General features: G+C 39.0%; 3 protein-coding genes and 1 long non-coding RNA gene across 4 annotated transcripts; 2 read left to right on the top strand and 2 right to left on the bottom strand.

Annotated features, from left to right (window-relative positions):
* Nucleotides 1-9,166: 9,166 nt before the first annotated feature.
* Nucleotides 9,167-12,395, bottom strand: LOC139739422 (uncharacterized). Its single transcript, XR_011711514.1, has 3 exons — nucleotides 12,147-12,395; nucleotides 11,634-11,756; nucleotides 9,167-10,350 (listed from the first exon to the last, which is right to left on the bottom strand). It is a non-coding gene; the product is annotated as an uncharacterized lncRNA (long non-coding RNA).
* Nucleotides 12,396-24,262: 11,867 nt separating this feature from the next.
* On the top strand, nucleotides 24,263-54,079 carry LOC139739420 (ubiquitin carboxyl-terminal hydrolase 3-like). The gene is made up of 15 exons (XM_071650036.1): nucleotides 24,263-24,669; nucleotides 33,124-33,184; nucleotides 37,047-37,130; nucleotides 37,607-37,690; nucleotides 39,181-39,268; nucleotides 40,548-40,621; nucleotides 42,229-42,342; nucleotides 45,824-45,937; nucleotides 46,897-47,108; nucleotides 47,795-47,872; nucleotides 48,842-48,960; nucleotides 49,363-49,482; nucleotides 50,698-50,765; nucleotides 51,452-51,492; nucleotides 52,355-54,079. Exons 1-15 carry the CDS (start codon nucleotides 24,573-24,575, stop codon nucleotides 52,507-52,509), a joined length of 1,509 nt encoding a protein of 502 aa, XP_071506137.1. The 5' UTR covers nucleotides 24,263-24,572; the 3' UTR covers nucleotides 52,510-54,079.
* Nucleotides 54,080-72,098: 18,019 nt separating this feature from the next.
* Nucleotides 72,099-76,385, bottom strand: LOC139739419 (myogenesis-regulating glycosidase-like). The gene is made up of 2 exons (XM_071650035.1): nucleotides 76,095-76,385; nucleotides 72,099-74,543 (listed from the first exon to the last, which is right to left on the bottom strand). The coding sequence occupies exons 1-2, from the start codon at nucleotides 76,132-76,134 to the stop codon at nucleotides 72,394-72,396; spliced, it is 2,190 nt and encodes a 729-aa protein (XP_071506136.1). The 5' UTR covers nucleotides 76,135-76,385; the 3' UTR covers nucleotides 72,099-72,393.
* A 4,441-nt stretch (nucleotides 76,386-80,826) lies between these two features.
* Nucleotides 80,827-118,702, top strand: LOC139739352 (zinc finger RNA-binding protein-like). Its single transcript, XM_071649972.1, has 20 exons — nucleotides 80,827-80,899; nucleotides 91,911-92,096; nucleotides 92,394-92,575; nucleotides 92,952-93,143; nucleotides 94,544-94,803; nucleotides 96,246-96,431; nucleotides 97,182-97,368; nucleotides 97,920-98,036; nucleotides 98,978-99,162; nucleotides 99,880-100,025; nucleotides 101,749-101,998; nucleotides 103,536-103,706; nucleotides 104,589-104,756; nucleotides 105,323-105,458; nucleotides 107,361-107,446; nucleotides 109,039-109,134; nucleotides 110,304-110,415; nucleotides 111,399-111,496; nucleotides 112,438-112,585; nucleotides 117,244-118,702. Exons 1-20 carry the CDS (start codon nucleotides 80,850-80,852, stop codon nucleotides 117,327-117,329), a joined length of 3,042 nt encoding a protein of 1,013 aa, XP_071506073.1. The 5' UTR covers nucleotides 80,827-80,849; the 3' UTR covers nucleotides 117,330-118,702.
* The last annotated feature ends 25,477 nt before the right edge of the window (nucleotides 118,703-144,179 follow it).

Genomic DNA, 144,179 nt, shown 5'->3' with positions numbered 1-144,179 from the left:
TGAAAAACTCCAATGCATGATTGAGATGGCAGGGTTTAGCTCAAACCTAGAGCTACTGCACACAGTCAACGCAAAATGGGATGCAATCTACTTGTACTGCACTAGCTAGCCACCACTTTGCAAGTTTGATGGACAGGTCAGGATGTGCGAGCGTCTGAACATTCCATATCTGAAATCTTTAAAGATGATTACTGGAAAGATTTTTATATGATCTGAAAGAGCTCTGTAACTCACTCTCAGGCAAAGTACAAAAATTGTACATTGAATGGGTATGGTACTGATCCTGCATGAGTACACCTTTGTACATGAAACAGCTCTTGAAAAAAAAAACACTCTTCGTTTTTCTGTGGGAAAAACAATGAGTAGAACAGCGCACGAGGATGATGCCATGCAGGCAACTGCCCTTAAATCACAGAAGAGTTTGTGTTTGTTCAAACCAAAAATCTTTATTCCACTGAGTCACATTGGCACAGCATCAAACATCAGACATCTGAGAGTGGGTGATGTGTGAGATACACAGACTCCAACTCTCCTGCTTTCGACGGGAGATCTCTCGCCGAAAGCCCATTTTTGCAAAATCTCCCGTTCTCCCGCTTGAGATTGAATTTCTCCCGCCCTGGCTCTGTGTCTCCCGCTTGAAATGATTTCTTACTTTGTGTCATCGTATGTGGAACAATAAGCCTGAGAGAGCACGAGAGAGCATCTAGAACCCTAGAGCTTCCCGGGCCCTTAAGTGGGCCCTGGACCCCGGCCGCAAGGAACTTTGCGCTTTGCGCTCATGATGTGCGCTTTACGCGCATCAAGTTGGAGTCTCCCGTTTGCTAGGGGTTTCAGGCGGGAGAATCTCAAGATGAGAAGGTGCTTGGGGTTGGAGTCTCTGGATACATTGCACAAAAAATTCTTACGAGCCTGTCTATACCTACAGTAAATGTACAATGGTGTATGATATTACTCCATGCTTGGTCTTTTGAAATTTTCGATACAGGAACCTGCTAGCCACTTTTGATATCTGTGAATGACACGTTAATTTTAATTTCTAAGGGGAAAAAAAGAAACATACATTTTGTTTCTTTTCTTATTTAGGGAGCCTGCTGCAGAATCTAGATGATTTGGTAGCTGAACTGTGTTCTTCCACTCATTTTGTTAAATTTTCTACGATAACTATGCCTTCATGTGCGAAAACACCATTAACAAGTTTATATGTATCACACGTACTACTGCATGGGGAAATAACAAGCCTGCTCAAAACAAGCACACCTACACTTGCTCCTCATCTGTTGATTTAGCCTACTCTCTCCAAAAGGCAAAAAACAAAAAGACGCAAAAAAAAAAATCAAAACAAGCCATGTAGGTCATGGCTAGAGGCCACAGTGATTCTGTACTTTACTTAATTGGCTGCCTGTCTAGGGATACCCCGGTAGATGAAAAGGGACATCTCAATCTTGTATCATAGGCGTTAAAGGGCTGTGTCAGTCATCAGAACAGGAGCATACATGGTGTAGCATCACTGCGTACATCCCATTAACTTGTCAAGAGTCAACTCTTGAGAACATAAACCTATCGAACACTGGCCCTAAACACATTCCAGCTTGATGGTAAGAATCAGTGCATACCTGGTACCTAAAAAATGGGGGGGGGGGGGACGACATTTGGTACTCAAATTAACAAAATATCCATATTGTTAAAAGTGAAAGAAGGTAGGAACTCTCTATTCTCAAATTTTACAGAACGGGCAAATAAGCAATAGACTCCTGTAATGTATGATTTCACATTGAGTTTTAGGCAAAACATCCATACACATTAAAGACAATGTCCTCAGCCAGTCAGAGTGGATGCAGCTATTAAACGTGATAACAATGGACTCATTCACAGGTACAGTGTACACAGTATGAGCAGTAACAATTCTGAACAAAGGTGAATGCTTTGATGGCAGTGACCACACAAAGAACCTCCATGGAATGATCGCATTACATGTATGTATACTGCAGATACCTGTAAGAGTTAATGATGCTTGTTCAATGGAGGGTATTCATTTCATGTCTGGTGAGGGGTTTATGAGTGTTGGGGGACTTTCTCACATTTGATGCTAGCCGAGACAAGGCAGTCTTTTCACATTAACTTGAGTACTTCATTACTTAGGGTTTACAACAACACATACATTGTCTACAGATCAGCTTCAGAATATGTCGGCGGAACCCACGGACTTCAATCACACGAGAAATATACTCAACTGTTAGTTGCACAATGCTCTTTCAGACCATGTGTATCCATTGGAGGATTATGGCATGTAATAAATGTGTACTTGTATAATATACATATGTAACAGACCAGGGAGGAGACTATCATTACAGCACATGGTATGTTGCACGACAACAGCAAGGGAATCATGGGAAATTGAGTCCACATGATCATTACTCACGAAGAGCTCTGTTCACATCCAGTCTAAAGACATGAAGGTGTAAATTACACTGCATACATTTCCCACTGCTCATAAAAAGATAATGCAACTCACTCTTCACTTTCTCTGTAGGCTTAGAAAGGATAATTGCTATAAAAAAAAATACTGCAAATCCAATTTGCACTAATTCTAAAAGTTGTTACACTGAGTGCACAACACCACTGCACTTGAACAAGTCAAAGTAATCTAAGAACAGCACTAACTGCAATATGGTTAATAGCTTTGGGACCTCCCTTAAGAATCAAAAGAAGCAACAACAACAACAAAATACCTGTATCAATCAAATGAGTATAAGCAGAACTGTTGATGTATCCCACAGCTCTTTTAGAAATTGTCTTAGATATTCAACTGTGAAATGAATTGCACAAGCAATAAAAGCACACATTCATCATTTGCCATGGGATAAAAAAAAAATGCTGAAAGTGAAGAACATATTGGTATGCTGTGTGTGCACATGGTCTGTTAGACTATAGGCAATAAAACCCATGCCTGTATCTGTAGCTCAGTGACATCCCTCAGAAATATGTAGTAGCTACATCACCATGTATTATTTGAAATATCAATGTCACACTACACACAATATTTTAATATCTTGAATTTCAAATTGCTTCAACTGATTCCATGCTCTCATTTGGACATATATTGTACAAGTATCTCACACAGGTACAGCTGTACGCTAAAATGTGATACATTTCTTCTAGTTTACAACAATAAGAATCTTGTGGAAATTGGGCAAAACTTATGATTAAGCAAGGCTTCTACTTTCAACTTTTTTATAGTTGGTGCGATGACATTTTCAAAGATGCTTCGTGATGCAATGCAGAATTATTCCATACTACACCACTCAGATACATGTTATGCCTCTCTTCCCTCATTTATATACCATTACACTTGAATAATTCCTTCTTCTCAAAGGCTAATGACACCACTGAATTGAGTTTTCCCTGTTTTCAAAATATGAATTAACATTTACTATATCATCATCATCATCATCATCATCCTGGAAAATAAATATACTTTTTAGTGAAATGGCCAAGGATAGATTATGATATTTGACCTCCACCACTGACTTCTCACCCATACTTGTTCAGGCAAATGTAATTGTTTAGTTTTACAAGTATCTTTTCTTTTTACCACATATTACCATTGGACATTCCTAGATGAAGGTATGGCTGTAAAATTACATTTTTCTTAATAGCCAAAATACAACTTGAATTCTGAACTTGACCTTGATTCACTACCCTCGTGATGATCATACAGGTGATTGTCTATTCATTTCTACCCCAATCACTGATGTACATCATTACTGAACATGCAAACACCAAGCTGAAGTAATGACTAGAAGTGACATTTTTTTCTTGTCCTTTTTTTTTTTTTTGGCAAAAAGCACAGTGACCTTTAACCTTGACCTTTCATCACTACTATTCCATTGTCATACATGTAATGGTCTATTCAATTCTATCCTTTCTACCAAATAATATGTGACCTGCTACAACAAAAAGGTCCTAAAGTCGCGCACGGTTGAAGCCGTGAAAATCAAGTTTGAAGTCAGAGCATTAAAATTGGTCAAAACTTACGATTTTCTGATTTTAACATATTATTGGAGTCTGACATGTCTCCTATCATTTGTCGAAATTTTGACGCAAAATGATGAAAGGAAAGACCAAAAAATAGCGTTTTTCTGAGCAATGTTTTTTGGCATTTCAGCGAAGCAGAAACTGGTTTGAAAATTTGGATTGAGCGCCACAGATAGGCTCCGCCCCTAACACCGACCTGAGTGATCTCATTGGTCAGTTTGCTGCCTGCTGCTAACCGAAGCGTGAAGCTCGCACACTGCCCAGTCGACTGGTGCGTGCAGGCGGGGTGCTCTATGCTCAGCCGCTTCTCACATCCTGGTCACTGATTGGTCGGTGAGGAGACCGCCAATGCTGTGCTTGAATGAACTTTTCGGGGGTTGCTAGGGCTTACAATTAATTGTACCTTCTATTGTCCGGAGCTGAAAACTGACTTGCGTGTCCCTTGATCGCGATTGCGTCGAAAGGAAAACTTTTAGGGCGCTTTTCTCGAAACAGTGATTTCCAAGACGTCTCTACATGCTCTCTTTTAAACATCAATATCTCCGCAGCCAATTATTTTTATAATTATTGTTATATATCAATTTAAAGCAGAAAGATTAGGGAATTATGCCCTGCAATTGTCAAATAATCGACCTCGCCCGACTCTAGGATCATTTTGTTGTAGCGGGTCACATATCACCACTGGACATACCTCAATGAAATATCCATTTCAGCCAAAGTTCAATAACCTTAGATCTCAACCTTGAGGGATTCTGTCTAAAATCTACTAAGCCAATACATGTACCTACTGTAGCATCCTGAGGATGGGCTTCAAAAATATTTGTAGAGCATTTTTTTTTTCTCTCTCTCTTAAAGCATTCATGCTGAAATGGGGGACAGACAGATGGATAGATTTAGAGACAACCCTAAAACATGCCTCTGGTACCCTTTAGGATAGAGGCATAAAACAATGGAGTGCTTACGTTAGTAACAACAGCTCCTGACAAAGGCCACAGTACACGAGTGTGTTGAAGACATTTAGTGTATCATATTATGGTAGCTGGCATGAATATCCTAAATACCAAACAAGAGGGTCAACGTACTTTGGCATCGGACAGCCTTTTGTAACGAACACCACTGCAATTCCCATTTGAGAACTTCCAAGGAGGCAGCTAGTTACATTTCCATCCTGTGTCTGCCAAGATGACAATTGGCATCTTCCACACTTCTCCTGATGTACATTACATACCCTCAAGTCTTTTTTTCTTCACTTCACAATCTCCAGTACTACTGACACCACTGACAGTCACCTACACCTTGATCTTACACATTGTATCTTTAGAATTGTCAACCACTGGAAACAATATAGTGTAGAGAATGTTTTTCAAACAAAACGCATACACTGAAAACATTATTCATAAAATTTTGAGTACCATTATACAAGTATAGGAAAGTTATGACAGCATGTTAACCTCTAATGGTATTCTTACTACTGGGGAATCTTGTGTTCCTTGAATTTGTAGCTCTGTATTCAGATATATTGCACTTTTCCACTTGGTAACATTAAAATCTAACAGTCAAAAACAACTAAAAAACACAGCTAAAGAATTCTGCAATACTTGCAGCCGCTCGAGCACTACATGATTTCAGAACATTCAGCATTTCTCGTGCTAGCACATAGAATACTTTGTTCAGTTTGTTACAAACCCACAAACCACGTGCATGACTCAAACAATCAGCACTATGACTAGCCTTTGGCGTGTGCCTTACATCATAAGGAGCTATCCTCAAATTCTTGAAAGTGCATCAGAAATAATAATTACAGCTAAGAAAATTGCAGACAAATTTGTTTTTAAAAAAATGAACAAAAAACAACAAAAACAAAGATATAAACTAGTACATATGTATAAGGTACTTAATGGTATCAAATTACCTGCCGTGAATGCGCAAATATCAGTTTAACAGTCACTGTATGCAACTACTGGGCCCCATTTTATCAAAACATAAAATCGATTTTCAATTTCCTTACCACACAGGCTGCCATAGACTTACAGTTGAAATCAACTATATAATCAATTTTAAATCTTCATAAAACAGGGCCCTGGACTATTATGCATGCAATTGACTGCTCCTTGGGAATAAGATCAATGAAGCTTACACCATAATGATGTGCTTCATGGTGCCCTTGCAGCATGTTTCAGTGCAGAATGAAAGCAATAGGGCCTACAGAGTGTCGTTTTACCAGGAAGACACAATAACGTGTAGGTCAACAAATCACGGTCAAAAGCCTGAACGTGCTCTGTTAATCGAGATACCCAATTCTGACTTAGTTTCTCATTAAAAAAGTGCTGATTTTTATGCAAAAAGTATATCACATTTTCTCCATAATTTCAATTTACTGCACATGAGTTTATCTAAGGGCAAGTCCAAGATAACGCGCACGTTACGTATGGGACATTCAGAGACTTTTATGACCTGAAAAATAGTGTTAATGGCCTTTGATCGTATTGAACTTCATCATGGTGATTGATATCTAGAAGAAGTATAATCATGTAAAAAATTGAGAAAAATGACCTTGACAATTATATTCTAGAAGAGAAAATATGTGCCGTTACGTATGGGACCAGAAAAATTTTGCTTTTTTAAACATTTTTTTCAACCGCAAAACTCTCTGAAAGTATATCATTCTACAACTTGTAACTCACTGTGATGAAAGTCACAACACTCAAGATTATCACAGGTAAGTTTCATGTCATTAGGCAAAAAGCTCTAATTACGGGTTCTAATTAAAGACAGACATGACGTGTTACGTATGGGACAGTTACGTATGGGACAGTTTGTCCCCCATTCATTTAGTGTGTGAAGAACCACGTTTATGGGTATTTTGCATAATCATTGAAGTAAAATCAGTTGAAACTACTCAAATACTGATCCAGATTGTCAAGGAAACAATATTCCCCAAATATTCACCATCATAATCATATTCAATCATATTTTTATATTTTTATGATCAACCTGGGTATGCATGCCCTTTGTCCCCCATTCGTTTAGTGTGTGGAGAACCATGTTTATGGGTATTTTGCAAAATAATTTAGCAAAATACCCATTTAAACAAATTTTTGCATAATTATTGAGGTGGAATCAATTGAAATTACTCAAATACTGATCCAGATTGACAAGGGAACAATATTCCCCAGATATTTATCATCATAATCACATTCATATTCAATCATATTCTATATTTTTTATGACCAACCTGAGTATGTATGCCCTATTTTTATCAGGATAGTTACTACTGAAAAATTGAATAGTTTTGGTTTAAAGTGCTTACTTCCATTGATGAAGGGCAGTTTGCCATTTAGTTTCAATAAAAAACAACTTGATACAAGAAATATTAAGTTTAATAAATACAATTTTTGTAAGCAATACCTGCTGTGTGGAACCCCAGTGATTGAGTAGATATGATGTCTGTCTAGCAGTCAGGTCATTGATTCGAGTCACAACTCAGTATGTATACCCATGAATTTTGTTGTGGCTACTACTGAAAACTGAATAAGGACAATTTGTGTATCACTTGCAATAAAAAAAAAAATCATTTTACTTTTTATTTTTTTTCTATAATATCACAACCATTTCAAATTGGATTTCCATCACATAAACTTTGAATTCCTCTAGTCTTAGGATTTTATGATCTTAAGTAATTCATATAATTGGTTTCCAATCATCTCTTTAAATGTTGAAAACTGAATCCCCATTTCTACGAAAAACTATACCATCCCTTTAATGCTGATTTTTCATTGTGTATTTTGCCATTTTCCCCTCCCCCTTTCTGAAAATTGTTCAGTCAAGTTCATGTATTGTTTCAAGTGTCTATAACTCAAAAAGTAGCTACAATGTTGGGATGCTTTCTTCAGGATGATTGACCATTTGTGTACTGAGAGACCTTCCCAGCTAGCTACATGCATTCACATGCAATATGTATGAGGATGTCCCATACGTAACGCATTTGTCCCATACGTAACATTATTTCAATGCCTAATAAAAACCATTTCTTTTACTTTTTTTTCTTTTTTCTCTGGTATTTAATTTCTCTTAACAATAGATTAGAACTTTCCAAAAGGGCATTAAAATAACCTTAGCAATTTCAGAAAAAACCTAAAAAAATGACCTCATTTTGTTACGTATGGGACATCTCGTGATAGGACACGAGCTAATTTGCATAATCATTTGCATAATCCCTAAATTTTCATACCAAGTTAAACTATGTGATGAACTTCTTATGTCCACATATTAATCAAATATTATTTGCTTTCCTTTGAATTAATATGAATTTTTATAAATGTCCCATACGTAACGCTGTGTTTCACATTTATGCAAATGAGGCCCTTGAAATTTGCATAAATTTACATAATATCATTTTTTCCTCCACGGAAATCAAAACTTCAACTCATAAGCTTCAAAATGATACCAAACATGTCAATATTGAGCAAAGATGAAATTTTACCTTCTGAGGGGACCTTATCTTGGACTTGCCCCTAATTGTTTTTTTTTTAAGGGGCAACTATGAACAAACATATATCAGTTGAAAATATATTTAGCTCACAAAGTTTGCTGAGACCTTTTATTATTAATGCCTGATAAACATAAGTTTAACTCTAAATTGTATCGATACACAGTATCATATGTAGCATGCAATTTAATCAATCTCTTTTTACAAAAGAAAGTAAATGCCTGATAAACGTAAGTTCAACTCTAAATTGTACTGAGACACAGTACTCTATAGCATAATATGCAATTTAACAAATCACTTTTTACAAGAGAAGAAAGTATAGGGTAGTCAAAGTTTCCAAACAGTCCCAGTGCCTATACAGGAAATTCAGAAGGAACATTCAATTTATTTCACTTTCATTTCCAAAAGAAAGCATTTAACAGGTTTCACAAGTAAATTACAAGTAAATTTTCTCATTTCTAGCCATGAAAAATATGAAAAGAGAAGAGTTCTCTTTGATAGCACAGGGTATTAACCTGTTATGGACGAGTCCCGAGTATACTCAGGCAGGTGTCTATGTGAAATGCCTGTTGTAGCAAAATCAGCCCGTCCTCAACAGGTTAATACACCAATATCTATTTATAGTTTTTAATGTTCCATTAATTCTTGTGATAAAACCACCAATGCTTTCTTCTTCTTCTTCTTCTTTCACTTACTGTATACATATGCCATATATTTAGCAAGTCTAAATTTTCGCAAATCAAGACTTCCCTACAATATCGCGAGTGGTTGAATTCACGATCGTGGAGTACGTTGTAGTGAACAGAGAAATGTACATGTGGAAGTCAGATTCATATCGGGATCAGAGTCAATATTTTTGCATCTTTGAATTCGCGAATAGCAACCGACTCACAAAATTCGCAAATATAAAAACCTTGCAAAATATTTGGCGGATACAGTAATAACCCGTTGAGGATGGGCTGGTTTTGCTACAAGTATTTCCCACAGACACTTGCCCGCGTATACTCCGAACTCATCCTCAACGGGTTAAGTTCAATATATACCCATAACAAAAAGTGCAAAACATGCTTAATCTTGAATGGCAGTGGAAAAAGAAATAAAGAAAGGCAATAACAATCCTTATCAGCCAACCCATCCAAACACACACACACAAACACAAAATGAGTGCAATACTCCAGATATCTTCCTATTTGTTAAATAGAAAAATAATCTACCAAGATGCACAGAAAGTTGTACTTGCTGCCTAAAATCATAATGTATGGCTTAAATTATTCCTCATATAACAGTCCCTTTACAAAACTGCCATTTTAGCAAAGTGAACGAGTTGCAAACGGCTACTATTAAAGTAAAGTTATTAGAGCCTAACTTGACTGCACGCCATGTTTCCTGTGTGATATTTAGATGAATAACATAACAAATAGATCATGAAATCATGAAACACTCCCTCAAGTCAAATCCGCATTATCACCCACTTCCAAATTAGTTTCCCAGAGCTGTTTCCAAAATGATGTCAAAACTACATTGTATATCTGCCACTACGGGAACTCCTGCTGTCAACGTCACACACAAATATCACCGGCAATTTTCATTGGTCATGAAAATATATTGCTGCTGCAAACACAACAAAAACAAACAAAAAGTGAAACAAAATTCTACAAATTCACAAAACCATTATGTGCAAACAATATACCAAAGAACAAAAAAATATTCCATGAAAAGGATATATGCCTCCCTCTATGGGCTCCTGATCGCTGTGTTCTGTAGACTCGATCTTGAACTCCCCTTCCAGTGGCATTTTTTATATCCTCTAAACTGTGTAATGCTTGCTGTAAAAAACAAACAAAGAAATATATGACATTATCTTGATAATTATCATGACAATGATATGTTTGCTCGATGCTGAATAATCATACTACCTTCACAGGTGCACTGAGATGCATTGGTACAATACTCTAAACCATTAAGTATACACTACTTATCATAGTATTTCATTAATGTACATTTGTACATTGTACCTAGAATTAGATACATTATGTAACTATTTCAATCTTAATACATAGCAATCAAAATCTTCTTTGAACATTGATCATATGTGACACCAAAGAATTAAAGTGTATGATTATGGAACTACATGTCTGAAAGAAAATCACTTTGTGGTTTCTGTATCATTGAATCTGAAATGCAGGTCCACTATCTGTGGTAAATACATCTTGATAATCTGCAAAGTATGTACTTTGTAATACATTTGTAATCACATCACGAGTGCTATTAAATGATACAAAACTAGCAAGGATTTGAGGGGAAGAGCAACTGTAAGGTATTTCATTCATGCACACATGCAGAGATACTAAAAAGAATGTATCAAAACAAACATTGCTGTTATGTTCTGATATTAGAAGCAGTCATTCTGCCTGCATATCTAATGCAATATACATGTATAAAAGGCATACACACTATTGTAAAGGCAATACAAAATATTTGGTTTTAAGCCCACAGTGGCTACTTCTTAATTAATCCTCAATATTTTCAGCATGAACAGAGTAATGTAAATCTTCACAAAAGAAAAAAAAAATGATTGATTACATTCCTCATCCCTAGGAAATGTAACAAAATATGTTACCATAACAGAGACAACTAAAAAGTATACAAACAGCTGTACAGAAAACAATCATCCTCTAAAACCTCTAAACATTCCCCACTTTCACAAAGGTGTGTCACAAATGGACACAATCAATCTCAAAATTCACAATATTGAAAGCTAAATGCAATCTTTACGATACTGGTGTTTGCTTGTCCTCACAACTTATATTTTCTATAACAAGTGTGAAATCTTTATGGGCATCCGAAGTAAACGTCAGAAATTATCTGTTGTGCCTGTTCCCTATCTCAGGTGTTAGACACAGGGAAGGGGAGGGGCGCATTGCTTTATTTCACTGTTTCAGGGTACAACTGTATCTGAGGCCATGTATCTTGAAGAATAAAACTACGGACACTGTCCTCTTCATCTGAGCAGAAATAAAGCCGTTTCTTCATTTTGCTGAGAATTTCGCCATAATTAAGTCATGCACAGCATAAGTGGGATAAATTTTCATGATTTCAGGAAACTCACCTGTAAGTCTATACTAGCATTGTTTCCTAATTGGTTCACATTTGGTAATGATCCGCCACGATACGCTCCCAGTGCAGGCACTAGTTGGAGGTGATCATGGTGATGAGTGTGACTGTGTGGATGCTGTAAAACAAAAAATGTCCAGTCAATGTGAATAAAATTAACATCAGTAACATCACGACATTAAACTACCGAGGACTCGGCACAAGCATGATAGAATAGCTCTCCTCATTAAAACACAAGGCAAGACAAAACAGTACATTGCCAAGCACACAGCTTGTCAGTGTAAGTAGGAATAGTACATCCAACGCTAGTATCATCACTGAAGTAGCATGCTAAACACAGTCCCAGTCCCTTTCCATACAGTTTCCCAACATTGTACACAGCAGCCCGTCTGTGTACTTGGCATGGTAATTTATACGGACGGATTTCAACAGAAGCGCCCTATGCTTTACACACGCAGAATACCACGAACGAAGATTGTGCAGCGACATTATACGTAAAATTACTTACCCTAGAAACTATGGACACTTCTTTCATAATCTGCTCAAAAGCAGCCGTCTCCTCCGCCTGCTTTTGATTATGTAAGGCGATCTTTTCACTAAATTTCCGAGGGCTAGACATTTTGAACGTAGGGTTTTGGCTGGCTAGCACAGCCAGATTTTCGTTCTGAAATAAATGTTGTCATCTAGCGGGTTATTTGCAGGGGGTCGCGCCAACTATCCAATCAGTGATGGCGTTACTGCGCTTCGGCTCACCGAGCTTTGTGATGATCGCCCTGCTGAGGAATATAACTCAGAATTTAATATGTGAAAAATATACAATTCGCAGGGGAATTACTGAAAAATCCTCATGGTAGATTATATGGTAGATTTACAGCTCCGCTGTTCACGTGTCTTTTTTTTTTCTTTTTAATATAGAGTGGGTAATAGTCTACATGCTACCTTAACCTGATGATAATTGCGTATGGATGCAATGTATTCATACTGGATATACAATGTATCATAGAGGGATTTGAGAAAGGTTTGGAATATGAATGTGCGTTTAATAATTCCCACACTGACATGTTGTAAGCTCGTATCCATCTCGTATCATATCTACTGCCCGTAACCGGACCCGTAACCAATGGCGTGCGCATTTCCATTGTCAAATTTTCTTTCGATTTTAGCCAATCCCACCTTTCTATAACACGAAAAAAAAAAAAAAAAGATTGGGAATGTCCTGTCTACTGCCTTCGAGGAGTCGTATTGTTATATTCCTGTACTACTGATCAGATTAATTTCAGAGAAGCGATCTCCTGAGAGACTCAAAGAGAGAAAGGGGGGGGGGGGGGGAATAAGACGACCCGGAGATTTGGTCATACGCTTTCAGTGGGACTCTTTTCTATGGTAAAAAAAAGAGAGATGCATACTATAGAAATGATCTCTAAAAGCATATTTTGTCTGTTTTTGTTTGTTGTTGTTTTTGGCATTCATATAAAGAATTTAAAAAGAGTGAAGTTGTAATCATCTGATGACTGTTGGTCTTTATCATAAAGAGGAAATCCAGTCCAAATATAAGTTAGTCTGATAAAAAAGAGTAAAATCTTACGAGTTCAATGGTAAAAAATTTGACTGAAATCGGATGATTGAAAGATAAGGAGGTTATGACATTTTGAAGTTTTTTGCTAATTTCTGAAAAACAGTTCTAGTACAGTGGATATGAATATGCAAATGAGTGAGCAAAATTTTCCATTGATCATGTACAAAAAAAAAATGACGAAAATTCAATGTTTCTGTCATCGAAGTCTGAAACATGACGTTATTCCTGGTTGAATAACTTCAGAATAGTGATCAGTTAGATATACGTGGATTTGAGCCTCGGGCATAATTGCGTTTGAATGAAAAACTGGAAATTTCGAAATTTTATGTGCAAACTATATGGTAAGTTGAGAGGGAATGACATGCTCAGGTTGCCATTTGCATACTCATATTGACTGTTCAAGAACTGTTTCCCCTCAAAATAGCAAAACTTCAAAATGTCATAACTTCCTTATTTATCATCCGATTTCGATCAAATTTATACCGTTGAACTCGTAATATTTTACCCTTTCTTATTAGACTAACTTATATTTGGACTGGATTACCCCTTTAAGGATACAGCCATAATCAGCTGTTTTCCGTGTTTCATCACTATGTCAGAAGAGATTGATAAGTATATTGAATACAGACAAGGGATGATTTGGAGTGTGATTTCTTAAATTAGATGTCGTCTAATCTACTACATTGAAAAGCTTTCATCTTAAAGTATACCGGCAGCTGAAATATTTTTCCAGTTTGAAGTAAAGTCAAAGTGCATCTTTCGTTATATTTGTATGTCAGAATATGATTAACCTTTAAACCATGGCATGCAGTTTCAAGAAATTCTTTATTAAAGGGATGGTACAGTATTGGTGGAGATAAGAATTGGGCTTTAACCTTTTTGCGAGATACTAAGAAACCACTTATGAAATCAAAAAACAAAGTAAAACAAAGCGATCGTAATAAAAGGTGGGTCCAACACTTTATTTGAATCGTTCTGTTTTGGATATCTCAGCCATTTCAAAACCAATTTTCATCAAATAACGGTTGAATTCCTCATGGAATTACATGCTCTTTCATACTTCATAAGAGGTTTCTCATTATCTCACCAAAAAATGTTAGAAACCTGAAAGGAGGTCTCAACCAAAACTATACGATCCCTTTAAAATTCTCCTGCTTGTATACACGCAGGACAGTGCTATGGGCCCATACATGGCTCAGTCGGTAGCGCGTCTGCCTTTAGATCCAAAGGAACCGGGTTCGATTCTCGAGTCGTACTGAGCAATGTTGTGTGTGTATACCGTCCCCTCTTGTACAAAGGAGGCAACACTCTGTCCGTCGGATATGGACATAAAATGGAGGTCCCGTGTGTGAGAGCGTCACAACTCATGCACGTAAAAGATCCCGCTTCATCTATTCATCCCAGAGAGCAGGGTGTTTAACCCGGTGAAGTGGTACCGTCTCACACCCAACTGCATAGACCCCATGGAAGACCAGCTAGTGCAGCTGAATATGGGCTATTCAGCGTGTCTTTTCTGATGGAATATGACACAAACAAACAAATAAACAAACAAGCAAATAAACAAACAAACAAACAAACAAACAAACAAACAAACAAACAAACACATCTACTTCCCTTTTGAATCATTTCGTCAACCTTGATATCATTGGTGAACATAAAGGAAACAGTCAATTTCAAACATTCCGATTTCATATTCCGTATATTATATTAGATGCATCAATTCTTTTGAAGAAAACCCGAGAAGGTGACTGGAAGATATACAGTGTTTTATATTTTATACTCAGTGAACATTTTAAGTTGAAACTACATCGAGTTTTGTCTTGTGTTTAAGCTATGAAATGATATAGTGTCAGCTGTCAGGTAAATTTCTAAACATTCTTTGGCAAGTCAGAAAATCAGGAAAAAAAAAACAAGGGAAAAGCAATAAAAAAAAATGTTAATGAATGGGAACTTAAAAGTCCCATTCCATGACAGTAGAGTATTATGATTAAGGGTAACTCTTTAACGGAAACCAAAACCCAACAAGAAATGTGGATTGAGTGAAAGCAGCAATATTTAGAACACATCAGTGAAAGTTTGAGAAAAATCGGAAAATCGATGCGGCAGTTATGAATTTTTAAAGTTTTGGTATTCAGACCGCTGGATGAAGAGACTACTAGAGGTTATGACGCCATGTGTGGACAACAATATAAAGAAAATATAAAGGGAATTCCACACACATTAAAAAAAAATCACTTTTCATGAAAATTACACATTCCATCAACTTGATACTGACATTCGTTAAGGGTAGCATACTATTCCCATCTTTCTGAAAGCGGTTTGTCAAGTGCTCTTTCATTATGCTAGAAAAGTGAAAACATGTTGAATTTTCTTTATATTTTCTTTATAACACATTGTTGTTCACACGTGATGCCATAATCTCAAGTAGTCTCCTCATCCAGGGGTTCCAACACCAAAACTTTAAAAATTCATAACTGTTGCATCGATTGTCAGATTTTCCTCAAACTTTCACTGATGTGTTCTACTAATGCTGCTGCTTTCACTCAATTCACATTTCTTTTGGGGTTTTGGTTTCTTTTAAAGTTAGGTTCTACACCGTGGTCAGCTGCTTTCCGGAAAAAAAAATAACAAGCAAACAAAAATGATAGAGGTTTCAACACAATCGGACTTTAAAAAGGAAAGTGCTTTTTGCGAAATTTTACATGAGGCGGTGATGTCAGTTGCCTCTCAATAAAGTCTCTGACTGATGACCTACAAAACGAAATTCAACTGAAGAAATTTTGTTATTCGCAAACTTCCCGTTGTGCTCAGCAACGATGACTGCATGTTATATCAAAGGGCAACTGGTAGTGTTCGCTTAATTGAATTGAATTGAGTTGAATTGAATTGAATTGATTATCAATTAATTGAATTGAATTGATTATCAATTGATTGAATTGAACTAATTATCAATTAATTGAATTGAACAAATTATCAAAGAATTATACAAATAAAATCTCTATGATGATTTGTGCGTAAATTAATGTGAAAGGTGTGAATTGATCACAATCATCATCATCTAAGCTAATTTACACATGTGAAAATTTCAAAAATCCTAAACTTCCTAATGAAATCCGTTTCGATGCAAATTCCTCCTGTTTGTTCGTCTGATTGAGTAATCGAACTCTCTATTAGGAGTAAGTTTTGTTTCTATAAGTTGTTGACTAAAAAAAAATCTGTACAATCTAACGCACGAATCAATCCGTCACTCTTGCAAGCATATAGTTGATAGTAATCACTGCTTGTATTACAGTTCAGATAAATGGAGCACATGATTCTATATGACTTTCATTTTTTTTTCTGCCAAATTTTCTTGAAAGTTTTACTAATTTGAAGCAGATGAAGTTCTTCTCAAATACAGTCAATCATACAACGGTCTCGCAGTATGATACGCAGCAAGGGCGCCGGAAGCGGGGGGGTGGCAAAACGAGTCCCCCCCCCCCCCCCCCCCCAGTGCCCCCTGTCATGAATAATTAATCAATTATTTAAAGACCAAAATGTTGTCAATTTCATAACTGAAAAAGAGAAATTTTCGCCCCGTCTATAATACACTTACAATATACATTATTATATTGATACATTCATATCAACTTATGAGTAAATTTAGTGTATACATGGTAGCCTCGCGTCCTCGAGTGTGCCCACTGAAACATACCTTTAGTAAACCTTACATTTTTCTTTTCTTCTCTGCTTTCTAGCAATATAGGAATATTTTATTGCTCGAACAATTCGATCACGTTTAAGCTTTTAATGAATACATTTCAGACAAATTCAATTCAATTCAATTCAAAGTTTATTTCATTTTTCGACAAAACATATATGTTACACTTCTTTTGACAACAGAGAACTAGAATTATCACTGAAGGTGATTAATACCCCGCCCCTAGTGTTGCTTTATAGTATGTGACGTCATGAGGGCAATGACGTTAATACCAAGTTTGTGCACTTGTCGAATTGAAAACAGAATAATTTTAGTTTGACACTGAGTATAAAACTTACAGCAAATGGAAACATGCTTTCCCCCAGCATCACTACACTTAAAGACCATCATACACACCAAATTTGACCTTCATAGCTTGAATGGTTTATTTTGATACAAAAGTGAGTGGTTACCATGGCAACACATTTTCCTTGAACTAACACATTGAAGTCTTGCAAAACTGCACTTCTAGATCATGATCATACTTGTTTGTTTGTTTGTTTTATTTCCGTCATAAACATACATACAGATATAAAAGACAATACATACTGAATTTGACTTTAATTGCTTGAATGATGGAAAAGTTATTCGATCTGCAAGGTTTTGGTAAAATTGTGGTTACCATGGCAACGGTTTGTGTGACCAAACACAAAAATTATGTGTTCCACATCTATACCTCAGGGCCATAATGCCTACCAAATTTGGTTTCAATTACTTGGAAACTGTGGAAGAAGTTCACTCGGCACAGGATTTAAAACAAACAAACAAACATGCGGTTACCATGGCAACGCATTGTCCGATACAAATACAAAGGACATTGTACAAAATTACATTTAAAGAGTATCATACACACCAAATTTCACCTTCATAGATTAAATGGTTCAATTTGATACAAAAACGAGTGGTTACCATGGCAACACATTTTCTTATATTAAAACATTGGTGTCTTGCATAACTACATCTCCCGATCATCATACATACTAAATTTGACCTTAATTGCTTGAATGATGTGGAAGTTATTAAATCCACAAGGTTTTGGTAAAATTATGGTTACCATGGCAACGCTTTGTCCGACAAACACAAAAATTATGTGTTCCACATCTATGCCTCAAGGCCATAATGCCTACTGTTCACTCCACAAGATTTCGAAGAAAACATGCGGTTACCATGGCAACGCTTTGTCAAGTACAAAGACAAAGAGTGTCTTGCATAACTACACCTATAGATCATCATAGATACCAATTTTGAAATTGATTACTTAAATACTATGGAAGTTATTCAGTCCACAAGGTTTTGGTAAAATTATGGTTACCATGGCAACGCATTGTCCGACAAACACAAAAAACATGTCTTGCACATCTATACCTCAATATCATCATTTACCCTAAGTTTCATTTAAATTGCTTCAAAACTGTAGGAGGAGTTCGCGACGCAAGAGTTTGCAACAGACAAACCGACCGACCGACCAACATCACGGTGACTCCTATATACCCCCTTCACACTAAGTGTGGCGGGGGTATAATAAGGTAAACAGAACATTATGTAATGAAAAGAATGTACAATAATTGAGGACCTTATAGTAATTATACATTGTAGTAAAAAAAGAAACAGTGGTCGAAATGAAGTACATATGCAACCTTGCTTAAAATGCGAAAAATGGAGAGACCCACTAAAGTGAAAGTGGCTCGCTTGCTCTGCCCGCAGTATACTTATATAGTAAAATGAATAGTTTTCATAAGTTATGATCATAGTCCTTCGCAGTGATTTCTTTTATTATGTTTAATTTCCTAGAAATCTAATTTAAAATGCTCTATAAACGTGACGTTTATACTCTGCTTTTACAAAAAGTCCCTACCGTGGGAGGGGGGTATCCCCCTTCCCACACCCTCGCTGAGGATCTCACACCGTCATCCCCGTTTGTAATAATCATAGTCCTTCGCACTGTCTTTTTCATTATGTGTAATTCCTTAGAAAATTGCTGTTAAATGCTCTACAAACGTGACTTTTGTACTCCGTTTTACAAAAAGGTCCCTACCTTGGGGGGGGGGGGGGTATCCCCCCTTCCACACCCTCCCTCGCTCGGTTGCTTCGCTTCCTCACCGAGGATCTCACATCGTCAAATGTGCCCCCCGTAGAGATTTTGCCCCCTCCCCCCCCCCCAAAAAAAAAAAACAAAAACAAAAACAAAAACACACACACCAAAAACCAACAACAACAAACAAACAAACCCCTGAAGTGTTCCGGCGCGCTTGATACGCAGATAAGTTAAAGAGGAATTCTAAAAAGAAAGAGTGAAATTGAAAGACCACGACAGTGAAATGTCATCGAAATTGGGTTAAAAGAAATAAGAACATTTTGAATACATGTGTATTTGCAATTTCGGTAAACAGTTCTTGAACAGTTGATATGAATATGCAGATAACTGAACGGATGATGTCATGATGTCATGCATTTTAGATTTGACTGTTCAAAAACTTCCTTGTGTAACTATATGGGGACACTCGAGAATTTAATAACTTCCCTAATTCTTATCCGATTTTGATGAAATTTTCACTGTTTAGCTCGTAGAATTTTACTCTTTCTAGGACTACAAATTTTAACTGGTCCGGCATTCCCCTTTAAAATGTAATGAAAGATTTGCTTTGAGTATGATTATATGAGAAGGTGGTATATCAAGCCGACTTCTCCGATGTTCGTGATGTTTTGAAAGATATCTAATATAGGTATATTTTACATAAAGGCCTATAAATATACCGTATTTGAAAGCTGATGTGCGTGCAATATGTATGTGTGTGTGCGTAATTCACACTTCGTTATCAATTATATTGCACAATTTTCACATTCTAATCATATACATAGCAGGAGTGGAAGATATTCCATTATTTCCTGTAGTGATGAGGGTGTCCTCAAATGGCAATGAGATATACGAGAGACTGGTGAAAAACATAAAAAGATTGGTTGGCTGGCACTTGAAATGCAGTGATGTCTTGTTTTCGTGATATGGGCTATTATGTTTTGGACCAAAATGTTATCCTCTAGTGACCGTTAGGAGAGAGCTTCACTCATTTACATGTTTACAACTATCAGAATGTTGGCATGTTTGACGCTCCATGGTATACTTTTAGGAAAATGATGTCACTTTTTATCACATGGCTACATTTTCTACGCAGTAATGCTGTACTTAGTACATTATTTTGTGAGATGATATCACAAAAGCAATTGTGACACCACAAAGCAACTGTTATATCGCGCGTTGCTTCCTACGTTTTATTTGAGAAAGCGCACAAAGCAACTGTGACGTCGCGGCGTCGCGCGCTGCATGCTTCGTCCGGTCACTTGCAAAAGCAATTGTGACATCACAAAGCAATTCTGACATTGCGCGCTGCAACATCGCACGGCCGTTTTGTGAAACGTCACAAAGCAAATCGACATTTTCTCTCGCCCTGCTTTTATGATCCCTCTACAACATCGCATCCGCTACACGACTTCTCGCCTCATACCCTTGATTACTCTCTTTGTTTAAAGTTTTGATAAAAAATGTTAAAAAAAAAATGAACATAAAAATCACTCTGCCTAATCAGGGAGGTGAGACAAACTCACCTCCCTGGCCTAATTTAGAGGTTCTTGTTACAATGGGCTTGGGCAGTGGCGGATCCAGGGGGGAGCCCACCGGGCGCGTCCCCTTTATTTTTTGTTAAAACAAAAGAAATAAAAAGGAAAATGGGGGCGTGCATCCCCTTTAATTTTGTAAAGGCGCCCTTTCACGGATTTCCTGGATTCCCCCCTGCTTCACTACTACAATAGTTTTATTGTGGAGTCACAGTTTTATCCAGAAACCTGTCAAGGCAAAGCATTGTATACTGTCCTCGATCGATCTTTATTATTATTATTGTTCAGTGATGGCAATACATTATCGCGTACCCCTCTCTATGACCACGAATGGCTTTTAGAAAATACAAGTTACATCAAATGTAATTATACACACGCGGGCACGCACACATACACACACACACACACACAAACACGCGGGCGCGCGCGCGCACATACACACGTAAAAGTATGAAGATGCGTAGCGAGCACACTGTAAACATCTTACACGATATTCGGATGTTATGTCGGCTCCTGCAGCCCACAGAACTCTACTGCAGCTTGAACCGTCATGATACCGGTAGTCTTCTTTCACCAGTCTGCATTTCGTTTGTTTGCTATCCAAACATCAGTGAAAAGGTTGAACTGGCACAGAGAGAGCCCGAAGCTAAGTTTGAAATCACAGGAGAATCGTAATTTTGGATATAGATTATGTTGATTTTTGGGTTCTGGTTTGCGTGACCTGCATATGACTTATTACAGCTTTTCAGCGGAACGTTACTAGCATCTACTCTCAGTGTGTTATCCCCCCCCCCCCACCCCCGAATGAATTATACTGCATAATAGTGTCAAGATGATGATACCAAAGGACACTTTACACTTTTCTGAGGAAAGAGAGAGGATGGAGAAAGAGAGGAGGAAAAAACGAAAACGTTCGATCTGTTTGTGTGCATAACAAATATGGCCTAAAGTAAAAAGGTCATTATTGTCACGTGCCAAGCAAGATGGTCGCATTGAATGTATTTTCAACAGAAAATGTGACTCGGCTATCGTGGGGCGCGACGTATGATAAGTGTATAATGCATTGCTTACATTTTCGTTCTAATTACTTCAGCTTAGTTGTGTAATGGTAAAAATCACTGTTTTCACTGCTACCACGTTTCACTGATTTCATTCCAGACGTCTAACCCACTTCTCCAAGGACAAGTTCACCATCATAGACATGTGGGTCGTGTGAATGCAGCAATATTAGTAGAGCACATCAATGAGAGTTTGAGGAAAATCGGACAATCCGTTCTAAAGTTATTAATTTTTGAAGTTTTTGCTCAGTCACGGCTGGATGAGAAGACTACTATATCTCGTGATGTCACATGTGTACAACGATTTAAAGAAAGTATAAAGAAAATTCAACATATTTTCACTTTTCTCGCATAACAAAAGAACACTCAACTTCTCTCTTTCAGAAGGCAGGGGGAATAACATTACCCTTAACATACGTTAGTAACATAGCAAGTCGAGGAAAAGGTGCACTTTATTCAAAAAGTAAAGTTTTGTGAAATTCTCTTTTTATTTTCCTTATATCGTTGTACGCATGTGACATCATACACTGTAGTAGTCTTCTTATCCAGCAGTGATTGCGCAGATACTTTAAAAATTGATAACTTTTTAACGGATTGTTGGATTTTCCCCAAACTTTCATTGATGTGTTCCACTAATATTGTTGCATTCACTCAATCCACATGTATATGAAGGTGGACTTGTCATTTAAATCGGTATGATGATGATTATAATGATAAATATATATATATATATATATATATATATATATATATATATATATGACCTATATTGCGCCATTGTCAAACATGATCCGGAGGAAAATTCTTAAGAGTCTGTGGGCCTATAAATGAGGCGCGGTGTCACGTGCCTGATCTTGATCCTATTACAGTATCATAGCGAAGTGTCGCATTCGCGCAAGATGTTCAAGTTTCCACACTCCCGGGCCACTAGTAAAGTCAGATTTACATCATAAAATCAAGAATATAAAACATCGAGTATGTGACACCAACGTGAATACTGCCATATTCTTAAAAGGAAATGATAGTGAACGCTGCGCATATCCGTCATTTTGCAACGTCATAGAATTTTGTCATTTAAAGGGATAGTACAGTATTGGTGGAGATGAGAATTGGGCTTTTAACTTTTTGCGAGATACCAAGAAAACACTTATGATATAGTACAGAGCATACCATTTTAAGAGGAATTCAAAGTTTATTTGATGAAAATCGGGTTTGAAATGACTGACACATCAAAAAACAAAGGAAAACAACGCGATCGTAATAAAGTGTGGATCCCACACTTTATGAGAATTGCTCTTTTTTTTTTGGATATCTCAGCCATTTTAAAACCAATTTTCATCAAATAAATGTTGAATTCCTCATAGAATTACATGCTCTTTCATATTTCATAGAAGGTTTCTCATTATCTCACCAAAAAATGTTAGAAACCTGATATTAGGTCTCAATCAAAGCGAGAACGAATTCTGCCGCGAATTGCAATGAAGCAGTGTAATGGTCAAGCCGTAAAAAGAAAGAAAAAGTGATCACTCAATAACTCGGGGTTTAGAATATAGGCCGTTGACAAGATAAGTGTTTCAATATCCTCATGAAACAATGCAATATGAAGTAGAGTTAGAAGGTCTAATTCCACAAGACTTGTTGTTCAAACATTATAACATCTTGTTTAAATGTTTCACAGTCGTTCTTTCTTCTTTCCTTCCGGGTTTTTTTCTTTGTATTTAGTATTCTTATTTTAATCGTGTTTATTGATTGAAAATTCATGGGGTAATGTGGTTTTGTAAATATGTACTTTGCACAATGTAATGATAATCGTTGATATACCTATAGGACGTTAGGGCCTACATTTGTCAGAGTGTTGAAGTTATTTTCGTAGGCCATATACTAATGTATCGCGCTTCATTGAAATAAGATGCTGTGGTACTTGTGCCCCTGATCTATTTTCACGGTACACGTATATGGATAAAAAGAATGCCCCTGGGTGACGACGCTTGAACTTCTCACTGGCTGGTTTTGTTTTGTTTTGTTTTGTTTTGTTTTGTTCTATTTTGAGATGACTTTTGACCTAAAGGTCGGCTGTGAGTTCGAAGGCCAGTGCCTCCAACCAGTCTCCTCGTTTGTGATGTAAGCCGCTTCAGAGTACTAGTAGTAGTACATTGTACTACAGTGTAATTACAATGTAAAATCGCTGTTTTATTACGATTCGTGCGAGGTAAAACCTCGACTGCGCGTATGCGCTCATTTCGACCTATGACCGATAATAACTATCCAATCAAACCTTCCGTTTCATACAGCGTCAACACAGGGCGAGGCTGAGATGAGCGCATGCGTTGTGCCTCCCTTTATTGCATGCTGAACTCCTTACGCAGGAACTCGTGCTTCGTGGAAGTAAACCCAGTGGAAAACAACGCCGGTTAATTTCGTTAATCTGGAAATTTCTCCGCTGTGGAAGAATATTGGCTGCTGATTTACTTCTTATGGTGATGTTCCGTATTTGTTGATATTGGGAGAGACTTCGGTTGTCACCAAACGCTTGAGTATTGTTTCTAGAGTGATGTTTTTGTTTCAGTGCTGATATTTATGATAGCGATTTCGCTCACGATATAGCGCACGAATGCACAGTACTGTCTGCTGTGCAGTGCAGGAGTTTCGCCGCCAGGTCAGGTGTAAGGCACTGTTGATTATAAACTAGTGCGTGTGTAGCCGGCAAGTGCGACAGACCGGGCCAGAGAGAAGAAGGGTTGGAAGACCTCGTTCTGCACCGACTAATGTGAACAAGATCAAGAAAGCATAGGTCTATTTTGCCCAGCGTAGCTTGCTTGTTGTATATTAGCATATGGTTGAGCACATCCACGGGAAGTCATCCACTTGAGCTCATTGGGATACGTATTTTGGAGTACAGATAATCACCGTCGTGGACTAGTCCGTTTACACCACCTGTGTGTCCATTCGCAAATGGAGTGTCCGCATTTGGTAAACAATGTCAAACAAGGAGTGTGTGCAATGACAAAGAAGTCCCATGGCGAATCCACTTCGTCGTGGGTATGTGCAGGTGAGATGGAGGGCATGTGTGCATCCCATTCTCGACTCCCTCTTTGTAATATAACTGACATGATAGATTTACATGTACATGAACAGGATGGGAACAAGTTGTTCAGCATCTTTATTCCTATACTGGCTATATGGTGATGACCTGACTTACATTTACGATTTCATATGAATGCACAATGTGTCAATGATAAGCATATTGTGATTAGAAAATGTCACACTCTGTCACATTCAGATGTGAACCAAACGCAAAAAAAAAAAAAAAAAAAAAAAACTTTGGCAAAAGGGCATTTCTCTGATTTTGTGATTTGGGCTGGGATATGTTGGCACAAATTGATTAATTATTAATGTTCACTTCGGGTTTTGGTGGTAACTGCTGTGCTATGCCAGAATTTGACTGAAACTAGTGAAAGATCGGTCTGTATCTGGTCGTCAGGGATATGTTCCGCGGAGCAACTGCGGAGACTCCTGTCTACTGATTTTACGGAGGAGAGCTGATAAAGTAAAAAAAATAATGAAAGACTCCTCCAAACAGACGGATTTTTCTGTCTATGATGCCAGAATAATCTTGTGAAGAACACTTGATGATGTGATGGTGCATCGTATAGTATTGCTAGTAACATGTCGGTGCAGTTTAAATCAACTGTTCTTGGCCCAGCAAAATGTTTGCCCATAATATTTGGATAACAGGCAAGTATTAGGATGTAGATTAAAAATGGATGTTATTGAAATTTGCTAGTTTATGTTTAAGGCTTCAGCCCAGTCTAACTACTCTGTTGTATTTGCTTGAAGTTTGTGGTTGCTGGAAGACTTGCTTTACTGGCTTCACTGTTTCACATCTTTAACCCCCCCCCCCCCCAAAAAAAAAACAACAACAACAACAACAACAACAAAAAAAAAAACAAAAAACAAAAAACAAGTAGACTAGTGGTACACCATCTCATCTAAGAATTGATTGTAATATAATTTGTATTTGTAGGCAAAGGTTATGTTAATTTTCTATACATGTATTTTGTGTACAAACATCAGTGATATACCATAGTATTGATTGACATGAACTATTGTCTCTGAAATTATACAGTACTGAATTATTCTAGGATGGAGTGAGCAAATACACATGTACATGTACCTTCTTTTTATCCACGGCTTCTTCAGCCTCAAAACAACCGTGGATTGTTCCATGAAAGATGTCATAATAACTACATTGTACATGTACACGGAGTACCCAAGTACTACAAATTTGTAGTTAACAAGTGCTGTACATTGTGATCTGCATCTGCAGATGCCATAGGTGGGACAAGTTCTTTGCAACACGTGTGATTTTGTCCTTGTATCATTATGCCAGTTATCACCAGTGGGCAGCAGGCGGAAACTGCCCCAAAACTGTCAAAAATGAAAGCTTTCCTTCTTGATTTTGTCTTATCACTGCCATCGTCTTGAAACTGAAACCAATCATGCCATTAGGCCAAGTAAAAAAAGATAGCAGTTTCTCGTCCGGGTTTTTTGAGCAAGGCGATGAGGGAGGTCCTTACTATTTGATATCTTACTATTTTTTGAGGATTGTCAAAATGAAAGTAATATGTGTTTATCGTCCGGTAATTCTGAGAAAGGTAACGAGAGAGGGCTTTACTATTTCTATATCCAATTCATGAAATGAAATATCACTCTGGTAGCTGTGTTATGAGAGACCAAGTCCCAAGTGTATGTCTTGCCTGCACTCTGTGCATTTTCAAACAAATAGATTATGTACCATACTTGAAATGAAACTTCATGTATGCAGAAATACATTTGCTTTTTCTTTCCACTACATAAGTCAAGGGAAAATGACCATCTTAATACTGGTATTTAGTGTTGTAATGGCATTTCTGATTCACAGTGTACTTGCAATTCTGATGTATTGTGTACAGGTATAAAACATGTCTTTCAACAATGTACGACTGAAATGAATTCCATGATATTCAAAACACTGCTTTATTCATCATTGGTGTTTGTGACTTTTTGTATCCACACAGCTGGTATGTATCAGCATTTCTTCACAGTACAATTGTAGCACATTCAACTGGAAACTGGCTTGTACAATTGCAGATGGATGTCAAAATGATACTGATATGGCATTATAGCATTAAACATTTAAAGATGTTTCTTCATGTTCTAAAAAGACATTTGATAATCACTCATCATTTGGATGATGAATGATTGTATACCACACTACAGATGATATAACTATACACAGCCCAGTCGCTGTACCAAGGAGGTACTAGGCAAGCCTAGTACCTCCTTGGTGCGTGCAGACAGCAGCAGACACGCACACTTTGCCAATACGGCCACGGTGCGGCACGACGGCCACTGAACCCGGCGGCACCGTACCTTACGACACTGCACACACATGCACATAGTCACAATGACATGAAAATGTATACAAACTCGATACAATCCTCACAAGCATTTGTACAGTATAATTCATCCGCTTGAAATATGAGAAACGGGGAAAAATACGAACAATGCTCGAAATATGCGTGGAATATCAGCGATTGATCGCAAAAATGTTGCCGCTATCGCGTTCATGACATACCGAGTGCGCTGTACATCACAGCTAGCCCAGGCCCGCCCGCCGCGCCCGCGCGCGCCCATCCAACTATATACAGTTCGACTGCTTTGTGGGTCATTCCTTCTTGCTGAGCTCGCAGTGCTAGTGTGAAATGCATGCGTTATTACATACGCACTACAGAAGCTACAGCTGTACTACAGCTAAGTAGAGGACGCAAGGCGTAATTAGAAATGAGACATCACGATTGGTAGGTGAATTGTCGATTTTTTTTCGGCGCTCGAAAAAATAGTAAATATCAAAAAAGTCGATGCGGCAACTGAAAATCGATGCGGGCGGGGTGCGGGCTGGGACGAGAATTATGACTTTCTCGGTATTTTCAGCGCCATTTTGAAAATAGTAAATAGTAAAAAAATCGATGCGGCGGCCAAAATCGATGCGCGCGAGGACGAGAAACTGGTTTCTTTTTTTACTTGGCCTTATATATACTATAGTGTCCTGTATGTGTGTACACTTTAACAATGTACCACCAAAATTGGTTTACCTCACTTCTCTCAGGGGCAGATCCAGGAATTCCGTAAAAAGGGGGGGGGGGGGTTGGCACCTTTACAAATTAAAGGTTTCTTTAATTTCTTTTGTTTTAACAAAAAGTAAAGGGGGGAGGGGCACCCGATGCATCCCCGCCTGGATCCCCACTGTCTCTACCATACAAGGAACTATTTTTAATTTTCACAGATGGCAACTGAACTCGTGTCATTCCTTCTTGATTTTAATATCTGATATTATGCCTTTCATTTCTGTCATTCCTGTCAACCTCAAACACTGTTTATCATTTATCCATCTCAACATCATTTTATTCTCATCCTTTGCTGCTCTGATAATAATACACCCCTTCTCAGGTTTTGTTGTCAGCGAAAATTCATGCCAGCACATTTCATTCTGAAAAACAGCCCACGTTACATTTGAGCTACATAGAATTGTGTATGTAGCCTTCTATGGAAGATAGCCAAAGTGACCCCCCTCTCCCATCTCTACATCATACATGTACATGTACAAGTAATAGGCTACATGTGATTCTGTATTCAGGGTCAGTATTGTGACAACAAAAATGTATTCAATTTTTAGATAAACCACATGTACACAGTGTTGAATTTGTTCTGAATGAGTGACCATGCAGTAAGACATGCCAGGAGTTCCAAGGCTGTGCTAGAGACCATTTCCTGCACAATGACAAACCTTAACAATGGAATAACTTCTTTTTTCTCCCAAATGATAGTGTGCATACAGGCCTTGTACTCCTTTTACATTACATGCATATGATGGTCTCTTTAGCAGTTTGTTTAAATTTTGTATCTTATGACTTTAGATTTTTTTTGGAGGATGAAATTAAAATGAAGTAGAACTGGCAATATCACCCATTTTAAAAGAACTATGGGTGCTTTCTATGGAGTGAATATTTGTGATCAGTATCATGCATGCATTATTGCAGGAGATAGTGCCACAGTACATGTGTATACCCCCATGCATGTTGCTCTACAGTGTACCGGTATGTATAGGAGCAGTAACAAAAACTTCTTCCAATTGAAAATCGAAATCTGAACAGGCCCTTAAAGGTAGGGAATCCCATTTGCATGCCTTAAATGAAGAGTTGTATAAATACAGTGATATGTTGAAGAGAGTATCATTTTAGAAACTCCCATAAAGTATTGAAAGTGGAAGGTAACATTTAGTACATTTTTTTGACCGTTAGATTTTGAATTGAATTTTTTTCGGGGCTCACCGTAAATTCCAGTACATTACTAGGCTACCTTTGCAGACCCATGCGCCGCATGTGTGTCCATCATGTATATTTTGTGAAGAAAGTTCATCAACACTTACAAACAGTTCTATATACATTCTTGCCACACATTCTATATGTTATTACATCAGCTCTTGTACTTTTAGATTTGTGTTTATAGATAACAAATACAGAAGACTGCAACAAAAAGGCTTAAGTGTGGCTGACACACAGAACTACTGAGTAGTTGAGTTTTGTGCATCATTCAAATTTTAGATAACTGTTAACTTCCAAATTTCTAAGCAGTGGCCTAAGCAAGTCCCCTGAGGTTCATATTTAATGTTTTGCTGCATTTTGGGAGGTCTGTAAAAGGTATCCCCTACCTTTAAGTCAAGGAACTTTGATCTGACCTTTGCCGCAGTCACAGAATCCATGTGCACCCACATTTGAGAAAGTGACAGTACAGTGGGCCAGTGTAGTCAAACAGTGATCCTGACCCACTTCTGCAGTGCCCAATCAGCTGATGCAGAGGCAGCAGGCTGGAAAGGGCTGTACCCCATTATCATGTTTCCACTCCATTGCCTTTGAGCGTTGTGGCATTAGGCGCCTTCTTACGCAGCTGAGGCAGTCTTGCCTCATTACAAACTGCCATGTTTCATGTGGCTTTTCTGTAAGGACACATTCTGGGAACTGATGACCTTGTGTCGGTGTGGCTGTGGATTTCTTAATTATTTAGGAAGCACAGAAACTCTAGGAAATTCAGATCAAATGCTACGTTATGGCAAAGGTAAGTTTTAAACAAGGCATGTTTTTAAAATGAAAAAAAAAACATGTTAAAAAAGTGCATGTTGTTTACAACCTATTACAGCAGAAAAGTTGTAGGCAAGAAAATTGTCCTTGATAGTCTTATTACTAAATTACTGTATGTTACAACAACATGTACAAATGTGGCGATAAAATATTTGCACTTAATGAAAAAAATAGTCCTTTTGTAACTTGCACTGCCATGCTACCATTCAGTACAATGTACAATGTAGGCCCTATGTACATGTATGATTTGCATCTGTTTTTTTTTTTTTTTTGGGGGGGAGGGGGCGTAATTGCCCACACTTTTCAACCCTCTTTGATGGTATAAGATACATGTTTTTCTGCCTTATAATCTACAGAAGGTTATGAAATGTGGGAATTTTGTAATAACCATCCAGAGCAAGTATTCATAATTAGATTTACAAAAACAGTTCTGTTTGTTTGGGTGATGTACATGTGTTTGTGTAGTTCTGCATCTCAAGTCAGATATACACTTGTACATAGGTATCTACACTGTACATTTGCAGACTTGCTTCTGTATATTTTCTTAAATTGATAATCTACATCAGTGACAACATGATTTAGGTTATGTTAGCCTTTCTTCTGCTGGCAGCCATCTGAAGTGAATTGTAACAGATCCATGAAAATAATGGCAATTTGTAGTTATTCATTTTTTATCTTAGACCACATAAGCCAGCACCTACATTTATACACACATAGGCCTATATGTACACAAGTACAATGTAGTTTTCATGTTTTCCAGGCGGTGTTCACAGCCGGGCAGTCAGATATGACCATTTTGCGAAGCAATTTAGTGATCAATGAGCGGCAGGGCAAAATATACAGGTCTCTACTTTGTGAGGAATTGGGCGAAGAAGCAGCATTAAGTTGCTCTCTTTGAGAAATTTCTGGTTGCCCATCTGGTCATCTGCTGCTCGCATATCCAGCCATTAGATGCAAAGGTCACGAGCATGGCCCGTTTCTGTAAAAATTAACAATCGGTGGGTGTGCGGAGTCGAAGAGCTAACCCTATCCATAGCTTGGAAATGACTGAGCCATTTTCCCCCTCCGAATCTCGGTTATGTTCTGTGCAGAAGACTGAGCTGGCCCCTGCTCTAGCAGCTGGCTGCCTTGATTAGCAGACTGGGCCGACTAGTTTGTGCTGTACAGGCTGAGATGTGATTTTGAGGCCATATCCATGGAGCACCACTGTGTAGATATCCTTGTGTATTGGTTGGAATGCATTGCTATAGGAACCAGAAGTGTTCATTGTGCTAAAGCATTAGATATTAGGCTGGATGAGTAACCATAGTTCCTGCGTCATGAATGTCCAGATGGTACTTTTGTAAAGCGTGTCAAATAGGTGCCTGGGGAATGAGACTAACTGAACTTTGCATGACCCTCCTTTCCGTGTAGGGAAGCAGAGTTGTTTGTGTGTGTGTGTGTGTGTGTGTGTGTGTGTGTGTGTGTGTGTGTGGTACAGATTACACTTGTATATATTGAATATAGGATGAGCTCCTTGTCATTTTTTTTTTTATTTCTTACCTTTTCAGAGATAGAGGATCCTTGTTAACAAATAATGATCTTTAGACTCATCTCTGAAAAGTTGTATGTCTGAAATTCATCATATAATCATATGTAGAAGACATTGAATTTTGTTATGATTCTCTAGATAATTCAAACTGTGCACAACTGTAGATCCGATGCTACATTTTGAAATGTACACACGTGTAGGGTGTATGTACAACCCAACTTCAATCAAGTCCTTAGGCTTAATACAGTGAGAAAGCTATTTTCTAAATAGAAATATGCTGAAAATCCCATTCTTGTGCCTTGTTTATTAAGGTTACGGTTTTCACAACCCTGACTTGCCAGTCAAGTCTTATAATACTAAAACTTGTTAGATGTTTAATTTGAAAACACTCAGAAAAAGTGGTATACTCCAAGGAAATGTGAAGATGTGTACTTCTTCCCTCTATAAGGTGCGCTGCTCATGTACAACCTTGTACAACTGTACCTGTAAAAGCATCTTATTAGGGGAATAATGACATAAAAGACACGCAAGGATACAATGTAGGCAAAGATATTGAACAAGGGCGACTACAGTAAAGTCATTCAAGAGAACTGCATTCTCACTGTGAATGATTGTTTGGAATAGAATTGAGATTTAATCTATATTATTAACAAAAAGTTTGAACAAAATGAGACTTTTTGAAAGTTTTATGCAATTAGATGTACATGTAGTGAGGTGGCATAGACAGTATTGTATGTCAAAGGTGCCGACAATTCAGAAATAAATCTTCTTGTATTGCCATGATGATCATACTTCCATTGGAATCATCAGTTTTTGTTTTTGATAGACAAAGATAGCATTGACTTTTCTATTGTAAATTTGATCCAAAAATCTTATTGTTCAGTCTGTTACATTAGACACATACGATAATAAAATGTCAGTGAGATGCCTTGAGTACAATGTCCGCCTGGAAAAAATTGAACTCTGTCAGTCTACTTGTACAGTCTATAAACAGACAAAGCTTCTTATGTGAGCAGTGTGACACTTGGGACAGCTTCACGTGATCAAGGACATTCTTGCAATGTACCCCTATGTTCATCAGGGTACAAAAGCACAGTACATGTACAATTGTAGGTGACTTGCAAAGGTTTACAAATGTCCAAATTTATGTAACATGGTAGATTACTTACTGTATTTATTGCATTGCATCCTCTATCTGAATAACCTCCTTCAAGCAAGCAAGGTAACAGAAGGAAAATACAGGTATCTGACTATGAAGGTAGAAGAAAGGGATTTTCCCGTTGTTTCCAGTCACAACCACACATTTTGAAGACACAGAGAAAGAGAGAGAAAATGTAGGTTGATACGATTGATCCGTAAAATGTGGCGTGGGTGTGTGCATTTTATGTTTACTTTGTAACATCTGTTCTCCCCCACCCACCCCCCCCCCCCCATTTTATTCAACCTGCACTTAATTTGGTCATCTGGAGATTTTTGTGTGACAATCATGTCATGCTGTAGCTCATGTCTTTCACTGGTACAGTGTACCATGTGTGTCTTTGAACTTGGTCTAATGCAACCAGTACCTATTGTACAATGATGTACATCAGATATATCGCAACACTTCAGAGATTGTGTAATTTGTATGGAGGGATACATTGTGCTCAGACTATAGTGATAGTCTCCTGCTTGGGAGCACGGTCACAGCTTTTCATGTACAGTGTCAAATGGAACTGAAACCTATCTGGTGAAATGCCTTGTGAGTACAGTGCCTTCAACTAATATTGTGTGTCTGTTTCTATTTCTCTGTTTACAGTATGTCGGTCAAATAAGAGTCCATGGATGTGTCTTGCCTGTGGGGTTGTGCTCTGTGGAAGGTGAGTACATATTATACATACCACTGCAGGTTATTACCTCCGCCAAGGGAGGAGGTTATGTTTTCGTTACCGTTGGTTTGTTCGTTCGTTCGTTTGTTCGTTCGTTCATTCGTTCGTTCGTTCGTTTGTCTGTGCGCAAAATAACTCAAAAAGTATTGAACGGATTGGGATGAAACTTGCAGGAAAGGTTGAGAATGACACAAGTACCAAACGATTAACTTTTGGTAATGATCCAAGAATTTTTAGGGAATTTATGAAGGATTTTTGATATTTTGGCAGGTAGGGTCAATGAACTTGGGAGTTCAGGCAGGGCGTATTTGAGGTTTGCATGCGCGCACTAAAGTGCGTGCCGTAGTTTCTGCTAGGGCGAGGCGCGCCGCGCACCTGAGGGTTTATGACATAACAAAGGCTTCTATATTGGGGATCTCGGGCAATTTTTCAGTGGGTAGAAATCACTGATCTCCGTATGGAAGAGCAGGATCATCGATGGAAAGTAACTGCTTGGCGGAGGTCTGCGCTCTCGGAGTGCTTTTCTAGTTGTACTATGGTACAACAATTCTCTTTCTAGGCTAATTTTCTGCCAAGCAACAGTCCCTGCAAGGACTACCGCAAACCTCTCCTTAACAATATTATACATGTAGTTTGAACTCTGTCGTGCCATGGTGTAAACCCCGTTTGCCTCATTGTTTTTGAGACTGCAATGCATGAGCGCTTTTAGAAATCATTCTGTGTTTTTCAAAGCCATGCAACTTTTTATGAAGCATTAGTGCCAAAGAATGCAGTACAGCAAAGTTGTAGAGAAAATGGTAAGCTCAGCTGCGATGTGAATTTTATGACACAGCTATGGTTACGATGCTTTATGCTTTCAGTGTACATGTACTGTCACATATATTGGAATTTATTGATCGGTCTGTGTGCTGTCGTGCATTTGAGCAAAAGTATGCGAAGTTGACAAACTGTCAACAGAGTCAGGCATGCAAACATGGCACGCAAAGAGTTAATGACTGGGAAGATTCACCCTGTACTTGAGTAGAATAGTCTTTGTGGTAATGACATGGGATGTCACCCATCCATTTATTTGTTGGATGGCTGAATACACTACTGTATATGAATGAATTTACAATATCGGTAGATATACGGGTGTAGCAGAACTTCGGTGGAAAAAAAAATCTGTCTTCACACTCCAGATATCATTATTGTGACCATTTTATTATTATTATTTTTGTTATTTTTTTTAAAAGTAGACCAGTAAAGGTTTCAAGGATATAGTTCTCAGGTGAAGATGAAGAGTTTAACGCATTTTCCTTCTGAACACATGCACAATCTACACCATTGTGCACATTGTAGCCTGGATGCCGCAGAAAGGAAAAAGGGGAACAGTTCAGGGAGTGTATCATGTACTCATTTAAAAATCACAGGGTTGCATGTTGATAGGGAAAGGCTTTAATATTCTTTGTTCTGTTATACAATTTGTATGAGTTCTATGTTAGTACTACAGCATGGTATGTACAGTAGTAACATACACCAATCTGGCATTAGTTAATTAAGGACACACACAGTGTTCATCACAAAGTGACTACGAGCACTGATAACATTTTCATGGCAGACGCTCACATTGTAGGAAGGCAGTGAGTAAAACACAATGCATCATAGACGTCTGTTTTGTGCATGTATGTGTATGTACTTCACCATTATATGTTTTGTAATCTTGATAGGTCAATATTTCATATTTGCTTCATTGATGTTTTCATTTATGTTTTTGTAGAGCCTTTACGCATGCAGCATTTGTGTGTGTGATGTATAGAATGACATGTTATCACAACAAGTTGGTCATCAATCTCCACATACATATGGTTGTAGAGATACACTAGTGCAAATCAACCTAGTCTTGAGTGGCAATGCACTCTACATACCTGCCTTTCTTTTCATACCCCTGGCTTGAGAGGTGGAGAATGTATTTAGGGGTGCAGAGCATAAACACCCAGCCCAGTGACAAAATCCAGCTTGTACCTTGGCTATTGCGCTGCATGGACAGTCTGCAATGTGATACAAGTGATGTTTGGATTATATTGGGGGAAAACAAATACCCATACTGTATGTCATTCAGACCGGTACATGTAGGCAGTGTTAACTTGATACTGTTTTGTCGGATGTTTATCGGATGGCATGATGAGCCAAGCTCATTTCATGTCGTGATACCTTTTCCTGCAATGCAATCTTTCATGCACATTGCACTTGTACATAGTGTACAGTAGTCCTGTTCATTCATTTCCTGCGAAGAAGATTACCATGCCCATCCAGGGTAATCTAGCAGTGATAGGTAGCCAGATGGGAATGATTTGAACTTGGGGCCTCATTCATTCGTTCATTCAATTCATTTATTCATTCATTCATTCATTCATCATTTTTTCCATCTTCAACAGAACTTGTAAATACATTTTTTTTGGTCACATAAAACATAAGTACCTAATGTGTCAACAATTACAAAATATGAAGTATGATATTTAAGGAAAAACAAATGATAGGGTGAAAAAAAACACAAAACATTTTGAAGTTTAGAAACTGCAGGAGATGGGGAGGAATGCTGAAGAAGCAATGCTTGTAGGGTGCATCCCCCCCCCCCCCCCCGAACGTAGTGAAACTAAATATACATAAGATATCATTGATATTTTACTTTTGTACACGAAATTCAATTTACAAAAATGAATTACACAAATTACGAATAAAAACCTAACTAGCCCTAGACAGACACCCAGACAAATCCAAACACTAAAGAAAAGATGTAAGGTCATCTTGATGAGAAATCTTGATATTTGATAAGCTTTATTTAACTTTTATTTTACTTTTGTCAGTGTCTGGTATTTACTCCTTTTTTCTTTCTTTTTTAATACCGGTATACCCCCCCCCCCCCCCCCCCCCCCCTTGATCTATCATGACAGATATCACTGCACTCAGCAATGTGTAGGTGATGAAACAACATGGCAGCTGTGTGTAGAAAACAAACCAAGAAATGTTGGTAGCATTTTACTTGGATTTTGGTCACCACTTGCTGCAATGTGCATTGACTCTTAGACTATAACCCCACTTGTGTCTTCTTCTTGTATTCTTCCTGCGCAATCAAGATGAATGACCTCCTACACGTATGTTAAATGTACAAACAAATCGAAAAGTGAAAGTTGCAGTGTCCTAGCCATCCACCAGTGATTTCATATTTTTGTGTATCGAAAGCTGGGAGGGAAATCAAAAGTAACTCAACGAGGAAATATCATACTTCCTTTCCGCTGAGAAATCAACTTACCAGGTGTGAGAATTAAAACCTGTCCCTTGATTTGCTGTGCTCTTTGGCTCAAACTCAAACACACAAGATGGGCTGCCGCTACAGTCTTCGCTGACGAAATCATGCCTTTGCTACAGTTTACTACCAGAAGTATTATCTTGCTATGAAGGTCACAGTATTGTCCATTGGTTTTGTTTTGTTTCGTTTTTGAGAGAGATAGAGTTTTGTGTGAATTTCTTTGACATTACTTGAGTTACATAGTCATCAATACCACCACTCCATTGATATCATTATCACTGTTCTTATTGATATTCAATACACTTTGTACAATAGGAACCTTGGGATATACACTGTACATGTATCAGTACTATCATACTATCATAATTACTGTCATGTTTACATTTACCTTCTTTAACAGCGCAGTACAATGTATACTGATAGTTATGGCGGTACATAAAGTAATTGTTTTGTGTGGTTTAGAACTTTGTTAGAAAATTTCAGTTCAGTGTAATGCCTGCTGTACATGTATGTAAAGTCGTGAAGATTCTGTGATCGAAACTGATTGTATTCTATTTCCATCTTCAGGTATGTGAATGGTCATGCCAAAAAGCACTTTGAGGAACACCATCATGCGGCCTCCATCAACTGTGAAAATCTAGGCGTCTACTGGTGAGTCGGAATACCAGCTAAATCATTGAGAGATACAAGAAAAGGAGGATTTATCTTCTGGGTAGCACTTGCCCCCAAACTTTGTTGATATTGCAAGATCTCATGGATGTTTACCTACAAGTAATACTCATTTGAACTTTAATAATGCACAGAAATCGAGCCTTCTAAATACATCGTTACGATGTTTGGATGTATTTTCAAAGATTGCTGTTCGAAAAGTGAACAAAATCTCATCTAGATCATGGAATTGTCTAGTTTCATGTAGCTGAATTTTTAATGAAAATATTGCATCAGATATCCTTTTCTCACATAGTTTTGCATTGTTTGCCTTCAAATTGTGTGTAAGGACATCATCAATGAAGATTATTTCCAATTCTGTTTTTTCCATTGTGAGGGATGTAGATTTTTTTTTCAATCTTGTTTCTTGATTTGTTCATTATGTTAACAACATGATTTATTTTCTGCTCTGCTTGCAGTTATGTGTGTGATGAATATGCCGTCAATGACAACAAAGCAGAAACCATCAAACATGTCAGACAATTCCTTCAGGACAAAGTCAAGTGAGTTGGTTATCACATTCATATCATTCATGTTAATATTTTAATTTTAATATATCCTTTGCTGGTTACTCAAAGATATTGAAGGGAAATATTCTTTCAGGGTTGTACTGTAAATTGCTGGAAATTTGTTTTGATTTCCTTGACTGTGAAATCAGTGTTAATTTGAGCATTATGGTCGCTGTCTTCAATGAGTGTGTTGATGACTTAACTATGTTTGAAGCTGCTTGTATGGATCAGGGCATTTCAAACAAAGTGGGAGAATCATAAAGGCCAGTACCTAGCAGTATTGTAGAAATTTTCTTCGTATCTGTGTAACATCAAGTTTATCACCTCAAGTATTGACTACATGTACATGTAGGTAAGGGAAATTCATTAGAAAGAAAAATGGGGACATTAGCTCTGAACTGTTGAACAATCAAAGATCATTGTGCTGAACTGTCTGGCCTTAGAAAAAAACAGCAACACTATGACATCCAATTATGAATTTTTGCTGAGAAGTGTAATGTACAATATGGCCCAACAGTAGTGATGTGGGTATTTGTATGCTTTGCCAGTGAATGTTATTTCAATTCTTCATTTGTAGTTGAGTTACTTGAGTTTTATATCCTTAGTCTCAAAATCAATCCTGTGATACATGATCAATGCTCTGAATGTGTTGATTTGCCTTCTTTCACATCAGGAGGAATAGTTTAAAGGACAAGTCCACCTTCATATACATTAGGATTGAGAGAATGCAGCAATATTAGTAGAACACATCAGTGAAAGTTTGAGGAAAATTGGACAATCGATGCAAAAGTTATGAATTTTTAAAATTTCTGTTTTGGAACCGCTGGATGAGGAGACTACTACAGCTTGTGAATCATATGCGTACAACAGTATAAAGAAAATATAAAGAAAATTCAACATATTTTCACTTTTTTCGCATAATAAAAGAGCACTTGACTTGCCTCTTTCTAAAGGCAGGGGGAATAATATTACCCATAACATTTGTCGGTAACGAGTCGGGGGAATGTGTACTTTTTTCATAAGATGAAATTTTGTGAAATTCTCTTTATATTTTCCCTATATTGTTGTACGCATGTGACATCTAAGTTTTTCACACACTGCAGTAGTCTTCTCATCCAGCGGTTACTGCACAAAAACTTCAAAAATTCATAACTTTTGAACAGATTGTCCGATTTTCCTCAAACTTTCAATGATGTGTTCTACTAATATTGCTACATTCTCTCAATCCTTATGTTCATGAAGGTGAACTTGTCCTTTAAGGTCAATGAGACAATCCTGTGATTTACTAATGCTATTTCTTACAACGACAGGATAGTGTTTGATCATATACTGTATAATTGTATCATGGGAGGGTTAATGTGAATGATAATGAATTTGCAAACAGAGTGTGGCTCTACACAAATTCTGCCAGATATCAGGGCCGTTTGGTCAGACGTAATGGAATTTTTTCATTTTTTTTTTTCTCCCCACCCCCTGTCTTTCAGTGCACAGTATGAAAAGCAGCTGAAAAGTCTAACTAATGATGTCGGTGATCACACAGATGGTCCGCCGAGGAAAAAGCTGGCAGCTAGTGTAAGTATTGTGCCCATGCAAATGTCATTATTTGAGGGTGATAAATGTCACAAGGGTGTCATATTGTGCCATCAAACAATGTCGTAAGCTGTGTGGCATGCTATGTCTGATCAGAGTTGGTTCCTTGTTGTGCTCAGGGATCATGATGTTTGTGCAGTCTTTCATATTAAACGGTGCCTCTGGAAAGATATTGGATCATCTTTCAGTCAATCCAAATTTGTCCATGCATGTGTATTAGCATTTCAAATCTCTATCAGAAAGTCAATAGACTGAGCACAAGTGACTGCAAAAATGAGTGAAAAGGTCATTAATATAAGTCCCTTTCTGCCTTTCGTCTGATAATGCAGACTGTACAGTGTATCAAAGAGACATGAATTGCATTGAATGTTTTACTCTTTGCTTTTAGAAAGTAACTTGCCCAGTAACGATGTTATTGAGGTGTAGTGTCTTATTTAGAAGATTCAATCTTGTGTGGTGTATACCTGATGAACAAGAACTGCAGTAATACTTCCTCATCGATATTGTATGCATACCAAGTGGTTTTGATTACCAATCAGTAGGACTTTTGTGTATGTTCTTTTTGAGTATGTTTACCGGTATATGCATTTCTAATCAGCATGCATCCTTGTACCTGATGCTGTGCATACATTAAAAATATGTAGTAATAGATGAGTACCAGTAATTATCTAACAAAGAAAACATATCTGACAAGCACCAACAGAGAAGGAGATGAAAAGAGAAAAGTAACATCCTGTTATCATGTTATATGAAATTACAGTGTATGACACGTGATTGTTTGTGATATTTAGTATACAGGTACTTGAAAATTTGTTACACAATGTCATTGATTGTAGCATGGAGATAGGGTCTGCAGGCCAATTCCAGCAGTGAGATCACTGGAGTACCAGATGCTCAAATGTTGCGTTGTGACACCCAAGCCAAGAATAATTTGCTTTTCAAACTGGTGCATGCAAAGCAAGTTCACTCATGTCATGGGGGTGTGTGTTGCATGCTGTGATTGTGTGTGGATTGTACTTGACTGAGAAGCCTCTTGCATATTTTTGAGTCAACTCATCATTGGTGCTTGTTGCAGAAAATTGAATGAATGAAAGTATAGCACTTTATGAAAGTGGTTATGAGACGAGAACAAAATAATATTTGTCACTCGAGCCTTGAAAATGCTTCAACTTACTCTCAGATAGCATGATTTGCAAGGGTTAATCGGTCGACGTCGAACTTTCAATGTCTCTTACCTGAATGTCCCCTTTGTTATCCACAGACAAGAGCCAACATACCAGGTCTGAGGAATTTAGGAAATACCTGTTTCATGAACGCTGTCCTGCAGTCATTAAGGTAACAGGAAAATGTCTTTTGTGAGTTCAGTGAATGTCACTGGGCAAAGCTTCAAGAGCTTTATGCTGGTACACAAAGCAATGATGTCTATGGCCAGTTAATGTTCAGTTTGACTTGTGTGGAAGAATCTTATGATACTTAGGCCTTAAATACTGTCAAGATACTGTATAAGCTGTTATTTTCGTGAGGGTTTAATTTTCGCGAATTTCGCGAATCACAGCTGGATCACGAATTCAACAACACGCGAAAATGTCTCCATGCGCCCTGTTAATAGTGCATTAACGGAAGCGTCGGCATCAATTCGCGAAAACAACATCTCGTGAAAATGTCTATGGCCTCGTCATTCGCGAAAATATCTGTACGCGAAAATAACAGCATATACAGTAGTGTGATGTTATAATGTAGCCTTGTGTGTGCTTGGAATGATTTGCTTCTAACTTAACTTCAGGACTGTTTTACAGATACATATGTACAAAAGGTTGGTTTAACCTTGTTCAGCTGTGATAAACTTACCTTAAGTCATGAATGGGTTGTGCTTTGTATTATTTCTAGTATGATTGTATGTGTTTGTGGTTATGTAAGTGTGTTATTACTTGTAAACATTGAACTCTGGCCAAGAAGATCAATATTTTATGAAAGATGACAAGTCAGTCATTTACGTGATGATGCCTATGCAAGAACTGTCCTACATATTTTCTTTTCATTGCAGTGGTGACTGATGGCACTTCCACATGGAGCAGCATTTCACATTTTCATGATATCATTTTTTTGGACATCTTTCTTGCCCATTTATTACCAGCCAACGTCATAACTTAAAGGGAAGATAAACCCCAAGAGCAATGTGGATTGAGTGAAAGCAACAACATTAGTAGAACACATCAGTGAAAGTTTGAAGAAAATCGGACAATCGATGCAAAAGCTATGAATTTTTAAAGTTTTGATGTTGGAACCGCTGGATGAGGAGACTACTAGAGGTTATGACGTATGAGTGGACATTAATACCAAGAAAATATAAAGAAAATTCTGCAAAAATCAATTTTTCATGAAAATTACAAATTTCATCAACTTGATATTGACATATGTTGAGGGTAGCAATTATTCCCCCTGCTTTCTGAAAGCGGTTGGTCCATTGCTCTTTCATAATTCTAGAAAAGTGAATTTTTGTTGAATTTCCTTTATATTTTCTTTGTATTGTTGTCCACTCATACGTCATATCCTCTAGTAGTCTCCTCCTCCAGCGGTTCCAACACCAAAACTTTAAAAATTCATAACTTTTGCATCGATTGTCCGATATTCCTCAAACTTTCACTGATGTGTTCTACTAATATTGCTGCTTTCACTCAATCCACATTGTTCTTTGGGTTTACCTTCCCTTTAAAGAAGGCATAGTTTTCTCTGTTTCACCGAACAAAGCCATTTTTCAAGAGGAACAAAGCCATTTTTCAAGAGGACCTAAATGAGGCACTCGAGCTCAAAGATCAAACTGACAACTTATGAGACGATAGGGTACAGAGGTTGAGGTCAAAGGTCATTTGAACCTTTCCCCCTACTCCTCGTAAAGGGTACATTAGTTTTATGTGCTGTACTTTTTTTTTCTTCCCTCTTAGTAACATCAATCAGTTCTGTGGATACTTCAAGGACCTACCTGCAGTGGAGCTGCGTAGTGGGAAGACAGCTGGCAAGAGAATCTACAATACTCGGAATCTCAAGCATGATGATGTGTAAGTGTGAAATGAGCGTGAGCAGATGTTTCTTGCTCTTGAACTCATCTCTGAGGAAAGCCCCCATCCCTACTCAAATCCTCACATCCCATACACACACACACACACACACACACACACACACACACACACACACACACACACACACATACATTGTATACACACACGAACACACGCGAAGTCATTAATGGCAATTACTGTGGATTACCGAGTGGTAAAGGTTGGGGGAGAAGGGTAATTGGCCTTACACATGTGTTTCTGAAAGATTTGAGTCGTGTGTCATGTGCATTATCATTTATGTGAACTTGCTGTAATTTCAAGGCTATGTCTAGCATATGCTTGATTCATTTTTCAACTTTCAGTTATTGCTCTTATATTGAAAGTACTTCATAGGAGATGCTGCTCCTCTTACCTACCGCCTGTCAAGTCAGAATGACATTTATTTTGAACCTTAATACCAGCTGCAGTATTTTTGTTAAGGTCAGCTAAAGGAAAGGAAAGCTTATTTGAAGACATGCATGTAGTTGTACTTATTTTCATGCCTCTGCCGAGAAAGGTGCTGGAGGCATTACGTTTGCATAGAGAACTTTCCTAGTCCCATGCTTCATAATGAGGGCTATCTTTCTCAAATGTTGATATTGGACTGGTAGGTAGCTTGCTGTTCATATATGTAGGACCCCAAGAAATGAAAGTCTCTTTAATAGTGTGTGACAGCACAGAGGCATGATGAATGATATGCCAAGAGGTTGTTATTTACTTGATTAGTGGTCTGGATGTCAGGATGTTGTTTGACGATGTGTGTGCACAAGGCTATTTTACTGCAAAGAGTAGAGCATTAGTGATCATCATGGCTTGTTTGTGCAATCTTGAATACCCAATCTCTGGAAAATCAAACCATACCACTGCATTCAGCTTGTGTTTCCACTGTTTTTTTTTTTTAATAAGTTCAGATAACAGAAACATTTATTATATGAAAAGAAACAGACGCTAATGAAAATTTGCTTACATCCTTAAGAATAAGAGACAAGGCAATGAATTTTCACCTGCTAATTTCTTGTCAAAGTTTCCACATGTAGTTACTGGTATGTGAAATTATGTCAGAGTTTGTTTTTTTTAATCACCTCAGTAGTTGTTGAAGTTTATTTGCCTCTGATACAATGTATTATGATGTGAGGAGATGGGTGGAGAAGCTGGTGGATATCTACTATAATAATACTCGAAGTTGTTGTTGTTGTCGCGGCCTTATGTATTTCCTGTTTTATTCCGGCGTTGCTGGTTTTTCTATCTCCTCCCGAGCCGTCGGCTCCGGGCAGCTGCGACCGGTGCCGTCGGCCGCAGGAGAGTATCCTGCATCGAATGGCGCGGGTTCCGTCCCCGCTCCGCCTCCGTGTCGACGTCGAGGACGAAAAAGAAAAATTAATTAGATAGATGCATAATGCATTTTTGTGCGTGACGAAAGAGCCGAGCGTTTTAATATTCATCGAACCTGCGCTGGACTCCAGCTTTCACGACCGTTCATCTATTAGCTTGCAGAGACAGTGGGATACTAAAGATGATGGATGCAGCGAAATCTCTGACATCTTCCGGCGGACGCGCACGCACACACACAATGTACCTCACAGAACTCTACACACTCTACACTGTGTGTATTAGTTCTGTGATGTACTTTTGCCTCCGCCTGTTGTACGTGTATGTAATGTATTGACGATGGTTACACGAAGTACGATATCTAGATCTGCGTGCGAGTGATATGGACTACAAGAGCATTTACGTACAGTTCGCCATTGGCGTCCCCAAATGAAAACAATGAACGTTGTTATTTAATTGTATTTTGCACAACTGCAGAATACTATGCAGCTCAGGTACGTCATGTAGTTTGCTCGCCGTTTGCTCTCAAGTCCGATGTCATTGTGCGCAGACTGTTTAGGACGCGGCTAAATATATTTGCCGATCGTACCCTTCCATATCAGATCACACGCGCAGCTGTGTCCATTCGTTTATTGCAGTCGCAGAGCTGCTGTAATCATACATATTCATAAGATGAGCGGACGTAGGGGAAAACCTCGCTTTGCCGACCGCCTATTTTTAAAATTACAAGTGGAAATAGAATGTGTGGTTCTATGGTCTATCAAACCAAGTTTTGGTGACCAAAAAAAAAAAAGAAAACAAAAAAGAGGGAGCAAATGAGGACGAATACATCATTCTTCTTTCTTCCATAACATGGGGAAAAATATTAAAGAAAAAAAATGAGGTCGTGAGACCCTACTCCCACGGGTGCCTATTAAACCTGATGACTATGATCTCCCCCTCCCCAAATAATAACAATGATAATAATAATAATAATAATAACAATAATAATAATAACAATAATAGGAGCAATAATTGTAGGCCTAATATTAATTATGATAATGTACAGTCTGAAGCAGATGATGGCTTTATGATAGACACAAGCCAAGTTTTGGTGATTAAAAACAAAAAGAAGGGAGCAAATGAAGACGAAAATATTTTATTTTTCTCTCATAACGTGGGGAAAAGAAATATGAAAAAAAAAACCGAGGCCTTGAGACCAGCCGTAGATTCCCGCGGGTGCCTGCGTGGATGCAAGAGCAGGGGGTAATCAAAGTCATAGTGTTGATATCTTCCCGTTTCGACGGGAACAATCTGTGGGCAGAACTATCGGGGAATCTCATTTGCGTTTTTGGTAATTTTCCCTGAATGTTTTTGTTTGTTTGTTTGTTTTTTGCCCTGCGGAGGTGGAAATGTGTGTGTGCGTGAGGGGGGGGGGGTGAGGGGCAACAAGACAACTGTTGGACTTCAACGGGTGCAAATAATCCCTCGAAACTCAAGTTCTATAATAATTAAAAGCAAGTAGTGGCGGGAATGATCCCTACCAATGGACCGGATCGCCGGGCACATACTACAAAAATGTATCATTAAATTTCTGGGAAGGGTGGTCATTTAGAAGACAGCACAATTAACGAAAGAATGAGAAGACTTTTCTTTTTATTTCTTTAATAAAAATTTGCAAAATCGTATTATGCAAAAAAAAAATAAAACCCCTCAGACCCGTGGATTTCCACGGGTGCTGCTAGTCTGTATTATAATGGCGCAGGATATGGAAACCTGGAGAAGGACATTTCAGTGCTCCAACGGCAGAAATGCTATGGGTGTGACCTGACCTGACCTGACCTGATATTTATAATTTAAGAGGGCAGTTTGAAAGATGCTTTAGTTGTATATCATTCAATATGCAGTTTGTGTACTTTTGACTAGGGAGAGATTGTGTAGGTAGTGTTCATTGTATGTCATGACTTAGAGCAATGGCTTTGATTGCTCATTAGTGTTGAAATGCAAGGAAGATGTTCTCACTTTCCAGTTAAAGGCTCATGTACTCAGCAGAGACTATTCAATTACTCTTTCAATTCAATTTGTAATCTTTGGTTAACTTTATTTATGTTGTTGCTGTTGTTGTCATGAGCAGCTCACTGGTGGAAGAAATCAGGAAGACCCTGTGTGCACTCTGCCAAGGAGACCAGACGGCCATTTCGCCTGATTCACTCTTCTCCGTCATGTGGAAGATCTTTCCAAGGTTCAGGTAACCTCTTTCACCACAGCTCCCTCAGTCACCGTTCTTCGATTCTGGCATGTTTTGTTTGCCTTGCAAGCAGTGTGCTTGGGAATTGTCAGTGTCTTGTTATGTCCTGTTGGAATGGTGATGTATAAACAGTTTAAAAGAGTAATGTGCTTGTATAGGATTTTTTTCAAAGATCTAATCTCAATCCTTGATGGTTAGTTCAAATGTTTGGGATTTAGTGTAAAAGACCAGTTTGTTAAGTTCTGTCTCTGGAAGCATGCATTGAGTTTCTGGCTGTCTGTCTATCTATCTATCCATCCATCTATCCATCTGTCTATCCATCTATCTATCTTTATATCTATCTCTAGTTGTCTGTCCATCTATCAAACATCTACCCATCCATCTATCTTTTGTCTGTCTGTCTGTCAGTCTGTTTGTCCATCTATCTATCTATCTATCTATCTATCTATCTATCTATCTATCTATCTAGCTATCTATCTGTCTATCCATCTATCTATCTATCTATCCACCTACAGTGCACTCCCGTTATAACGAACACGGTTATAACGAAATTCCGGTTATAACGAAGTAAAAATTTGGGCTGCAATGTCATCCACTCTATGTATTTTTATCGTTAATTTGTTCGGTTATAACGAAATTCCGATACAACGAAAGAAAACTGCCGGTCCCGAGGACTTCGTTATAACGGGAGTCCACTGTATCTATCTATCTGTCTATGTAACTAGCTATCTGTCTGTCTGTCTGTCTATCTATCTATCTATCTATCTATCTATCTATCTATCTATCTAACTAGCTATCTGTCTGTCTGTCTGTCTGTCTGTCTATCTATCTATCTATCTATCTATCTATCTATCTATCTATCTATCTATCTATCTATCTATCTTTCTGTCTATCTTTCTACATTGCTCATCTGCAAATTTGTCAATCCATTCAATGTAACATGTCCATCTGATTACCAGGGGTTACCAACAACAAGATGCCCATGAGTTCATGCGGTACCTGCTGGACAGACTGCACACAGAGCTGCAGGGTACATACTGGCCTAACAACCCCCGCAAGCAGACCAACGGCCACGCCACCATCATCAGCCTCATCTTTGGTGGTCACCTACACAGCGAGGTCATGTGCCGGCCGTGTGGGTCGCTCTACCAGAAAATCGACCCCTTCCTAGGTAAGGCAGCTTTTCTCCCACCATACTTTTCTCTAGTCATAGCATAGCAAGTGGCAGAAAAACTTGCCATAAAATTATCTTGACATATGGCCCTTCCCAGTGTGATTATCTTTAGATTAAATTCCATTCTAAGATTGTCGAATAGTTGACCTGTATGTGACATTATGTGACAGTGAAGTCAACTTTCCTGCAGTAAATGTAACACTTACCCAAATTCAAATAGTTTGTTTTCTTGAAAGGAACAATAATTTTATACCAAGCTTCTTTGTTTATTCTTTTTTTTTAAGCTGGTAGGAGGGGGTTGATTTTTCAAACTAGAGTTAGAGGCTACTTGAAGCTTCAAATGCCAACCTTTCTGTCCTGTACAATTTATCACAGTATTTCATTCAATGAACTGAACATTTTTCCCCTACAAGGCAGGAGGGTAGGTTAGCCATGAAACCAAATCAAAGAAACTTCAAGGAACATGCTCAATTAACACCCCAAGTTATGAACATATTGTGACCTTAACTTTAAACTCTACCTGTTCTCCCAACACCCAAGTTCAGCTTCAGACAAAATGGTGGTGACAAATAAAAGGAACCTGCTAAAGATGTTTGTCATCTTTGAGCAGTGATTACACCAATGTACATTTTGTTAATGACATTAGTCATCCTGTTTTATCACTTCCTGTTCTATCATTGCAGATGTATCATTAGATATACCAGAGAGGTTCAGACCGAGGAGTAAAAACAAGGATGGGGCACAAGTGTGTAGATTACAAGGTAAAAAAAATGAATGCCACACAGTTTTGTTGATTCATTGATTTAAGATGGTCTGCTGTCAAAAGATTTGCCTATGGTGAAAGTGCCGTGGTCTAGAATGGAAACCATGTTGTATTATCTATTCCATCATGTTGTCAAAGGGCATGTCATTTTGGTGTTTTCCTCCTTCTCTGTCTGCCTTTGCATGTTCGGTGATTTTGATAATGGCATTGGTCCCATTGCCAAAGAAACCTGTCCTGAGTAAAGAATACATTACGTTTTTGCTGACCCAAAGATGTCAGTGGTCAAGAAAGCATGTCATGGTCTCTTCCTACAATTGGGAGATGTAACCCCTTGACAGCCTCCCTGACCAGCCGTGACCGTCCTTTTTGAAAAATCACTGAATCACGCATGACCATGCACTACCTCTCCTTGTGTGTGTGTGTGTGTGTGTGTGTGTGTGTGTGTGCACTTACCCATGGTGTAAAACGAGGACACGCATACAAACTTTACATTTTAACCGAGGACGTCCTTGGTGCGCAGACCATTCCAAACGGTCTGCTTTTGCATGCTTTTGCATGTAGGGGTACATGCTTGTAGGTCCTCGATTAGCATTATTGTAATAAGTCCTCGGGTGACAAGAGTCCTACTGACACACAGGTCCTCGGTTATGCGGTAACATTCTTATGGGTAAAACAGGTCCTCGGTTTCCACCATAGACGCGTATGTGTGTGCGTGTGTGTGTGTGTTGTGACAATGCCTGTGCCTGATTGATATCATCCCACTATCACCACAGATGATTCAAAGTTAAAAGAAAGAATTCAAGAAATGATTCATGTTCTAAAGGACAAATGGTTTACAGCCAAAATTTGACATTCCTTTCTTCCAGTCCCAATGATCTCATTCCGCTATAATTGGGATAGAATCTTTCAAGATTGCTGAAATGATGTTTCTTTTTAACGCTTTGTTTTATTGTCCCCTCCTGTGTAGACTGTTTTCAAAGTTTCATCGAGGTGGAAGAGCTTGAAGAGTCGGAACACTACATGTGCCCAAAGTGCCAGCAGAGGCAGCCGTCAACGAAGAAGTTCTGGCTCAAGTCTATTCCAAATGTAAGAGGAGGGATAACTAAAAGATACCATATCACCAGTTGCCGCCAAATGCTCCCCTCTCTGCGAAATGTGGTTGCTGTCACCAAACTATTCTTAATGACAGACACCCTTCTGCATTTTGGATTAGTTATCTGCTCTAAACCGTCAGAAAAGAAGGCAACAAGTTGTCATGTCAGTGTTTTCAAACTCTACTGTAAGCAACAGATGGTCTTATGTGCTCATCAGCAGTCTTAGTCACGTGTCCTAAATTTGCCCATGGTGTTGGTGTAAGATCTCATAAGCAGAAACCTTGTGAGCCAGACTTTATTCAAGAAGCATTTATGGATGAAATTCGGCTGACACCTTCAGTTTCCATTCTCTGCAGTCTTTCTCACACTAGTGGCTCTTTTTGCCTCCTGACAGGTGCTATGTATACATCTAAAACGGTTCACGTGGACGGGGTTCCTACGGACCAAGATCGACACCTATGTGCAGTTTCCCATCAAGGGCCTTGATATACAGCCGTTCATTCTAGCATCAGAGGTGAGTTAGTTACGGGGTGGGGGGGGGGGGGGGTCAAGAAAGTGCTTACTATGTAGTTGCTAATTGATGATTTATACACAGTGTATTTATTATTGCAACCACCTTTGCCAGAGTTACATGAAGCGGACTCAAATTTGGCATATGAATGAGCAGCTTAGTCTGAATTCTTTGTCTTCAGTGCAGAAGATGTTCATCATGGTGGTAGTAACTGAAAGAATAAAGCTAATCTTTTATCTCAAAAAGTGAGATAAACACGAAAAAATGTGTCTTCGATCTGTGGTATTGCCAGAAACACCGTTGGTGCTCAAAGGGGGCTGAAAAAATTCAGATGACATCAGTGTGTCATTACCATATTGGGAGAGGCAGTTTACCCTTGAAACAATACTGCCAACTAGAATGTGAACACAGATTGCAAAGGACTGTAATGTAATCTGCAGAGAAGGTTGTACACAATCAGCACTATGTTCCTTGATGAACATTTTGCTGATATGACAGGAAATGATGTAGGACAACCAACCAAATACAACTGTATACTTATCTTGAATTATGTGGCAGAAATCTACCAGTTACGAATTCAAAAACAGAAATCCTGTTGTCCTTGTGCAACACTTTGCACTTCACAGTGATAGAATATCAAGATTGAATTCATAAGTAGGACTAAAATTATATTCTGTGTGGTAGGAAACCAAATCCAAGTATGCATGTCTTTTACAATTGTACCATGCATACTATATATGTGTGAATCTATTGTATGAAGATCAGCTGAGAGAGAGATCTCAAATTTGACTGGTATTTATCTCTCAAACAAATGGTATATATCTCTCAAACAAATGACAGACATGGTGGCAAATTTTTATTCTCATCAAAATTCTGCATTGCTTAAGATATTGTAAAGATAGGATGTGTGAGAAACTTTGATGTCCAACGCACTATTGAAAATAACAGCCTAATTGACTCAGTGTGGAGCTGACCCTAGTTGAATTCCAACAGAAATAGAAAATTTCAGCAAATATCATACCAGAAATATACGCCCCCCAAAAAAGAAACAATTGCTGTCTTATGGTATGTACATGTTTCCTTTTGTTTGTTTGTAAAGAATGATTGCTGATTAGAGAAAGGCTAACAAATTTTGCAAAATGATGCCGAGTGTGATTGTTTAGCCACATCAATCAAGCATATGACTGCTCATTTACTTTGACATGTTGTCTTTCACAGTGCAAAGATGAAAATATGAGCACAACAGCCTACGACCTTGCTGCCGTGATTGTCCATCAAGGATCAGGGTAAACTTGTTTTCCTACGCCTGAAATTAATCGTAATGTGACTGTTCATGTTTTTGTTTGTTTTTTTTTGGTTTTTTTTTGTTTTTTTTTGATAGAGCTCAAAGAGTTATGATGACTTCTTTTTTTAAGTAGTGAAAAAGTCTTTGTACTTGGATTGTCACAGACAGTCATCTACATATAAATATTTAGGAACAAATGTTCATGCTTATTTGACATCTCACTGGGCCATAACCTGTGGACTGCTAATTATGCAAAATTTACCATCACATGAACATAATACTGTAAAACGAGGAATTTTTGTGTGCATTTTAATTTCGCGAATTTCGCGAGCGCCAAGATTCGCGAAATTAAAATGCACGCGAAAGTTCTTGTCTACACTATATGCATTGAATGCCAATGGCAGTTCGCGAAAATTTCATGCCGCAAAAAAAGGCCGTCGGCTCCAATTCGCGAAAAATTCATGCCGCAAATATATCATGTTTTACAGTATACTTGTAGCAGGATGTAATGGTGATAAGAAAGCATGAAATATGCTGCCGATTAGTGATAGAAGTGTGGGTTTTAGGAAGGGTTTGATCTAAGTTTTCGTCGTCAGAGGTATTTATGCTTTGGATGTGAAATGGGACTTGCTACGATGACTTGATCGATTAATGCGCTTGATAAAATGTCTAATCTTCCCCTTGCAGGGCTGGATGCGGACACTACATTGCATTTGCCGTCCATGATGGTAAGACTCTCCCTTCTCTCGTTTGTTTATAATGTCAACCCTTTCAGCCGTGCTCAACTTGTTAGTGAGAGGAATACAAAATGCTGTTTACATCCATGGTAGATTTGCAATTTTATTTTCGTGAATTTTGTAAGTCCTCAGATATTTGCAAATACAACAACTTTCCAAAATATTGCCTCCTGAAGCACAAAAATGCACTGCGTGTAGTCTCCAAGTGTGGAAAAGCTTTTCTTCTGAAAAGGGAAAAGACATACATTTTATTCCATCACTGTGGGTCTTGATTATGAATTCAACCATTCATAAATTCAACCACCCCTGATATTGTCTTGCAACTCCCATTATGCAAAATGTCATACCTGCAAAGTATATGCCGCATACAGTGTCTGACTGATAAATGTGATAGCATAATTGGAATTGTGTATTCAGTGTTTGTTACTCTTTAGGAAGAAGAACGAGGAAGAGGATAAATGATTAGGACTTTTTCATGTGAAGTTGTACATCTTGTCTGCATATTCTTAGATTTCTCTAACATGTTGCTGGTAATGAATATATTAGGTGAAGATTAGGGCTAGGGCTGTGTTTGTGGGGAGAATTTATGTTTGGCTTCGTGTGCAGATATTTTGTGGGAGCAATTGTCGTAGGAGCAAATGTCGTGGAACCATCTTGTGCACGTTATGAAAGTTGAATGTTTGCTAGTCCTGTATATTAAAAAGCTGGTAGAGGATACAAAAATCATCTATTTTGGACGAGGTAAGGTTGTATCTCAAGAAAAATAATCATTACAGTACTGAACCCCAGCTGCCTGATCTAACTACACCATTCTATCTTATTCCCCTGTGTCTATAACTTTTTCTCATCCCAGGCCAGTGGTACTGCTTCAATGACAGCACAGTGACACCAGTGGAGGAGAAGGTGATCTCCCGCTGCAAGGCCTACATCCTCTTCTACGTCAGTCGCCAGTTCAGAGACGACTTCCTCTCTCTCTCCAGCATCCACAATGGAAACATTCCCTCGTAGTAACAAGTCCTGCTAACCAGTGCTTATCCTAGAGAGCTAATGGACTCAAAATAACCTATATATTTTTTAGGAAGACAAAAAATATATATATATATGCTAATTGATGAGAGAAATGAATGATCTGTGTTCTCAGACAAAAAAAAAAAAAAAAGACGACAAATTATCCCTCTGACATGACACAATGTGATATCATTCTTGGTATCAGCTGGCTTAGCCGCACCATCGTAATAGTCTGTGTGAGAGGAGGACTTTGTGAATGAATGTTAGAAGGGAGATAGGCAGCGGTGTGTGCCTAGGAACAGAGCAGCAGGTGATGCTGAGATAGATGACCAATCGTGGTGGGTATCGGGGCGTGTGTCCCCTTCGTAGAGAGATAGGGATAGAAGTGACCATCCTGCAGTGGTGCATGTCAGTTAGGAGAGTAAGATTACATGATTTACAGCTTTCACGGCATTCATCACCTTTTACACAAAATGCAGTTTACGACTCGAGTCTGGCACCCTTTTTTTTTTCCTGTTCAATTGGTGTCAGACACTTCAGTCTATGTCTGCACGGGGATGTTTGTCGAAGTTATCCAACAACCACGGCAACCTTCCTGCCTTAGTCAACCTGCGTTACTGATTATTCTTTGCAGAAATGTGCATGTTTGTTTCTCTCTTAGAGCGCACCCAAATTTAGTTAAGAGTACGGCAGCCGACTCCATCTACCGCTTGCTGTTGTACTGGCTGTGGTCACACGAGGGCGGCACAGTGGCTCATTGCTGCAAGGCCAGTGCATCATTATGCCAGTGAGGATGACAGATAGTAGTAGGGTATTCATTTAAAGGAAGGTCATTGCGACCTCTTTATCATATGCTTTCACAAATCATTAAGTGAAGACAGACCCTTAATTTGCTGGTTTGCATCTCAAAATTGCACATCAATCATACTTTCTCTGTGAAATGTAGCCGCCCCTCAGAGTGTCGAGGTGAAGAATCTAAAGGGTTTGGTTGCATCATATTTTACGCCAAAGGAGTGCCACATCAGATACCGTCTATTGTACAGAGTACCGTCAACCTAGTGTACAAGGGGATATTGGAGTTTTCAGACAATGCTGTCAGATACTATTGAAGGGGACGATAATGATACGAGGCTTTAATGTGTTTCTTTATTATTTTGAAATTGCATGAAACTCGAATATCTCTTCATTTAAGAATCCTCTCTTTCTGTCTCTGGCAACCGAAACAGGGTAAATCATATTCTCATTCACCAAGTTGTCTTGACCACTTCACTTACACTGCATTCATTATTAGCTTCATGCTCCTTATATGTGACAGTGATATTTCAGAATGTGATCACATTATTTACTTATTTATCTGCCACCCTCTGGATACAGACCTCCTGAGAAAGAATCTAGCATTACCAACTGGACACTGTATGTCTTTGATTTCGAGCTTCGATGTCACAGTTTGTAAAGAAATTTTTCAAACTACCATGAGGCACTGTCAAGAATGTTATTTTCTCTCACGGTAAAGAGACTACAGCTGCCCTTCCCATTCCCTTCCCCCTGTGTTTATTTTTCCATGGATGTTTCCGTGCTTTCTTCCTGGTTGGTTGGGGGGGGGGGGGGGGGGGGGTGTTAGTAATGGAGGTGGCACAAATATTTAGCATTAGTCATTTCCAGATTCTGGTGATAAGCCCGGACATACAGAGATTCACAATCCGTCCTTCCGTGCAGATGTAAACAGCGGAGTACGCTAGTAGAAAAGTGTGTGGGCTTGATGTGTGTGTCACAAAGCTTTTGGTGTTGGTTGCCATTCAAACTGTGAAAGGAGGAGGCTCTTTCTTGTCATGAAAAATAAAACATCTTTCCTGAATTTCAAAACTGCATCAATATGTGGGTCACATTGTGTTTGATGAATGCCCCATACGTCCTGCAAACCTTGACTGGGCTAAAGTTTTGGCATAGTCAACTTGGTTCATCTTTCCAAACCAACAACCCCTCCTGCTAAAAACAAACAAACAAACAAACAAACAAGCCTTTAGATATGTTTGTGTGTGTGTGTGTGTGTGTGTGTGTCTACATTGGGTTGAAACATTTGGCGAACATTCCTACTTTTTGAATTTCAAATTTCTTATTTTTCTTTCCTGAATAGGTTGCATTTTGCCAATTACAAAAGCATTGATACTGATGATAATTATTGACAGTAGCTGTCGAAATATGTGCTTACCGTACTTTCTAATGTACATTTAGAGATGTGTAACATGTTGAACCTAATGTTTCCTTTTAGTTGAGCACAAAGTGAAAAATTTGTGAGGCATGTTCATCTTCCAAATTGTTTTTGCAAAATAATTATAATTGCAAATTATTTTTAGAAATGTGGTGTATTAATTGATCTGTCTTAACAACTGGGAATAAATCCTCTTTATCTTCTCTTATTTGCCTATCCTTTCAACTGGTAAGGTATTCATACAGTGGTTGACTATTCACTCATACGTTAGCAATTCACACGGAATCTCTGATGTGCCAAAACAAGTAAGAACGTCACATTTGCAATATTTTAGCATCTTGGGTGCATTTGATGGATATTACAGTTCATATGGTCTTGAGCAAGTTTACAATTCTCTTTTCGAGGATACTCGCTATCACCTCACTAAAACCCAATGATTTTTGTACTGCTTTTCTGTTTTGTTTTAGGGTTGTTGGTTTTTTTTTTGTGTGTGTGTATGTGTGTGTTTGTGTGGGAGGAAGAGGGCTAGGGGACAGGTGTTCTCCACAAATATTTTATCACCATAGAAGACTAATTTGAGGCTTGGACAATATCCCTCCTAGTGTATCTGCAAGGAAATCTCCGAAGGAGCATCAAATGGCATGAAGTACACGTATGTGTCATCTGGCACCAGCTTGTTGGTTGGGATTGATGTAAGCCGTAAAATACAAGGCAGGTCAAGTCAGAAGAAATACTTACCTGGGAAAAATATAATTGTTTTTGGTACTAGTTGATAGTCCCAATGTATGTAACTGATGAGATGAATAGTATACATCCTAATGGGTTGTGTTTCCATGTTTTCAGTGAAAGAAACATCAGTATTTTATTCCATATTTTCCTCCCCATTAAATCTTCCTTCCCATGTGAATGTTCTCACAGGGGGCCCTTACAGTTCTACAGTTTGCTTTTCCCGTCGATTCCATACCCCTTGGTTTGGTTCAGTTAACAGTTCCAGATTGAATGTTTGGTGTTTGGGGAATTTGCCCCACCTTTGCATTGATCAAATGCAACTTTCTGTTTTAGGTGATAACACGGTGTAGGTACACATTAAGATTATTATTGCAGTTTGAAGATATGGGTAGGTATTTGCCCACCCCTTACACTCCACGCCATGTACAGTAGGGATATCAATTAACATGTGCTGTGTGAGAAACAGTTCTCTTTTCTCTTTACACACTTCACTGTGCCTCTGCAGCTACTTCACTGTCAACACCTGAAAATGGGACAGATTTTTCTTTTCTTTTAAAAAGTCTTAATCATGTAGGTACATGTATACTAACAGTCTATACAAATGTGCATTTGCAGGAAATAGAAACGCACAAATGCTGAATAGGATGTTGCCTGCGTACAGGAGTGTACATGCTTGCTACATTATGTTTCATTTGGCTATGAGAATCACTTTCGTCCTACTATGGGACTACTGATATGAGAGTGTATGAAAAATCTCGAAATCTTAGAATGTCAAAGGCATGGATGAAGCATTTCCAATGAAGATTTAGTTACTCTTGTGTCCTCTCTCTCCCCCTAATTGTGTTGCATGTGTGTAATCATCGTGTAATACAGTAAAGATAAAACTAAAAGTACACTAACAAGAAACGGTCAACCTTGCATAAATCAAATAATCGCCCGAGTCGAAGGTCTTTTCAAGTCCTCTTCTCTTTATATTCTACTGATTTTAATCCCTCACAAGTCGAATTTAAGTCGAAGCTATTTCTTCAGTCCAAATAGATTCGACTTGGCAAGTTTGAATGTAATAGGAAAGGAGTCCATAATACACTGTAGTTAGAACAATCATTGTTGGTATCATGCCCCTGTCTTCAATATATTTCTTGGAAAATCACTTTATGGAATTGATTTTTGGAATTAGCACTTAAACCCCCACAAAAAACAAGGAATGAATAGATGAATAAAAAAGGGTTAAGCGAATTTTGCCGCATGCGATTTCATTATTTTTTTTCTCAGTAATTCCCTCATGTAAGGAATCGGTGTTCTCTCCTGATAGATGTCCCTCCCCCAACGGACATGTTTGTGATTATCTGTTATTTTGTCGGCTTGTTTCTTGTAGAGAGAATTTGTTTGATCTCACGTCGTCGTCTTCAAAACTGAACTCAATGCCTTCGGAATCTAGGCTTCTGTAGACTCTACACCAGTGCTCGCCGTTAATTCAGCCTGATTTGTGAGCTGCTAACAGTACTATGACAACCACGAAATGCTCACTGCGGAATGAAATGCCTGGTGACGAAGCCTAGCTCACTCAACTGATTTTTACCTCACATTAAAGTACTGCTATGTGATAAAGTGTGTGGATTACAGAGAGGGGACAAAAATGTACATTTCTCAACAAGAATGTTGTGTTCATGTTTAAAATACAACTATACCTGTTGTAACAATGTGGCTTTATCAGTGTTTTTGCCCAAGCAGTGTTTACAGTTCTGATACTTGGTTTTTTCAGTGAAAGTCTGTCATACTGTAATAATTTTACTTTCAGGAGGGGGAAGTTTAATGAGTGTGGTACGTTTAGAAAGGAAATGTGTTAGCAGAGTTGCTCCTTGGACTGTGACTCCTTACCAGGATTGTATAGAATGCATTTGCGTGGTTGTTGGACTGCTGTACATAGAAAGATTGCACTACCGGGGTTTCTGTCGACCAGGAGTTCTTGCGTTAAAGCAACGCTGTCTGTGGAAATGAGGACCTAATCATTAACATGTACAAATACATGGAGATGTATGCAAGACCAATTAAAACCTTCAAGTAAAAAAACAAACAAACAAACAAATGTGAAATGTGCAATGGCTTGTTTGATGTAGATGATTTGTGTGCTCTCATGTGTGACTCGTTACGTGTGTGATCCCACAAAATAGTGGTGAGCTAAGTTATAACTGTGCAAAAGTTCACAGCTCACATATGAAAACACACAACTGAAAGAAGAAGAGTTTTGGTTTGCCTAAATTTGCGAGTAAGGTGGAAGTATTTTGCATGCATATGTATACAAGACATGTATGACAAGTGTGGTCAGATAAAAAGAAGATATACTAGTATATATACATACAATATAACTATATTGCCATCAATGACATAGAATGTTGACTAACAAATTCTCTCCTGCATAAATTTTTAGAATAGGATGTAATTAGACGAGTAAGAAAAAGAAAAGAAAAGGAAAACATATACTGTATATATATATATATATATATATATATATATACTATATTTATATATTTATATATACATCACACAAATTTTCGAGTGACTCGCTTTCTCAAGTGTTGATACTGAGAGAACAATCCCCGTTTTGCTTTTTATCTTATCTTGCCATGTGGACAACCTACTCAATATTGATATATATATATATATACTGTGTGTATATATATATATATATACTGTATACATATATATATATATATATATATGTATATGTATATATATATATTATATATATATATGTATATATGAAGAGTTTGTTTGCAAAAACCGATAAGTCCATATTTGCCAAATGGAGATATTTGCGATTAAAGGTCAAGAAAAATAAAGAGAATAATAAGAACATTTTTGCTTCTTTTGACCATAACTTCAAAAATGTACCTTTATATGCAGTGACCAATATATCATTAAAAAGGTATTATTTTGCACTTTATGACGGACACCGTACTTCAAAATCTTCAAAAATGGACTTATCGGTTTTTGCGAACAAACTCTTTATATAAATATATATACTGCACACAAATTTTCGAGTGACTCGCTCTTTCTCAAGTGTTAATACTGAGAGAACAATCCCCGTTTTGCTTGTTATCTTATCTTGCCAAAACGTGGACAACCTACTCAATATACATATATATATATATATATATATATACATATATATATATATATATATATATATGTATATATATATATATATATATATATATATATACATATATATATATATATATACATATATATATATATACATATATATATATATATATATATATATATATATATATATATATATATATACATATATATATATATATATATATATATATATATATATATATATATATATATACACATATACACATATACACACACACACACACTCACACACACACAGAGTATATGTTTTCTCTGTGTGTGTGTGTGTGTGGTTAAATCACTGACTAGCGAATAAACTCTTGTGGGTACTTCTATTGATGGTATGGAAATATCCACCACCACCATATTCTGGAAGGAAATTAAGATTTCCTGTTGGGAAGACGATGCATGGAAGAAAAAAAATGGATAGACAACCAACTAAAGTAATATACCTGCATCGCCCTACACATATTTGAAATCTATTCTGGCATTTACAAACGGGGGACAAAAAGTAGAATTCTATCAACCCTTGGCTTCAGTGGTGAATGTGAAATTTGTTTGAGACATAACTTAATGAGACACTGGCTTGTACTGATTTGGCTTGACTTGCAATGAATGTTGGCAGCAAATGCAATGTAGTATATAGAAAATGGATATGATATAAGGCAGAAAAAACAAGCATTTTATTATAATCCTTTAGAGGCAGATGTATTTGTTCAGAGGGAAATAGAGAGAAATGCTTTCTATTTCTAAGAGGCTCTGAACAAATATCTCTGCCCCTAAAGAGTGCCAGATGCACTGTGTTGGGGTTAGCCCTCTGTCTCTCTCTATCTACAAACCCCCAGATGTTGTAAACACTAATAACTTTTAATTAGTGTGCCACATTCACAAGCCTGACTCAACTCAACGACTTGCAAACTTCACACATTTTGTTCAAAAGTACAACCACGTATGAACTGATTGATATATCACAATACAGTGCACTCCCATTATAACGAACACGGTTATAATGAAATTCCATTTACAACGAAATGAAAATTCATGCTGCAACATTATTGGCTCTATGTTTGTTTGTTTTTCAGTTATAACATAATTTCGATATAACGAAAGAAAACTGCCGGTCCCAAGGAATTTGTTATAACGGGAGTCCACTGTATGCCACAACACACTGAAAGTGTCATAGCCACAATTTTGTCACAAAATTGACATCATAGAAAAGCTTGCAATTTTCTCTACAATTCCTCTCCTTACAATCTCTACAAGAAAAGACAGATATTTTTAATGAAATGACAGTGACATATGAAAATTCTCAAAATTTGGCTATAAGTGTTTGCATTATTTTTGGGCAAGGGAAGTGCAATGAGAAATATGTGAAGAGGTAAAAGTATGTGTAGAAATAGGCTCTGTGCACAGTCAAGGAATAAGACATTACCTACTGTAAAGGGTGTGTCTCAGTAGAGGAGACTTTGCCATGTCAGTCACTGCGACTCGTGCGACTCGAGAGACCAAAAAATGGCTTGCGCTCTCACCATGGAGACTCCGAGGCAACTTCAGAGATACAGTCATCATTGTGTAAGTCAGCCTCGCATAAGTCGAATAATGCCTAAGTCAAAGATCTTTTCAAGTCCCCTTCTCTTTATATTCTATTGATTTCAATCCCTCAGAAGTTAAATGTTCTCTACAACGGTATGTCGAAAGTATTTCTTCAGTCCAAACACAGCAGATTAGACTTAGGCATGGTTGTCTGTATCTCCAAATAAGATGACAATTCATCAGTCTCCCGTCCAGTGAGATACCCACTTTTTTCATCTTAAAGGTGCATAGTCCCAGTAGTGTAGAGGGCGTTGTTGATGATACTACCGATCATCATCAGCATTGATACGAAGATAGCCGAAGTTGAGCTGTCATCAAGAGTAAAGCGCGTAGGTGTTGCTAAGTAACGTTGCCTTTGTTGTCTTCTCTGCGCATCACTCAGTCTGTAGTAATGCCAGGGTGCGTGCATAATGTGCTTCTTATTATGACATCACAAAAGAAATTTGCTAAAGCTGTCATCCCCCTGAGCCAAATCATGAGCTGAACTGTGATCGGACTTCTTTGGACGCGGGGAAGTGGGCCACAGTGTAAGCGCCAAAGAGGAGTCGATAGCATAGGTCTCTATAGGAAACTTGCGCCGTGCGCCCACGTACGCATTTGACTAAAACACCGGGACCATGCACCTTTAATCCCTCCAGAGTCACCATGGCCTTCCTGTTGGACTGAGGCATTGTTACGCCTGGGTAGGCTTCCTATGGTAATGTGTACGTAAGAGCTCCCAGAAACATTCTCATAGAAAAGAGAAAACAGAAATTGTTGCAACTCCTTCACACCCCATGGCTCACACAAGAACACTTAAAAAACAAAGAAGACTTAATACAAGCTCAAATCTAAATGAAATAAACTTGCTTTATTTCACAAACTCTCAGTTGATATATACTTCCTGACAAAAACGTGTGTGATTTTCAACTTCTCCAGATATGTACGACTATATCTATATATATGTATAACATCAAAGCTGTAAAGACATTAAGAGGTAAAACACACGCAATACCAAGAATGCAGAATGAATGTCAGGTATCATGATTTTTGTGGCCTGTGATAAACATGTTAACATAGTCTCTGCATTATAATCTATATAACGACTATCACATCTCCATACATAAGCACTGGACACAACACCATCTGTTCGTGGAACATCATACAAAATATACACCCTCTACGCCTATTTGAACCTATTTCCAAAATTCAGTGCATTCACAAGCTCTTGTCAATCTATGCGCAAAATCCACTCACAATTGATTCAGTTTCTGATGCGATTCAGTTATTTCATGTTACAGCATACAGTTGTTACATCTTGCAACATGATTCTTTGGACTTTGCTCTCATATCTTTAACAGAAGTTTGGTTCCACAAGCTCTCATGTGTTATCTGCTCATTTGGCATTCTCTTCAATTACAAATTTAAACCATTACTTGCAGTACGTGTGCTATTTAAAGCATTTAATGTCATCAATTTGATCACACATATATGACAACCTGTCAGAATAGGTGGAAATGTTGCTTCATTGATTTTCTGCTGTCACTTTCATATACTACATGGTGGGGAAAAAACGGAGGATTTCAGGAGTACTTTCTCAATAGCTTCCATTTTAAAGATCTTTCAGCTCACAAATATTATCAGTTGATTGCTACTGACAAGACAGTACTTAAGTATGCCATTCAATATTAAACAAAAAGTGCATAGAGCTAGATTTACACACTGAAGAAAATGAACAGCTGTAGGTTGTTGTTTTTTCATGCATGCTTATGGCCTTTTTGTTGTTTTTTGTGGTTGTTTTGTCAGAAGAGAGAGAGAATGTTTCATGTTTCTCTCTGCACTGGACGAAATGTAAACAAGAAAACAGTTTCCACACAGATTAAACTAACATTCTTATTTGCAACATACCTTGTAAACTTGCCTGATATTCTTATAAATTATGAATTACAAATTGGATATAACAGCACTGCAGAATAAGATGTATTACTTTATCATTACATGTTATGTTACTACAAAACCTTGATCTACGGTCAAAACATTTAGAATGGCTGGGGAGCATAGACAAAACATTTTAATTAAGCCTCTTCTACTTTTGTTGCCATTATGTAATTTCCTCTGCACTGCCAGTGATCCAAATACCACGGTATTCTCTTTGTAACATATTTCACATGAAAAACATCACTGCAATGCATAGGGATCATCTGTCATGCTTCCTTACTCCAATGCCCAGACATTTGGACCTAGCCTCTGCACTCCCTTGTCACATATTAATCTCCATTTAAAGGGTGTGTACAGTTCTGGTCGAGGTGAGGATTTAGCTTTTAACGCTTTGTGAGATATTCAGAAACCACTCTATGAGATGTGCAATTCTAAGGGGTATCAAAAGTTTATTTGATGAAAATCGGTTTTGAAGTGGCTGAGATATCTAATAACAAGGTGAAACAAAGAAATCATAATAAAGTCGTGGCCTGCAGTCTTTTATTATTATCACTTTTTTGGGATATCTCAGCCATTTGAAAACCAATTTTCATCAAATAAATGTTGAATCCTTCTTAAAATAACATGCTCTTTCATATTTCATAAGAGGTTTCTCATTATCTCACTTAGGAATGTAAAAAACATGAATCCCCACCTCAACCAGTACTGTACAGCCCCTTTAAACATGTATGAAATCTTTGACATTAATTATCACAGTGAAGAGAACAGGCTCAAAGGTCATATGACTGTATGCTGATTCATATAGGGATAAAGGATGTGCTTTGCACACCCTTTTTAACAACTAATTAAAAAAAGAAACAAGTAAACAGCAGATACTGATGGTTACACGATAACCCGTAATATGACAGGTGGGACTACTGTAATACATATGTACTGTACTACTTTGAGGGCACTCTAATCATGTGGTATAACACACATGTATACATTTTGTAACACTCTAAAACAAGGTCTAACAACTGGCTTTAAGAATGGACATCACCTGATGCAACAAATCCATCTTTCCTCTTTACGATGAAAAAAGATTTACGCCAAAGGAGAGAGAAAAAAAAAAGTATTACAGGTATTTCCTTGCATGTCCCTCCCTGTGTAAACATATAAAGAAAATTGGAAATTGTTCAGGAATTCTGTGGCCAGCACTGCTCTGTACGTACATATCCTGTGCCTTACATCGACAGGAACTACACAATGGCTGGGACTATTACATCACACTCTTCGGCTTACATGCTTTACTCTATAAAGCTGGTTTACTGATTGCTGTCTACACCATATCATGTTTGAGCCAGATGCATGGGTCTGGCACGCAATTGAATGAATCGAAGGTGCATGCCCGACACATAAAGGAGTTCAAGTAGCTGATTCTATCAGTTGTCAACTATTAAGTACCGGTATACCTGTCTGGCCAACATTTTGATGTGGGCTCTTTTTCCAGCAAAATGATTAAAGGCATAATTTACCGTTTGCGGATGAAACAAAAACCCAGCATTAGTGCTTTAAATAGTTCTAAAATGTAAGTTCGGGATAGAGGCAACCATTGTAAAAATTTGAATCTGTATCATTGATGTTAAGTATTGTTAAATACACAAAATGTGAACAATAGTCATGATAAAAATGTTTCCAGACTAAACCATCTACAGTTATGGTTTATTGAGAAAAATACTGATATCTCCTTACATTTTAGGCTTTATTGCAATACTTTCATATGATAGGATGTTTTGTGATACAACAGACCTACACATATGCATTAAATGTAATATTTTGATTTTTTTTCTTTTTTTTTCAATCAAGCATTCCCAAAGGTAAACAGGACCTTTAAGTACAGAGTTGGGATCAAATGTGTAAATGCAGTTCTTTGTGAGCGCATGTGTTCATAATAATGATAATAATAATAATAATAACAATACTAGTGGCTATTTGTATCGTGCACAGGTCCATTTTTCAATGCTTATTAGCGCTTCACAGATGAAAAGATAAAAATCTATACATGTGCAACATGACAACAGGGAAGAGAATAACAAACAACAAGAAAACACATACCAGATAAAGAATACAACTACGGATTGCAGTTATATAATCCTCAGTGTGAGAGGAACATATACATTTTAGGTTTGGATTTGTTTCATAAAGAATATATATTGGCATACAAAGACAAAACAAGTGTGGGACTGAGACCTTGTCTTACAGTGCAAATTTCAAAAACTTGCAAAATTGATTACTGTAAATACATTTACAATGGCAGCAGATACGAAATAATGCAATCAGCTTGAAACATTTTGTTTCTGTAGAAACAAACATCATTGCAAGTTACTTTGATTGCACATGTCATGGAGCATTGGGTTGGACCGCTCTAAATGATGTCTGGTTGAATTATGACTGGCACAAGGCCATATCTGTGGTACTTCGGCCATCATTAAATCCTCGACATTGCTTGTAATCAATTTGGAAACGCTGATGTTGGATGGGTGCCATACCTGATTCAGTACATAGTTGTTGCTAGATTTCTTTATCATCAAGGCTTTAAAAAAAAAAAAAATCCCTGCTATTATAGCCCAATCAAACATGCCAGCATGAACAGTATCTACCACTTGGTACATATTTATACACACGTTGCTCATGTTTCACTTGCAGAGCAATTATCAAGTTCATCCAAAACAACTGGGTATGCGTATTTGCATCATCCTGAATCACAGATTTCTTTGTGGATAGGGAGAGAAAGTCCAGGAAAATTCTGTCATAGTATTGCTTACATCTTTCTGCTTCACAGAGCTAAAAATTATCTTCCTGATTTGAGTTTAAAAAAGAGAGAGTATTTTGTTGATCAACAGAAGTCAGAATTCAAGGGGGATACACACCATAAAAGCACAAACGTCCTTCTTGAAGTAAAAACATTGATTTCATGGGAGGAATAGTGCATGCATTCCCATGTCTGTAGAGGGCACATATTTGAAATATTGAATCACATCAAATGCTAGCATAATGGAAATCAAATGAACACACTGATACTTCATTTCCTGACGATATATTTGCTTAGCAGAACATGAACTGTTATGTCTAGGTCATATATTGTATGCAAAGCAAACTGTTATTGTGGATGTTGGAAAATGATGGAAAAGAGTCATATGTACATGGGCTGCAGAAATGCAGTATCATAAATGCCATCAGACCATTGCCAACCAGACATTGTAGGTCCTTACGTGCCGGCATTGTTGGCATGACAACACAAGGTTGCTGATTAATACGAGTTACATATATGTGTACACCTGGTACAAATCTCTCATTTCACTTTGAAGCATAACACATATCCCAACAAGCGGTAATAAAATGATTAGTACAATACACAAACATAATATAGAAATAATTGTTTTCCGGAAGGTGGATGACTATTGTTGCAAGGTGAAAAAACAAAAACAAACCCAAAATATGTGTCCACATGACAAAAGAATGGGCAAAACTGCTATTTAACTGACAAATATACATTTGCAAAATAGCACATACAAGTGTACTTCATAAGTAGTCTGTATTAACTTCAGCAATAATGCAAGATATAATGAAAGCATACAAGAGACCGAACAAGAAGTTTAGAACAATCTGCCATTACACACGCACAATTACAATGTGCATATAAAAGCTACAACAGACATCTCAATCAGACAGCAGCTTGCCAACTACATCTGTAACTTGCGAGAAAAGTGACAATATATTTCCATTCTGGGATTGTGACAGAGTGCCAAGAACAAATGCTGTGCTCTGCTTGAGTCATCTTACGTATTGTTCTTGAGAAAGAGAGGCCATGATTTCCATTCACTTTCTTCTTCTTCTTGTATTTTTGGCAAGGCTCACATGAATAAAATAAGGAATGAGTGATACAATGTATTTCATCATCTGAAAGGTATTCAAGCAACCATCGCAAACGAAATGCTACCCTGTAAGAATGCAGAATGTATTTAAAAAGGGAACGTAAAACAATAAGCACAAGCCTTCAATACAATAGCAACCATATAATGGCCCGATCTTAACCACATGAAAATTGGAATCTTTGTTCAATGTCAGTCCTTCCCAATTCTTTTTGAACATTAATAATGAGATGATATGTAAATAGCATTAAACATACTGCACACTCCTTGAGTGAAGTTAAGAGCACAATTTTGGAATCAGACCATAACCAATAATTTTAACTTGTTCAGTAATGTTTTGTAACATGTCTGCCAGTTTCTCCATCAATCTATATTCAGGTATTTAGTTCAACATGGTACAATTGTATGTCCTACATTTCTTCACTTGTGGCTGAACACTTTAACATAAACCGTTGCATTGAGACTTTGATCTTTGACCAGGGCCTTCACCATTGAACGGGCCCCATCTAATCAATAAGAATAACCCTGTCTCTGTGTACCCTTTCTGAATATGATGAGAGTCCTAAAGAGGTTTCAAGTTCCATAAATCTAATAGATGGCAGATGAACCCTGAAAACACGGCGCCTCCTGTATTCTTGTTATGTAAATACAGAAAGTACAGGAGAAATGGCAGGCAAATTTCAAGAATATTTAAGAGGTCGGGTAGAGGGAAATTCTGTACACAATTATTCCCGAATACACCCCCCATCACGACTTCTTTCAAACTGCTAACACTGAAGCTAAACACAAACAATATATCTTTTAGCCAGTGACTCCTTTGGAACGTGCACATTGCATTTCATGTCAAGCTTCTGATATGCCATCAGCCTACATTGAGATGTAATGGCGCTCAAAGGGGTGGGTTCAGTAAGTTCTCAGTTAATTCTCTTTGTTGTACTTAATTCTGTGGATTCATTCAATGATTTTAAAATGCCGGCATAACACAATTCTGCAGAGACTGTGCAGCCCCTTTTCTTAGCTGGGTTGTACAGGCACAAGCCCTGAGTAGCAAACATTTGACTCCACCACAAAACAACGTCCCTTCACTCTCCCTCCCCCCTAACCCCCCCCCCCCCCCCCCCCACACACTGCTGGCACTGCTGCCGCCACCGTAATTTGATTTTTCTCCCGCTCCCCTCTTGACATCATTAATGAATAATGCAGGCACGGTAATCCACAGTGTAGTTTCCTTTCGCTACTTTGTACAGGCCTTCTCTCTCTCTCTATCTCTCCACTTCTAAGGCAGTGCGAAAGCAAACCTGGGCAGCATATCAACCATTTAAAGGGACACACATGTCATGGTCAGCTAAACAGAGTGCACGCAGTGACTTTTGTGTGGCAGTGGAGTTGAGCATCTAGCATTCGAATAGCAGCAAGATGAGGTGATTACCTTCAGGATACTTTTTAAATATAGTATTCTGTAGTACCGGTTATACCAGGATGAGTGGACAAGATGCTACCTGAACTACATATCATCTGTTGAGAAAGATAACAGCATTAAGGTGCCACTAACGCTATAGGTTAGAGGAACCTTAATGCCCGTATATTATTCAACCAACAATATTGTATCTTCCACTATTTACACTGATATAAAAATCAAGTTTCATCAAGATCCTCCATCACTCCATCCCCCCTTCCCATGAAAAGAGAGTGTACCGTAGCGTGATTTTATATACTTGAAGAATGAATGCAGACATGCTACAATATTTGCTCACACATACTGCTTGAACTCCCCCCCCCCCCTCCCCCCATGTGCTATTGTACAAACATATCTCCATATTCATATTACTGTAACAAAAGTGATATCCTTCCATAATGACATCACATTCGGCAATCCTCTATGCCTTTCATTTATCAAATCAACTACTTATCATGGTTAAACAAACACACACATACACTTTTGTACATACAACGTATATAGATTTTTACAAACATCTAAACACTAACATATCTAGATTGAATTGGTGATAGATACCGTGGTGATGAGACAATAAATTGAAGTTCTGTCATCTTATGCTATAAGAACCCACATTTAGTGATTCCCTCAGAACATGAGCGCAGTCTGATGCAGTATAATAAGCACATCTTTCATGGCCCCTGCAATGCCATATGTGTTGTGTTATATATTATCAGATTTGGTATACAAACAAGGATCTTTGGGATGCTATGCTGGACAAGAGGTACTGTGTTGTCATGTCACAGAAAACTGCTAGGACACAGCTAAACTGAAAACTGAAAAAAAAAAATGGTAGAAAAGTGTACAAACACCTTGTAGCCCGATCCCACCAGGGAGGTGCACCTCCCTGATCCCACTGATATCATATAACTTGAAGACTGAATTGTCTTTGATTACAAAAAAATAATGTGGGAATACCCAATATTAGCTAATAAATCCCCTCCCCCAGATGGGAATCATACGTTGATGGCATGGGTTCAAACTGACTCTCCAAGACAACATAATCAAACGGCACAGTCAACAGGATGAGGCTTTGGATGTTGGAGAGTTTAGATACAACTCAGCTATGCACACACCGAGCAACCATAGCAGAGCCTTACAACAAGTAGCTTGAATTTCAGGACAAAAACATGTCCTCCAGCGAAATAAAAAATGAAGGAATAACTGTATGCATAATTTACACAGTGAACAAACATGGCCGATCAAAGATATTCACACAAGGTATTGAGATAAATTGCAATAATATGGACGAGACCCAACATAGAGTTATCACAGTTAACCTGAGCCGTGCCAGTATTGAGAAATGGGATTAAAGTAGAAGTCAACCCTGGAAATCAGTTTTGTGTGAATAGAAGCAGAAGGATTAGAGGAACAACACAAAGAAAGTGTGAACAAATTCTGATACAAACCAATAACGTTATGATATTTGGAATTTGTGATCAATATCGGCAATAACTATGGTGTCATACATTGTATCTGAGCCCTCATACCCCGTCCAGTAAGTTTTTAATACTACAACATGTACATGCATGCTTAAAATATTGTAAAATCATTGTAAATATTTTTCTATAACACTCCTGCTAGGAAAAAATATATTCCCGTCATCAATAACGAAAAAAGAAAAGAAAAGAGAGATATGAAATTTCATGCATGGGGCAAATAGAAGGTGAGCTTCCATGCTATATCACTGAGTTTCCAATAATGATAATCAATCCAATGTTTGATTGGTCACACCTTCAAAATTAAAGAACTTTCTCTTTTCTACTCAGAACCTTCTGATCTCATTTTTCAAGGTTTTTTAGTCAAACAAACTTATTTTTGGGTCAACTTTCCCTTTAAGTTCATTCCCAATTACACATTCAGACAGGCAATCAAGAGACATAGCTACAGTTGTTGGCCAGTATAGTGATATGTTAAAAGAAGATTTTTAACTATGCTGCTTTCTCCTACAGTGGTCAATTTCCTACACAGTAAATTCTAAAACTCAGAACATGAATTACAAAAACAGCAGTACCATGTCACAAGCTTCATGTGCTGATTAGTGTTAAGAGTTAAATCCCCTTGGAAAAGAATAAGAGATATCACTTGCAGCTCGAAAGAGTTTAAATACAGTATGTTCTATAAGCACATACTCTCTCTGCAGGGCACATTGACTGATGTTAAATACAGCATCATTGATACTCTCCTTGAAGAACAATTCTCTGGAGTCCCTCTTTAAAAAAATACACTTACAACCTTCTTACATTGATTACCGCATGTGAAGCAATACCAGTAGTTACATCATTCACTGACACGGGACTAGAAGACAGGTCACTCAACAAACTGAGTACCATAACTTCCTCAAACTCTGATGGATATGCAGGTTAAGAGTTAAAGGACAAGTCCATCTTCGTACACATGTGGACTGAGTGAATGCAACAATATTAGTAGAACACATCCGTGAGAGTTTGAGGAAAATTGGACAATCTGTTCAAAAGTTATGAATTTTTAAAGTATCTGTGCAGTCAATGCTGGATGAGATGACTACTACAGTGTGTGATGTCACATGCGTAGAATGACATAAGGAAAATATAAAAGAGAATTTCACAAAATTTCATTTTTTGAAAAAAGTGCACATTTCCTTGACTTGTAACTAATGTATCCCCCTGCCTCCTGAAAGAGGCGAGTCATGTGTTCCTTCATTATGCAAGAAAAGTTAAAATACGTTGAATTTTCTTTATATTTTTTGACATCGTTCTATACATGTGACATCACAAGCTGTAGCAGTCTTCTCATCCGGCAGTTAGCCAGCAGAAACTTCAAAAATTCAAAACTTTTGAATGGACTATCCAATTTTCCTCAAACTCTCACTGATGTGTTCTACTAATAGTAATATTGCTGCACTCACAAAATCCACGTCTATGAAGGTGAACTTGTCGTTCAAAATCCCATATACAACACTTGCTGAGAGATTGTTCTCTGGAGGCACCTGAAAATAGACACAGCACAACTATTCCAAACTGCTGATAAGTTTTCATCCATAAAAGTAACACAGAATGTAGACTCAGATGCATGGGCAGCAAGGCCACTTTTGACAGAGCTCTAGTCTGATTCTATTAACCCTGTTCTCCATATTAATTCAATTCATAGAATCGTTTCTGTGTATGAGTAGCACAACATGAGGACTCTGCAAGAGATAAAATGTTTTGTAGTTTCAAATGTTTGTCTTTTTCAAGAAACTTCAACATATTGCCTCTTATAAAATCTGATATTCTGGTCTACATCTGAAAAAAAAAAAGAGAAGAAAAATTACACTTGTGAATATAAATGGCAAAACTCTGCATTGTTAGTCCAAGAAGTAATGGTATTATGTACTCATATAATTTGTACACAATTGGCTGCAAATACACATAATGTGATCCATAATATTTCCTTACATTGTATACTGACAGCTCATAACTCAACTGTAACCATCAGTTCATCAGAAAAACAGGGAATGGTTCTTCTTATACACTGTGCCATGTTCAAAGTATCTATAACTGTGGTCATGCTGGCAAAACTCCTCCAAGTTGAAGTTCTCGAAGTTGGGCCAGTCTGAATGCTACTAACTCACCGAAAATTTCTCATCAGCCTTTCCACTAAGATAGGGGAATTTCCAGAACGCCCGCAAATCTTCCCCAAGTTTGTGCAGTCTGAACGCATGCAGCTGAAACTTTGCACAGTTTGCCATGTGACCATTCCACTCCCTGTTTGTGGTGCCTCCCAAGCCATCAGACAGTGTGCAACTTTTTCATAGTTGCACATGCTCATCAGTGACCAAAAACTTTTGTAACTTTAATATCGAGAACTGAAACTTTGAGAAGTGCGGCCAAGCAGTATGAATGAACAAACAAATTTCATAAAGTGTTCTCAAAGTTTTGCCAGTGTGACCGCTGCCTCAAATGAGATATTTCAAAAGCATTTGTAAGCCATCCATGCCACTTGAGTCTTTATGAAACTGAGCATCTCTGAAGACAGGAAAAGAAAAGTCTGCAATCATACTCCATATGGCAGAATGTACAATGAATGCATGTAACAAAAGCAAAAAAGTTTTAGATGATCATAAAGCTATAGAAAACAAGACATTTAGTACTGACCAAAGAAATTGCATTTCTTCCCTTTTGACGGGATAGTTACTCTTTTGCTTCATGAGTATAAATAACGGAATGTCAGAATATGCAGTCATACATACATGATCATTCTTAAGATGCTGTCTGTTCCAGATATTTGTGAAAAATTTCCAGCACAGTATTCAGGCAGTAACTCTGGATATTTCACTGAAATACTGGTTTAATAATGTGTTTTTGCATGAACAACCGCCTTGCAACAGCATACACATTTCAATAAAACATGCTCTAAAAATGTACTGTGTATACAATGTTCATGATTGATAGACTACCTCGTCTGAAAACATATCCAGGTATATATTGTCCACATTCACTGAAACATGATGATCTAATAGTACATCGAGAAAGCATGATACATTTTATTTGATCTCCATCTTATCACTGCCTTCAGCATTGTCCACTGCCCAGGTATGAGATACATACATACAGTCAATGAAGCAAAAGTTGAATTCACTGAAACTGAAAAAAAAAAAAAACACAAACAAAACCAACAACAACATTACATTGACTGCATGGGAAATCCATTGATCATAATACTACAGCATGTCTCCTGTTTAAAGAGGGAATTCCTTATCCTTTTTGGAATGTTCATTTCAGCCAGTTCTTAACCTGCACAAAGTTGACCTACTGTAGGCACAGTGAACTGTATACACATGTCTCATGACAGCTCACCAGCTACTGACGTCTCCAAGGAACAAAAAGGTGACTTGACTGGGAAGCTACTGCACTGAGCACACATCAAACAGATCGCATAAAGTAAGCCACATCACCCAGCGGCACTGGGACATTCTTCAACCACTGGTTCCCCTCATGAAGCTGATCCGACGTGTCTATCCAGGAGCCCTGCGGGAGATAGACATCACGCTGCCTGTCTCCCTCGTCGAGGACAGGTGCCACGAGGAGGTCATCTCCCAGCATGAACTGCGAGTCAGAAATCAGAGCATGGAAATCCATGGGTGCCACCCACCAAAGGGGTCTGACAAGTGGATCTCCCTTTTGTACAAAGTCTGCAACAAGCTCAGTTACTTTGGGAGCTACAGTGTTCTCATGGAAGGTGACCCACTTTTTCACAATTGCCTTCGTCTCGTCGTCGTACTCGGATAGTATTGTGGGGATTTGCATTGCAGGAAAGAAAGCAGACAATTCTATGTATCGCATCAAAAATTCCTTTTCTGGAAGGCAGTCTCTAGGCTGGGTGCATACATCCTGAAGGACTTTGAGATCTGGCATAAAGTAAGGATAGCCCTGCAGACCCAGTGTAAGAGCTGTAGGGATGATGGTCTTCAGGCCATTGTCATAATCCCAGTTGGGTTCTTTGGGAATCATTTCGACCATCAGTGGAATACTTTGGGACTGATAAGCGCTACGAACATATGGAGAGGCCAGCATATTCGCTAGGGTCGTGTACTTCATGGAGAATTCATCTGGATTCTGCAGGATTTCATTCATTTGGAAGCCCACGGGAAGATAGCTGGCTTGTCCATAGTCAAAGGTGAAGGCATCCAGCCCACTGTCCTTCATCAACTGAAGCTTTAACTTAAACCACTGGACGGCAAGGTTGCTGGACATGTCCAATATAGCACCAATATTATTTTCCCACTTGGTGAGTCCAGGAACAAGATTCCTCGGGTCCCTCACCCAGTGCCCCTTCTCTTCACCCTCAATAAAGTTTGCTGACTGTGTGCTGCAATATGGCGTAACCTGGATGGCAGTCTTGAATCCTAGATCCTTCACAGTAGACATCAAGTCGGAAAGGTCACCAAAACGGCTACTATCAAAGGTGAGGTCCCCTTCATGGGCAGAATAGGATGTCGGAATCTTTAACACCCCTGCAGTATACCCAAGCTCTTGAAGTGAATCAGCGGCATCTATCAGAAAGGATTCATTCCACTTGGATTTGTCTGCAGGGGTGGCAAGGTTCCAGCGAGGGTTGGAAACTGAATAACTATCTGGGGGTTCAGTAGCTCTTGTGACGTATAGATCACTCATATTCCTATGCACAGCTCTTATATCAGAGGCCAAGCACAATGAGTACTGGAGCAGCGCTTGATCTTGGGTTTTCCTCGGGAAAGAGTATCTAGTTTGACCAGCCTCAAAGCAAAGTTCTTGACTGTTGGCATCTACGCTGACAAAGAGAAACGATGAATCATTTACACGCACGCCAAGTCCGTTGGAGGATAACCAGTAGCGTTCTGCAATGGGGCCAAATGTGGAGTCCCGATCCCCAGTGAGAAATGGCTCTGCCGACAAGTTTCTGGCTAACTCCAAGGGCCACTGCTGGTCTGCAACAACGGCACCTCCATACCAGTGTGAGTTTTGAAATGAAAAGCAATCTTTGTGTGTCACGTCCTTGTGAATAGCTGTCCAGGCAAAGTCATAGCAATCCATATTGTCCTTCTCCTGCCAGTCGATCTCCAGCTGTCCGTATTCCCGCCACTCTAAGCACAATCTCTGATCAGTGGTCGTGGCACAGGTAGAGGGCGTCACACCCGGAAGATTCAACCCAACCCTACTGTGCGTGTAGTTCCTCCCCCTAAAGCTTACTCTTATGGTCTTGGTGTCTACATAGAACGTCAGCCGTCCCACTTTGTAGTGCAGTGGTGGCTCTGAGTAGAACAGTAAGATGCATGTTGTGCCAGTGACGATGAGGAGGAAGAGAGTGATGACCATCAATTTGAGTTTGATTTCACGTGGTGCTCTCAGAACCTGGGTTGGTTGGCTGATGTCCACCTGTGACGGGTCTGCGACTGAGTTTGTCCGACTTCTCAATTCTACCTGAGTCATACCATCATCCATGGGTGGCTTTTCGTCATCGAGTCTGACCATGGAGTGACCATTACCATTCCTGCCTTCTGGAACTTCCTCAACTAAAAAGCGGGTTGACCCAACTGTTGATAAAGGAAGCAAAAAGAATTGTCTGGTGAAAAACCCATATAAGAGAAGGAAGATTTCAACATGCTACTAGAAACGAAGGTCATTCTTTATTCTAAATACAGGGGAAACTCGGTATAACGAACACTGCTATAACGAGATATCGGTTATAACGAGGAAATTTTCCCGGTCCCAAATTTCCTTCCACACAAGTCTATGTAAAATGCTACTCTTATAGCGAGATCGGCTATAACGAAATAACTGCTATAACGAGATAAATTTTGTGACTTCCAAACAAAGAAAAACATAGCCAATCAAACCTGCTATAGCGAGGTAAAGCAAAATGCCTTCGGTAAAGCTTTACTTCGCCTGTGCTATCATCTTCCGAGATTGTAAAGCTTGATGCGCCAAAAACTGTCTTGTACACACATAATCATTTTCTTCAGTGCACTCCAGCTAGCACTGCATGATGTACGTGTAAGTGTGTGTGTGCGCGGACACTGATACATGCAGAAAATGTGGTGGTGGATGGGACGGTCATAATGTATAGGGGTCCTACATGACATCATCATGACGTTTAGCAAGAATGAGGCAATCTGATGCTGTGATTGGCTTTCTACATAGGGAATTCCCCATCTTCACAAACACGCAGTCATAATGTACATACAGAATGTGTCACATACACACACAACATTGTGCAGACCATATTCAAGCTTCCATACAACACACACCCATACGATAACCACATACCAATCCACATACGATCTTGATACAATCGCAAGCTATATAAATTTACAAATTCAAACATCTACAATTAATAAGAAACACATTCTTCACTTGATATTGGATTTCCTTGGCGAAAAACATCTTCTTACCCATAAAGGTGAGTAATTCCCTCACACACAATATCAAGTTATCAGTATTGATTGAAATATGATGGGTAGTCCCACATGTGCAAATTAATGTCTTTATGTTGTGCCTTCTTTTATGCCTACTGATATAACGAGATATCGGCTATAACGAGGAAAATGACTCGGTCCCAACCATCTCGTTATATCGAGTTTCCACTGTATAATGTAACTCAGTCTCCTCATACTCACATTCAGTTCCCACAAGAGGCTTACAATACATATACGTTGATGTATCTTATTTTTAATGTTAAGATTCAGATATACAATGTAGTTAATTAGTGGAAAGTATGGACAGGCAGAAAGGCCAGCTGAAGGATACAGAGAAACAAGTCTTTACAGACAGTCTTTACAGACAGGTACCAGTAGTCACTAAACACATTACTCCAGCTTTGATATTGCACATAATCGATAATAATGGACAATCTTTCAAAACTTTTTCTTTCACATAAGAATGATACAGGGAAAACAGTTCTCATATGCTCGCAGAACAGTGTCAATTCTTGCTCTAAAATGTACACATAATGCTACCCACTATTCACTTCAACTTACTTATATCTAGAGTTTACACTTCACAGACTGTCCTAGATTTCTACAGTACGTTAGATTTATATTGTTTGTCAGTCAGTATTTCTAACCTTACTCCTTAGATCTACTTACCTCGCGTCTCTGCGCTCGAATTTATCGAGTATCTATCCATTCTTCTCAGACGTAGTTAAGTAGTACTAGCAGGGACGGCGTACAGTAACAAACAGCTGGGCTTAGAATGTATGGCCTAGTTTAGGTCTCGCAGAATAGAGCCGAATTTAATTCCGGATTCCCTTTGAATAATGGCATACATACACTCGGTGCAAACAAGGAGGTAACCCTTATCCAAACCACGGCGTCCCTGATCTCTGATGCTGAGAGAGTCATCCTTCCCCTAATTGGGAGACAAGTTACTGTACTGGAGTGTAGTACATCATCATTACAAAATAAATGTGTCGGACAGTGTCACACGATCGATGCTTTGCAAGCTGCGCTGATGGACGGCGTTATATTCAGTGGCTAGTGAGTAGAGCGAGAAGTGAGGGTCAACTAAACAAGTACCGTACAGGCACCGGTACCGTTCTTTGCACTGCCACAAATGACGCCCTCTGCCTGTGCAAGGAGCTACATGCATGGTTCATAAAGCCAAGCGCCGCAGCTCTAGCGAAACTCTCTTCCTGATCCTCCCTCCCAAACATTTGTATTTAGGCCGACAGTACCAATATATTTTAGATTTAAAAAAAAATGCATCCTTTAGTGATTGGTTGACGTGATTATAGGTATCAGAATATTGGCTTGGTTGGCAGTTGACACTCCATGGTATACTATTTGCAAAATGATAACACTAAGTCTTTTTTTTTTTACATTTTACGAAGTAGGGCCAATAACAACCTTGTGAAATGATGTCACAAAGAAATTGTGACATCACAAAGTAATTCTGACATAGCGCGCTGTATGAAATGTAACAATTTCTAACAAAACAATTGTGACATCACAAAGCAAATCTGACATCGCGCGCTGCATTGTGTGAAATGTAACAATTTCTAATGAAACAATTGTGACATCACAAAGCAATTCTGACATCACAAAGCAATTCTGACATCGCGCGCTGCTTCTTACTGAATTGTCACATCACAAAGCAATTCTGACATCGCGCGCTGCTTCCGTCACTCTGTGAAATGTATCAATTTCTAACAAAGCAATTGTGACATCACAAAGCAAATCTGACATCGTGCTCTCCTCGTACTGTCAAATGTAACAATGATTTCTAACAAAACAATTGTAACGTACATCACAAAGCAATTCTGACATTGCGCGCTGTTTCTTCCTCGTCACTCTGTGAAATGTAACAATATGTCTAACAAAGCAATTGTGACATCATAAAGCAATTCTGACATCTCGCGCTGTTTCTTCCATTGTCACTCTGTGAAATGTAACAATTTCTAACAAAACAATTGTGACATCACAAAGTTATTCTGACATAATGCGCCGCTTCGTTGTACGGTCAGTGTAGGATTCCTCTGCAATCCACCACACGACTTCTTGCCTCACATTTCCCCTTCTTTTGTTTAATTTTTAGATCCAAAATAGAAAACGAAATAAACTCTGCTTAAGTTCGGTGCCTCCAAAAGTACTATTCACTGAGGGGCGCAGCCCCGAAGTGCATAGTAGAGTTTTGGAGATTACCTCTGCTGACAGTTTTAACCAGAAACTATGTATTTTGTACAGATCCACGATTTCTCAACATGTACAGGTGGAAACCAAAATGGTCTGAGTGAAACTCATGCATCTGTGCGTTGGTTTATTAAATTCTCTAGTACTGTTAGTGCATTCTCTAATACCTATAGTACACTTACTCGATCTATGTTAGTCGAGTAAACTGACGATAACAGTAATGATATTGATGATGATGACAATAACAATAATAATGACCATAATAATAATAAGAGGGGGGCGCGGAACGTCTTTTTTTTTTCAAGGTGGGGGCTGCGGGACGGGGGTGGGGTGGGGAGGGGGAGGGGGTAAGGTCTTCTTTATCCCGAAAGTTCATTATCTCAAATCACACAAATTTCGTAATATAGGCCTCTACCTGATGTTCGTTAATCCAAAAATAGATAGGGTTCAGTGATCAGAACATGGCATTATTCCGAAGGTTCGTGAGTCCGAAAATGAAATAATGTTTGTTATTCCGAAGGTTTGTTAATCCGAAAATGAAATAAGGTTCTTCATTTCGAGGGTTTGTTAATCCGAAATGAAATAAGATTCGATATTCCGAAGGTTCGATTGTTCGAAAATGAAAGTTTGAAACTATAGGGGAAAAAAGTTGTGTACTACCAACCTTCGGATTAACGAATCTCTTACATTTTCGGAATAACGAGTCTTATTTCATTTTCGGAATTACGAACGTTCGGACTATCAAACCTTCGGAATGTGAACCTTCGGATTAACGCCCTGTCATCAACCAAAACAAATAATGACAGATTATGGTTAATAGGGATAAAAGCTTGAATGTTTTGAATTACACAGACACCATTTAAACAAACATGTTTTTATTTTGTCTCATTTTGATTAACCTCCCTCCCCCCCCCCCCCCTCTCTCTCTCTCTCTCTCTCTCTCTCTCTTGTGACTTTGCTCGAATTCATATCAGAGGCCTGCGTTGAATACGGGCCGGGTAAAGTTACCCTGCACTGAATTCGGGTTGTCGTCCTTTTCAGCTTTGGTTTCATTTGGTGATGATAAACTATCTGATCTATCATCATTATAATGTGATCGACAGTTAACGATGGATAAGTGCTAAGCGTGCGTGCATGCGATTTCTCTCTCCCCCCCCCCAACATTAACTTTGTGAAAAGCTCAAATCCGTCTTTTGTATATAATATAGGCCCTGATTGCATATAGGCAATGAATATACGTACGACGTGGATAGAGTACGGGTTTCTTGTCACTGGTGATAAACATTTAGTTGCATTTTGATTAATTCTGATATCGTTCAAGTTGAGTCATATAGACGTGGTATAGTTGAACGTGGAAGTTAAATAAGAGCAAGGACGTATAGGGGGAGGGATGTGGATGTGTCTTGAAAGGGCAAACGTGCAAGGATGAATGTTGACATGGAAGGATAATACCTACATGCCAAGCCGTGGCGTAAAGAGGCCCCTGTCGCTGATAGGGTGTTAAGCCATACAAATGAATAATGACCTGTCACATTCATGAGAGCACGCGCATGTATATGAGTACACAATGTCCATACCACATTGATATTAGTTGTGCAAGCAGTGGTGATCTCATTGACCGACTGTGCAAATAAATTCAACTAGGTGCATCATCATATACCTATCGTGTTGTGCTGGGTAAACTTCATTTGGAGTTGTTGTTAAACTCTTCATTTTCGCAAGTGCGAGGTTATGAGGCAGCCACATATCCAGACATTTTTTTTTTTATGGCTAAACTGGAAACAGCTTGACCAAAAACTCTGACAGACCGTTTTTGTTGAAAAACAATTCTTGAGAACGGCAAGAACGTTTGCCTGCCGCAACGTCGGGACTTGGCAGGTCCTTTTTCAGGGCCAAACACAAACCCTAGAAAGAATACGTGTTGCACCCGACGTACTACCGCTACGGAAGCCTTCAAAGATTTCAGCCTTCAGAGATATTAATCCGGGAGAACAAGCAAACAAACATTAAAACTTTTGATATCTAGCTTGCAATTCGAGTGCCCTGACGAGCTTCATTGGATGACCATGAGTATGCGACATGCTGGTATTTAGGCCTACTCAGTTTTCTTTAGAGAAGGCTAAGGTGTTTATCATGCTATGTACAATTTTGTCCGCTGGAATCGTATCATCTCTCCCACGACGACATTGGGGGAGAAAACTTGAGAAGTCTGTCAGATGAGGACTAGGACTCCATGAAACAATGCAGTAGGGTACCTATAGATTAGGACATACATTGTACTGTACTAAAGTTATCGACCATGTACTTTCTATCGTAGATACTGTTTCAATCATTGATACATTTCATTTCATTTATTTCTACTTAATAAAACATGCATACATGAACATGTGACAATAGTATGACAAGTATAACATGACAATGTGACAAAATAAACAAACAAACAAGCAAACAAACAACCAACGTTTAAGTGAAGGGGTTAATGAGAAGGCAATTGGCCTTGTTTAAAATTAACCCCGGGAAAGTAAATATAGGGTATTGTCTCTTCTTTCTGTAAACTATGTATAACTGACAAAAAAAAAGAAGAAAAAAAGTCGGCAGACGCACGCACACACACATGCATACACAAACAAAACATACACAAGATGCCATTTCACAAACATACCCCCATCGTGCTACAGGCCTAGCTAAATGGTGATTACTTCCAGAATACCTTTCAAGTAAAATACGCTTGAAAGTTTTCGAACTTTTTTTCGTCTTCTTACATTTCACATCAGAGTGTATAGAATTATGGTGATCTACCAAACTTCGTATTTCTTGGAGGAAAAACACCAAAACTAAAGTACAATGTAATATCGTCATACAAATTACAATGTACACGCGTACAATTTAAAGAGACGCGACCTTTATGCCGGTCACGTGACTACACACACCACATGTCGCCCACCGTGCACCATTCCCAGACGTAGACGTAGACAATCTAACAACAACGAGGGTTCGCTGCAAAGTCTACTAGTATTGTACAAAGCGCGCGAGCTACACACGAGGCCATGCCACGCCGCACCACCACGCACCACCACAGCGAAGATGCGTACATGAACCATGCGTGCTACACAACAAGCATACAGCATACAGCTACAGTACATACAGCTAAATGATCACGCGTGCGTTAGTTAATTCACAAAACGTATTGCAGCGTGTTTAGTGAAGATCAACATGGCATCTGGCAATTATTTCGGTTTTACCCACGGGGGCACGCAATACAGGTCAGTAAAGACGCCACAGGTTATGGGAAAACATTAGTAAGTATTCTGAGATGCATTTGAGTTGTGATTGTGCGTTTGATCTTAGTGCATTTTGAGTGCAAAATTTGTCCATCTCGAACGTCTACTCGACTGCACCCGGCGTCGCGTTCTTCTATCTACTATAAGCACAATGTAGATGTCTACATCAACTGTGTGTGGTGTAGACCCTTTCAGTCCGGGAAACCCGCTCATGAGGACCGCCCCCGCGTACGAGGATGGTCCCTCCTCATGAGGACCTCCCCCCTCCTCATGAGGCCCCCCGGGGAACGCCTCATGAGGCCCCCCCTTCACTTCTTATTCATCTCACATCTGACGTATAAATTGTCGCAACTTTGCACGGTGATTTTTTGTTACACACACATGTCCACTATCCATGATGAAAAGAAGAAAAAATCCTGTCTGTTTTTTTTTTTTTTAATCGAGTTTTAATCACCCGATGCAGAGCGCCCATCAAAACACGGGCGCCAACGCGTTCGCACAATGCAAGACTGCCGCACCTAGCGGCCTGATCCGACTAAATATTTTCGATGCTTTTTTCTGCGGCTCTCACCTCTCCGCGCACGAATCAGCCTCGTGAAGCTGAAGTCTGACATCTTTTTACACAAATTCGTAACGAGAAAAATTAAATCAGTACTAACCTGATCTTGTCCATATATTCCAAATTACTATTCCACACTGATAGAGTAGGTGGGTAGATGACATACTCCAGTTTGTTAGCAAAATAATCACTTTGTAGGTATGACGAGTTCACTTTCTTCGTCAATTCCGCCCACGATTCCGCCGCCCGCTTACCGTTTGGGCGCTTTCTCTGGAATCATCCCGCGACGCGACGTACGTCGCATCACATCACGCATCCAGCACATACCAGTCTGGTACTTAGTATGTGCTGGATGCGTGATCGTCGCGGGATGATTCCAGAAAAAGCGCCCAAACGGCGGAATCGTGGGCGGAATTGACGAAGAAAGTGAACTCGTCATACCTACAAAGTGATTATTTTGCTAACAAACTGGAGTATGTCATCTACCTACCTACTCTATCAGTGTGGAATAGTAATTTGGAATATATGGACAAGATCAGGTTAGTACTGATTTAATTTTTCTCGTTACGAATTTGTGTAAAAAGATGTCAGACTTCAGCTTCACGAGGCTGATTCGTGCGCGGAGAGGTGAGAGCCGCAGAAAAAAGCATCGAAAATATTTAGTCGGATCAGGCCGCTAGGTGCGGCAGTCTTGCATTGTGCGAACGCGTTGGCGCCCGTGTTTTGATGGGCGCTCTGCATCGGGTGATTAAAACTCGATTTAAAAAAAAAAAAAACAGACAGGATTTTTTCTTCTTTTCATCATGGATAGTGGACATGTGTGTGTAACAAAAAATCACCGTGCAAAGTTGCGACAATTTATACGTCAGATGTGAGATGAATAAGAAGTGAAGGGGGGGCCTCATGAGGCGTTCCCCGGGGGGCCTCATGAGGAGGGGGGAGGTCCTCATGAGGAGGGACCATCCTCGTACGCGGGGGCGGTCCTCATGAGCGGGTTTCCCGGACTGCTTTAGAAAAGCTGCAACGTGATAACGCACTCTTGTGCCTGTGTGCGTAAAATGCTGTGCTATACAAATGATGCACAGGATAGAGTGCGTTAGTGGAGGCGTATAGTGCACTCGAGGGTATTTACAATTGTGAAACATGCACGAGGCGAAGCCGAGTGCATGTTGCACTACATTGTAAATACCCGAGAGTGAGCTACGCCTCCACTAACGCCACGAAATAATCCTGTGCATCATTTGTTTTATAAAATGGGTCGAAAATTCGAAAACTAACAGCATTTTTCAGCGTTTTTCACGTACATGTACCTTTGTGGGTCAAGACGTCCGAAGATGTTCGTCCCAAACATTTACGCACGTCGCACTCGGAAATCCCGCACATAAAGTATGATGGGGGGTTGGGTTTCCGGACACTTAAGTTCCCGCATGAAAACTTAATTATTTTACATAGAATATGCACCCTTTACCTTAAAGACTTGATATAGACTCCTCATATAGGCCTACTAGACAACATCTCTGAAAACAGCGTGAGAATTAACCTGCTAAATCGTTGGATTTGTCCTTCAAAGTGACTCCATGTACGCATCCGGTCCCACAACGCTTGGTCTACTACTGTACTGTACAAAGTGTACGTATATAGAGTAGAGTAACTGCGTCAGTAAGCGGCCGTGCAGCTGTTCGCGGCAGGTACAACATACTTGACCGAAAGATCGGTCTGTATCTGTCCGTCGGGGAATGTTCCGCGGAGACTGCGTCTGGCTTCACGGATCCCCTCCGTATACAGACCGAAGTCAATGATTGCGGCTCCTGTGTGGAGCAGTCGCGCACAGATCAAACGTTACGATAAACCAAATTTCAGACAGCTTTTCTACATTCAAACAAGTATGTCATGACATGACACATTATGCAGCAATATTTGGGATAAATTTCTCACATTTTGCAATCGAAATACTCACATAACCTCGGTTATAATGCAGAAATTTTATCGATATCGCAACATCGCCGTTCGCGAGCAGTAAGTCGCCATTTTGAATCTGTAACAATTGCTAAGCTAATCACATGCGAGGTATGTGTTTTAGTAAAACAAACACGTAGAAACTACCTCGCATGTGATTGGCTAATAGATTCATAGTGTATGTTTCTGCAGTTTGAATGTGACGACGCGACAGGCTGTGTTTTACGTTGAAAATTCTCCTAAAATGTTGGATTATTCATTAATCTGGTGAGTGTAACGTATTCTTAAAAAAATAATTTCACCATACAAGCTTAAATTTGCCGACCTAGGGCCGTGAATTAGACGCAATCGAGAAGGGTGAGGTACCTCACCCAATTTTCCATAGAGACAGTGGTTAAGAACATCCACACAGCAATGGGTACTGCAACCTTCCGTCTGTCTACGGAGGACAGCGTTAATGGCAAAATATAAAAGAGTCCTCCGGACAGACGGATCTTTCTGTCTACAACATACACATATATACAGCTAAACACAGCATTGCACTGTTACATGCACACTACATATATACTAACACACTAGCAATCAACAAAAACCAACCGATAAAATGGGCACGATCTCTGACGAAAGGGAAATTTTCTCACCTAAATGACAACATATCGCATCCAAAATGAAATTTTCGGTACTTCTTAACATAACAGTTAAGAAACAATGGTCCAAGAAACTGGATTTTTTTGTCGTTTTCTCGATGTTCATGGATTTTGAAAACCTATCCTCACGTAAAATAGAATTTTCGCGAGCCGATGTGGCCGCCATTTTTTTCGGAAAGTGGATGTTACCATCGCAAAAAAATGAGAAAAACACGAGAAAGACATCAACAAAACCGCCAGAATTGCGATCTTGTTTGCGGCCAATGCATGTGCGCGCGCTATTTTCACGTGCTTTCGCAATGGGAATTGGGGCTTATGCAATGTTCGCGAGACATGTGAAGGCGTTCAGCTAAAGATCGCGGAGCACGCGCGTATTGCATAGGGATTGTACATCATGCCGCAAGCAGAAATACTACGTCGCATATCGCCCTTATCGGCGAAAATTGTGCCGAGTTTTGCCCTGGTAAATCATGAAAACTGCGTTGGTCAATGGTAAATTTCTTTCATGAAAACAATTGCGTTAATGAATAATCTTGTCTATGATATATGAAATGGTTGAAAATAATTTGCCTGATTTGTGTACAAGTTGGAAAAACTCTTAACAATGCTTAAACTGCCGCAAACGGGATATTTTACTCTATACGTACGCCACACATGTTATGCACATAAAGGGAAGAAAGGCCGGCCGGCCGGCAGCCCGAACTAGAAGTTGTTTACAGGATTGACAGACAGCGCGTACATGCAATTCAAAGGAGCCGCCGCGCGCACAGACGATCGGCAATAGGATTTAACCACGGTGGATTTAACACGCAGTGCAATGATGGGACTAGAATAACCAAAGCACACATGATTCATTTCAGCGCTTCCTATTGGCTACATTCTTGAACCTATTTTATAAATGTCTATAACAAACACTAGGATCAGTAGCTAGTAGCCTAGAGCATCCAATCCTGGCTGGATTTGTGCTGTCTCTGTAGTCTAACGTTAGATCTCGGCAGAACACTTGTCTCTGGGGAAGCATTTTTCAGCCGTCTTCACTCTGAGGTACATGTAGACACACACACATCAGTTCGGGCAACCTCAGAATTCGAAAGTTTTCCGATATCGGCAGTCCTGACCAAATCCTGCTGTAGAGCGCGCTCAATACTTCCGAATTCGGAAGAGCAAGTGTCCGATGCAGTAGTGGCTGTCGGCAAGGCACACTTTCATATTGTTACACAGCACTCATGCGAGGCAGGGAGACTGACGGCGCAAAGCAAGGAAAAATCTCGGAAATTCTTATCAAAATCGACATTTTTTTTTTCAAATTTTACACACCTTGATGTGTGGATTGTGGAATATCTGTCAAACTTGTAGGGCGAGTTCCTTTGAAAGCAGTTTAGAATTGTGATTATGGGTGAGAGTGGTTAGTTAGGTAAGAAGAAGCTTGCCGTTGTTAGCTAATGCTTGCCGTTGTTAGCTAATGCGTGCCGAAAGCTGAAAAGCTACGAAAACTTCTGAATTCGGAAGTTTAACTTCAGATTTAGGAAAACTTCAGAATTCTGAGGTTGCCCGAAGTGACATGCATTTCTCAATTGAATTGATTCCTGTCAGCTTGCCATATTATTGCACATTGATTTTTAGCTCCTGGTTATAATAATTCGTAACTTTGCCTGGAAGATTTGTGGCATTAGCTGGCTAACTTGAGTTTCCTGGTTTCAGGTTTTGCAGGTTGCATGCGCTTCGGTCGTCCATGAAGAGCAAGTTGTTATGAACGATGACATGAAACTCGTTTGCCGATACTGATTCACAATGTATATGTGCGGCGCTAGTGATAGTGTACTTTCGCATCTCCTCGTCAAATGATCTGCACACATGCACAAACTCACCCTAGTTAAATTTAGTAGGGCCTTCGCATTGCATGGGAGTCTTCAAAGTCGAATAGAAGTTAAGTTTTAACACTTTAACAAGTGCTGGAAAATCATTTGAAAATCTGCATCACTTCAAATGCTGCTCTGTACACAGCGGGCACAGTACGAATATGTTCAGTGCATGCAGTGAGGGTTGATGGTTTGATCTGAACTGAATGTAGCAATCACAGCGGCTTTTTCTATGGTGTCTTTGAAAAGCTATGAAAAATGTGTTTTTCCCTTTTCCTTGGCCATGCACTTGTGGTAGCGGGCATAGCTTTTTTAAAGATACAAAGCCGTGTTCTGCCTATGGCTTTGGCCAAATTATTTACGAGAAATAATCAAATTCATAATTATGCCACAAGACAGGCTTCTGCATACCACTTACCTCATGCAAGGACAACTAAGTTTCCAAAACTTTAGTTTGTACTGGACCCAGATTCTGGAATTCTTTAGATCCGAGCATTACCTGTGCTGTCAGTATATCTGTCCTTAAGCGTAAAGTGAAGTTATACTTATTAAGTAATTACTCGGTTGACTCGTAAACTTACACTCTAAATTGCTGTGTTGCCATTTTTGATTTTAGCTATGGTATTCTAAGCAGTTCCTTATTTTGTTGCTGCGTAACTTTTGTTTAGAGAACTGCAGACTTTCTTTTGTCTTCTCAGTTGTAGCCAACTTATCTATTCCCCCCCCCCCTTGTTGTTTTGTGAATTACGTCATTCATTTACTTGCTTTTGTTCCTTCTTTCTTTTGTCTCTATCTTTGTGTTTGTTTTATGTTATGTCCCTTTTGTAAATAGTTTTTTCTCTATCTTATACCCTCTTGTTATAGTTTTATTTTTTTCTAGAAACTCTTGTATTTAATTAGTTGTTTATTACTCTTTTTAATCATGAGGACCCCTAATTTCACAAAGCTCTCCTTTTCTATAGGGTCTCCTCGTCTTTCTTCTTTTCTTAACTGCTTTAACCAGTGTATTCTATTATATTTGTATGCTTGTATACTCTTGTTAACTGACACATTCAATGTATATTACAGAGTTGTCTATTGTAAGGAAGGAAGAAAGATGAATTAACTTGAAACTTGAAACTTTCAATTTCCTATTCAATTTCACTTTATGCCTAATTGTTCTTTGTTTCCTTCATGGGTTATCTTTCACTCCATCTACCTTTCCTTTTTAGCTCTCCAATATCTTTTCCTGCGTTTAGTTCTGATGTATTATTTTCGTCATTTTGTTTTTAACCTTAATAATTCAGTCTTTCCTTACTATTCATATTCAGGGTTCTCGCCAGGAATTTCTTCACGCTTGTCGGCATTTATGCGCGCTGTTCTGGGGGTGGGTACGAAGCGCGGAAGCCTTCGCTAATGCTCAATACAACACAGATAAATCGCCGCTAAAATGCCACTAAATGCGACATTTTCACGGAGATGTAATGAACGTTGTGAGGGGCATATTCTCACAGAAACAATGCAGAAACTCGATCCATACCTTTTGTTAGCAGCAGTTCGTAAATAATAAATGAAAGAGAAGTAGGTGCCGATGGTGGAGGTTCCAATTTCTTTTAGGCCTTTCCTGTTTCACTGTTGCAATAATTAGCCGCCTCTGCATCGCAACAACGCGCGCCGTGTTGCTTTCTCGCCGTCTGCTCGACCACGTGGTAGGCCTATTGCGTGCAGATGCGCGAGAAGCGATCGAGAACTTTCGGGACATCGTTACACTTTCCTTTCTGGGTATACTGCGGTAGTTTGGCCGTGACATCAAAGAGATATCATACAATTTTAAATGTAATGATGGTCATTATTCCGTAGGTTTGTTCAATCATAAAATGAATCGATTCATTACTGAGTACTTCGAAGGTTTGTAATCGAAAACAACAACAACACCAAAGGTCGGTACTACAGATGAATGTTCAAAATAAAACTGATTTCGTTCGAAGATTAACAATTTTCCGATCAACGAACCTTCAGAAAGGAATCTGTCATCTATCATCGTTATTGTTTCAGAATAACAAACCTTCAGAATAAGAAAACACCGTTTTGGGGCCGTTGTTGTATTCCGAAATTATACTGGCAGAACATTCGAAATAACAAAACTGATTTCGTTTGGATATAAACGAATATTTTCTCCGTTATGATTTTTCTATTAACGATCATTCAGAATTAAGAATGTAGAGTATTATCTTGCCATTATTCTTTCGGAGTAACGAATCCTGAGGGTAAGAAAACTATAACCGTTTTCATTTCTTCTTTATCGTTTTCCGATTAACGATCGTTCAGAATTAAGAATCTAAAGTATTATCGTTATTCTTTCGCAGTAACGAACCTTCAGAGTAAAAGAAAACTAACAGTTTTGGGGCCGTCGTTTTATTCTGAAATTTCACTGACGGAAACGTTCGAAATAACAAAACTGATTTCGTTGTGAAATAAACGGACATTTTTTAAAATCATTTTTGGATTAACGAACCTTCAGAATAAGGAATATAGCATTATTTTATCATTAATCTGTCGGAGTAACGAACCCTAAGAGTAAGAAAAGTGCGACTGTTTTTTGGGCAGTTGTTTTATTCCAAATTTCACTGGCAAAACGTTCAAAATGACGCACTGATTTCGTTTTGAAATTTACGGACATTTTTCTTTATTCAATTTTCGGTTAACGAACCTTCAGAATAAAGAATCTACAATTTATTATTTCATCATTTACTACTTCAGTCGGAATAACAGACCCTTAGAGTACGAAAACACGCTGTTTTGTGCCGTCGTTTTATTCCGAAATTTCACTGGCAGAACTGGATTAACGAACCTTCGGAATAAAGAATCTAGCATCATTTTATCATTAATCTGTCGGAGTAACGAAAAAAAAAATGAACCTTGGTGGCGATAACTGATGCTGGTGTAGAGAAAAACAAAGACAGCTCGCTCAAAAGATGCTTCCTTCTTTCAGTTTATTTTCTCCCCAGTCATTCCTATCATTCTCCTCCCATGAACCCCTGCCATGCACGGACGATGAACAAAACAAAGTGTTACCGACGCTGCAATGAAAAAAAAAAGAAAAAAAAAAGAAAGAAACACGCCCTCGAAGCAAATTATCTACACTTTTCAAGTTCAAAAAATTGATGTTCGTAATGAAGAATAAAAAAAAAAAGCACGACCTCAAGCAGTGGGGAAACTTGATATCATGGCTTGTGGAAATTTCCATGAAATTTCCACGAAAGCCAGGTGTCAGATAAAGAATGTCGCGCGTACTGCCACCTTGCTTCAGTGGTCGTAAACAGCGTGTATATAGCATGTAAACCAACTGGGAATATTGATGAATGATCATCCATTTATTTTCTGCCCATGAAGGCCCCCTAACCCACCTTTTAACGAACCAACCCAGAAGCACGTGGAGCATTACGTACGTTGAACTTGAAAGACCATCATGACAGAATTACTATAAATTTCGGCCCGGAGAAGGAAAATGGAATATTCACGAATGACGTTTACAAATCCATGGAAATTGAAAAGGCTAAAATGGAACGCATGGCTTTTTAGATAAAAAAAAATAACCCACTGATACTACCAAAACCTAAATAACAATTTGCATTTGCTTACTCCATCGCACGTTCATTATTCTTATCTTTTTTTAACGAAAAATGGAGTTAATTTTCTCTCTGCGGCAATGCTTTGAATGCATCTAATTTTGCGTCATTGCCGATGGCCAGCTTCCTAAAGAATTGATACGAATCCTTTCAAATATACGAAACAAAGTCTAAAAATCCTGGATCCTGGCGGTGAATTTCGATGGTACACATGTATTATAAATCCTGCTCACTATCAAAATTTAATCATCTGTTCCTTGCGCCATTTTTCCAACCAGCTGTAACTGTTCCTGAAAATTTCATCCTAATCTGTTCGCAAATTTTGACTTATTTTGCGAATAGAGAGACAGACAGGCAGACAAACTAACAAACAAACCAAAGCAGCCAAAAAAAAAAAATACAACCTTTGGCGGAGGGGGGCATGCATTTCATATCGTTTGTTTTTGCGTAACCCGACAACAAGCGTGACAACAAGCGAGCACGTGTCAGCCTTCAACCTCAGCCTCCTTCGGCCTCCGACCCTCTCTTTCCGTCCTCTCTCTCCCTCTCACAATACACTGTACCGTTGTACATGCAGGCGGCTCTAAGTGGCCGGCTGGGTGCTTGTGCATGTGTGTGTGGATCCCAAATCAGAGCGCATGTGAGTGAGCAAGTGTGTGATGTGGTGTGTATCAGCTAGTACGTTTTATACGTCGCTCTGTTGAGCCGCGTTGTTGTGATCGGTGCGGTGACTGCGTAGATAAATTTTTGCGCTTGCATAAGTATGTAAACTGCTGCTGCTTTCAACATCTAGCTTCTTTTCTAGCCAGATAATAAAGACTGAAAAAGGCGAGAAATTGGTCCGAACTTAGCTCGTCAAGCAAGTTACCCTTGTCGGCAAGTTCACGCGTGGTGTTACCCTTGTCGGCAAGTTTTACCCTTGTCGGCAATTGCTTCTTCAAACCGCACGCTTGTCGGGGCCGACAAGGGTGATATACGCTGGCGAGATCCCTGATATTTGCTTTCATCCAGTATTGATTCATCTCTCTATTTTTCTACCTAGTGCATTTTTTTTTTCAATCTTTATTTCTCCATTGTCCTCGTCTTTTCTTTTCAAACATATCCATCTCTCCCTTACTTTCTTTCATAATGCAACTTCTTTTGTTTCTTTCCTTCCATTATCTTTTGTTTTTGATTTTAATTGTGCTTTCTATTTTGTAAACCTTTTGTTTCATTTTTTATAGATTTCTTCTTCTTTCATTCACACACTTATCACGAACAACAACCCCAAACCAGTCACTATCGCGACTCGGTACAAGCTGAGAGAAAGGCGAGGAAAAAAAGTTACCATTAATGATAAAAAATATTTTTAGAGATACCATAGCAGAACTAGCTCTGATCTCTATGAGATCGCTACTTTCAGACCAATCGCTGCACTCGCTGTTGTGCCGTCTGCTTGCCTGTGCAACGCAGTTAAATCGCAGAGCGAACTACAGCTGTAGCTGCGCACTGCAGTCGATAAATTCCAACAAGTGTAAGAGTGTCAAAATGGTAAAATTCCATTTGTACTGGACTTGCGTTTCACTCAGATGCAAATATTCGTGGTTGATGGATATTAAGAGTGAGTTTGTGCATGTTTGGAGATCAATTGACGACGAGGTGCGAAAGTACACTAGTGCCACAATGTACATATGTATCCGACATCTGATTTTGTTCAGATATGTATTGGATATAAGCTATTGTGTGTTTCCTGTGATTTTGGTGCAATTTGGTTTTGTAGAATTTGAGACATACATACATGGGTACAAAAGTACATCGTACATGAGTGCCAAAAAATCTATTACTAAGAATCTATGACTTCAGTAAGTGGCTGATTCAGGGACTCGTGGAAGATTCATAAGGAGCCTCCACTGTGAATGCTCCACTTACCCAAGCTTCCTTATAGTTTCTTTTAGTTTGAATGGCTTTATTGTGTTGGGAGATGAATGGTGAGAAGAAAAATTGTTTCACTTAGTGTAGAGTCTATAGTTCAACATACTGTGTGTACCGTATTGGGCCATTATTATATATAATTTGAAAGGAAAGAAGTTTCCATAAATCACCAAAGCATTTCTTGTTTGTTTGCTTGTTTGTTTAATTGTTTGTTTTTGCAATCATTGAACCATGAATTGTGTCAATAAGAGCATTAAGAGGGAAATGATGTCAAAAAGTATCATAGATTCAGTGTGTAACGTTTTCATTTTCTAGAAATCAAGCTTGGTTTGCCCCTAGTGCACATGTTAGTAGTCATTGTCTAGAATGAGTGACGGGACCAATGTTTCCACTTTTCCAACAGTACCAAGATCTGATAAAGTTGTTTTGATTTTCCTTGATACTTTAATGTAGTCAACCGCAGGCCACCACTTACACTGCGCAGCATGCATCCGCTGCTCAAGGAACAACACAGCTCTTTCCTGCCCAAGCTACCCACCAAACTGTGTATGCATCGTCAGCAACGCCTCGGCAGACTCAAACAGCCTCGTATGAGACTGGATATGCAACAGCTCACCAGGCAGGAGGCTATGGCTATAGGTAGGCGATCAGCTCATGTAAACACAGTATTGGAATCTAAAGTGGAGATGCAGTCTTAACACTGTAGAAATTGTCATTGCCATCATATGTGACTCTTACATTTAAGAGAGCAAAAGTGTTTTGTGATGTAATAAATACCAACTTTTCCTTTCGAACTATTAATCTGCGTGCAGCTCCCATCACCAAGATCTATCCTCTTCGCAAAACAAGTTATATCCATGTGTAGCATTCAAGAGAAGAGTGAATCTAGACAGTGACGCTAATCCTACTCTCACGAACCCTCCGTTTATGCCATAGCACTCCCCAGCGACAAGACCCTTCTCCGGCCCGCCAGACCACCCAGACCTACCAGGAGAGCAGCTACGGCTTTGAGCCCTCTCCCAGTTCTGGGGCCTTCCAGAAGCAGACCTACTACCAGCCCCAGACCCATCAGCACTCGGGCAACGATTCCTACTTCTCCCAGACTCGCAAACTTGCTGGTAACTTTGCTTGCTTGTATACATGTCTTTGCTAATTGTTGGTTCTGGGAAACACAGTGAGTTGAGTTGCTTGTTCAAGTCCATTCATGAAAAAAAAAAATGATAATAATAATGAAAATTTAAACACCCTAATAATATTTTGGATGAAAATTGAAATGTTTTTATTAACAGTGATTTCAGAAGATGTGGACCATGGTTATGTGTTGATTATCAGCTTCTGCGCTTCTATGCTGTCTGTTTATTAAGAATTATGCTGTCTGTTTATTAAGAATTATGCCGCCCTCCACCCCCTTGAAAAAAATGACTACATGAATCTGAAAATTATCCATATTTTTTCCCTTTGTAACTTCTGTGTATCTCTTCTCCATGTGCGCAGGTGGCAAAACCAACTCGGTTTACACCTCAGGCAGTGCTTCAGGATATGGGGGTGGGCACCAGTCAATGAGCCAGAAGCAGTCCCAACCAAAGATTGCTCCTGTCGTCACCTATGCCTACGCTGCCCAGACCACTGCGCCTACCTACGCTACAACATCATCATCCTCTTATTCTGGTCAATCTAAATACAGCGGTGAGATGATTGTTCAAGTTGTCATGCTATGAAAGTTGTACTGTAGTACTGTAAAAGTGGTTTCTTTTGCGTACAGATACTTTCACGGTTTCCATCGGTGCCGACTTTTTCGCGTGTGTTTAAATTCGCGGTCGGCAAACTCTGTGAATTCACAGTTGGCAAAAAACTGTTTTGTTTTGCACATGAAAACCCAAACTATAATCCAATTATTCTTTTATGTATTTAGAAATTAAAATTAAATGCAGGCTTTCCTGAAATCCCTTCTCTTGAGTACTTTATAACATACTTGTACCTACATTGCGTGATATCGCTTTGTATGTGTTGACCATCAATGCACTCAATGCGCGGAATCTTTGTGTGTGCATGTGCGCAATAGCGGTGAGTTCAAAGCATTTCCTTGCGTGGTTAATTTCGCGCAACTTTTCAAAACATTTTCGCGTGATGTTAAATTCGCGGTTCAACCTCAAAGCGCGAAAATAAAACCACTTTTACAGTAATAGGCTACAAGTTTTGAATTAAGACTTACTGCAATCATATGTGATATTATCAGCAGAGTGAACTCTGCATGTCTACGAATAGATGCTTTCACTTTCAAACACATACAATACAACACAACACTATGCCTGAGTTAGCTGTGTTGTGTTTGTAAAGATTTGCACGCTGCACCGAGACCATGCATCAGACTATGATGGTATGGACTCCTATCTGTGTGCCAGAGAAACTGATCGAGCTTGGAGAATTAGGGAGTCATGGCTTTATAAGCAGTGCCTGGACTCTCACCTGCCTCCTGGACATTACCTCCTAATAGAGGCCATTTTTTGTAAAGCTTCTTGAAAGGTTCGGCCAAAAATTTGTAGTGAAGCATATGAATTTAAAGTAAAAGTTCACTGTAGGTGAAGTAATTTGAACTGTTATAGAATATCCAAGGTAAGGGAAGTGAAGAATGCAGACATTTGCGTATGTACGTTCAGCATGAATTCGTGTTGGGATTTTATTATAAGTGCTATGGTTGAACAGAGAGCATTGCTTGTTCTGTTTTGTCAGTTCTTTACATGCAAGTACATATGTAATGATACAAGGAGATTTCTTCATCTCATCATGCCTTCGTTCTCATACGCTAAATGTCTCTTAGGCTTTATATAACCCTGGGTACGTGGACAAACCAATTGATATTCCTAATTGGTATGGTTGCAGTGAAAAATGAGTGGAACTAATGCCGGTTTCACTCTGAGTGACATTCGTGATGTCAGTGGATATTGGTGATGAAATAGGGTCTTGTTTGTGACACTTGGTTTAAAGTCTGTATGTCATGAAAATTGACCAAGGATACTGTGCAAAGGGTAATCCAACTTCTCCTTTTATGCCATTCCATCATCAATACCCCTCTCATTCTGCTACAGGCGGTGGTGGTGGAGGCAGCAGCAGCGGGGGTAGCAACCAGTACTCCAGCTACGACGCAGCCATCTACTCTGCGGCTACCTCCTACTACCAGCAGCAGCAGACGGCCAAGATGGGCAACCAGTGGGGCCAGGGCTACAAGGGGGGCATGAAGAAGACCCAGCCCCCGTTCCAGGCCAACAAGGGCAAGGAGAAGCCCCCACCCAAGCCCACCCAGCTCCACTACTGTGATGTCTGCAAGATCAGCTGTGCAGGGCCCAGGGTGAGAAAGTCGTCATGGCAGGAATTTAAGCATTTCAATTTATGCAAGACTGACATGCATGTTGCAATCTTGCAATTATAGGAATAGACTGGAACCTGTCTTTCAAGTAAGATGGTCTGTGGTAATTATATACGGTAAACAGGGTAGAAATAAGTAGATAATTATTTACTTTTAAAGGGATGATACAGTATTGGTGGAGATGAAAATTGGGCTTTTAACTTTTTGCAAGATACCAAGAAAACACTCATGAAAAAGTACAGAGCATACTATTTTAAGAGGAATTCAAAGTTTATCTGATGAAAATCGGGTTTGGAATGACTGAAACATCCAAAAACAAAGTAAAACAAAGGGATCCTAATAAAGTGTGGGTCCCACACTTACTAGAATCACTCTTTTTTTAATATCTCAGCCATTTCAAAACCAATTTTCATCAAATAAGCGTTGAATTCCTCATGGAATTACATGCTCTTTCATATTTCATAAAAGGTTTCTCATTATCTCACCAAAAAATGTTAGAAACCTGAAATTAGGTCTTAACCAAAACTGTACGATCCCTTTAAGGTTGCAGGTCATGTCAGAGGCCATGGACAATTGTCACTGTTCTTTGTCCTTTTCCTTTTGATAGGTCCAAATTCTCTGCCTTTTAGATGAAAATGAAATAAAATCAAATTGCACTTAACACTTAGTTTGTTCTGCATAGCTTGCTCAACAAGAAGTCTTACCACTGCTAAAGTGTTCATTTGTATATGCTGTAAAACATATGCAACAAGTTAGTTTATCCTGCAAACTTGCTACAATCTTGATATTCCTGTTGTCAAAGGTTGTCTTCCCGTTTGCAGAAAGTAAGATATCCCCAATGCCTACTGGATTTTTCTGCCTTGCATGATTACTTTGCTTGGTAGAAATGTCTACAGGTACACAGTGTTAATTTGTGGAATCATTCATCCATTTGTTCCCCCTCATGTAAATCACATCATATGGGTTTATGCTTCTTTGTTTGCTGAAGAAGACATTGATGCTAAACCAGTAAAATTAGTATTACACAGTATGCTTTCCACCCCCCCCCCCCTCTTGATTACAGTACAACATTCTCCGTCCTGTATGAATTTTGTTTTGAAGTCGAATGTTGGGTACGTAGTTTCCTCTCATGAAGGTGGTGTTTCTGATGATAGATACTGTAAAACATGATATATTCGCGGCATGAATTTTTCGCGAATTGGAGCCGATGGACTTTTTTGCGGCATGAAATTTTCGCGAACTGCCACTGGCATTCAATGCATATAGTGTAGACAAGAACTTTCGCGTGCATTTTAATTTCGCGAATCTTGGCGCTCGCGAAATTTGCAAAATTAAAATGCACGCGAAAATTCCTCGTTTTACACTAATTATTCAAATGAAGCATTGTGCATCACTATTATCACTGTCATTATCCTTTTGGACAGACTTACAAGGAACATCTAGAAGGGCAGAAACACAAGAAGAAGGAGGCAGCAAGTAAGAGCGGAACAAGCGTCAACCTGCCAAGCAGTAGGTCTGGGGTTCAAGCCTACCGCTGTGAACTCTGCGATGTGTCGTGCACTGGGCTGGATGCCTACAACGCCCACATCAGGGGAGCCAAACATCAAAAGGTGAGACATTTTTCTTCTTGCATCTTCTAAGGTAAGATGGATGAATGCAAAAGCCACTGTTATAGTAAGACTAACGTTAATTTTTGTTGATTATTCAATATTGATACTCCTCTTCCAGAGGGCCTTGTCATTTCTATTCAATAATGATAGTCTGTAAAGTGCATTGCGATGCTTAACAAGTGAAATGTGCTATATAAAAACCAGCTATTATCGTTATTCATTGCTGGATAACCCACTTTTACACCCGGGTCAAGGTCACTGTGAGTTGCACACGTTGTCCAAAGATATTTGCATCAAGGAGGATACAAACTCTGAATCTATTCTTTCTGTGTTACTTCTCTTCTCTGTCATGTGCTGTCGTGCAACACTGGTGATGTCAGTAACATGTAGTAGCATTGAGATCTCAGCTTTTAGTTCTGGTATCACTAGAAATTCTGGAAGGCAAGAAGAAATCGAACACACGTTTGAACATAATATTACTGTAAACGTGGAAATTTTTGCGTTGTTGAAATTTTCGTGCAATAAAAGCACATGAATATTTTTGCCTGCCATATGGTCCAGTAGTTTAGGTCTTGATTCTGCGGTATTAAAAACACGCAAAACTCTCCGTGCCTGGCTGAGTGCGAAATATTAGTCTCGCGAAAATATCCACTTTTACAGTACAATGATACAGGGCTCCATTACTTGGTAAATAGGGGAGAAGTGCAGTTTCACTTGTGATGACTCTCCATGGTGCCTATATTGATTCAGGTGCTGAAGTTACACACCAAACTGGGCAAGCCCATCCCGTCCGCAGAGCCTGTGAAGATTGGTAACCAGGCAACTGCCGCTGCCGCTGCCACTGGTAATGGGAAGGCCACTGCTGCTGCGGGCAAGGGGGCAGCCAAGGCGGCTCAGCCTGTCAAGAAGATGGTCACTCCCAAGATTACATTTGTTGGTGAGAAGAATGTGTGTCCTCGTAAAATGTTGCTGCGTTCATCCTCTTGTTCATATCAGAACTATAGCCAAGTGATAGCAAAAATTAATTTGATTTGTGTAATCTACAGCAGAGACAATACTTGAGTTTGCTCGGCAAATTTTTGCCCAAATGCATTTTATTTTTAAAAGTGGCCTTTTATTGATGGTAAGGGACCACGTCATGTGCAAGAACGATTGAGATCAACACATTTCATGTGTTTGTGGAATACTATTGATTGAAGTTTGGTTTTTAACTGTTTTGTCTATTTTGTGGTTTTACCTAAGAGGTCAGGGTTCTCCAGTTCAAAAGTTTGTTTCTGTAACATGGTTGAAATCATGTTCTGCATATAAAGATTATGTGCGAATTTTGCTAAAGTTTAAAAAGACGAACATGAACATGTACAAATTTTAGTCAAAGTGCTACCAAATAACAGAGAACTTCTTTCAGTTCCAGTCAAGTGGCTAATAAAGGACTTAGGTGGCACCTAGAACCGCTTTTTCTGGCATATTTGTTCATGTTTTGTCCTGCAGGTGGTAGTAAATTGACGACCACTGGAGCCGTTGAGACTGAGAAGAAGACGGACACCAAGGCAGGCTCTACCGCCAGCAAAGCTCCAGCAGCTGCTGCCACTCCCGCTCAGAATGAAGGTGCGAAGTGCTTGAATTTTGTTACTCTAAAACATATTTTCGCTGCATGAAATTTTTTGCGAATTGGAGCCGACAGCCTTATTTGAGTCATGAAATTTTCACGAGTTGCCTTTTACATTCAGTGCGTATAGTGTGGACAAGAACTTTCACATGAATTTTAATTTCGAGAATCTTGGCTCTCGCGAAATTAAAATGCAAGTGAACATTCCTTGTTTTACAGTATATGTACAGAAAGAAACAGCTAGTGAACTCAATTTTGAAAACTCTGCACTGTCATTTTAAGGAGAGATGTATGTTTTCAAAGCGATAGAGAATTACCCAATTCACTGTGATTATGGAAGCACTTTTGGCTCACTTCGCTTGTAGACTTCTTGAGCATGCATCATAGCACAGTGTGTTTTCTGTCCTGTGACTTCTTCGTAAGTGAATTTTACCTCCACAAGATAATTGGTTCTTCCATTGCCACATGTTGGATGCAAAGTGTGTTTATTCGGTATACAACTTAAAAAATAATGAGACCTACAATTAAACAAACTTACATGCAAGCATGCAATCATATCACACCCTGGTCTGTAATACAATTTTGGTACTTGCATAGTGCTCTCACAACGAGTGAACATGTATCACAGTGCTTTACACAATGGTATCATTCTTAAATTAGGGGAGGGTGGGGAATAAGAATTAAAAGTACAATATATATGTTATGATTGATCTTATCTTTTGATACTGCCTTACTGTCCCTTAGTAGCTTTGTCGTCTTTGGGTGAACAGTTGCAAGGACTCGTCTGAAAATGTACCCTTCATGTAAGGCATGAAGAAGCAGTCAGCAGAATCTAATCTAGTGTCGTATGAGGGTGCCGAAAACTGGAACCATGTCGGTCTAAATGCTGTTGGCAATGAATGAAATCATGATTGCTGTTTCCCCCCTTGGCTGCTCACAGACAAGGACGATCCCATGGAGGTGGAGAAGGACATCCAGCCAGTGGGCGAGGACTACATCGAGGAGCTGAAGAATGACGACGGCAAACTGGTCAGCTTCAACTGCAAGCTGTGCGAGTGCCAGTTCAACGACCCCAACGCCAAGGAGATGCACATGAAGGGACGCAGGCATCGACTCCAGTACAAGGTAAGTTAGGGAGCGGTAACATCTCTCTCTTTCTGCATGCCTCGTGCACACAGAAACCAGTCAAATTGGGATGCTAAAATGTAAGGCTTACTAATGGAACTCTTTGCCAGCATCTATGATGGCAGTGCTTCATTCAAGATAGGTACCTAAAATATTACCTATATTGCTGTTGTAATGGCCCTTTCACTCTAGGAAGATCAAGCGTACTAAAGACTTCACTGTTTTGGCATCATTGAGACTTGCTCCAATCTGATGTTATCGTCGTCGGCAATCGTTTTCCCATTGCAGATAGTGAGATATCCTCATTACATTTGGGCTCTTCTGCCTGGTGGGGACAGATACATAATTATTCATTGTTAGTTTTAAAGGTCCTGTTTACCTTTGGGAGCAGTGATTTGAATAATTTTCAAGATATCACATTTGATACATATGTTTATGTCTGTTGCATCACAAAACATCCTATCATATAAAATTTTTGCAATAAAGCCCGAAATATAAGGAGATATGTATTTTTGTCAATAATCCATAACTGTAGACGGTTTAGTCTGGAAACATTTTCATTTTTCCAGTATCTCATCAGTGGTTTGACTGTAAATGGATTAAGTACTCAATTACTACAAAGAACTCTCAGCAGAAGATGACAAAAGCATGAAAGTCAGTGATTACGAGTACGCAGCGAGATGATGTTTAATGGTTGTTTGTCATGTCACCGAGCAGAAAAAGGTGGATCCCAGCTACCCGGTGGACATCAAGCCCTCTGCCCGCTCCCGCAAACTTCAAGAGGACAAGCTGAGGCGGCAGATGGCCAAGGAAGAGTTCATGAGGCAGAGGCAGGAGGAGTTCCAGTGGAGAGAGGAAATGAGGTGAGAAGCAAGGAAGAGGGATGGGGTGCAAGTTCTGATGTATCATTTTACTTTCACCTGTCTTCACATATGTGACTGTGCATCACAAAACCAACAAAAAGTCACACACCCTGATTTTACGTGAGGACTCAACATATGTGAAACGGGTCAGCCTAGTCGATCTTGAGGTTTTCAAGTTTTTTCTGAAAGAGCAATCCTTCTACATAGTTCTGAAGTTTGGGATTGTAAAACGAATGGGAAATTTTTTTTAGCAGTTTTTCTAGAACACTTTTTTTCTTAGAGTAGAGTGATTACATATGTCATAGAGGTCCCCTTTTATTTCTTGAAAATCTTTTATACACTCTTCACTTGAAACTCTAATACCAAGTGAAAGAATGATGGTAAAGCTTTAAAAGTTGGTAGTAATAGTGGATAGAATGTGTTGATAGAGCATGCTCAATTTCAGCTTAATCTGATAATCCCTTCTTTGTTGTTGCTGTGGTGTTTTACATCCTGTTTTTTTGGTTCCATTCATTGAACAGCTAGCACAGCTTGGTGGATTAAGCACTTAAATAGACCCTATACTTCACAGCCTCTTTTATCAGTACACACTTTTCCAGAGTGTGGCTTTCTTCCTAATATCTAGATAGGTTAGGAGAGTCCATTTGAGTTGAGTTACACATCATTTTAAAGCTTAAAGTCTGCTCTTTCAGAACCTGTCCTTAACTGAAAATCTGTGTCTGGTGATTTTTTGTTGGTTTTGTGTTGCAGGGTCACATATTCTTTCTTGCTCATCTTTGAAGCGACAACTTCTTTGTTTTGCTTTTATTTGTCCATTGATCTTTTCATAGTTGGGACATGCATTCTCTAAACAGGTGTCATTGCTAACAATATGGTGCAAGCATCCTCATGAACTTATGATGAGGAACTTTATGTATGATTCTGTGATAACCTGACATTTATTTTACGTAGAGCTATTTCAATTTTTATTAATTCCCTTGTGTTTGAGGAGAGTTCTGTAATGATACGCACTGACAGAACTGCTGAATTTGCATGCCTTGATCTGCAGAAGTTTGTAAATTAATCACAAGTATCAATTGCCTTCTTGTGATTAGACTTTGGATCAAGTAGTTCAAGTAGGTCAAGTAGTTAGCCTCGGATCAAGGAATGTGTTGTTCATGTTATTTGACCCAGTACATTTCTTGCCCATTGACTCTGCAAACTTGCTACAATCGTGATGCCTCCATCGTTACAGATTGTCTTCCCGTTTGCACAAAGTAACATATCCCCAATGCCTTCTGAATGTTTTTGCCTTGCTCAGCTATCATGCTTGGTGGAAACTTCGTCAGGTACAGCAAAAAATGTAAAGCATTCATTTAAGTCTGAGCCATTTAGTATTGGTGAAGTATGTTGTGTTTAGGGCTTGTCAGTCTAAGAATGCAGAGTTACATGCTTGTGGTATCTCACTAAAAGTTTTGATTTTAAAAAGATGAACTAAGTAGTATACTTGTAACCATATGATCGCTGTGTTTGCTGTCAGTATTTTTGTTCCAGGTGATTATAAGCTCATGAGCTTATAAGTCTACATCTGTTACCAATATTGCCAAATTGAGTTCAGACATTAACAGTAAGAGCTTTACCAATCAGTTCACCTTGACATGTTAAGATACATCATCTCTTCAGCCAATGAAAGAGCCATCTCATGTTAATTTCCTGTCTGTGTGCATTTGTTATCCTTGTGTAGGCGTTATGAGGAGGACTTGTACTGGCGTCGCATGGAGGAGGAGCGCTACTGGGAAGAGCGCAGGCGATTTGAAAAGGAGATGGAGTACTTTGAGTGGCAGCGTCGTCGTGGCGTCCACCTGCCCCGCCCCTTGCCACCCAAACCGCCCATCCCTGCAGAGGCATCCGCCATGCAGGTGAAGCGCGCGGAGACGGAGATCGACCGCCACGTCATGGCGAAGCACGGCGCCATCTACCCGACAGAGCAAGAGGTATGCTTAGAGACCAATGAGGGAAAAGGTTCACTCCAAGCAAGATTCATTTTGGTGTTATCGGGATCAGAGAATACATGAATATGCATATGCTTCAAGACGTTTTGTATACAATAGATTACAACAATGTTTGGTTATGCTTTGAACACCCAACGGTGTGTGGTAAGCCCTAAGTGGGCAGTGCTCTGTCAGAATGATATTTGGTTACTTGAGGATGAGAAGTTACGTCATGAAACTCACATTGCACAGTTTGCTCATATATTTACTGTACCACATGTTTTGTGGAAGAAATCACTCGTGAGTGATCCTGGAGGGGAAAAGAGCATGATGCATGAATCCTGTCAGGACCACAACTTCACACAACATCATTGACAAATGGTGCTGTATAGCTGTTAGTTGTATGAACAGTTAATGTCAGTCATAGGCCTACATCCTATCTTTAGGTGACAGAATGATTTTCTAAAGCATAGTCCTTTGGACTAAAGGGGGCTGGTAAACTCTGGAGATTTAGGGTGCAAACTTGCTACAATCTTGATGTGACCATCATCAAAGGTTGTCTTCCCGTTTGCAAAGAGTAAGATATCCCCAATGCCTTTGGGTCTTTCTGCCTTACAGTCTTTCTTTTGTTTGGTAGAAACTTCCATAGGTACATGTGTAATTTGTATGTACATCTCTGTGTCCACCATCCACATTTGCCAAGCCCTCCTGCATGCTTCTCTCAACCTTATGTGCCTATAAGCATTATTATCTTGCCAAGTTTTTCCATCCCCATTCAGTAATCGAATCGACAGCACTCGAAATACCCACCAACCATCAGCAATTTGCTGCCATGTCCTTCTCACCAGCCGGAATGCCCTTATCAAAATCAAACCGTTCACGGCCACAATATTTTGTTACTCACTTGTGCCCCTTTGAGTGGATTTGTGTCCCCTCAAAAGAGTGCCTTTGACCCAAATTTGATGAAATCCAAGGCCTGCATCGAAACTTGACTCAATTCAACAAGAAGGTCAAGGAGACACAGTTGAAATTGAAGTTAAGTAATCTCTAACCATTGATATTCAGTGCCCAGACATCTGTGCCAACCAACAAACAAAAGCACTCCAGCGTGCGTGCCATTTGGCAAACGAAGTGCAGTTGAGGTTAAACACCTTGTGAATAGGATGACTTGTTTATTGCTTGCGTAGCACATCATGGATGGGAAAGATACGCTGTTTGAATTTCATCTATATGAAGTGTTACTAGGTAGGTGACTCAAACAGTATCAGATTTTTATAGATCTTGTGATAAGGATGAAATGTTGTGACTCTGATTGAGGAGACTTTTGGAGGACAGGTTGCTATAAACTCACTTTTAGGCAAGTAAAAAGGACAGGGGCTTTTCTGTTTAAAGTGCAGAACCCTTTACAAGGAAGGACCTCTTTATGAATAGATCAACTAGCTAACTACTGCACGAACGGATTGACTTTGCTTTCAGTGTTGGGTCAAACGAAAGGGATGAAAACAGTCATACCCTCACTTTTCTCTTCTTTATGCCACAGCTTCAGCTGGTGCAGAACATGGTGTCCCAGCTGGAAAAATCTCTCAAGGGTGTATCAGATCACATCGCTGAGGAGGACAACCCCAAGGCCAAGGAGCCAGCCAAGCCCGAACCAGCCAAGGAGCCTGCAAAGGAGGCAAGCCCAGAAGCAGCCAAGGACGGGGCCAAGGAGGCAGGAGCTGCCGACGTTAAAGATGAGTAAGTTGCCCTGATACTGCTTGCTATTTGTTCCTCGGCTCAAGAGAAATTGGTTATTTTCAAACATGCCTCTTTGTTATGCTTGGAGAGTAATTGCGTGAAGTACACTTTCTCTTCTCACATGATAGTATGCGAAGCTGTAATGCAGAGATCTAAATATTGCACTGAAGCACAGTTGGACTTGAGGTCAGAGTTCATGTATCTAATGCCGTAAATGCTGTAGACTATGATTTGCTGAGTTTCTTCCTGTACTTTGTGTATCCCATTTTTCAAATGATCCATACATGCACATAGAAGCCCAAACTGGAGGAATCTATGTTGGCATTCAGGGGTCTGAACTCTGTTAAGTTGAAAACTAACTTCATGGCCTGCACACTGCACCGAGACCACACATCAGACTATGATTGTGTGGACTCCTATCTGTGTGCCAGAGAAACTGATCGTGCTTGGAGACTTAGGGAGTCATGGCTTTATAAGCAGTGCCTGGACTCTCACCTGCCTCCCAGACATTCACTCTTTGAGAATTTGTTTGACAAACCCAATGTTCTGAGTAGGTCTTGGTAGTATTTGTAAGCTGTTTACTTTATCAAAATGTAACTGAAGGGCTATGTGCATGTATGGTACATGTAGTGTTTGCTTGAAAAACAGAGACATCCTTATAGACTGCTATAGTTGCTGTATGATATTTCATATTGGGTGGCATCTTATAAGTGCTTCTGAGATTTTGCATGTCTGCTGTTCACAGACCTAATCATCAGGAAAGTATGGTTAGTCTGTGTTCATTTGGCATAAAATTTTGGAGTCACTATCTTCACCTGTTGCCCTCTCCTTGCTCTGTGTCTGTCACAGGTTGAAGGAACTTGGACCTCCTCGCATGCTGAAGGGAGTGCTGCGCATCGGTGTCCTAGCCAAGGGATTGCTGCTGAAGAATGCCCTCAACATGGGCATCGTGGTGCTGTGTAATGAGAAGCCGACACGCACACTTCTGGAGCGCATCGCCAATCTTCTCCCCAAGCAGCTTCAGGTAACACAATTCATTTCAGATTCAAAAGGTCACATGATGCTTAAAGGTCGCCATAATTTCGAGAGTTTTTCTGTGGCTGTGCCGACTGTCCAGTACAGTGACTATGCTGTTGCATGGTGGTAATAGCACACTGAGCGAGCTTGTTGAGAATGCTGTCAACAAGTGGCAAAGCACGTTTCTGTATTTTTTCTGTCATTTTTTCCATGAGAAGATATTGATTTGATGAACGAGATGGAATCATGCAACATGTAATAATAATCTGGAAAGCGCATTGAAATTCTAAACAAGTCTGAAATGTGCTATTAACCAGCCTTTATCATTATTATAAGCCAAAGCCAATCTTTGGGGCACCGCAGATGACTGCAAAATGACCTATCATCACATGAAAGCAAGGTGAAAGAATATTTCCAGCAAAGAGAAAAGCAAGACTTTGTTTACAGATATATTGTGTCTAAAGAAACTGCAATTGTGGGTCACAGAATTTGAAATGGTGCGAATGACCTATACCTCTGTGAGTCATATCTGACAGTTGTGTCAAGTATGTGCGATAACTCCACTCATTGCAGGAAATCACCGACGATAAATACGAGATCCGTCTGTGTGTGGAGGAGGCTGCGCTGATCATCTCCAAGGAGCCCAGCATGACCATGAAGGTGTCTCTCACCTCCCCAGCCTTCAGGGACCAAGCCGCTGCAGAGGCTGGTAAGTTTTGGACCGGTGGCAGCCACAGCTTACTGCACCGATCACCATGCTGTTTGTATTCAGATCACTGCACTTCTCAGGCCCCTATCACAAACGTTCAATGTGGGGATTTCCCCTCCAGTGCACCAAGGGGATCTCCCTCCGGTGCACTGAGGGGATTTCCCTTCAGAGCACTGATTACAGAATACATTTTGTATTTCCAGCTATGGAACTCTTGCTTCTCAGATTGGCACATTGGGTCAGCAAAGTCTACTGCGCCATTCAAAATGTCTTTCAGTAACCTTTTTTTTTTTCTGCAAATAAAACTTGTACAATCACCAAGAATTGAATCTTTATGAAATGTATGCTTTTGAGAAAACCTTGATGAGATATTTTTGTGAGTTCCAACTTTTTAGTAGATTTGTGAAAATATCAAAAGTGAACAAAGTTTTCTCTATGTGCTTAATGGCAATAAACCTGGAAGTATTTTTTTTTCAGGGTTTTTCTTTGATGTTGTTAATTTGTTTGATGTTATAAGAAATTGGAAGTGCCTTAGACAAGACTTAATTAATGTGATATGGGCTCTATGGAGTGCAGACAGCTAACAATGTCCACTCAGCCAAATTTGCTGTTTGATACCTACTCAAAAGTCCTCATGCAGAGCAACAAAATCTTTGATTCTATATACCAGTTCCAATGGTATATTATTGACATAGTGATTTTTCATTTATAAATATATTTCCAAGCACTCATTCAAACAGTATTTTAGGTGGACTTTGTATCATGTTGTATTACAGGTAATTAATATTTTTGAAGGCCCCCGTTGTCAATATTTGCACGGAGAAACTTCAAATTCTCACAACAAACTGGAAGATTTTAATCCTGAAGAAAATTGAAGGAAAATTAAGAAAGCAACTCAGAAGCAAGTGCATTTCTAGTCATGGGATATACTGGAATGTGGACATGTTTTCATATTGTTGTATTTGGTGATGGCCAGTTTTAAATGAATGATGGTTTCTTGTTTCTTTCTTTGCCTTGAAAAAAGAAAAACCAAAGATTTGTTTGTTTCGAGTTCTTTTCTCTGTGCAAAGCCTTCTATTCCATACAGCCATTCGTAAGATACGACAGGTCGGCAGCTTTGTGGAGGATTTTTGATCATCCTCGGGCCTGCCGGCAAGAAAGGGTTGAGTCGGCCGATAGGATGACCCCACGTGGCTGGACACTAGTGCATGCATAAAAGATAAAATAAAGTACATCAAAGTGAAATACATCTAACTAATAAAGAGTTTGTTGATTAAACTTGATGTCAAAGTTAGGCCTATGGTTTGATGAAAGTGCTTTACACAACAATCAAATCCCCATTATCAATCCCAATCATTTACCTCGTACTGTTAATTTTTTTTTTTTTTTTTAATAGAAATACACTTCAAATTCTCATTTGCAAAACTTGTAAAACTGTCTTTATGCAACAGAAAACTAATGTTTGAATTTTATAATTGCTTATCCACATGATCCTCATAACGTGAGAAATAAGGCAAAGGATAATTGCATTTATCATTAAAGATATATAAATAAGTAAAAAGAAATATGCACACAATGTGTTAAGTGCAGAAATGAGAAAAAGAAAACTTAATAAAAGTGCTGAAACTAAAAATAAGTCAGCTGAGCATGCAAGGAATCTAACCATTGAAGCTGTTCCAAGTTCAGTAGCTTACTCATAATTGTCAGCGTGCACACAGGTCCTGGCCTTGGAGTCAAGTCCGCCAGACCGACTCCCCTCTGACCCCTTTATGACCCCTGACCTGCGTTTGGAGGGCGCATGGTGGAAGGGGTGAAGGGGTCAACTTGCTCTGGCGTCCCTGGTCCGAGGTTCATTATTCATGTGGTCAAACACCCATCCCTGCCATCCAATGTTATGCCTAGATTCGGCCCGAGACCCTCCGGATGTACTGGACAGGCAAAAATGCCTGGAAGCTCTTGCAGCGTTACGACATGCTAAGTGGTTCCAGGTTCGATATTCTCAACCCATTTGATATATGTTGTCTAGTGTGTGTGTGCGTGTGTGCGTGTGTGTGTGTTTGTGTGTTTGTTCTGTGTGTGGAATTACATGTGTTGTGCTGAGTGAACTGATGGTGGAACTGTACCAGTGCATTGCACGTGATAGAAATTTGTGCCAAATTTCTGAGGCAAAACTTATCTCCAAGAAACCCAGAATTACAGTACAGGATGATGATCAGTGACTTATGATTTTGATTTTAAAAAAAAGACTTGGTTGTAGAATGTCAAGATAATGATGTCGGAAGTGCATTCTCAGCAGAAATCCTGAAAAAGCCCAAATTTTTAACAGAAATACCCATATGTCTACGCTACACCTTATTTTTGCTTGCATGTATAAAAATATAAACATGACCCACATACATTTAGCTCTCTTGACGGTTTCCCATCGTAAAGTACATAAATTCACGTTGTAGATAAACAAGTCAATGAACTCTATATATGATTGGGGAAACAAACAGTTCGAGTCATTGTGAAAAACAGTGTTAAAAAACAAAGATGTGAGACTGAATGTTTTAGTGATGCCTGTTAAATAGTGATGGTGAGTATTTGTGGTAGGTTGATTGTACTTGAGGAGTTCAGTAGTAACTTTTCAGTGCAACCAGCACTGAAGGGACGTAGACATGTCATCTGTTGAGTTCCAGAAGGATGTTTAGTCTGCACATACATACAGTGATTGGAGATATGACTTTCTGCTTCTCAGGAGATGACTTGTCAAGTGACAGGGCCCCCTTATGCCTCTGTGCAGTATAACAGTTTGTGTGAAAATGTTTCCCTTTTGCATGTGTACATAAAGACTTCTACTAAACCCTCTTTAGGTCGCATGTGACATGGTTAGATTATGAAAAGATGAAGTACACCATGAGTTTTGTTGACAAAAGCATAATGTGGCTAAATTGCTGCAAGCTAGAATTTGCGGGCAATTTTCACATTCAGTAATCACATATCAACTTCCTGCTCTAATATGAAATAGATAAAATGCCTCAGTTTGAATTTACTTGTCAAACCTAGTAAGCACAGCTTTACAATCATATCTGTATTTGGTCCAGAGCTCATGTGTGAGTAGCTCGGTAAGTGAAAATACAATTTGAAAAAGGAAACGAAGCAGATTCATCTTGCCCTCCTGCATGTATCCTCTCAGCCATCTAAATTACTGCAGTTGTTACAATTACCTTAGCCTATGGTGCTATGTTTTGACCTACGTTGGATGTTACATCAAATGTGTACATAGTTCATCTCATTGTAGAAATGCTATGTGTTTAGGATGACAATGAGATATGTCCATCTTCTTAACATGGTTGGCAAGTAATTGTTATATATAGCACATCCAAATTTAACCATTCTGTTGGTAAAGGTTAAGAGTATAGGTGACTGAAACCATAGCAGCCAGATTGTGGACCATCGCTTTCCTGTAGTCAGAGTAAACTTTATTCTTTATTCCTTTTTTTTTCAGTCTTTCATTGGTGTTGACGTATACTTATCATGGCAGTCCGTTAGACTAAAACTGTGCCTCCCTTTATTCCTCGGTTCCTGTGCTTGTCACTAGGCTAGAGCAGGAGGTCTTCAGTCCTGTGTGGTCATCATCCGTGTTCTGCGGGATCTGTGTGAACGTGTGCCAACCTGGGCCCCGCTACGAGGATGGGTAAGAGCCTTAAAGTAACAACCCCCATGTTTAAAGGGATGGTATGATTTCGGTTGAGACGGGGATTCAGGTTTTAACTTTTTCCAAGATAATTAGAAACCACTTACATGAAATATTGAAGTGCATACAATTCCAAGAGGAATTGAAAGTTTATTTGATGAAAATCTGTTTTGAAATTGCTGAGATTTCCAAAAACAAGGAAACCCTAACAAAAATGGAACCCACCTTTTATGAGGACTACTTTCTTTTACTTTGTTTTTGGATATCTCAGTCATTTCAAAAGTGATTTTCATGAAACAAACTTTCAGTTCCTCTTAGAATCCCCATCTCAACCGAAACTATACCATCCCTTTAAGTTGACTCACATGAGTAGGTTGATATCAAACAAGACATTATGAACAGTGGAAACATTTCATGAAAAGATAGGATATGAAACGTACAAAGGTAAGGAATGTTGAATCTTTGATTTCCACAAAAGTGATGTCAGTCACAGTCACATATACAGATGAAATGAGCTAATGTTGAATCAAAGTGCTCCCATGGGCTTATACATGAATGTTGATGTAAGATTATTTCTTTTTAAGAATCCATAGTTAGCTAACTTGTTGATGCCAACTATTATTAAAGAACATTTTAAAGGTCCTGTTTACCTTTGGGAGCAGTGATTTCAAAAGTGTTAAAGATATCACATTTGATGCAGATGTGTAGGTCAGTTGTATCACAAAACATCCTCCCATATACAATTTTTGCAATAAAGCCTAAAATATAAGGAGATATCACTATTTTTCTCAATAAACCATAACTGTAGACGGTTTAGTCCGAAAACATTCTTATAATAACTATTGTTCACATTTTGTATATTCAACAATACTTAATATCGGTTATACTGATTCAAATTTTTACGTTGGTTGTTTCAAGCCCTAACTCACATTTTAGAACTATGTTGAAGCACTAATGCTGTTTTTTTTTTCATCTGTGCAAATGGTAAATTATGCCTTTAATGCACCAACCAGTGTGAAAGCGTCGGCTCACTCGCTGCCAAGACATCTGACACAACGTTAAATAGTGTAAATGATTTAGTAGTTCTTGTATGTATGTATGGTATTGACTCTCCAGATCCATTTGTTTCATAGTGACTATTTCTCTTCCCACTTGCTCTGTGCAATCAGCCGCTGGAGCTGCTGTGTGAGAGAGTGTTAGCCAGTGCCGGCCAGCCCCTGGGCCCTGGGGATGCCCTACGCCGAGTCTTTGAAGCCATCGCTGGAGGATTTCTGCTGCCAGGTATGTATGTGCCAAGAATTAAGCAGTGACCACAGAGTACAGTCACATGACCTGTATACGAACAACTTACGAGCGACTGGTGATCTGTTCTTGTGCTGAATTATTGAAATTCTGCTAAGTATAGCACATCAGAACTGATCACCAGTCGCTCGTAAGTTGTTCGTAACTCTACGAACAGCTTTATGAAACAGGGCCTAGGCTAGTTCTATTTCATGTGTATTAGCAGCTGGAAAAAACAGTTCTCAGTAAGGGAAAGGAAAGAACATCGTGTGTAATAGAAAAACGAAATGTAGTTTTGCCTGTGCTTGCCAGCCTCTCTTTGATGTATCCTCTTTTGATAGATTATAGCACACTGCACCGAGACCACACATCAGACTATGATTGTGTGGACTCCTATCTGTGTGCCAGAGAAACTGATCGAGCTTGGAGAATTAGGGAGTCATGGCTCTATAAGCAGTGCCTGGACTCTCACCTGCCTCCTAGACATTCCCTACTTTTTGTTTTTGTGATATTTGAGAATAGATATATTCTGAAGATGTTTGTGTAAAGTGTATGACACATTGATAGACAAAAACTGACTCACGAACCCAGCTTTTATGCGTTGATGTGTGTACAGTTTTTCGCATCATTGGGTTGCTGTTTATATCTGTTTTTGTGCCACATTGAAAATTTACTTGATACAAGTGTAGCTTCACCAGAAAACTGATTAGGGCCACATTGATTTTGGCTTCAAATGCATGGATAAATCAAAATCTCAGTTGTATGAGAATTTATTTAGCAGTGGACACTGTAAGTGCAAGGAAGCAAGCATGCAAGAATGGTACATGTAGGTACATGTGATTTTAGGTCGTTTGATATTGAGGGGGTGGGGGGGGGGGGAGAGCAGTACAGCTGTGATGTCATAATGTTTGATCATGTCATATTTAATGATGTCATAATGTTGATGTCATGTTTGATAATGTCACTTTGTGAAATGTTCACAGGGGGCCCTGGACTCTTTGATCCTTGTGAAAAGGACGAAACGGACGCCCTGGTCCACCTCACCTCACAGGAGTGTGAAGACATCACTGCTAGTGCCCAGGTAAGCAACCAGTGGAGAGATCAAGCCATTTTCTTCAAGTCATTAAAAGTTTTTAACATATTTAAGGCTCCACCTAAAACCAAACAGCAGGAATATTTCCAACATAAACCGATAAACCCTAGGTCATTTTATTCTTCAAGGCATTAAAAGTGATAAGTTTAAGACAGTGGCAAAGACCAACGTGCAAATGGTCTGTAGACTTGAAAAGATTGAATGGTGTGCTGTAATTGTGACTACCTAAGTCTGTAGACTTGAAGGGAGGATTGACCACTGCAATGCAGTTTTATGACTACCCCAGTCTGTAAACATGAAGGGATTGACCACAGCAGTGCAGTTGTGACTACCTCTATCTTTGGTGGACTTGAGTTTGATTGCTGTAGTGCTGTAGTTGTGACAACCTTAGTCTGAAGACTTAAAAGATTGCTCACTGCAGTGTAACTGCTGCAAAGCCGTTCTGACCTTACCTCAGTCTGTAGACTTACAAAGATGAACTGCTGCAGTGTAATTGTGACAACCTCAGTCTTGGGACTAACGTATTCCCTTCATCACTAGTTAGTCACTTGATGACATTTTAGTTTACAATACTGTAAAAGTTGATATTTTCGTGTGACCAATTTTTCGCGCTTGGCCGGGTAAAAAGAGTGTCTGATGTTTTTAATTCCGGGGAATCAAGACATCAACTATTGGAACATATGGCACGCAAAAATATTTATGTGCTTTTATTTTCGCGCTACCTTCTCGTTGTGCGAAATGCGCGAAAATTTCAACACCGCGAAAATTTCCACTTTTACAGTCTGTAAGTTGAAGAAAAGCCCATGCTCTTTTTTTTAATGACTGAATGGATCTCTACCTCCCTACCTGTTTGATGTGCATGGTTGTTGGTGATAATGAACAGCACATACATTATTCCTTGTTTACTTTTGTTTCTCCTTCCCTCCCAGCACGCCCTGAGGCTGATTGTGTTCCGCCAAGTCCACAAAGTGCTTGCCATGGAGCCCATGTACTCACAGAATCGCAACTTCATCCGCAACCGTCGCAACGCCCGCAAGCGTCGACGCGAGGACACCGAGGGCGGCGACAGCGCTGACGGTAAGCGCATTTTGTGGTGACTTGGAGTAGGGGTTGTCTGTCAATGCATCCTTCCCTGTGTGTTGTGTTATGGTGCAGAAATTTTGGCAAAAGGGTCATTGCTGAAATGCTGTTCTCATGTTGGAATGTGCTCAATCTTTTCATTTAAAGGGAGGGTACAGTATTGGTGGAGATGAGAATTGGGCTTTTAACTTTTTGCAAGATACCAAGAAAACACTTATGATGTAGTACAGAGCATACCATTTTAAGAGGAATTCAAAGTTTATTTGATGAAAATCGGGTTTGGAGTGACTAAAACATCCAAAAACAAAGTAAAACAAAGCAATCGTAATAAAGTGTGGGTCCCACACTTTAGTAGAATCGCTCTTTTTTGGATATCTCAGCCATTTCAAAACCAATTTTCATCAAATAAACGTTGAATTCCTCATAGAATTACGTGCTCTTTCATATTTCATAAGAGGTTTCTCATTATCTCACCAAAAAATGTTAGAAACCTGAAATTAGGTCTCAACCAAAACTGTACGATCCCTTTAACCCATCCCCGTCAGCTCCCACAAAAAACGTGGTTTTTATTATTTATGACCAAAAGAGGGCGTCCTAGGACCTCAGGCTTGGCCAGGAGCTGTAGAATAATTTTAGCCAATCACAGAGATCCTTACTGGGACTCAGAAAAATAATTTATGCAAAGAAACATATTTTAGAATGTCTCTTATTGGCCAAAACACCTACCAGGGGTTCGAGCCTGCTGAGAAACTAATCAATATTCATGTTTACAGCGCGCATGTATCTTTGTTGCCCCAGCAACTGCAGTGATTTCTTACGCGCGGTATCGTGATATCGATCTCCTCATAGAGTGCTTGACGATATCTCCTTGTGTGTGTACGTGTACGTGTACTGCTATGCTGGGGCACGGGGGTGTGTGTGTTGAATTCCATTTACGTTAGTGAGTGTGGGTAACTTCTCTAGGTTTCCCGTCCATTTCTCTCTCTCTTTTCTCTCTTTTGCTTTCGTATCATTCTATATCTTTCATTCTCAGAGTACAATCGTACTTCTGAGAGTGTTTTGTTCATTTTTTCTAAGTGATTATCTCGTTTGCAACAATTTAGAGGTGAGTTTTTGTCCTAGTGTTTGTTGAGTTTTTTGATTGAACACGATGTAGCTTATCTACGTATGCGTAGTTTGTGTGGCACCCACTCGTTTGTTTTCCGTGTAAGCATTTTTGCCGTAGTGTCTTCATCGTTCGTCTTCCAAGCATCGTGTTTTCACCCTAGTTTTTCTCATCGTAGTTTTTTACCTCGATTTTTTTTTTGGGTGGAAGATGTTCTGTGTATTTTTTTCTACGGTAATATGCCATCGTTGATGATCTTCGTGTATTCATTACTAGTTTTTCACCTCCGTTTCATTTTTGTGTACAACTAATGTCTAACGTGGCGTAGTTACAACTATGTTTAGAGGGACCCCGTTTAGAGCTAGTTAGCTAGGTCTGCGATGTCTGTATCGTTTGCTGATATGTCTTGTGAGCTGAGAGTGACTATGATGGGAGTGATATTCAGGGTTTTGCTGTGGTTGAGGTGATGGCAAGATGTAATTTATTTTGTGTAACCATGTATGACATTGATGATGGCGAGTAAAACTACGACACGAGTAGCCTAGCCTAGGCCAATGACGAGAGTGACACTGAAGAAACGGGGGCTGCGCTGATGCTCGCTCGTGCACGGGAGTGGTCTAGAGACCTGCATTACAGTTGTGTATTTATATATTTTTTTCCCTTTTTCTTATTCACTCGGGTATTGTGCTACCAAAATTCGTGTCTCTGAAGAAACTCAACCAAAAGCTTGACAACAAGTTTGCATCAGGTCTATTCTGTAGTACTAGCACTAGGTTCTAGATCTAAATCATAATGGCGATGCTAATTTAGTTTTCATTTAGAACTCGATGAAATCCATTTTCTTTGCTCATTTTTCAACTGATAAATTATTTAGAACTGTACTTAAATTCTGATGTACTGCATTCACCATTGTAATAAAAAAGAGCCTGCTGATCAGGTGTTTCATTGTATCCTTTTCATTTCCTCCCTATCCTTTTGGTTTCCTTCCTGTCACTTTCTTCTTTGACCCTGGATGGAAAAAAAAATCCCATCTTGCCATGTAAAGACAGAATACATAACCATCATGAAATATCATGACATTGAAATAATACTAAGAAATATTCAAGTGACCAAAATACTTGTTTGTGAAAATAAATAACAAATGAAAGGTGATTTCTTTATGGAGCAGTTCTTTCAAATGTCAAACAGCTTCGATAATGAAGCAAGTGAAATCTGAAAACTATCCTGGCAACAAGTTGAAATTGATAGGGAATTCTGACAAAAACTGTCATACCATTTGGTGTTTGAATTTGTCTTTTTATTGGATGAGGTTATACAACTAAGTGCCGCCGATAAAATAACAATCCTCTCAATTTGAACAAGAGCAGTAGGGTGGTACACTAGTACGACTCAGTAAACAGCTGATTATTTATGCATCGTATCCATGGGCAACTGCGGGGTAACTGCAAGAAGGCGCAGGAAATTAGACTTGAGTCAAGAACGACTATTTATTATTATTTTTTTATTCAAACTATTTTTTTCTTGGACTGAAAAAAAAAAACAAAATTTTTCATATTACGCGTCTAAAATATAAAATGAATATATGAAGTCTTTTTATCGTGATTTTATGAAGAATTAGAATTATTGAAAAAAAATATAGATACTAGACGGGCTGAAGAAGGAAGTCTAATTTCACCCCAAGAATTTGCAACACACCGCATCTCGGGTGCATTCCTAGCGTTCTTGCCGCACTCTCACGATCACCTAGCTAGGCCATGTGCACAAGCCAGTCACATGTTCACAGTACACACGTTGTTAGCCAGTTCACCGATCTCATTCCTGATCTCGTGCGTGTAGAAAATTCTCTCAAAACTAAGCCAGACATGATTTTGGAACATACATTACAATGTCAAGACCTTTTCAGTGGACTTTGAATTCGCTATTTGTCTGTTTTAGCTCTTGAATGTACGACTTCGAACGTCCGATTTGTTTTCTACTACACCACGTGGAGTTCGTATTTTTTCAGCCCCATGCTTCTCCACACACGTCACACTAGCACTGTGTACCTGTACACACACAAGCCATCGCGATCGAAGTTTGAGCGATAGCGATAACATGTGCGGAGCAGACATGCGGATTTCAGCACAGGGTAAATGAGTAGTTGAACGTATCACGATTGTAAAACAAATCTTTTTCTATGTCTCTGCAAATTTGAATTAGGCTATCTCAGCATAGATAGATTATGATACATTACAAAATAGATTAGCCATAGCAAGAACTTGCTTACATGAGAGTTATTAGATAACGTTGCAAAATAAAAACCCCGTCATTGAATGGAATGTTCCAGAGCTATCGGGGGGGGGGCTCGAGGACATTATGGACACGTCGATTCGCAAGTGGGTAAGATGTGATTACAGATGGCTTGAAATGAAGAGGATTTATCGATGAAATACACAGAAACAATATTTTTTCATAATTCCTGCACAATTTATTATTTCTTTTCATAAAATTCACATAAACTAGTGCTGTATTGAGTCAACTAAGTGCATATTAGCACGAGTGTACACGCATCATCCCTCCTGCCTAGTGGGAATGACACAGGCAGTTTTTTCGATGACGTATGAATGCTCTTCGCGTGTAGATCGCGCCGTAGGGAAGATCGCGCCCAAGTTCATGGCCAACTTACTAGGCAGGCACGATATTACAGATTACACAGAGGCCCGTACGTGGATGGGTTAACATTATCACAATTATCTTTTGGCGATTTTTTTAACCTGACAAGAAAAGATTTTAACACAGTTATTCGTATCTGTTCATTCGAAGAGGACATACATTCCTCTTGTTAGAGCTTTACAAACGACAAATGCATTCAAAGCAAACGACATGACATTTGAGTTGCACACTGCACCGAGACCACACATCAGACTATGATTGTGTGGACTCCTATCTGTGTGCCAGAGAAACTGATCGAGCTTGGAGACTTAGGGAGTCATGGCTTTATAAACAGTGCCTGGACTCTCACCTGCCTCCTGGACAAAGTGAAGTAATCCTGAACAAGACAAAGTGCAGTGTACAACAGAAGTCAAGTCGCATGTACAACTGTGCTCTGCATGTTGCTTTCTGACTGGTGCCATTTTGTAGGTGATTCCCCAGCATCCAAACATGTCTTATTAACATGAAGAATCTTGTACTTCCCTTCAGTAACCTACAACCTCTCATCGTGAGTCTCCAGATAAATCTGGCTCTGGAGGATTAACACTTGCATTGGTTAAAAAATCAGTGGACGCTTAACAGGAGTATGGAAAATTGTAAAAAACAGAGAGTTCTCTTTTTTTTTTGGGGGGGGGGGGGTCACAACAAGATTGTCAGTGTTGTCTATGTTTGTTTGGTTGTTGGTTTTTATCTCCTCTTACAATCTCGGGAATGTCATACATCCCCTTTCAAAATAAAACAAAAACGAGAGAGGAAGTTTGAAAGCCCGTGTTTCCACGTTGCTTTTGTTAGTTGAACCCCTCAGACTTTGACAAGGCCTTTTAAGTTATGCTGTTCATGATTTCTTGTCCCCCTGCAGGTGAAGGCAAAAAGGACAAGAAGGAAGGAGATGGTACAGCGACTGGAATGGACATCACTGCAGGAGAGGGTGCAGGAACTGAATAACTCCCCTCCCCATAAATGGATACGGAGATTACGTTCTCCAGTAGTTATTTCCCGAAGCTATGTACATGCATACCAGTACAAATATTTTCTGTTAGGTCTTATTTTCTGTGATCTAATCGCTAGTAGTGATGCTTTATTTGCGTAAAGAAGAAAGGAAAGAAAATGCTTCAAATTTGGAGATTGGGGACTGTGGTGGTACGCTGTGTGTACTGCGAATGTCTTATATTAAACTGCGATCTTATATTGAATGGCTGTGCAAGTGTACTCGTTGAGCTTTAGGGTTTCATAATTTAAACACATGATTCCTGTCTCGGAGTCATAGGTCAACTGAGCTATTTATAATGCAAGCCATTTCAGTGCTGTTAATAATGATAGGAGTATGGGCTTTACATAGCGGGAACTAAAATAATGTAGCAGTTTGGGCTGATCTGTGCGATCAATTTATCAGTCAGCGTAGCTTTCCATCATTCATGGAAGTTAACCACCTATGTCATGCAAGTAATGTAAAGATGTTTGCTTAAATGATATTTGTGACTATGTAAAGATTTGTAAATAAAACGCTCAGCTGGAGTTTCTCACTTTAAAAGCAGCATTTATGCACCAAGATCAACTATGTGTTCCTGTTGAAATGAGGAATTGAAACTTGTGAAATTAAGTTTTAATAATGAATTGGAGCAGATGTCAGCATGATTTGTGATGCCAAATATTGTATGTCCAGAGATGATGAAGTGCCCAGGTATTTATTTTTCTTGATGCAAGTGTACGTTGTACCTTAACTGTCTGGTGTAACTTGCGATAACCAAAGTCGTAGGAACGCTTGAATTATTGCCGGTTGATGAGGTAAGTGATGGGACAGGTTGAAGCAGTCAAGTGCAAGTATATTAGCGTAAATCTCGAGTCTGTGTTTTGTTTATTTGTCATACTGTGTTAATGATTTTCAGCTGTGTGAATGCTAGTGTCTTATGGTCTTCATCTTCGGCTGAGAAGGTGTTTATTTTGCACAATTTCATTAGTATCAGTCTAATCTTTTGCAAGGACCGATCTTAGATTGCTGCCACAGTCATGCACTCCAGTGAGGGAACAGGGGTTGTGTGTAGTTTGAAATTAATGAGTTATACAGTGACTAGTGTGATAGTCCTGTTCTAAAAAAGAAGGGGGAGAGGGAAGGGTATCAAGGATGTGTTAAGGGTGAAAGTACAATCTGTTAAGTGCAGAAATGAGCATCAATGACACTTTGCCATATTTCTGAGAACTAGTTGAAAATTTTTTGACGAAACATGCATACCCGTAACAGCAAAACCAGTGTTTTTGCATTGACCCGTAATTTCTTACATGAGAGAGAATGGCTCAATATTTATCCAGATAGTGAGATAAGCCCCTGTTGCACTATACAAGCTGTAAATTCAGTGTCATAAGTTACATTGGAGTGTGATACTAAATGGATACTTTATTGTCGTAGATATAATGTACGTGTACTATATTCAAGTTTTTAAGGAAGAAAACAAAAATCAAATTTGGTTGAGTTAGACAATATGTGTGACTCTACGCTGTTTGCACAAATTCAAAGTCTATGTCTGCACCACTGTGTTTTCAACATTGCTCACTGCTCCGCAACAAATATTGCTCTACTTTCAAATGTATTCCATTTGTCTAGAGTCTCAGTGTGACATTTTAAAATCTCTCTGCAGTCAGTTACAGTCATCACACTAAGTAAAGCGTAAGGGGGTCGCAGTATTTTAATCAAATTTGAAGACATGAAAATCTCGGTATATTTCTCTACAGTATCTTCCTCTCTCTTCCTTACTTTTTCTCTGTTTATTTGTCCATCATGCTGTTGAAACTACTAATTCATGGAAGTGAAAAGGATGTCTGTTGGCAAAGTCTACCTTCCATTTGGTTGATATCGTGATAATACTTGTACAGGGACACCCTTCAACGAGCTTGCTTATGAGGTCCTGTCTTTATTTAAACAGAGTGACTTCTGTGTTGTCTTTTTTTTGTACGTACATGTATTTAGCTATATTTTTCCCGTACTTAGCTGATTTCTTTGTCAGTATGTTAACAGCAAGGTACCAATCGTGAGAAGGTAAAATCAGTGGCCCCAGCATCCTTGCTTTAAGGGGGTTTCCCTGTACATTGTGTATATGCACAGAAGGGGGGGGGGGGTGGAGGGAGAAAGTTATTAAACTTACCTGTTTTATCAGAGTAAAGTCAGAAGTACATTTTTTTCAAGCTGCTTTTGATGAGTGTTGATATACTGTAGCTGTGACATAGGCACTGCATTCCTGGAATGCCATCATCATATTATGATGAGATGCACTGTGTCACTTGTGCATTGTGTTGGCAGATAGGTTGAATTATGAATCCCTTTCTATGTTTTGTTACAGCCCTTTAGTATTTGCACCTTGTCAAGTATCTAACACATGTTGATTGTTGAATGTTCATATTGCTTTAGTGAAGTTTCAAAGCTTTAACTTGCAGGATTACTAATACCGTGCTATGTATCTTGATTCTTCTATTTTGTATGTTTTTGATGTTCAATGTGATTGCTATTAAAAATCCTTCCAGCTATGAAATTCTTCTGTTGTGTGTGTGCATGGTCCTTTAGATATGGATAACCTGTAAATGGCGAGTCTGAAATTGAGGTTTGCTGTATTGCTGGTGTCTTATCAACTGTGCATAGAAAACCATCACAGTCCTTGTAGATTGCAGTATGCATGTAGTTTAGTGTGTGATTTAACCCCATGTTTACATATGTTTCTTAAGTGGAAAATAGAAGATTGTTGAGTAGGTACAGTGTATTTAGAAATGAATCTGAATAGATGTTTAACTGCACACAAATTTTCTTATATGTATATCAGAAAAACTTGTATATGTACTGAATTATGAAATTCTCATTGCAATGACCAAGGACTTGCAAACTTCGTAGGAGAAAAGATTGTACATGCGTGGACATGCTGCTTAGATTTTAAATTCTAAGTTGACATGAACATCAGAATTGCTTTCTAAAAAGTGTTAATGGAGTGGGTGTGCTATGAATTTGTGCTGCTTGCATGTGTGTGGGTATGAGTAGTGTTATGTTAGTGATGGGTTCACTACTTTAAGTTAGTCGACAGCACATTTTAGGGCGAGGCAAAAAATGACACACTCCCTTCAGAGTTATCCATTTTGCTCAAGACACATACAGAATACATGTATTAAGTTCGCAGGCGCAGCTTACGCAGTTGGCATTGTGTGTACAAGTATTGAGTACATCATAAGTACAGTATCATATCTTAGTATGGCAGGGCAGGATTATTGGGGAGTTTCCCAAACAATAGTCGTAGGTTCGAATCCTGCTCGAGTATGTACGCCCATGATTTTTTATCATGGCTACTTCTTAAACACTGATCAATTCAGTGCTTATTTACGTCTATGTAGGGCAATTTGTCAATCAGTTGCAATATAACATTTGTACTCCTACTTGTACATGTACTTAACTCTTCAGGCTTCTGAAAATGTATAAACCAAATACAAAAAACTGACATTAGGTGATTGTCCATTCCCAGTTCATGTCCTGATATTCCCAGCATTTATTGTGGCCCCCGAATGTTGTGACTTCAATATGAAAGGATATGGACCCACGTGCGTACCCCCGATGCTCAGTGCAAGCTGTCATTCTCAGTTTTACGTACAATGTACTAATATTGGTCTTGACTCCCGACCGCCCTGTTCACTTTTTGAAGTCAGGCTTGTTTCATCATGAATAATACGAAGTCTGAGCCCGATGCAACATTGATAACACATGGGGTCGTTTATTTGTCACTTCCATTTAAAGAAAGTTTCGATCATATCGAACAACCTCGAAGGTCTGTTTCATGTATCCCGTTTCCCTCGTTTAACTTTCTAAGTTGAATGTTACAGCTGAATGCTGTAACACGTCATTTACTGGTCCCATGAGTAATTTGAGTGCATCTGGTTCGCCTCCGTTAGTTCTCACGTTCTTGAAACGACACATAACAGTACGAAAAAGGAAAGAAGAACAATTGCTGAAATTTGTGTATCCTGTTTCAAACAGGGCGAACATGACATCAACTTTATTTGGCACATTGTACAAAGTCTGACTCAAGGCACGAGTACGGTTCTACCCTCCGTTTGTGAGGGGGGTAACAGCCATACCTGTTAGGTCCCACAAAGTCGTCCTAGAGAGCGATCTAATCAGTTTATAAAAATAGACTGTTTTGGTTTAATGTGGTATTGTTGTGTATAGGTGATTCACGACCTTAACGAGGGAATCGCAACAAGATTCGTTCACATACAATACTTAGTATGCCATGATGTAAAAACTCATACACACACACACACACACACACACACACACACACACACACACACACACACACACACACACACACACACACACACACACACATTTGTGTATATGAATATTATATATATATATATATATATATATATATATATATATATATATATATATATATATATTTATATAATATACGCGAATACATTGATGTACATCATGACCAGTTTATTCGTAATATACAAAATGGTTTGTATATTCAGTTCTAACTCAAGGCTCCACTAGAACAAAACAAAAAAAAAAGTGAACAGGAAATTTATAGCAATACATGTAGTCATTCGAACAACGTTTTCTCAAAATCAGAATTTTCAGTGTCGAAAGAAGCAAAATCGATGCGCAATCAAGTGTTTTCATAATTTTATATAGGATCAATGGGTGGGTGTCGCGTAGCTAACCTTGGTCAAAAGTTTGTTTTGTAGTATAGATAATGCCAACAAGGGCTCTGTTCTATTTGTTCTGGGCGTCGACTCAGGCTGCCGATGTAATGGTATGGGTAGATGAGGGAGGTGGAGGATTTTGAAGAATTTGCCGCGTAATAAATCATATGATATTCTTTTTCGCTCTGTAGGAGAACCAACTCTCTCAAACACACATGCGGAAGAGGAACAAACAAACATACCATTATATTGTGTTGATGTTGGTACATGATGTTAATTGCCATAAGTAGTAATGAATTTCGATAGTGGTTGGCGCGTTTGTAAGTTACTAAAGGCGCCATTTTTTTGTCTGTTTGTTTGTTTGTTTCACATGTCATTCAATGAATATGCAATCAAAGTACCTTGTAAGTGAGGGGTATTAATCAACTCTTATTCTACCTTCATCAAGAAATTCTATCTCGAGCTGAAAGAAGAATTCAATGTATCACTACGGTAGTGTCGATGATATTTCCATTAATGGTTGGACTGCTCCGACTGGGGAAGAACCCTTTCGTCTCATCCCAGCTCTTAAAATATACTTTATTATCGAACATCGTACGGCTACGGGACAGGTAAGAAGGGAGGGATTCATGTGTGGCTGGCTATAAAGTTGTTCCAGACATTAACAACCTTTGGGGGTCATTAGACTTTGTTGAGCACAAAAATATTGCGACCTCTATGCAGCATCCACTGGGCATCTCCCTAGCTCGCGCTCCCTCTCTCATCGACAATTTCTCGTCGTAGGTAGACAGGAACGTAGTCCATTCATCTTTTTACGGACAACTCGATATCTCACATTTCTCGGCGTTGGGGCAGACGCCATTTTGATGGGCTAGAATGTCTCCGGTCACATTTTTCGAATTCTCGTACTGCCCGATGCGTCGCTTAATTGATCTTGCAGATATGACCACGAGGCATCTGGGCCCGTGCAACTTCGGTAACGCACTACGCCAGGTGCACCATCGCCAAACGTACCCCCGCTCCCTGGGATTATCCCCTGGCATGCATTCTCAGCTCACCACGGCGCACACCCTTACACCTATCGATACGGGCAGATTTCCATCCCCGGGATCATGAGCAGACAAAGAAAAGTAATTCTTTATGAGCTATTTCTGGATATTGCAACTACATTTCCCCCTGTATAATAGCATAATGTAGAGTATAGTGTCTCTAACATGTCTAAGCACTATGATGTGGCAGAATACGAAATTACTGATGACTGATCATGTCCCAAAATATCGGACAAAGATTATTTTAAAAAATCTATTGAGACGGAATGATAGAAAGAGATGCAGGGAGAGAACACAGAGCATGGATGGATAGATAGGGAGACAGAGAGAAGAACAGATCGGACTGAGCAAAAGTTATGGTTGATTTATAAAGCCGAGTTTGTTTTTCGAGTGGTTTTAGAGTAAAGGTATTGGTGGGGAGCTTATGCTAATTATTTTTGTCTCAATCTGGCACAAGTACTAACTGGTGAATTATAGTTGTAGGGGATTCCTGCTTGTCATTGGCGCGAAAAGTCCACACTCGATCTAAATTTGGCTACACGTGCATCTCACCCTATACAGAAAACCATCCGAGGAGAAAGTGAAAGACTGTGGTATACTTTCACCTCTCTGCGAACAGCAGTGGCTTGGTCACACTCCGTGTATCTCGAGTTATTTTTTTCAGTGAGATGATCCGCCCTGGTATCACCCCGAACAATAGCGACTTGCCCGCAAATAGCTTGCCATCTCGTGGGACGTTGTTGGAGGGCCTACAATTCAGTATCATTTCACGACTTTGAAGTTTTGATTCAGACTCGTTGCTGTAGCAACCTTTCATATAGAGATTATAATTAAAGTGTTACTCTTTATAAGCAGCAATGTTACTCTAGTCTTCCGTACTCCACGTCGTATTAAATCTATTTCTAATCGTGATTTCAACAAATAAACGGACACAAAATCAAAACGTATCATAAAAATAGAGAGAAACAAACATTTCTTTGCAAAGGCTGATATACGTACAAATGGAATAAGTAGTGTATAATTATATATTTAAAAAAATCCCTGGGATGAGGATCGCGCGTATAATAACATTGGATTTTAGAGACCCCCCATCCCCTGATTAAAAAGCTGCCTCGTAACAGAAACGTATGTGCATGAGAACTGGACGTGCTGAGGTGAAAACTAATGACGTGCCACTTTCACAACCTATAGCTTAAGCCATAACTAGCTCCACAAACCCTTCTTTTTTATGGTTAGAATATACTCTGTTATATAGGCCCACAGTATCATGTTGGTCCTCAGTATGAAAACAAACTTGACATGAATATGAAATCATGGATGACATTCCAAATCCATCACAAAATATACGGATATAACCTCTAATTATCACATTACGTACATGACACATCGGGATATAATATAGAATTCCGTCCTCTTATAACGTGAAGTGCTTGTATATCAGAGATTTTTTTCTTTTCTAAATACAACGGGATTTTGCATTATCATAGTACCCCTTGTACAAACATGGTAATCTATAAGTTGGACCGGGAAGGGTTTGGTATATCACGCTCATGATTAACAAAGTAACAAAAGAATGAGAGCGGTCTCTTTACGGATTGACTTGAGATGAATATTATCTTTGTTGTCAGTAAACAGGGCAAATTGTCGTATCTCCATCAACAGCTCACAAAGTTACCATGTTGATATGATACAATTATGACATCATGTCTTTTCTATGAGATCCAAATTCAGTGTGTATACTGTACATGAATAGTACATTTGTACATGTACTTTCGTCATTGTGCGCTTACGGTAGACCCTTTTTGAATAGAGCTAATCGCTTTATTTTGTTCCTTTTTTTTCCTACTTTGTCACACTTAGGCGTTGAATTATATACGTGCTAATGTCGTATACATGTATTTTTCTCTTTTTTTTTTGGGGGGGGGGGGGGAGGGGCAGGTCCACTAAACTGCACTCAGTCGTGAAGAAAAGTATAGAATGTAAAGATTAGTTAAAAGCGTGCACGTGTGAGTTTGGTGCGCATGCGCGACAACATCAGCTGCCAGTCAACCGAGATCCATTTCATGTACTTCATGCACGCAGACTACACAGTCGTGTATCAACCTATATAGGCGGTGATATCTTCCTGGCATAAACTGTGAGACCATTAGATTGAGCATGACTTTTATCTCGTTGTGGGTGATACTTCGCCTTATTTAACGCCCCTAAAGATATCCACGGGACATTTAGGAATCCCTTCAAAGCAAAAGATTGCTGCAATAGGCCCTATAGTTGATTAGAGAGTGCATGGTCACTTATAATTTCAACTTTGTGAGGGAAAGTAAGAAAAAGTTCATAAATGTCCAGATTTCAGTCTACTGAGAATTTGACAATTTATAGTTTCTGTTTAGAGCTCCTGGACAACTAATGACTACGGAGTTTGGCAGCACAAACCAAACGCTTCGACAACACCTACTGGGGGCATGCATTTTATATGAGAAAGAACTAGGGGACCTGTGAGTTGCCAAAGTCAGCTCATAGACCTAGTACGGTTTTTAAAACACTGTAACTTATATCGGCCATAACTGCGGAACTTCTGAAAGAAGTATAGATGATTCAAAAGGTTATGCAATGAGTCAGGTGCTATGTGTCAGTACATAAAATTTAATGAACTATTGTTAAGCACACTGAAGCCCTCCAGTTATGGCTGAAATAGGCATTAACATAAAAAAAACACCGCCCAAACCGAGCAGGTCTACGGATACAACTCGTTTGGAGACCAGATTACTTTCAGTGACATCCTTATGCGTCCTCCTCATCTGTCTTACCTCTAATCGACAAGTGAAAAGAATAAGAAAGTGCAGAAGGGAAAGCAAAATTACGAACTAGTGAAATATTGGGCCGGAGGGAAAAAATTGGCGCGCCCCTGCGATCCGCGGTCACATATGATAGTTTGCCCATCCGGCCCGCGCTCCAAATATGTTCATCACGCATTCCTGACATTCCGGATTGAATGCCCCGATCTTCCCTGCCCCATCGCATCGTGCGATTCAATAAACACGGGTGGATTGTGGACACCACCGGGAAGCTTCTCCGTAGACTGGACTTTATTACCACGTTACATCCTACTTTTGAGGTGACACAATCTTGGCTAGATGCATGCATGAGTGTGCACTCTCTTAACACATAAAACTGTCATTGGGAGTGAGTGGAGAGCATTCGTTTTGTTCCGTTAATTCTTTCCACATTTTCATAGTCGATGAGATATAAAGAGATTGATCTTTGTCTGAGAGATTCAAAACAAAATGAAACATAAAGGCCTTTATTACGAGTTATTTGTGAGTGAGAGGAGTATGGAGACTGCCATGTTATGATAAAATCGTAGAAAGGTTAAAACTTGTTTACTAATTTACCTGAAACCATTTGCGATACGTTTCGCAGAGCCGTAAACTGCAAACGTCTGTCCTTACGCCGAAATGAGGCAGAATTTGAAATAACATAATAACCATAATGAAACGTCCCTTTGTGATGAAGGAAAACGTGACACCTGGTTGGAAGTACATACTATATTATGCCCCAAACCAAAGACAATTCAAATCCTTTAGTTTCCTTCCTTTCGTAATCCTCCACATCAGTTATCACGACACAGAATACCCCATGTCAGGCAATATGTGCCCATTTTGACGCACTATAGTTATCAGCTTTTACAATCATTATGAGTTGTGTCATCGTTTGCGAAACGAAATTATATTGTCGTCACATTTTACTCCACATCACTCCCCATCCTTTTCGCAGATTTGAGCAAAACATGATAGCTCAGTTCTATACCTATAGCATCTGGAACTAAACTACCTTTGTTTAAACGACATGCTTTAAATTAACTGAGCCTCTACAAAATAATCATCTCTTTTTTTTTTTATCAGTACGATGTACCTTCCCCATAGTATACCAGGTGCCAATAAACGACTCGCATCAATGACATATCCTGGAAGTTTAATAGACATGTCAAAGGGTCAATTTTCGTCCCACATCCGACAGCCGTTAAGTCGGGGGAAGTATCCCTTCGAAGGTTTTCCAAGAAAAAGCCTAGTAGACTTCATTCATCCCGTTTTGGAGTGGTTTCTCGGAAACTGCCTTCCCTTGGGGGTACATAAGAGCTGAAGCGAGCTGTATGACCACGCCCATTCAACACTGGTGTACAGCCGGCTAGCTCCTGTCTGGGGTAGATATTGAGCTGTCGACAAAAGGGTCACGCGGAGCGTGCTTTGTAAAGTTTAGTTTCTTGACTCTAGCAATGTTAACTCTCAAAACGTCTGGTATTACACCTAGAAATTTCCTTTCCCTTTTCTGATAAAGAACTGTTGAAGTTACTCCATTTTGAGAGATAAGATGGATTGTATTTTGTGTAGACCATGTTTAGCTTTGAATGTGAATACTTTCGTATAATAATGCAAATCATTGAGTAAAATGATAATCAACGATAAAGAATGGGTAAGATTGAGTCCATCAGACAGAAAGAAAGAAATAAGCTATGTATCTCTTCCTGATGCAACATTATTGTTATCGACCAAACACATAGGTGATTTGTTATCTCCCCTCATAAAGATGATGTGGATTCAGCTACTGAGCTGGTGAGTTCGTGAAGATATTTTCACCTAACAAGGAGAAGTGTTGTAATGCAAGACTAACTTGTAGGCTGTTCTCAGTGGAACGTAAACCAAATGTCATATTGTACTGGCATCTGTGTGCACAAGAGTGCAAGGTATTCAAGTAATGCTTGTTTTCAAGGCTTCTTTCCCGCTCTCTGCATCTCTCTGTACAAAGCTACTCTATGCATTGGTATATCACTGTAGGTATCTGTGAACACTCGACTGTCTGTAACCTCCCATCCACGTTTTCTTTTTCTCTCTCTCCCTTTCTCTCTGTCAAGTTCCTCACGATCTGCCGTTCATGCACAGATAATATGATCCAAGGAAAAGGGCTGGGACCATCGTGATACGACCCGATGCTGGGGGATAGTTGGCATTCCATCAATGGCAGCGGTCGCGGTTTGGCGGGCCGCCATTTGCCCCCTTCATATCACCGTCTTTGGTTATATGGGATAGAGGCGAGAGTTCGGGGCTGGTCGGGGCGCATCGCCGGAGTGTGATGCGCGTACGTCGCCCCGATTCGCCGTGATTGATAGCACGTGAAGGATAACATTCCATAGGCATGACGTGACGTGTTACTTGTGGCTCGCCGAGACGTTATAATGTTACTCCCAGTCTTTCCATAGCAGTATGTGCAGTAGTGAAAGTACAAGCATGTATACTAGTCTTCCAAACATGAAATCGGAGCTGATGTACTAACGATATTGTTATAGTGGCAATCTTGTGCAGTTGCTTGCTTAGTTCACAGCCTGGTAGAATGTCTCTCAACATGTTCTCAAGGAAAGTCATTCGTGCTTCGGGTGTGTTCTACCACAAGGTTGTAGCTTAAATCATGTAACTCCGAGCTCGTCATAGAACAGCTGTAGCTTACAGTATAGTTGCCCTGGACGTAGGTTGAAGTGCAAAATTGCTCATTCAAAGTGGCAAAGACAGTTGTAACAGCTAAGAAAATCGATCATAATCAGACATTTTACGGTGTAGTTGTTGTCGTTTTCTTTCTTCGTGAAGTGACTAAAGATCATACTCTTCATTGATTTTGAGACAGAAGTATAGAATACAACAAGAAAACTTTTATAACGAAATTCCGGTAACAACGAAATAAAAATTCAGGCGGCAACATTATCCTCTCTAGATTTTTTTGTTGTTTATTTGTTCGGTTACAAAGAAATTTCGATATAACGAAAGAAAATTGCCGGTCCCGAGGACTTCGTTATAATGGGAGTCCAGTGTATCAACGTCAAACACATATAGACTCTATGAAAACAAAATATCTAAAAATAGAATACAAATCGTCAAAAGGTGATGTTCTTGTATGAGAAAGTGAGCGAACACTTTAACCTCTCTCTTTTTTTTTTAATCAGGAGAGCATCTATGTAAAATCAAATTAATCAATTAAAACTCACATTATTATTTGACAGAACCCTACGCGACGATGCTGACAAATTGCAAAGTTTTACAACAGTTCGGAGAGTCTGCGAATGACATTAATCTCACTCGGGTCTTAGAATGCGAATAGTTTAATGAAGGAGTGATACGTCAGTCAATGTTATTATAGAAAGAAATGTCTTAAATCCAAGAAAGGGGAAAGAGAACTAACATGTCCAAGATACAACTTCGACTCTCATCAGTATCTTAGCATCACAAGCAACACTTCATATAAATACTGGCTTAATTGAAAAGATGTGAAATCATACGGTATTCAACATTTTTCATTCAATTCGCTTATTCAAAGGGTGCATGTTAGATAAAAGTGTATCAACTGGAAAGAAATGTATCGAATGAATATAAAAGGCATAATACAAACTTGTTGAGGAATTCGAATATCAGAATATGCAAAGCAAATATTAAAAAAAAGAAAACACCACATATCTTACGATAGATACATCAAAGCTCATATGCAGGTCGAAGTAAGTCTTACATCTACCTCATCATGTTCTAACATTGAACCTCATTGTGGACCTATACATAGTATCCGCAGCTCTCCTTGACAATTTAGATAGACGCGGAGCTATTTAAAGATGTTATGCGAACGACCCAATTAAGCCAAGATGGCGCTGGATGGTTATACCCAGTCTGATGGCGGGTTCAAGATCAATTTAGAAACGACCCTGTCAGAGTGTGGCAGACATTTTGAAACCTACAACCAAGTACGGTGCCGTTTACAGAGTATTATATGTATAGGTCCTATTAGTTTTTGACCTGAAACCGTGCAGTAAAGTGTCCAAGAACAAAGCAGCAAAAAATATGTTGAGAATACAGTACTCTCCGCTTAATCGGGTAGGCTCGAGCAGAGCGTTTCTTACCCGATTAAGCGGAGTATATACCCGATTAACAGAGAAGAACACGTCTCATTCACAATTGACACACACAATGTGTATGTACATGCATGGTACACTGCACCAAACACCTGAAATGTATGATAACCCCCCGTGCTTGCATGGCACATTATACATACCTTATTGCTCATTCACTTTTATTCTTTTTATGGACAAATATGTCTTGAGAAAACTTTGTTGTTTCACTATCGTCTCCTCGCTGACACGCAGGCGTTTTCCGAAATGAACACGTCTCTTTGCGTGCACAAGTCACGTAGAACGTCGGGTTACTTTTCGAGAAGTGACTGGGGAAAAGCATAATTTTGGAGCTGGTGCATGGCCTGATATTCGTTGCAAACTTCTCGTATTGTAAATGTTTTTGCGGAGCAAGAGAGAGTGCAAGTATGTTCAACTCCTGTCTTTGGAAATGTAAATGCCAGCTACATGTGTAATGTTCCTTTGCGTGTGGCAAGTCGGCACTGGTACTTGTGTTTTCATGTTTAATCACTCCCCAGATGATAGGTCTTCATTGCAAATTAGGCAGAGAATGCGATTAACCATGGAAAATTTGACATTCATGATTTCTGAAAGTGTTATGTCTGCAATAAAATGTGGGTAGAAATTAGCTTACAAGAAATTATTTACCCGTTTGTGCGAAAAAGCCAACCCGATTATCAGGTAATTTCATTGTGCATTGGAACTGATTTTGACATTACTACCCAATTAAACGGAGTACCCGTTTAAGCGATACCCGATTACGCGGAGAGTACTGTAATAACCTCAAGGTTGTACATGGCGACGAAAAGACGATTACCGAACGTTATAGCGGATAAAACTTTCTATGGACCAGGAAAAGCATTATCATAGAAAACTCTCCACAAGTTTTTAATTCTGACTAACGGGCGCTACTTTTTTTTTTTTTTCGGGGGGGGGGGGGGAACTTATTCATTTGTGGTATGGATATCAATACGAACGAAATTTATGACAAAAGTTGTTGCTTAATGCATACTAATAAATACATGGTTTTTGGTGCTGTTTTGATATATCTGTAAATCATTTCCCATAGAGAGTTGTAAAAATGACGAGTTATTCTATGCAGTATTTTAATTCAAGTTGTTTTGTTTGTATATAGTTATCAATGCGCTTAGAAACGCCAGCATTAAGCGCTATATAGGTGGTATTTATCAATTATCATCATTAGTAGTAAAGTAATAAAATTTACAAAACCATCAGTATGTTGGGTGTTTGGTATACCTAAGCAAACCAACTTGTCTCAAATTAAAATGTGAATAATTATGCAAGTGGGGTGATTGGGTGGGGGTGCTCAATTTCCGCATCTGAGAAGTCTTTAAAGGAACACTTTGTTGTAGACTACTATAAAGAATATCCACATGGTCAGGAAGAGTCTCTTATAAAGGCATAATAGGACCGTAGGCTCTACTCGTTTTCGGCTTGTACATGGGATGCATTTTGTGGAGGGATGCGCCCCATGGTAAACTAATGAATCACAGTTAGTTCTTTTGAAGCTGGTATTCCTTTCTGAAATTTTCCCTGATTTTATGAAATATCTGTCATACATAAAAATGATGGGTTTTGAAAGGGTTCATTTTATTAATAGCTGTGGGCTAAACATCATTCGACCCAGTGCAGCTTTAAATACGGCTCCTTCATCTGGTGACCTTCCTACTAACAGTGTACGATGGTATGGTGGCTGTGAAGTAAAAATAATGTTGGAAGCTATCAGATGTCACCCTGTCTTATTACTGCAAGCACACGCAGCTGACAAACGGCAAACAGCCATGCGATAGCGGTCCAGAAGAGGATGACCGACCTTCATTAGATAGCCTTGCATATTCTATATAGCGGAGTAAGACTGACCTATAGAAGTTACTGTGATTGGGACCAGGGGCATTTGCATTCACGTCAAGGATCGCAGTATCACAGGCTTATACTAGCAATAATGGTCTCGTTCTGTGCGTAACAAAAAGCATTATTCATGGTGTCTTTTGTTCCTCTGTATGTAGTCCCATGAGATATCAATGATGGTGTATGGTATTTGATAAGATCGCTATAGATATTATTCACTGTTTGTTAAGAATAAAAAAGTTATGGTTTTAGCACACCACAACTTCGAATTCGGAGTCTTGCCATGTCACTCGAAAACTTGACCAAGTAATCCGTCAACGTGTTTACAATCAGTCATCAAAGACGTGCCGAATGATACACTCCTTAATCGGCATTTTTTTCTAACCTATCGAGATCTATCTCTAACTCTTGTTAGCTTTGCTTGTGTGCCAGTATATAGAGTACCACTTTGCTTATATATCCTTTAAGTATACCTTCTCTCTTAAATACCGATTTGGCTAGGAGATATATGATCTATTACGATGATTTATTACTATTTTTTATTTCAGATCTTTCACTCTGGGGGGGGGGGGGCGACCACCCCCCACACTTTTGTGCACAATAGGAATACATAGGGTGCAAACACTTACAGTTTGACTTAAGGCCCTCCATCCCCCACTTTTTTGGGGGGGAGGGGGTTGACCTTTTTGTTTGTTCGTTTGTCTTTTGGCTTGTTAGCTGATGAAACCCGGAAGTGGCACCAGAAATATAAACTGGGCCACCCGACTTTTGAAAACGTGGCGCCGGCCATGACTAAATAACGATAATGACGAAACAGCAAACACCATCAAAGAAAAACAATAACATTAGAGCTAGATCATAAAGGCACATTACTGTTGTTTTTATACATGTGCATGATTATATCAGAAGCAATCTATTTATCCATTTGGGGATTTTTACACAGAGGATACATAACTGACGTTTGTTTGTTTTTGGTTTTTTTTAAGAAAACATAAACTGCTTCGCCTCCCTCTTACACAACGAACTACATGACAAGGTTTGCAGACATAACATAGAAACAAATCCATTCAACACTCACTGGTGAAGAAGGTCCATTTCATGAACCTGGTCTTTTGATACATTATGAATTTGTTCTATATACCTCATTTTTTCTCCACTTTCATTACAATTTCTGTTATTGTCATCAAGGTCATCATCCGATTCCCTTTTAAAGTTTAATGGTAGATTGTTAAATCTGAACTGATACGGTATAATTGCTTAATTGAATTAAGACAACATAACTCAGGCCTATGTTTATAGACAACGTTTTGTAAGTCGAACTGTATTTTGAATCATCACGTTTAGAAAAAAAAAAACATGCAGCCAAAATACTTCTGAAGTCATTGTGAATTCAAAGCCACTCAAACGAAGCGAGGCGACCTTTCTCAAATGTCTGCCTCGATCCACTCCCTACAGCCAGTGAAGAAAAAAGGCGAATGATACTTCATCAACATAAATCGACCAGCATCGAATATTAAATCTGACGTGAAAATTAAGCGATTGAAGTTTATGACTAGTCTTCGTCGCCAGACTTTTGCAACGTCGAACGGTTAGAAACCCCGAAATTGACTTGGATTTTTGAGCATGTCGATCGATCAATTTGAGCTAGACGGTTAATTTCTTCAGGAGGTTAGCGTTGACTCTTTATCCACGATGGCCTCCGTTATCTATTTCATCGCATCGGTGGCGTCGTCACTGCGGGTCAGCGCGGCGGAGCTACATCGCTTTCAGACTGTTCAGAAGGTAGGTAAACATCCGCCTCTTTAGTAGCGTGCGCATTGAGGCAGCATTCGAGGAGGGCGGCCTTTCAGCGTCATAATTATCAGAACAGCAGTAAAAGGAACGGACTTTAATCTATTACAGTACCTTCAGAATCCAACATCGCCCATCGTGAATATCAGTCTGATTGTAGACTATAATATAGGCAAAGTTCATTTCGAGTGTGCAGACACTATTAATGATTACCAAAGTTTGAATCGTTGTTGCAAAGATTGCTTCACTAAAATTCGATTTACCACGCAAATGACAATTCTCTCACTGACAGGATGTTAAAGGGGACAATACCCTTTAAACCTTCTACCTTTGTACTATATCACGTCCTGTCACTCCATGCAATGATATAGCCTACTTAACCATGAATAATGAATACTTAATCGATCTCCCCCCCCCCCCCCCCCGCTCATAAATGTCTTCCCCTGCGTTCTGGCTATAACTCAATCACCACACATCATTATTCCTATACTCTATCCAACTAAATCTTGTGACAGATAAACTGACGTCCTGGAACTTCGTCCCAGATGATTACCTATAATTAATCCTCATTTCGTTTGTATATGGATCGTTCTATTCGTCAAGATAGCCTGCAGGGGTTGTATTGATGAACTTTTCTGTATTCTTTTTTTAACGAAGTTGAGTCTGTCATTAGCAGTGTTATTTGAACTTTGAATTTCATAATAATATATCCATGTATCCATGTCACAACCCAATTCATAAAGCATTAATAAAGGGATCGTATAGTTTTGGTTAAGACCTAATTTCAGGTTTCTAACATTTTTTTGGAGAGATAATGAGAAACCACTTACAGAAAAGGTACTATACCATTGAGGCGTTAAACAACAGGGCCAAGAAACACTCTGTACACGGAATGCAAGATGCACAGCTGATTTATAATTAAAGCGCTGTACATTAGAATAAATGAATAAATGATAAATAAAAATCCCTGAAAGATCGTGATGACTGTATCACCTCTTTTCATTTATTCAAAGTGTGTGTGTAGCGAGGTGCAGAGGGGTGGGAAATTCGTCTAATGATCACGTTTTCGCTTAGAAGTGGGTATAAATGTATATACTATAAGGCTGTTCTGTTGGACATTTCTGATGACGCGCTTTCATTACATGTAAATCCCACTTTCAACTGTCATTGGTTCATGAAGCTTCGAGTAGACACGCCACGTCATTTGTTTACCTCTCTTGACGATGCATATCAAGTATGTACCATGGACAACCTTTCTATCCAGTGGCATTTCAGCACTATGTGTCACCGTCCAGTAGACATAATAGGCCTATGTATACGTGGCACAAGTTTCCGCCTATTGCCTCAGAGACACAACTCGGCAGCAAAGTTACCTGGTACTAACTTCAAGGCAATGATCCCATCAAGTGCAGTTTTAAGGGCTAGGCCTAATGATGATAACTTCTGGACAACCTTTCCATGAGAGAAAAAATATTCATGACAATAAATGTTATTTAGCCACTTATGTTTGACCATTGAGTAGCTCCATCAAAATATCGAGTGAAGTTTGGATCTAAGCAAACGAAAACTTGAACCTTTCTTTTATCAGTGACACAGTGCCAATTTCAAGCTTTCTGTTTAGATGAAAAAGACAAAAAAAAAGAATTCAGTATTGTGCAGGATGATGAAAATTTGATCGTTATCGAATTTCAAGTATATACGACAGTTATTGAATTGTACAGACTCACGAGTTTTAGCGAAGAAGTTCTCGAACAGTTGATATAAATATGCAAATGAGTGAGCTTGTGATGTCATCACCTCACATTTTTTCATTGATTATGTACAAAGAATTATATTTTTCTGCTATCAAAATAGTGCAAAATGTTATGTTACTCCACCTGGATAACTTCAAGATAACGATCAGGGAGACATATTAGGATTTCAGACAGGCCTAATTGCGTTTTAAGCAAAAACAAAATAAAACAAAACAAAGAAAACAAAACAAAACAAAACAACTTAAAAACGAAAAATTTATTGTACAAACTGTATGGCAAGGTGTGAGGCGATGACGTCATCAACTTACTAGTTGCGTATTCATGACTGTTCAAGAACTGTTTACGTGAAAAAGAACATAACTTCATGATTTCATAACGTCCCTATTATCTATCCGATTTTGATCAAATTTTCACTGTCGTATACTCGTAAAATGTTACTCTTTCTTTTCAGAACAACTTTTTACTCATCTGGAGTTCTCCTTAACAAGCAACAATTATGAATTAATCACTGATATTCACAGAATATTATATTCACTATTTAGGGGAAACTTTTCCTACAAAGCATACTCTTTTAGAGGAAGTATGTTGCAATGGCATGGTGTGATCCGGCGTAAAATAATGACATGTCGAGATCCATAACGAGGCAATCTACGGAGACATTCTACAACACTGAAAACGTCATAATTGTTGAGTAAGACAGAGCCCCCACAATAAGATAATGTTTCGTTGCCCACATACCGTGTTAAGGTAAACAGCCGGGTAAGCTTTCACTCATATATAACACTTCATCTGTTTTGAGTGTCCCTGGTCTGACTGTGTACGAGCAGCAAAGGATACTGTCAAAGTTTAAGAAAATAATTCCATGACGCGTAGCACCTGGATCTGAGTTGTTCGTCGTCACTGTCTGAGGTAGCCATCAATCGTATACAGGACGCTCAAGAATAACGATGTCCAAAATGCTTTGTCCGCACATGAGTGATTTTCTTTTGGTAACTCTGTGTGTTGGCTGACCAATCCTAATCTTGTCTGTATACACGTAAATTCATGAAAAAACAAACAAACAAACAAACAAATAGATCGACCATACCCAAGCCCGGGAAAATAAATTCAGATTTCATACGGTCAGACATTCTTGTGTAGACATAGTGTACCTCTTTCTTAAATTGTAAAACGATGGAAATTCCTGTCAATAGTAAGTATCATTTCAATATTCAAAAGCAGTTTGATTACAAACTCTCTGTCGTTGGCATTCAGTTATTGATGTGTTCGTCAGAAACTATATACTGGAGGTTCAAATGTTCTCATATATAGTACAATGTCCCCAAGGTTTGCATCGATAGTTTCTGTAAATCGTGTATTGTCGTTACATTGTCTTTATAATGTTCTTGTCGGGAATATTCGGTAAACGAGTCAGCTATTACCGTTTGCATTGCTGGGTGCACTTGGGTAATTCAAATGATAACTAAAAGCTGACAAACAACAAAACAAAGAGATATGATCGGTCACAGGAATTTACTGAAATGGTGATTGGATTAATGTTCACTTGCAACGCATTTCCCGTTTTCTAACTTAGGTATTCCCTTTAATGTCCAATTGTTAACCGATACCTTACTCCGATCAGAGTGAAATGGAGCATAGGTGTCTAATTTTTGTTCCAAAAATACACTAAGACATTCTTTTAAATCTTATTTTGAAACAAAGATTGTTCGACATTGTGCTTAACCCGAACTCCGGTGACTCTAAAAGTGAAATTCCTTCCTCTCTTGTCTGACACACATTCACTTTCTTTACCTTCTGTGTTGCTCGCTCTCCCTCTCTCTCGGGGGGGGGGGGGGGGGGGGGGGGGTAGTGCATGGTTTAGCAGAATAGTGTCACAAATGTGATGGAATTTTGCGAGGACACTTTGTTGAAAAACAAAATTTCTATATCTAAACCCTACCCAACAGCTATATTATGCGGCTGATAATGATTAAGGCATGATGGTGGTAATATGGTGCTGCAGGTTGAATTAAATAATCGTCAACGTCACGTGTGACGAAAAGTTTTTTCGGTTTTTCGCTTAATCCATTTAGAAGCTTTCTTTGTTGTTAATCACCCATGACGAAGTATTGTCATGGAATGCAATGTTCTATATTGTACTGTTTTGGTTACAGCTATGAGGGCCTACCGCCGTATGTCTTGTCGGTGGTCTCTATATCATCAGGTTGTACCCCCCCCCCCCTTCATCATCACTCAACTGCCAATACGAATGAATACCCAGCCGTTCAAATAGTAACAACAACAACCACAGAACATTACACTCAATTAGTCACACTAGCATTCATGCATCATTAAGTCGTCAGTAACCCATTAGTAAATTATGATAATCAATCAATCGAATTTTGAATCAGGTTACAGCACCTATATCGGGTGACCGCTATTCGACCCTTTGGAGCCAGAACCTTTCCCTACAAACGGCGTCAGTGCTATGCTCAGGCAACATGTTCTAGACAAACTTTCAATGACATGTAATGCGTCGACTCGGTATAGTTAAAGGCATTTTTACCATTTGCAGATGAAACAAAAACCCATCTTTAGTGCTTTAAAATAGTTCTAAAATGTGAGTTAGGAATAGAAACAACCAATGTAAAAAATTGAATCTGTATAATCAATGTTAAGACGTGTTAAAAAATAAATATACAATATGTGAACAATGGTTATACACTTGTAACAGAATTTTTCTATAGTCTAAACCGTCTACAGTAATTCGTGTTATGGCTTTAGTGTGAAAATAGTGATATCTCCTTATCTTTTAGGTTTTATTACGAATTTTTTAATGGTATGTTTTGTGATACAACTGACCTACACATTATGCATAAAATGTGTTATCTCGATCATTTTTTTTTTCAAATCACTGCTCCCAATGGTAAACAATACCTTTAAGAAACAGACGAACGTGATAAGACAGATAGGGGAAAACTATCATTTGATATGGCGTTACGTAAACAACTCAGCTTTGCCAAGTCACAGCAGAACAATTTAAGAGCACTGTATAAAAATCACCGAAATTGAGAAAAATCACAACATTCTAAAATGCGATATTTCACCGCAGATATTGTATAATATTTTATATGACTATTGAATCTATTGTTTAGATCTCAGTCTTATTGCAATCTCCGAAACGATAACACCACTGTTGTTCTCCCAAAACCACGAACCAATTTTTTAAGAAAAAGCGCACTATATTCAGCTTCTAAGCTCTTTAACGATCTCCCTTTGAGTCTCAGGACAATTAATGACATCAAATTATTTATAACAGAAATAAAGAAAAGATTTGTATGATTGAAACAATTTATATTCAACTTATATTCAAGTGTTAATTTTGTATAATCAAATATTTGCTCACAGAACAGGTGTGTCAATTCATTTGCCCCCCCCCCTTTCGTTAGAAACTCGTCTGTTATTTTCAAACGTTTAAATCTGTTTGCAATGTGATATTATGATTGTCAATTTCTTCAAACCTTTGTGTATTTCTGTGTTTCGTTTGTAATTATTATGGCCGCCTTTCTTTTTGCATTTCTCTTCATTGTATGATTTCTATGTTTTTGTTATCATTTCTTGCTGAAAAACAGCTTTCAGCTGATAGCAAGCTTTTTACCGTGGTAAAATAAATAAACTGAAACTGAAACTCAATCTCTTCTTGTCATTATTGCTGTAGACTGAATGCAAGTGAAGAGAAAATGATAACCAGCTTGGATGACACTGAGTTAAACCCGGCCCTTTTTATGGCAATGGACTAAAATTCAATGACTATCTTTGGTCAAGTGTATCGAGTGTTCTTGGGATATCGGTCCGAGTGATTTTATTTTGATAACAGTCCCAATGAGCTACTAAGTATGCTGCAATGGGCACAGCGATGAGCAATTATGCAAATCAAATCTTTGGGGCTTTGATAGTGCTATTGATTATTGATTTGGTGTTAAGTGTTTGATTGTTTGTGACGTCTTGAAGTCATTCAATAACTCATGGTTAAGTGTTTCTTTTATTTTCTTGTCTGTTTTAAAGGGATAGTACAGTATTGGTGGAGATGAGCTTTGGGCTTTTAACTTTTTGCGAGATACCAAGAAAACATTTATGAAATAGTACAGAGCATACCATTTTAAGAGGAATTCAAAGTTTATTTGATGAAAATCGGGTTTGGAATGACTGAAACATCCAAAAACAAAGTAAAACAAAGCGATCATAATAGTGTGGGTCCCATGTTTATTAGAATCGCTCTGTTTTGGATATCTCAGCCATTTCAAAACCAATTTTCATCAAATAAACGTTGAATTCCTCATGGAGTTACAGTCATGCTCTTTCATATTTCATCAGAGGTTTCGTATTATCTCACCAAAAATGTTAGAAACCTGAAATTAGGTCTCAACCAAAACTATACAATCCCTTTAACTTTTTTTTTCAAAACATACCTCAGTTAATTAAAACGTGTAGTTCAACAAAAGAAGAATGAAAAAAAGAAAAGGAAAGACATTTGCTACTTGCTGTTGGTATTGATCGTGGTGAGATAGTGGTGTTTGTTGTTAGTTAGTAATTCTATGTTGATGATTGTTAAAAGCAGGGATAGTTGTTCATATGATAGTTGACTATTATATGATAATCATGGGAATATATAAGCAGATTGGGTAATATCTGCATTTGCAAATTACGCAATCGCCCATTAACATTTCTTCTTAAACGCAACACATGTTACAAGCCTTATGAATTTAATTCGTTCAAAATTTCATCAAGAATAATTCGTCTCACACGAAACCATGACAGTTCGCAATAATATAAGAACACAGCCATATTTTCTTTCTTTTGAATTTCATGACTTTGATCAGTAAATGAAAAGGAAATGTTTAAAAAGTTTATATGAAAAAAATTTGGACTCTACAGTAAGGAAAATCAAGGAGGTACTAGGCAAAGCCTAGTACCTCCTTGGGAAAACTGATTACAGACATGTGACAGATGTGAAATCAATATGAACGCACTGCTTAACAATTCTTTTGAATGAAAATATAAACTTAATTAGATGGAATTTCAGTTTGACTTTATTTTGTGTGGACATTAATCCAGTCATGAAAGGGTCGACATCACATCAAACATCTGCTACCTAACTGTATACGAACATAAAAAAATCTTAAGGCCGTGTCACACCATAACGCGGGCTTGTGGCGAGGAGGTAGTTTCCAGCACGTAGAAGATTTTCAGCGGGCGAACAAGAATGTTTGCAATTTTTTATTCATGCCTTGTCATACCGTACGGGGGAACTTCTGCGGCTTGACTTGCGGGGAAACAAATTTACTCCAAGGAGCTCTCCGCAGTTGGTCCGCACCTGGCAGTATCTAGCGCGTAGTTGCCCGGAGGTGCTCACGCAACTCCGATTTAACCGCAGCCAAGTTTTGAGCATGACCAAAACTTTTTCCGGGTGAGTCGCGGGAATGCCCGTAGAGGTCCACGCAGAACGCCAGTAGGAGACCCTTAGCGGCAGTACTTCCCAGGCAATTCCCACGCAGGTACTTCGCAGTCCCGTATGCAGCCAAGATAATGAAATTCTGTGAGATTTCAGCCATTCCATTGGTTTATTGTCACCTCGTCTACAGCCACTTTGTCTATTTTCCAATTGGTCTACTGGCATATCGTCTATTACCGATTTGTCTAATACCCATTTGGTCTACATCTCGTTTTGTCCAGTACCCATATTGTCTAATAGCCACTTTGCCCACTACCCGTATTGTCTAATACCCAACTCGTCTAAAGAGCATTTCGTCTACAAATCAATTGATCTAATAGCCAAATCGTCTACACTCACAATGTCTATTTGCCATGTCGTCTAATATTTATTTTGTCTACTACTAGTTAGTCTACTCCCACCTCGTCTACAAGTCATTCAGTCTACATTCACTTTGTCTAGTTATCATATCGTCCAACCCTAGTTTGTCCATACCCAATATGGTCTATACCCATCTGGTCTACTCCTAACTCGTCTACTCCCAATTGGTCTACTCCCAACTGGTCTACTACCAATTGGTCTACTCCCAACTGGTCTACTCCCAACTCGTCTACTCCCAATTGGTCTACTCCCAACTGGTCTACTACCAATTTGTCTACTCCCAACTGGTCTACTACCAATTTGTCTACTCCCAATTGGTCTACTACCAATTGGTCTACTCCCAACTCGTCTACTCCCAACTGGTGTACTCCCAACTGGTCTACTCCCAACTGGTCTACTCCCAATTGGTCTATACTCGTTTATACCCAATTGGTGTACTCCCAACTGATATAGTTTTACTCTCAACAATTTACCCAAACTGATCATCTCCATCTGGTCATGCTAATAATGAATATACCACTTTGACAGAATAAAGAATACTGATAATGTACTTATAAAGTGTTCCTTTTCATTTTTACCATTCTTATGATTGTGTATCAAAGTTGAATGGATGGAGTGTTGAAGTTTGGACATATAAATGCTGCATGATTGCTTCTGATATAAATTACACATCCAACACAAAATAACACAACAAATTTTTCACACTGTGACATTATCTTTTTTTCATAAAAAATTGTCATAATTAGAACATAAAAATTTAAACCAAATGGGGCACCAAGAGTGTTCAACCTATTTCACTGGGAAAAAAGAAACTGGATGAAGTAAACTTAAATTTAAAAAAAAAAAAATATATATATATATATATATATATATATAACTAGTAGTAGACCAGTTGGGAGTAGACTAGTTGGCAGTAGACGAGTTAACAGTAAACGAGTTGGCTGTAGATGGGTTGGCAGTAGACGAGTTGGGTGTAGACCAGTTGGGTGTAGACCAATTGGGAGTAGACCAGTTGGCAGTAGACTAGTTGGCAGTAGACAAGTTGGGTGTAGACCAGTTGGGAGTAGACGAGTTGGGAGTAGACCACTTGGGTGTAGACGAGTTGGGAGTAGACCAGTTGGCAGTAGACTAGTTGGCAGTAGACAAGTTGGGTGTAGACCAGTTGGGAGTAGACGAGTTGGGAGTAGACCACTTGGGTGTAGACGAGTTGGGAGTAGACCAATTGGGAGTAGACGAGTTGGGGGTAGACCAATTGGGTGTAGACCAGTTGGGATTAGACCAATTGGGAGTAGACCAGTTGGCAGTAGACTAGTTGGCAGTAGACTAACTGGTTATTAGACTAATTGACTATTAGACAATGAGTTGTAGACGAATTGGCTATTAGACAAAATGGTCTGTAGACTATTCTATTCATAGACCTTATGATTACTAGACGAAATGGTCAATAGACATAATGGGTGTTAGACGAAATGTGACTTAGACAAATTGGACATTAGATAAAATGGCTAGTAGACGAAATGACAATTAGACTAATTGGCATATAGACAAAATGGTTGGTAGACGAGTTGGTAGTAGACGAAGTGGGTTTAGACGAGATGGCATTAGACTAGGTGGACAGTGGACAGGGTGGGTGTAGACGAGGTGCCAATTTACCATTCCATTAGAGGAATTCCTTCACTAAGTTGTCAGCCCCCACGCGACTGGTACAAAGGTCACACAGTATACTCGCAAGTATAACGCGTCCAGCAAGTAAGACACATGCGCTGACTCGCACAAATTCTTTTCCGCCCTCAGGAATGTCCGGTATGCTAGAAAATCCCTACACGTAACAAGCTCGAGTAGCTTGCCCGGAAAGGTGTGACAGGGCCTAAACACGGTTGCGGGTAAAAAAAAAATATGCGTGCGCACCTCCGGGCGACTACTTTTGAGATACATGCTAGGTACTGTCATGTGCGGATATCTACGGGGACCTCCGGGTAGTCAAAATTGTTCTTTGCAAGTCGCACGCAAGGCTGGTGTGACACTGCCTTTAATAAGGAAGGATATCAATGTTTAACTACATGTATATATAGTGAAATGTAGCACTTATTGCATTAATCATTTTGTGTTCATGTTGCCATTAATTACTGCATGAATCCAGGTCTCTAAAAAGTAGAAGTTTAAATCATTTTTAATTTATATCAATATGTTTAATTATTTTTTTCTAATGGCAATTTCAAACCTTAACAATCTTTTAATTTGCTCAATTTTTTCATATTTTATGCTCACTGAAGCATAATACAATGGGATTCTTATCAAACTGAGATCAAACTAATTCCCCCAAAATGATTTGGAAACTTAAACAAAAGAGCAATTGAACTTAAGTCCATTAGGGTAAAAAAAAAGGGGTAAGACTGTCACTGTACGTTTGTTGGTACATAATGTTGTATGCCTATATGAAATACAAACAATGGAATGACTGATAGAGTTGGTTGGTATACAGCAGAAATATGAAAACGTCCGTGTCTTAAATTGTTCTTTGGAAAGTCTTGTCCTCATTTTAGTTGATTAATCCCGCCCCGATATGAAAACACCATGGTACAGACTTATTATGACGTCATCTAACCGCCTAACTGACCCCATCTCATCGAGGTCCATTCAAGGCACGCTGCGAAGATGCTGCTTAGAGACAGAAGGGGGGGGGGGTAATGATACATTATCGTATGGTCATCCTCCCCTCTCCCGCCATCCCGCCCCACCCATTCTGTTACCCATCCACGACCTTTTGTCGGTCCCCATCCTCCTCCTTCTCTCATCCGAGTCATCCTCCTTCCTGATCTAGATGTAGAGTTCAGCTTGTTTTGCATTTTCCTTCGCAAC

The sequence above is a fragment of the Diadema antillarum genome, unplaced genomic scaffold (genome assembly GCF_040938485.1).
Source record: "Diadema antillarum isolate AM-2024a unplaced genomic scaffold, OU_Dant_1.0 seq00000798_RagTag, whole genome shotgun sequence".
NCBI lineage: Eukaryota > Metazoa > Echinodermata > Echinoidea > Diadematoida > Diadematidae > Diadema > Diadema antillarum.
The sequence above is the reverse complement of the archived record's forward strand: the minus strand, read 5'-3'. Positions and strand labels throughout refer to the sequence as shown.

Excerpts from the sequence above, each read along its gene's own strand:
- LOC139739420 (XM_071650036.1), top strand. The coding sequence starts at position 24,573 with ATGGAGTGTCCGCATTTGGTAAACAATGTCAAACAAGGAGTGTGTGCA. Across the intron at positions 39,269-40,547 it reads GGAAAAAGCTGGCAGCTAGT|ACAAGAGCCAACATACCAGG; the intron begins GTAAGTATTGTG and ends TGTTATCCACAG. Across the intron at positions 50,766-51,451 it reads ATTGTCCATCAAGGATCAGG|GGCTGGATGCGGACACTACA; the intron begins GTAAACTTGTTT and ends TTCCCCTTGCAG.
- LOC139739419 (XM_071650035.1), bottom strand. The coding sequence starts at position 76,134 with ATGGATAGATACTCGATAAATTCGAGCGCAGAGACGCGAG. Across the intron at positions 74,544-76,094 it reads TTCGAGCGCAGAGACGCGAG|TTGGGTCAACCCGCTTTTTA; the intron begins GTAAGTAGATCT and ends CTTTATCAACAG.
- LOC139739352 (XM_071649972.1), top strand. The coding sequence starts at position 80,850 with ATGGCATCTGGCAATTATTTCGGTTTTACCCACGGGGGCACGCAATAC. Across the intron at positions 97,369-97,919 it reads TCCCAAGATTACATTTGTTG|GTGGTAGTAAATTGACGACC; the intron begins GTGAGAAGAATG and ends TTTGTCCTGCAG. Across the intron at positions 104,757-105,322 it reads TTCTCCCCAAGCAGCTTCAG|GAAATCACCGACGATAAATA; the intron begins GTAACACAATTC and ends CACTCATTGCAG.